The following is a 129,709-nucleotide window of genomic DNA, read 5'->3' on the forward strand; positions in this document are numbered from 1 at the left end:
TTAAGTCTCAAGCCAACTTTTTACTTCAGTCACAAAAGAACTCTATCTATCACGTGGCATTTTTTTCAACTGGCCTCTTTTTCAACTGGCCCTTTTAGTTTCAAGGGATAAACCGATCACTGGTATTAATTACTTGAGATCTACTCCAACAAACTCGTCGGTGGAACAACTACTGCTATCATCACATTGAAGGTTGACTTCTTTTGTACCAGCAACAGTTGAGGCAATTATTTCTTGCTTCTTGTTCTGATCAGGTTGAACTACTTTGAGCAGACCGCACTCATGATACTCCGAGAGATCTAAAAGCAGTTATCATGGTGTCAGCAACTGCCTTGGTAAGCATCTTCTTGCATATTAACTTGAGCCCTTCAATTTTAAAACGATATTGCGCTGCAACAAGCATGCGGTGGTACCTCTCTCGAGGAGTAACTTCCTCAAAATCAAGGGACAAGAAATCAGTATAAATGAAATGGAGCAAGTGCTTAAATGTGAGTCCATCCATATGCTGTATGGATACACATAAATTCTTCATGCTCGTATCGATATTGTCCTGTAGAGCGAGAAGTTCTCTTATCTAAGAGGAGAGCTGATTAATTGCAGGTCGCGTGCGTGGTTTTAAAACTGAAGACAATTAAAGATTTTCCGGCCATAAATTAAATAAGTTTGAATTACAATGGGCCGAATTAAAAGAAAAAAATAACCCTTGTTGTTGGGCTAAAGTTGGACCTACTATCCTTTATACATCAGAAAGCAGTTGACTGTGCCCTTTTTGTTCCAATGTCACTCATACATTGGTTATACATGTTTTGACGCCAGACAAAAAACTAAAATAAAAAAACATAAGTGAAAAAAAAAATAGGATCCTGATAACAATCTCCGCAGTCTTAATCCCACAATAAATCCCGCACAAACTACCAAAAAAGTCATGGGGAGACCGCTCAATCATGAATACTCCGCAGAAACTATTAGTATTTAACTTCAACCATCAAAGTATTATCGTGGATTTGCAAATTATTAATCCCTATGCAATGATCTCTATTTATAACTGAATAAATCAATCCATTAATTGTACCAGCACAAAATTTTCTTTTTTTTTTGAATTGTCTCCGCACAACTGGGGACCATTAAATAAACAATCCCTCATAAATAATTGTCATTTATCCCCGCACAATTTTTTTTTTTTTATGGATTGTCCCCGCACAACTGAGGATCATTAAATAAATAATCCTCTCACCTAATGATAAATACTTCTCAGACATAATGATAAATAATTTATGTTACATAGATAAATATTTTTCAAGTATAATTGCAACTTTCAGTAAAACATCAATGATAAATACTCTAAGACATAATGATAAATATTTTATGTTACATGGATAAATACTTCTCAGAAATAACAAATAAACATTTATTAATGGGAATTGTTATTAGATAACAGTATAATTAATGCGGGAATTATTTTAAAGGAATAATTAATGCGGAAATTGTTATTAGAGAAAAGTATAATTAATGTGGGATTGGTATTAAATGACAGTCTAATTTAATGCGGTGATAAATGGAAAATAAGTGAGGAGATATATGGCAATTAAGGAAAAAAAAGAGTGCGGGAAAAATGCAGGATGGACGTGAGGGGAGCAATATAATTATTCAAAAAAATATATATGTTCTCCATTGTTGTGCCTTGATCAAGTAATAAATTCAAAATTCAAACGATGACTAGTATGAAATTAACTAGGAATAGTACCAACTAATAGACGATTTGTTTCATGCTAGATTCAGATCAATTGGATTTCCATGGATGCTGCTGATTAAAACCAACACTACTATCGAACCGATATATGACAGGAGTGTATATCATGACACGACAAGTCATTTTAAGTTCAAATTTTATAAAGACATGAGTATCAATGTCGTGTCAAACACAGACGTATGCAGTACAATTTTACAAGTGTTAATGTAACATAGGTCTTAGGCAATTCCAATTTAGGTTGGTTTGAATAATGTCCAATCTGTTCATACTTTATAGTATGAATTGAAAGTTAGGGACTTCAAGTTAAAAATGCTGATTGGAGATCTCCTAATTTTACGCAAGTTCTTCCTCTTTGTATGAAATTGTTGTGTCAGTGCTATCTAAAAGGTTATTAAAGAGAAACTATATAGTATATACAGTACGTACTGCTTTGCAAGGAGCGTGAAAGGGAATAGAAAAAGAGTGCCAATGCTTTGTCTGTACACCACAAAAACCATCGTGCTGAAACCGTGGTTGAATGCCGCTTTCGACACCAGATTCATTACTGCATATATGCACTGTGTTGCCACCATGGCCATCAATGGTTTCTGTTCCTCTAAGCTAAACCCACCCATTGTTGTGTTTACACTTAGCAAGGGAGAGAAGCTTTCAAGAGAGAGAGAGAGAGAGAGAGAGAGAGAGAGAGAGAGAGCGTACGTTACAACAAGGTTTTAAGGTGTACATTTTACATTTTTTACAGAGGCCTATTACAGTGTGCATGCAATTCAGAATTTTTTTTTTAAAAACCATAAGTAAAAAATAATATTTTATCAAACCAACTTGATTGCTTTGGTTTTCACAAAAATCATAAAAACCGAAATACTATTTCGGTCTTTTTTTTTTTTGAGACCGGACAATTTTCACATATGTCAATAAAAAAATGATAGTAAAATTTGTGAAAGCATCTTGGATCGATCGATCGAAATGATATTTCGGTCCCGAAAAAAAAAATTTGGACCAAAATGTCATTTCGGTTGTTATGGTTTATGGAAAAAAACCGAAGCAATTAAGTTGGTTTGATAAATATTATTTTTTATTTATGGTTTTTAAAATAAAATTCTGCAATTAATGTACTGATCAAATGATTATCATATCATGGAACCCACAATAGGCTGTCATTCGTTGTATCTATATATGTTGCTAAATTTGAATTGTTGGACTTGGGCCTGCTAATATTTGGGGCCTGGAATCTGTAACCCATCAATTGAAATAATTGGGTCTGAACAATTTCATCTTGGTTCAAATTAGCAAATACATTGCTGTCACGACCCCGCCGCCGGACTGAGAGTCGTGACAAGAGATGCATCCTCTCATCCATCCTTCATCGCATCAATCTATATCGCAAACAAAAACAGATAGAAAACAATACGGAGTCAACTACAAAACTCAGTAATCAGTTATTTAACGATGCACTTTTCTATAACTGACTTAATTAAACAACCATTCAAACAGACCTGATTAATTCACATCAAATTATAAATACATATTTAGCCGGTAATAGCACATGGATCTGAATTATCAATAAAACAAGTCACACAATATCCATATCATTTCCTTTCACACAATCATTTCATTTCTCAAATTCTCAGAAGACACGATCATATAATTTCACAAATCAATTTTGAACGACAGACCCGCTATCCCATTAAATATGCATCATAATTCAATAACCAATTCAATCATCCAATTCAAAATTCAATTCAACTAAACAAAACAAAAACACAGATTATAAAAAAGTCCGGTTACCTGATAACGATCAATTCAAAAATCCAATCGAGTTGCAACAACCATTCAGAATCAACGCGACGTAGTCAGAATTCCAATCAAACAAAACAATCAAATCTTAATGAATATAAAATATTTTTTTTCTCTTTCTCCTAATTTCCTTCACATTTCCTCTTTCTCTCTGTTTTTTTTTTCTCTCCAATTTTATTTGGTTCTGATTTTTTTTTAACTCTAATCCGAAAGAAAATAACCCTCTTTATATATAGAGCTTTTAACGGTGGTCACAGGGATGAGGTTTATGCATGGGAGACACGTGGAAGAATGCCACGTAGGATCATATTTTTTTTAAAGTTGAACATTTTTATACAAGTAACCTTCTAATCTAAAAATTGCAAATAAGTCCATAGTAATTTCAAAAATAATATAAATATTTACCGGGTGTTACAATTGCGCAATTGTCAATACCACAAATTAAAATCTATCTCAAATATTAAGTATCATTTTAATTAATATTAGCAGCAACATATCTGTCATTTTTAATTAATTGAAAATTCATACTTACATACATCTTTATATTGGACATTATCATGACCTAGATTCAAAAATTGATTTTTTTCATCTAATTTTTCAATTGTGTTAGCAGTAGAATTGATTTTGTACCTAATACAAAACAAGATATACTGTAACAAATATTTGTATAATTTACTCACTATATTATTTTTTATTTTTTCAACAAGAATTCACAGATACTAATTTTAATTTTTTTAAACCAAAAAAATTCCCAGTTTATCAATAGGCTGTTTGATGGAAAGCCCAATTCGGCCAAGCAGTCTAATTGGGCTGACATTTTATTTTTGTTTAATTTATAACGATTATTTTTAAACCAGAGTATAGATTACAGAAATTTTTTATACAAATATGAATGATTTCTGTGTTCAATTTTGTTTAGAGATTAATTACTTAATTTGGTAGTCATATTGTAGTTATGTATATCCATGAACTAAACAAAATCTCCCCAATTGAAAAATAAAAAATGGCCGATATTAATATTTTCATTGAACAGAGGAACGAGCCGCAAGCACGCACCTATGGGCAGTGAATGTGTGCTTTTTTACAACAAAAATAATATCTGCAAAATCTCTGGTTTCTAAGGGTGTACTAATTAGGTCTAAAGGAGGTGATATTACCATTTCTTCTTCATCCGGCTGGTCAAGTGCCGAAGGCTCGGAAGGGTTTGTTGATGTATTGCACAAATTAAGAATTTGGAGGATGATTGATAGGGAACAGAAATGAAAGAGGGCTTCAATTTTAGGGGTAATTAACAGGGAAAAGACTATTTCTCTATGTGCTCAGCACGCAGCTAAGACATGAGATATAGTGACAATGATTTGAGAATATTCCTTCCAGATTATGTTTATTAATTGCAACATATTATCTACTATTCAATAAAGTCAAACATACAGATGTTTGAATAAATTTATATATATTTGCTTTTCTTTTGCACATCAATTCCGTACAGACCGTATTAATGAAAATCTAGTAGCTGCCAAATTTGGATTTGAGGCCTTAGGCCTGCTTGTATTTGGGCCTAGATCCGTAACACATAAATAAAAAATAGTTGGGCCAGAACGATTGGAGCCACAATAAACACCTTTGATTTTTCAAGCTCCGGGGTACTCAAGCTTTGATTCATATCTGCTATAGCGGAGTTCAAATTGAATTATTGATAAATACTAAAATACACCATTAGTTTAAATTCTTTTCTGGCTCATTTAAGTTCCAGTCCTGTATGGAAGTTGCAAGGTATAGAAAATTCTCTACGTAGCGGGTCATGAATATATATAGTAGATTTTGGTGATTTTTTTCCAAGCAAGAATACAATTATAGCTCTGTACTTGTTGAGAGTTTGAGTACCAGAGAGCAATCACAAAATACAGAAAGAAAAAAAAAATTGAGAAAGAATCAAAATCAGAACACACAGATTTTATGTGAGAAACCCTCTAGGGGAAGAAAACCCACGGCCGCTCGCCAAACAAAATCCACTATTTCTCAAAGTCAGTTACAACAAATTACAAAGAGACATAATGCATATATAAAATACAAAACCCACTGAAAGGGCGTGAAAACAGACTAATCTGGACCGCACATCTTAATGGGCAACGTGACTAATCTGGGCCGTCGGTTAAAGGATTTTTATGCAATTTGACTTCTCACAAATAAAATTCTCCGGGGCGCTGCCGCCCCCCTGCCACCCCCCGCATACTCCTAGAATCAGACCCACATACATAACAGTACTTTGGCACATAAATGCATGAGAATTATATAATTATAATGGAATCCTTAATTTCAATGTTCTGTTACACAACCAATCAGCGCATGAAAAGTTTAAGCAATTAAAAAAAAATCATAATTGATGTTTCTTTCAAATTGACCAATGTACACAGCTCCACCAACTAATAGGATTCTGAATTGAACTTGCAAGATCACCACCTCCATTCCTTTCTTTGAGAAGAAATAAAGATCATATTAGATTTCCAAAGAGATACAAGCAATTAAACAACATGAACAACTTAACAAAAACACAGATCACAACAAAACCTTTGAAAAACAAAAAAACTGGACAAACTCCGATCTCTGTTAGAGATACAAGTGGGTATAAAATGTGGGAAATAATTAGGAATACATGAGTGGTAGGTAGGAAATGATTAATTGGAGATGTTTAGAAATAAACTATAATATAATCTGTAAATGAACTTCATTATAATTGTAATTGATACACAAGATTAATACAATATTTATTCTCTATTTCTTAAATCTTTCAATCCCTTTTATTACTTGGACTCCTCTCCGACATACTTGTCGGTGGTACAACTACTGCTAACATAGACATAGGTGGTCGACTTCTTTTGTATCCAGAACAGTTGAGGCAATTATTTCAATCATGCTGAACAATTTTGAGCTGACCGGTCTCATGATACTCCGAGAGATCTATTGCAGTTATCATGGCATCGGCAACCACCTTGGTAAGCTTCTTCTCACATATTAACTTGAGCCCTTCAATTTTAAAACGATGCGCTGCGACAAACATGCGGTGGTATCTCTCTGTTAGGGTAACCTCCTCGAAGTCAGGCGGCAAGGTATCGGTATAAATGAAATGGAGCAAGTGTTTAAATGTGAGTCCATCAATGTGCTGTACGGATACACATAAACTATTCATGCTCATATTAATATCCTTTTGTAGGGCGAGAAGTTCTGATCGGAAAACAGATGAACGAGCCGCAAGCACACACCTATGGGCAGCAAATGTGTCTTTTTTCACAAGAAAAATAATATCTGCAAAATCACCAGATACCAGGAGGGTTGATGAGGCTGTCGAAGGCACAGAAAGGTTTGGTGATATGAACTCGGGTTGTTGAGGCCGTCGAAGGCACACAGCATTTGCCGGCGCCTTCCTGGAATCATCAGCAATGACCCATAATACGAATTTATTCAAGAAGCAATCATCTTTAGAATATTTCTCTTGTTCGGATTTGCTGAAGTATGTTAACCGTACCATGGGGCATCCCATTGCCTCGGCCCACCAGGGTACATTGAAACCCTTCTCTTCATTCAATTTTATCCCAGTGTGGATCTTCCAATCACCATTGCTACTGTGATCCTGCACCAAGGATATGTAGCCAAACTTCTTGACTACTACTGCATCATCTAACAAACAGAGATAATATTCCAATAATTCTCCGAACGGAAATAGGCGGATCTCCCATTCGATGTCGCCCAGGGTAAAGGGACCGTATTTGATAGTATACATTCTTTCGTAGGATTTTATTTCGTACAATTCTCGATTTATTCGACCCTGGGGTGCAAGCGTTGAAACCTCCTTTGTTTCAACAGTATACAATCCTTCAGCAAATGAGTCCATCTCTGCCTGAGTTGAAAACAGCTTTTGAGGTATTGAACAAATCAAGAATTTGGATGATGATTATTGAGGAAGTCTTTGATAGGGAACATAAATGCAAGAAGGCTTCAAAGTAGTGTGTAATTAACACGTAAAATATTAGTTCCTTGCATGCTCAGCAAGAGATGATTAGTGACAAAGATATTTGTTCCTTTATACTTACTCTTTTGTGCTCATTCGTGCCTTGTTTAGTTCACTAAAGTTCATATTCTGATTATAGTTACAAGTAAAGAAGTTTGATGAATAAAAAAAAAAAAAAACAAATCACACAACCTGAACAGATTTATCAATGGTTAGTATTTTGGTCATACCTTTCTCAAATTGACTCGGATTTAGCTGAACAAAAATTTTGTGGATAATTGTAAAGGAATGTACAACATCTATATTTTGAGTATTGTTAAATTTGTAAGAGAGAATAGATGAAAGAAAACCATTTTTATTATTGCAATCTTATTTTGAGCTTTACATGTATCTCTATTTATAAAAGTAATTAAAAACTAGCCGTTGCATATTAATTACAACTACCAACTACTACCACTAACCTCTATCTTTTATTTTATTTATTACTCCCTAAACTAGCCGTTATAATAATAATAATTATTCACTATTTTCAACACTCCCCCTCAAGCTAGGATTGTAAATATCGTGCAATCCTAGCTTGCTTGCAATTTTTTCAAATGAACTCGGATCCAAGCCTTTAGTGAAGATATCCACGAGTTAATCTTCACTTTTTACATATAGTGTTGTAATTTCTTTTGCTTGAACCTTTTCTCTAATAAAGTGACAATCTACTTTTGTATGCTTTGTGCGTTCATGAAACATGAGATTAGAAGCTATGTGTCGTGCCAAATTATTGTCGCAATACAATTTCATTGGAGCTTGAGTTCTAAATCTCATATCTAATAGGAGTTGTTTGATCCAAGTTAATTCGTACTACAATATTTTGTTTCTTACTTTTCCATGTGACTAGATTTTCACCTACAAATATGCAAAAACCGGTTGTCGATTTTTTATTGAAGCTTCTGTTCACACAAAAGTATGCTACAAAGTTTCAGTACAACAAGCTGTACCTTTGAACCTTGACTAACTCTTGATTTAGACTGCAAGTGCACAATCCTATCGTTTGTATCGTCAGGTATCGATCCAAGGGACGGTTCAGGTATCAACTAGATTCTACCTAAAGTATCAAAAAACTAGAAGTTTGAAAAGTTGGTTTTGGTAATTATGTTTCCTAAGTTCAATTGCAATAATTAAATGATAGAAATTAAAGTTTGGTTTTAAATCAATGATAAAAAGACGTTTTCAGGATTTCAGATTTATCTAAGTTCTGCCTCTCAGTCCCTGATATGGGCCGTACAGCTTCCTGTACAGGTCGTATTAGGTAACACGGGCCATACAGCTTCTAGTCCGGTCCGTACTAACTTCGAGTTAATGCACCAGATACAGTTTCTTTGTGTTGTTCCTTTGTGTAGGGTTTTACTGACCAGACCTAATGTTCCTAAACCTGAACCGTAGTATGTTGGTTCATTAACTTGGTATGGAATTGCAATATCTGCCCTCGTCGGGTTCTAGATCTCAACTGTCGTATATTGGTCTGAATTACCTAGTTGCTTGTTTGGTATACTAAAGGTAACCTCTTATCCGTCGATAAGAGGAAATGTTCACCTTTCGGCTACTACTTGATTTCACCTTTCGGGTCACTAATCCTACCTTATGTACTTAGTTTGGTCGAGAGATTATAAGGGTTGTAATGTGCTACAGACGTGGCCATTCATCTATTGGCAAACCAATAATAATCAAACAATTTATGCTAAGCAATTAAAATCAAACACAATCAAGCAAACACAAATTTCAACACAAAAATTATAATATCCAAAATGCAAAACAAAACATTCGATTACATCTTAACCCTAGAAACTAAGAAATCTACTCAAGCATAGTTCTAAAGCAAATAAAATAGATAAGATAAAGAAAAGTCATGATAAAACCCAAAGAAGAAGAAGATCCACAACAAAACTCACGTCTTTTGCTTCTCAACTTCGCCTCCAAGCAATAGCTGCCAATCCAAAACCCTAGGAATGCTTCTCTGCTCCAGAATGATCTCTTGTCACACCCCGGGACAACCCGCCACGTATTTCTACATAAGGCGTGTGCACATCACATACATTATCAATAACAATATGAATAAAGCCACATTTATTTCAAAAGCAAAAGAGTTAAACAAACATTCACGGCCGATATGGCTAGTAACACAAACACTGCCATGCCGACTCAATGTATCAATTATTGAATCATGAAAACAAAACAAACAACATGTGGCACTTTATCAATTCTTATATCTTCCCGCTTAGTCTTACTCTTGTCTTTGCTCGAACCCTTCCTCTTCATTACCTGGAACCCACGTAAAAGTGGAACGGGTGAGAGATCAAACCTTCTCTCAGTGCGGGATTCAGTTCCAACTCGAAGCTTATAAAATATTTACTTATATTCACAAATATGATAAGAACAATAAAATGCATATGTTTATCCTAATGCAATGCATATCATATTATTTCTTACTACTTTCAATTACTTAAAGAAAAATATGTTAATCTTGTTCCGTTTGCCTCACTAGACGGTGAATTCATATGCCACTAGGTCTTGGCGTAATATGACCGCTTTCGCCTACAATCACATCCGTGACATGACCGCTTTCGCCTACAGTCACATTAACGAGGGGTCCAGTCGAAACTAGACCCAATGTATACATCCCAATATGCAAGCATATTGGCCCCTGTTCAATTACCATATTCGTTCATTTTCAAAATATATTTATTCAATCACACAGTTCATGCCATGCGCAACACATCCTATTCATGCAAGTCCATTGGTCAATAATGCATCCTATCATTTCATGCAAATTATTTATGTCTACTCAAAATTCATGGTTCGAAAACAACATGCATAAATCCAACTAATGCAATAATAATAAATAGTTGAATGAACAATAGAAAAATAAAATAGTTTTATAAAGTCTAGGAACCCGCACCTGTTATTGTAGTAATTTCTTATTCATTCTTTCACTCTTCAACACTTCAGGATTTGAACCTAAATTACGTTAACATGACTCTAGTTAACATCGCTCGATAACACTTATCTATAATACTTAATACATTTTTGCCGGTTACAACCTACTTGAAATCCATTTAAGAATCAGAGATAAAAAAAAAAAGAACAAACAAAGACTTGAACATATATAAAGACACACTGTAATCTAATTTATTTTCTTTAAACAAGAACCAAAAACAAAATCAAAGGTTGTTTGCAACGTCTACGAAAGAAACACTATATATCTAATATGCATCATAACTTTATTTAACCAAGTTCTTTAAAATATAGCTATTTAGTAATTGCCATTTTATTTATATATCCTCAGTGTTAAAACTAATTAGAGTACTTAGTAAAAAAATTGATATAGTTACTTCAACAGATAATTAAAAGTCAATGAATAACGGTAAAGTATAAAGATAAAATAAATGCGAACTAAGATAGATATTTATAAACTTTGAAACAAAAATGAACATAATGTTTGATATTATTTAAAAAGTATAATAATATTAAGAGGATAGTGAAGTAAAGATACGTTCAATAGATATAAACATGAATAACAGAAGAAGCGTTAACATATGATGTAATTAACTAATTAACTAACTATTTACTACTAATTTTATTATTTAATAAATCCGTCTAAACAAATAATCATTGTGCAATGGTTAAATAAATAACTTTTGATTCGGGTGTACCTTGGCAGGGAACGTATGAGAAAAGATAAGGGATGGCTCATGGGTTATAGTTGAGGGTAGATGGAGGAGATGATGAGAAAGATAGGTCGTGGCCATTATCGCCTCAGAAGGTCCATGAGCAAAAGTCCAAGCAATGCAAATTAGAAAGATAGGTTGTGCAATTGGTATTAGGAGACAATTGTTGTGATTGATTGGCTTCTCCTCCTGTTGAATTAATGCTAGGAATCCAATAATTTTGCCCATTACTACTACTGTTGTCTTCTTCTATGACTTGGAGAACCGAGTGGTCTCCAATTAGAAGTAGTCTACTGTATTTGATTCCTTCAATTCGTACAAAGGGTAAGAGATTATCTGCCAATTGAACAGTGTTGTCTTGTGGCTCTTCAGAAGTCTTCTGGTCCATCAAGTGATTTCTCTTGTTCTCCTCATTCATGTTTCCTATTTGGTCTTCTCCCAAAGCTGTGAAGATCTCCGTCGGTGGTTTCTGTATCTCTCTAGAATGGTTTGGATTGAGGTGGGTGGCCTGTTTTGGTTGTTCTCTGGCTGTGCTCTCCTAATCGCCTCTGAATCACCTCGTCTCCCTTGGTCTCTCATCGCAAGTCAATACTAGCAAAAAATTGACACATTAATCTTTCATTCCAACTCTGACTTGTTTGTCAGGAGGGGTTGCTGGATATCAGTTTCACAATTTTGAGATTCAGTGTCTATTGAGATGGAAATCTTTTTAAAATCTAAATTTCCTTGTTATTCCATTCTCTTCAAATCGTCAGCTTTACCCCATAACACAACATACAGCCCCCCTATAATTGCAGTAGCACCAACAAAGCTGGATAAGAAATTAGCAAAAATAATTTGTGTCAACTTTTAGAATAATAAAAAAGAAATAGAGTTATTAGAATCTACACTACTAATAGTAAACCTTTGCCGTTCCAATTCTATTTTGTTTTCTTTATTATTTATTAATATGTCATTGATTTACTTATATTTATGGTTTTATTCAAGTTCCTCCATGAGGATTTATAATGGTAAAACTATCCTGACTATGAATTTTGTGAATGATTTTGAACACAATTACCTTCCAATGTGGAACTCTTCATGAAGTATAATTGAAGAAAGAACTGTAGTAATTATAGTCGAGAGCGGGCTAAACATGGCAGAATACAAAGGCCCTCTAACTGATATGCACCACGATTGCAGATAGAAAGGGTCACAGCAGAGCCAAAGAAACCCTGTAAACCATAAAATTAATCAACTGTATCAATATATGTTCCTCATAAATAGCTAAGAGATCTTAAAAGAAGGCAAAGGAGTCAAGTTAGGTACTGCATATATGCAAGCAAAGAGGTCACTCAAAGAAGTGAAGCGCCAAATTCTCAAATCTGGATGAACGTAAAATGTTGCGGCAACTGCTTTTAGGGCTGACATCAAGCATGTCCATGCCGAGATTGATAACGGGTCAGAGTACGATTTGCAAATGAGACCTACAAACAAATGGAAACACCAATATTGTCATATTTCATCACGACTACTTTATAACGAAGAAGTTATTTGCAACAATCAAGTGTGTGTGTATATATATATATGCAAGTGAAACATAACAAGATTTGGCTAGTTTAAAACTTTAAATAATCTTTTAATCAAGATCTGGAATTTAGTAACACAGAGTACAAAAAACTCTCTTTTAATTTATTCTTTTTATTCACAATTTGGTATTATTTTACCTTTAACTAAAGTTACCTGTAATATAAGCCATAAAAGACCAGAAACTGCTTGCTCCCATGAGAAAGAGGCCACCAATAACCCATTTGTCAATATTCGTGTGAAGATTTGCCATTAAATTTTGGATAGACATGTTTAGAAGCTTTGGTCCTTTAAATAAGGCCATTGTCATTGCTCCTCCTACACAAATGATGGTGCCAAGTATCTTAGCCCAGCTTCTTAAACTTCTTAATTTCACTGTCTCTAATCTGTAAATTGTAAAATGATGGATATAAAAAATTGTTCACTTTATATCCTACACAATATTTTTGATCGAGTCACATATTAACTAAGATTAAAAGTTTAAAAGAGTATAATACATACCCAATAGAAGCAGCCATTACAAAAGTAATTGCTGGAATTAGGTTGGCCATATATAGCTGCAGCCATTGATGGAGACCCCAAATGTACCCCCTCATAATACAATGACTGATTCATGGTTACACTCTTGAGTATTTCTATATAATATAAGACATTGGAAAAGTAAAAAAATTAATATAAATAAATATAACAAATTTCCAGCTTAACATTCAAAAAAAAAAAAAAATACAGCTTAATTGAATTTTAAGTAATTTCATACATACCCAGTTAAAGATGCAAGGAAAACCAATCCAAAGCCTTTAAAATTGAGAGACATGTCAGAAAGCCTGTCCCTGTAAATTTGAAAGGTTCCAAGTTAACTGAGATGCTTAAACTTTTAAAATTAATTCAGATATATACATGATAATTGATAATGACTATGTATATATATAGCTACTAAATTTTGGAAATATCTAGCAATTTACCCTCTATCAACTCTTTTGTTAACTTTGGAAATAGCAGCATGATCAATCCATCAATATTAATTTAGGTTGGTTTGAATAATGTCTGATCTGTTCACACTTTATAGTATGAATTGAAAATATTTAGTCGATGGGCATTTTGGGACTTTAAGTTAAAAATGCTGATTAAAGATCTCCTAATTTTACTTAAAGTTATTTCTCTTTGTATGAAATTGTTGTGTCAGTGCTATCTAAAAGGTGGTTAAAGAGAAACTATATACTATATACAGTACGTACTGCTTTGCAAGGAGTGTGAAAGGGATTATAAAAAGAGTAGCAATGCTTTGTCTGTACACCACAAAAACCATCGTGCTGTAACCGCGGTTCAATGTCGCTTTCGACACCAGATTCAATACTGCATATATGCACTGCGTTGCCACCATAGCCATCAATGGTTTCTGTTCCTCTAAGCTAAACCCACTCATTGCTGTGTTTACAATTAGAGAGGGAGAGGGAGAGAGAGAGAGAGAGAGTAACAACTCGGTATTTAAGGTGTACATTGTACATTTTTTATATGAGGAGGGATCCAATTACACTCTTTTTTGATAACACCGGATTACACTCTATGTTTTCAAAATCCAAATCGTTCAACATGATGGATATGTTAAAATGTGCTTGCAGATCAAATTTTACATTTTTCTAAATTTTTTTACTATTTATTAAGATGGGTACAAAAATTCAATGGTCTGAATATAGCGATTTTGTTAAATACTTAATGAATAATAAAAAAAATTCAAAAAATGTAAAATATAGGCAATAATATAGTGTGCATGCAATGTACTGATCATCTCATGGAACCCACAATAAAATTTGGATTGTTGGACTTAGGCCTGCTAATATTTGGGGCCTGGAATCTGTAACCCATCAATTGAAATTATTGCACCTGAACAATTCATCTTGGTTCAAATTAGCAAATACATTGCCCAATTGTCGATACCTTATCCCCTGCAAATTAACATCAATCTCAAATATTAAGTATCATTTTAATAAATATGAGCATCAACATATCTTTCATTGTTAATTAATTGAAAATTCATACATCCTTATATTAGACATTATCATGACCTAGATTCAAAAATGGATTTTCATGTTATTTTTCAACTGTCTTAGCAGTAGAATTCATTTCGTACCAAATACAAAACAAGATATACTTTAACAAATATTTGTATAATTTACTCAATATATTATTTTTTTTTTCAACTTGAATTCTCAGAAAATAATTTTAATTTCTTTTTTTAAACCAAAAAAACTTTCCAGTGGATCAATTAGTTGTTTGATGGAAAGCCCAATTGGGCCAAGCAGTCTAATTGGGCTGGCATTTTATTTTTGTTTAATTTATAGCGTTATTTTTAAACCAGAATATAGATTACAGAAAATTTTTATACAGATTTGAATGATTTGTGTGTTCAATTTTGTTGAGAGATTAATTAGTTAATTTTGGTAGTCATACTGTAGTTATGTTATGTATATCCATGAACTAAACAAAATCTTCCCAATTGAAAAATAAAATGGCCAAAATTAATATTTTCATTGAAAGACATGGTCTTGATAATATATATATATATATATATATATATATATATATATATATATAGAGTACGGCTAACGCGCTTCCTCTAGCATATGGGCCGAAATGCTTCCGGTGGAAATTTGAAATTTCAAAATCCAAAAAGTCGATCTGAACCGTTCATCTCCTTCTCCATATTAATATCTGCTTGGAGACCAAATTTTACATTTTTCTGAAATTTTTTACTATTTATTAAGCCACTATGAAAATCGCTGATCCAACGGTGGCTTAACAAAACTGTAAAACCATTGGATCAGCGATTTTCAAAGTGGCTTAATAAATAGTAAAAAATTTCAGAAAAATGTAAAATTTGGTCTCCAAGCAGATATTAATATGGAGAAGAAGATGAATGGTTCAGATCGACTTTTTGGATTTTGAAATTTTAAATTTCCACCGGAAGCATTTCGGCCCATATGCTAGAGGAAGCGCGTTAGCCGTACTCTATATATATATATATATATATCATAAATACTGACAAAAAATTGACACAATAATCTTCTATTTTTCCAATTCTGACTTGTTTGTCAGAAGGGGTTGTTCAATATCAGTTTCACAATTTTGAGATTCAGTTTCTATTGAGGTGGAAATCTTTTTATAATCTATAATTCTCTTTTTATAATCTATAATTCTCTGTTCTTTCATTCTCCTCAAATCCTCTGCTTTACCCCATAACACTACATACAGTCCTCCAATAATGGCAGTAGCACCAACAAAGCTGGAGAAGAAATTAGCAGAAACAATTTGTGTCAACTCTTAGAAGCAAAAAAATGTAATAAGAAGTTATAATACTAATAGTAGATATATATTGGTAATATATTGTAATAACCGGTATAAGTGTTGGTCGCCTGCGAGTCAACCTTTGTCATTCCAAGTCCTTTTTTTTTCTCATTATTTATAGATTTTTCATTGATTTACTGTTTATTTATGGTGGCAATCAAGTTTCTCACTGAGGATTTATAATGGTAAAACTATCCTGACTATGAATTTTGTGAATGATTTTGAACACAATTACCTTCCAATGTGGAGCTCTTCATGAAGAATAATAGAAGAAAGAACCGTTGTAATTATAGTCGAGAGCGGGTTAAACATAGCACAATACAGAGGCCCTCTGACCAATATGCACCACGATTGCGGATAGAAGGTCACAGCAGATCCAAAGAAATCCTGAAAATGGAGAAAAGAAGAAAAATGTCAAAATAAGAAAAAAGATTGTCAAAACAAGCAAATAGGTTTCCAACTGGAATGTTAATAAATATCCAGTCGAAAACATCATCTGGCTACTTTGAGTATTCATAATTCCTAAAAACTAGTAATAATTCCAATAAAACTCAATTTTATTATTTTCTCTTGATAGTAGTACTCCAAGTTTTCAACTGAACTCAAACTATGTCCAAATTCCGATTATGGCTTGACTCTGTTAGTTGGCTGCAAGTGCCATTGGCTCCACCATAAGCCTTGATTTTTTCTAAAATTCTGCAGATTGAAAATAACACGAGAAATTTGAGTTTAGAAGGCAAACCATACTAATTGCTTACTCAATTCAATTTCTCCGTGCACATAATTTTTTGTACTCCTTTGTATTCCTTTGTACTTTCAATTTTGTATAATGATTTTTGCCTAAATAATAGCACTTGGCAGTTCAAGAGCAACTCAGATTGTTGAAAACTTTGATAGAAGAGAAATGTTTGTAAAGTTGGTCATTCAAATTATGAAACTAAGTAGCGACAACATAGTCCGTATAAGATTTGAAGAAAAGTTGGTATTTAAATTAATTAGGAGAGAGCTTAAACCAGTAACAAGGTGGCTGAGAGAGGAGTTTGTCACTGGTCAATCACCTCTGCCGCTATCACTGGAGAAGAGATCGGGGAGATGGTTGCGCTGGTCAGTCACGTCTGGTCTGGGAGATGGTGCCGCCGCCGCTCTCTCTCTCTCTCTCTCTCTTTAGGTTTTCACGTGAGGAAGAGAAGGTCGGAACAGGAGAAGAAGAGGAGGCAGGAGAAAGAAGAGGAGGAGAAGGGGGTATTTTAGTCATTAATTATTTGGAGTGGCATTTTTACAATTTCAAATTTTGGGATGACATTTTTATAATTTGAAGATTTTGGAGTGGCAAATAACCAATTTTCCCTTAATTATATCTATATATGTCCCCCTTAAATAACTAATAGATCTGAAAAGAAAGCAAAAGGGTTAGTTAGGTACAGCATATATGCAAGCAAAGAGGTCACTCAGAGAAGTGAAGCACCAAATGCTCAAATCACCAGGATGCATGTAAAATGTTGCGGCGGCTTCTTGTTGGGCTGACATTATGCATGTCCATGCCGAGAGCGATAACGGGTCGGAGTACAATTTATAAATGGGAACCTACAAAGAAAGGGAAAGAACAAAATTATCATATTTCATTGGAACCAATCTTACGAGTAAAGAAATTATTTGCAACAATATATATCTAGTATATATGCATGTGAAATATAACAAGATCTGGCTAGTTTAAAAAATCTTTTAAACAAGATCTGGAATTTAGTAATAGGAGTACACAAAACTTTCTTTTAATTTATTCTTTATATTCACAAATCAATATTGTTGTAACCTTTAACAAAATGTACCTGTAATATAAGCCATAAAGACCAGAAACTTCTTGATCCCATGAGACAGAGGCCACCGATAACCCATTTGTCGATATTCATGTGAAGATCCACCATTAAATTTTGGAAAGACATGTTTAGAAGATTTGGTCCTTTAAAGAAGGCCATTGTCATTGCTCCTCCTACACAAATCATGGTGCCAAGTATCTTAGCCCAACTTCTTAAACTTCTTAATTGCACTGTCTCTAATCTGTAAAATGCGAAATGACGAATTCAAATAATTTCATTGTCTCTTAATTTCACATATAAAATAAGTTTAAAATTTTTAGAGTATAAAACATACCCAACAGAAGCAGCCATTACAAAAGTAATTGCTGGAATTAGGTTGGCCATATATAGCTGCTGCCATTGATGGAGAACCCAAATTAATGTACCACCTGATAATACAATGACTGATTCATTGTGGCACTGTTGAGTATTTATATAAGACATTGGAAAAGTAAAAATTTAAATATAAATCAATATAATAAATAGTCAGCTTAATATTGAATTGCAAGTCAGTTCATACTTACCCTGCTAAAGCTGCAATGAAAACCAATCCAAAACCTTTAAAACTGAGAGACATGTCAGAAACCCTGCCCCTGTAAATTCGTTAAGTTCGAGTTAATCAAGATGCTTAACATTTTAAATTAATTCAGATCAACAAATGATAATTGATCATGACACGAGTATTGATGTTGTGTAAAACACAGACATGCAGTATAATTGAAGTTCATAAGCTATATATATATGGAATTCATCTTGAATATTCAATGTTATTAAACTTATCTAGCCGGCTGTTCAAAAGTACATTATATATAATGCACGTGTATATGAAGCCAACCCGTTTATTTATCTAAAGTCTAAAATAATTTGGATACAGGAAGTAATTGGATAAATATATAGTAGACGACCACTGGTAATTAAACCCAATTAGTTTAGTTTAGTCCTCAATGTTCAATCCTGGTTTTTTAATTATATATGTCGCATATTTTTTCTCACAATTATATATGTCGCATAAATATTAATTAATTAATTGTTCAATACTGTACGTCCCTGATTAGATTGAAAGTAACCAACGCATGCAATGCAACAATTAATATACACAAGTTAATTATTTATAAAAAATGTGAAGTAATAGTAATTTTTTTTATTGATCAAAAACATTAATCATCTGATCAGTATGATTGTCAATTAATTGCACCAATATTTGCACTGTGAGAAGAGAGAGAGAGAGAGCAAAATTTCATTAATTTATTAATGGTGTGAATTTCATTAATTAATTAAAATATAAAACTAAAATAAAGTAACTCAAAATTAAGTTCCGCGTGAATTTTGAAGAAAATTTTAGTCCCATACTCTAAACTAACTCAAACTTTGAGTTGGGATCGGATCCGTTCGTTAGCTTTACTCGCACCGATTCCAACCCTCATCTCATCCGACAGCATGACTTCAAACTCAACATTTCTCTTATCTTACCGGTACACAATTAATTAACTCTCAAAGAACTCTAGCTATCACGTACGTCACATATTTTTTCCAACTGGGCTGGGCCTCTTTTTCCATTGTCTCTCTCCCTAACAAAGGCAACGGTGGGGGGGGGGTCCATCAACCAGCTGTCTCATATCAACCCAACCCAATCCAATCTGTATAAATGAAATGGAGCAAGTGCTTAAATGTGAGCCCATCCATATGCTGTATGGATACACATAAACTCTTCATGCTCGTATCGATATTGTCTTGTAGAGCGAGAAGTTCTGATCGGAACACAGAGAAACGAGCCGCAAGCACGCACCTATGGGCAGCGAATGTGTGCTTTTTTACAACAAAAATAATATCTGCAAAATCCCCGTTTTCTAGGAGTGTACTAATTAGGTCTAAAGGAGGTGATATTAGCATTTCTTCTTCATCCGGCTGCTCAAGTGCCGAAGGCTCAGAAGGTTTTGTTGATATTACCTGGGGTTGTTGTGGCCGTCGCAGGCGCATAGATTTTGCCCGTGCTTTCTTTGAACCATCAAAATTGAACCATAAAAAGAATTTATGCACAAAGCAATCATCATTAGAATACTTCTCTTGATCTTCTTTGGTGAAGTATGTCGACGGCACCATGGGGAGGCCCAAACCCTCGCCAAGTGGGGTTGCTTTGAAATCCATCTCTTCATTTATTTTTATAAAAGTGTCGATCTTCCATTCGCCATCTCTACTGTAATCCTGCACCAAGGACATGTAGCCATATTTCTTGACTGCCACTGTATCATCTAACAAACAGAGATAATACCACACGAATTCTCCAACCGGGTATAGGCGGATCTCCCATATGATATCGTCTATGGTAAAGGGACCATATTTGATATTATACATTCTTTCAAAGGATTTTATTTTCAACAATTCTTCATTTATTCGGCCCTGCGGTGCAAGCCGTGAAACCTCCTTTGTTTCAACTGTAAACACTCCTTCAGCAAATGAACCCATTGTTGGCTGTGGTGAAAAAAAAGCTTTTGAGGTATTGTACAAATTAATAAATTGGAGGATGATTGATAGGGAACAGAAATGAAAGGGGGCTTCAATTTAGGGGGTAATTAACACAGGGAAAAGACTATTTCTCTGTGTGCTCAGCACGCGGCTAAGAAATGAGGTATAGTGACAATGATTTGAGAATATTCCTTCCAGATTATGTTTATTAATTGCAACATGTTATCTACTTATCAATAAAGTCAAAACATACAGTTGTTTAAAAAACTTGTATATTTTAATTTCCTTTCCACATCAATTCCGTACAGACCGTACCAGTGAAAATCTAGCCCTGATAAATTTGGATTGGAGGCCTTAGGCCTGCTTACATTTTGGGCCTAGAATCCGTAACACATAAATTACAAATAGTTGGGCCTGAACGATTCCTAATTTTATATTTGTAAATTTGGACCACAATAAACCCCTTTGATTTTTCAAGCTCCCCTATGTGTGCTCAAGCTTTGATTCATATCTGCTATAGCAGAGTTCAAATTGAATTATTGATAAATACTAATTAAAATACACTATTAGTTTCAATTCTTTTCTGGTTCATTTAAGTTCGAGTCCTGTATGGAAGTTGCAAGGTATAAAAAATTCTATACGAAACGGGTCATGAATATATATAGTATATTTTGGTGATTTTCTTCCAAGCAAGAATACAATTATAGCTCTGTACTTCGGCACATAATAAATGCATGAGAATTATATAATTCTAATGGAATCCTTTCTCCGTTCTGTTACACAACCAATTAGCGCATGAAAAATTCAGCAATTTAAAAAAAAAAATCATAATTGATGTTCCTTTCAAATTGACCAATGTACACAGCTCCACCAACTAATAGGATTCTGAATTGAACTTGCAAGATCACCACCTCCATTCCTTTTTTCTCATTTTAATTATATATATATAATTAAAATGAGAAAAAAAGGAAAATGCCAATATGATACAAGCAATTAAATAACATGAACAACTTAACAAAAACACAGATTACAACAGAACCTTTGAAAAACAAAAAAATGGATAAACTCCGATCCCTATTAGAGACATAAGTGGGTATATAATGTGGGAAATAATTCGCTATACAAGAGTTGTAGGTAGGAGATGATTAATTGGAGATGTTTAGAAATAAACTATAATATAGTCTGTAAATGAACTTCATTATAATTGTAATTGATACACAAGATTAATACAATATTTATTCTCTATTTCTTAAATCTTTTAATCCCTTTTATTACTTGGACTCCTCTCCAACATACTTGTCGGTGGTACAACTACTGCTAACATAGACATAGGTGGTCGACTTCTTTTGTACCCAGAAGAGTTGAGGCAATTATTTCAATCATGCTGAACAATTTTGAGCTGACTGCTCTCATGATACTCTGAGAGATCTATTGCGGTTATCATGGCATCGGCAACCACCTTGGTAAGCTTCTTCTCACATATTAACGTGAGCCCTTCAATTTTAAAACGATGCGCTGCGACAAACATGCGGTGGTATCTCTCTGGTGGGGTAACCTCCTCGAAGTCAGGCGGCAAGGTATCGGTATAAATGAAATGGAGCAAATGTTTAAACGTGAGTCCATCAATGTGCCGTACAGATACACACAAACTATTCATGCTTATATTAATATCCTTTTGTAGGGCGAGAAGTTCTGATCGGAAAACAGATGAACGAGCCGCAAGCACACACCTATGGGCAGCAAATGTGTCTTTTTTCACAAGAAAAATAATATCTGCAAAATCACCAGTTACCAGGAGGGTTGATGAGGCTGTCGAAGGCACAGAAAGGTTTGGTGATATGAACTCGGGTTGATGAGGCTGTCGAAGGCGCACAGCATTTGCTGGCGCCTTCCTGGAATCATCAGCAATGACCCAAAATACGAATTTATTCAAGAAGCAATCATCTTTAGAATATTTCTGTTGTTCTGATTTGTTAAAGTATTTTAACTCTACCATGGGGAGGCCCATTCCCTTGGCGAAGGGGAGTACTTCGAAAGCCATCCCTTCGTTCAATTTTGTCGAACTGCCGATCTTCCAATTACCATTGCTACTGTGATCCTGCACCAAGGATATGTAGCCAAACTTCTTGACTACCACTGCATCATCTAACAAACAGAGACAATAGCCCAAATATTCTCCGAACGGTAATAGGCGGATCTCCCATTCGATGTCTCCCAGGGTAAAAGGACCGTACTTTATAGTATACATTCTTTCGTAGGATTTTATTTCGTACAATTCTTCATTTATTCGACCCTGGGGTGCAAGCGTTGAAACCTCCTTTGTTTCGAAAGTATACAATCCTTCAACAAATGAGCCCATCGCTGCCTGAGGTGAAAAAAGCTTTTGAGGTATTGCACAAATCAAGAATTTGGATGACGATTATTGAGGAAGTCTTTGATAGGGAACATAAATGAAACAAGGCTTTGAAGTTGTGTTTAATTAACACGTAAAATATTAGTTCCTTGCATGCTCAGCAAGAGATGTTTGTGACAAAGATATTTGTTCCTTTATACGTACTCTTTTGTGCTCATTCGTGCCTTGTTTAGCTCACTAAGTTCATATTCTGATTATAGTTACAAGTAATGAAGTTTGTTGAATTAAAAAAAAAAAAATCACGCAACCTGAACAGATTTATCAAAGGTTAGTATCTTGGTCATATCTTTCTCAAACTGACTCGGATTTAGCTGAAGAAAAATTTTGTGGAAAATTATAAAGGAATCTACTACATGTTTAAAAGCTTTGGACCTTTGAAGAAGACCATTGTCATTGCTCCTCCTACACAAATCATGGCGTCAAGTATCTTAGCCCAGCTTCTTAACTTGTTAATTTCACTCTCTAATCTGTAAATTGTAAAATGATGGATTTAAATAATTGTTCACTTTATATCCTTCACAATATTTTTGATCAAGTCACATATAAGCTAAGATTAAAAGTTTAAAAGATCAGTATATATATAATACATACCCAATAGAAGCAGCCATTACAAAAGTAAGTGCTGGAATTAGCTTGGCCATAGCTGCAGCCATTAATTTCTGTACTTATTTATATTACTTTTTTTAATACTGAGCTTAATTTATATATATTTGTTAACTAATTAAATGAAGATTACAAAACCAAAATTAGAGTTGAAGTTTCAATAACTCATGCTTCTGTAATTCGTATTCAACAATTCTTTATTTTTTAATAATATGAACAACTAAAGCTTAATTTTTTTTTTTATTATCTTTTGGTGACTTAATTAATTAGCTTCATGCATGCTTGACACAGGAGCAGGCAAGTGTACAGATTAAGCTTGGTGCACTTAATTGGGAGCCACATAATCAACAGCTAAAAAATCATGTCAAGAAATATTAATTTTTAAGTATTTATAATATTTTTCAATTACTGAAACCAAAAAAAAAAAATGTCTAACTCCGCATGTCAATATAATATAACTATTAGTATTTATTAATTATTTAATTTTATTGATGTTTGAAATTGGTCTGGCTCGGTTCGAAATTGGTTTGAATCGTTCTATAACCTCTAACTCTTTCGATTCTTCTCTGATTCGTCTCAATTCGAATTATTAACGATCCAAATTGAACTAGTTCGAATATTACCGAATCAAACTCGAACTCTTCCGTTTGAAACCCTACTTCGAATGAAATCAGCTCGGTTCGAAATTGGTTGAAAAGAGTGGCCTGTTAGTTGAGCTTAACATTGTTATGAAGACTGAAGATAATGATTGAGCTTAACATTATCTAAAGCACAAAAGAGGCCCGTTAGTTGAACAGTGGGCTGATAACAAGCAAAGATACTACCTGTTCCCTTGTAATTAAAAAGAGGACAGTAACTTTTAAAATTATTTTTCAATTTCGAACAAAACAATAATTTTTCTATATTTTTTTGTTAAATCTATGAATTTATTTTTGGATAATTTTTAATTCTAAACTTCTTTAGAATTAATGTTGTAAACTGTTTATTAAAAGACACAAAGTTTCATTTTGAGAGGGTAAAATATATATATCACAACGAGCAACAGGTTGTTTGAGTCCATTTCATATTAAAAACCGTATATGAATGTTGAAGCATATTTTCAGATGAGATTATGCAGGCTTCAGAACTTTTATGGGATTAATGTAACAAAAAGTTATTTAAAAATATCACAGGACACAAAAATTTAATATTAGTGAATCACAAGTGAAATTAATGCACAATATTTAAGTTATTAGGCTAACTTAGAAATATGACATATGACATATATTTATTAAAAAGTGTGAACTATGGTCGCCTGTTAATGTCTCTGAGTCAGTGACTAACTGATAATTGCATGCAATAATTCGTAATATTAATTGTTGTAATCAATATTTTCTACATAGATATATATCAAATAATTTGATATAGCAACATTTGACCCGACCCTAATTCTATTAGTAGGATACTTATCATAGCTTCTTTTTAATGAGGATCGATGGCATATTTTTAAACCACTACAAAGATATTTATCCATAGCACAGATTGACCCGTGCTATGCATAGTACCATATTGGTATGCACTCCTTATTTTTTACCTTTTGTACAATCACTTTCTTTAACAAAGAAAGAGAAAGAGATACTGACATGGGAGAGGTGGTTGATTGAAACCAAAGGAAATGTTCAGCATATAATTGGTCTGTACTCCTTAATTTGGTGCTTATGTGAAATAATGAGGAACATGCTTGACATTTCACATGGGGTCCGTTTGCATTAAAAATATAGATAAATAGGTTGATTTACTAGCTAGGTTTCAGTTTTGCCTAGTAGAGCATTGTAACTGATCAATCCTCATGAAATTGAATCCAATTAAATTCCCATAAATTTTCCAAGCAAGCTCCAAATGACCTAATTTTTCTTATTTTATTTGTTTTCTTTGTAAGTTCTTCAAATTATACCAAACTAGTATAGGCAAATTGAGTCACAACTTACCCTAGTTTGGCTTCTGTGAAAGCTTGGTTCTTCAAATTGAGTTTGAACTAGGTATTTAAGCGTAATTTTAATCTAATAGTTTGTATATAATCCTCATTAATTGTCGATTGGATTAATTTATTTAGGTCATTTTCGGACAAGAAACTGGTAAATCATCTACAAAAGGAAGTTGCTAGATTGGAAACTGTGTTATGGACTCCTGAGGTTAACAACTCTGATGTAATTGTATAGAGAAGGACTGGAGGATTATACAGGTATATACCCCAAATTTTTTTTATTTGAGTTCATATTTAGTTGAACACTAAAATAATAATCCTTATAATAATTAGATATATGATTTATTTAAATTGGCAGATGAAAGAAGAGATGGAAGAGTTAAAGAAGGAAATAGACAATGCAAAATTTCAGTTGAATGTGCTACGCAAGAAAATAGATTGTGAAAATCAGCAGGTAATTACCATATTATATTTCTTTTTAGTAATTATTATTCAGTTCGATCCCCATTAATATTAAAATTGACCAAATTAAGCATTTATGAGTTGTATAACCTTGTTCTGCTTCCCATTAATATAGTATCCATCAGGGACCCGCTTGCTTCGATGTACTCAGCGCCAAGCTGATTGAACGGGCTGGGTTCGGTTTTTGTTTTACCAGGGGTAAGTGTTTGTTCTCTTGTCTTGTTCAGTTATTTGATACTGTTACATTCTGTAAAACAAATCAGAATTGCATATTAATATATTATAATATATGGACCAAAACACTGGTTTATTTCACACCTAGTAGGTGTTTGTTGAATTGACTGACTGAAGTGGTCTGATTCATGCAAGGTTTCTGTGATGGTACTTGCAGTAGTCCCTTATACAGAATTGATAATAAAAACAGTTATTGTTTGACTATGGTCAAATCAGATTTGTTGAGAGGGCTTGAATCGGGATGCTGGTCTGGGTGACACTGATGTGTCTAACATTCTGGTATGATATATTATAATGTACGGACTAAAACCATGGTTTATTTCATACCTAGTAGGTGTTTGTTGAATTGACTGAGTGAAGAATTTTGTATGTTGGCCTGATTTCATGCAAGGTTTCTCGATCTTTGCTGCACATTTGGGGTTGCCAGATGTCGGCCTCATATCATATATATGGAGAGATGGAAAGAAATGGGACCCCCTCGTCAAAGGAACAATCATCACCAAATTACGGGCTACTTAGGAGAGAGATATAGGTGAAACAGGAAAGTAATGATCTGGCCTCACTCTAAGAGATTGTACCGACTGTTGAAGATGAAGGGTGTTGATCTCCTCTCCTCTCGGTAAGTAACAAACAAAATATTGTTATGTTATTTCTTTTTAATATATATTTGAGTGAGGCTATGGTATATGCATAGCGCATTTTGGCCCGTACTATGGATCAATAGTTCTATTTTCAAAGTTCAAGAAGTTGATCGTAACTATTCAGCACGATCTCTATATAAAAATGTACTTGTATATCAAATTTTATATTTTTTAGAATTTTATTTTTATGTTTTCAGATAGTTAGAAAGTAGTGATTTTCAGATAATTAAATGTACTTGTAGATCTAAATATTCTACATCATTAAACAGCAGTGATTTTCTGCCTATCTAAAATAATAGTAGAAACATTCTAAAAAATGTAAAAAGTTAGTTTTCAACTACATTTTCATATACAGATCATATTATACGGTTTAGATCAATCATGTGGACTTTGAAATAGCAGATATTGATCCATAGTACAGAATAATCTGTGCTATGCATAGTGCCATCCATAGCCTCACTCTATATATATTATGTTTGAAATTACTTCCAAATGATGCAATACTGAAATGAAAGATTGGGGGTCATGTGTGCAGTTGCTTGACAGTGCATGTGCAAGGAAGAAATCTAACGAGTGGGACAGTGCTCAGATGCTTCCATGCACCTTGTTGACCTGGCAGGAAGCGAGAGGGTCAACAAGTCAGAGGCCAAGGGAGAGTGCTTGAAATAAATTAATCATCACCTTATTTTGTTTAAAAGGCGTACTCGTATGACGGAGAAGAACAGAAAGCTCAGGGATCAGTTCGAAACTGACACCTCCAGTTCTTCGTATGGAGCTAATCCCGAAATCACTGATTACTGTACCATCCAGTCAGGTTTTTCCTTTTTCATATTTGCTATATCTTTTGAATTTGTTCTCTGAGCTCTAATGTTAAACTCAATGTTAACAGGAAGCACTGTACTGTAGGGTATATACGCTTTCTACAGTGCAGTTTCAGCTGATCCTGTTCTCACAAATTTTGCACCTCATGTCTTAAATAGCTTCAACTAAAACTTCATTAGGCAATTTAATAATGAAAACATCATGTTGAATCTGTTACCAGGGCAAACTGAAGCCAGTGTTGATTGAATGTCAGGAGCTTGGAGGATGCATGGATGGTGTTTGACAAAAATGCCCGAGAGAAATCGTATCACAAGGTCAGCCATGATTGGGGGGTATGTGCATGTGCATGACAAGAGGGAAAAAAATAATGTTCAATACTGTTACATAGCAGAATATTTCAGTTCAGGGGCATTTTAGACATTTATTTTTGGGCTTTGAACTTGTTACTGTTTTTTGTTTTGGTAACGCCGTCAGCCCATCTTTAGAAATTTATTCTGGGCAAGCTGTTATTTTTTGCTCGTTATATGAAAATGCATGTCCAAACATGTTCTATATGCACAAAAAGTTCCAGGAATTTGGGGCACATGAGCTATGTTCTAAATGCACAATAAGCCCGGTATTTGCTGGAATTTGACATTTTTTGCAATTTGAAAATATGAAACTTAAAAATACTCTAAAAATCCTAAAAATGGAAAGTTTTGTATCCAGATGCTCAGTGAGGAATCCTCTATCTGACTATGAAGTAGCAAGGTCTAATTACCAGGTTAGCTATTTTTATTATTTTTCTTTCTTTTCTACTGTTTTTTGTTACTTTTCTGTATCAGTTGTAATTTTGTATGATTAAAAATTTGTTTAGTTTGGTTTGTAAAAGAGGTACTTATTGTGCTTGATTTTGCTTTTCAGTTCAAATACTCTCTCGAATGAGATGTCACTCCTCAGTAGAACTAGATTCTTCTACAAAAAGCTGCCTGATGGATTGCTCGAATTCATCGATGGTGTCTACTGTAAGTGATCGAAAACTATTAATTCTTTAATATTTTAAATTTTATACTTCCTCCAAAACTGATATGGCCCCTTGTCTCAACTTAAACAATAACGGGCTTAACGGGTCGATATGGCCTGAATTTGGAAATCTGAAATTGCCTCATGTTTTAGATTTGAGTCATGATGGGTTAACGGGTCACATACCTGACTCTATAACAAACATGGAGAACTTTGGATCTTTCTATGAATAAACTTAATGGGTCCATACCCGCTTCACTAAGCAAGCTTACATTTTTGTCTAAGTTTAGTGTGGCACATATATAGCCACTTAGTGCCGACTGATGGTCAAGTTATAAAGGAAACCAGATATTGAACAGGTTGTTGCTTGGGTTGATGAAGATGGAGTAGATGAGTAGTTTTGTTAATTTTAATTATTAAGATGTTGTGGTATTGTTAATAAGTAATGAATAGTTGAAAAATGCAGTTTTGGATGTCGACAAAATGAGGGTGTTTCGTAAAATTTTTTTTTTTTTTTTTCCAGATATAATTGAGGTTAGTAATATGGTGTATGATATAAACTGCAATTTTCCTATTTATGGTGTATGCCAATAAACAAGTCATCTGATACCTTTTTTAATATAAAGAGAAGAGTATATGAAAGGATTTTTTTGTATTTATTTGCTCATTTAGTTTTGATTAGTTATTGGTGTTTGATATATTACTGCTTGATAGAAGCTTGCATGGTTAAACAAGAAATAGAATTATTCTATTGGGGAATTCTGTGTTTTTATTTTTGTGTTCTTTTTTCCTTTTTTATATTCAAGATTTTAGATCCAAAAAGAAATGAAGAAATAAAATGATGGTGAAATACACTAAAAAGCTGCCACTAATTTATATTTCCCTCATTATATCAAAATTAACGACTGGCTCCAAAAAGTTAATTTGTGGGATAATTTCAGATGTATCACTCAAAAATTACGAAATTATGTATTTACCATTAAATTTTTTAATAACTATTGTTTTTTTCAATTAATTGAATAATGATATTATTTAGGTTTAATTAATCTCAATTGGATTGATGAGAAATACTTAAATATAGAATTTAGAATTATATTAATTTGAAAGTAATTAAGGTTGCCTTATGATCAAAGGGATGGTGATGTAATTTCTCATACCATAAGGTCACAAATATACAGCGAATGATCTCGCCTTAATTTCGAGTAAATTAATGAGTTGGTCGATCGGAAAGATCCATTTTCATTAATTATTGAGGTTTTTAATTGTTTCATTGTTTTCATAACATTACTAAATTAAGACGCTAGTTAAGAGTTTCAAATATATATATATATATATATATATATATAGGACTTGGCAACGGTGCTATGGGTTGCATAGAAGCCTCCCGTGCTACGGCTCAATATTCGAGTTTTTAAAATCCTAACAGTTGATCCGAACCGTTCAACTTGTTCTCCATATTAATATGTACTTGGAGACCAAATTTTACATTTTTTGGAAATTGTTTACTATTTTTTTAGATTAATTGAATATCGCTGTTTTTTATGGTCCAGATTTGTCTGAAAAACAACGATTTTCAATAAATCTAAAAAAATAGTAAATAATTTCCAAAAAATGTAAAATTTGGTTTCCAAACACATATTAATATGGAGAACAAGATGAACGGTTCGGATCGACCGTTAGGATTTTGAAAACTCGAATATTGAGCCGTAGCACGGGAGGCTTCTATGCAACCCATAGCACCGTTGCCAAGTCCTATATATATATATATATATATAGAGGAGGGATCAAGTTACAACAATTTTTAAGTTACAACAAGTTACAACAACGATTTTCTATATTTTTAAAGTTCAAATCGTCGATCCAAACCGTTAGATGGGTACAAAAACTAGTCAAATTAATTCAGATCATTGAATTTTGTACCCATCTTAATAAATAGTAAAAAAATTCCAAAAAATATAAAATTTGGTCTCCAAGCACATTTTATTGTAGAGATCACATCTAACTGTTTGGATTGACGATTTGAACTTTAAAAATGTAGAAAATCGTTGTTGTAATTTGTTGTAACTCAAAATTGTTGTTACTCGATCCCTCCTCATATATATATTACCGACTAATTTTCAATTCATGCTGTATGTAGCTAACGGTACAATGAAACTCTAAAATTTTAGTCATATCCTCTAAAGTAACACAAGTTTGGATAAATTTATAGTAGACGGCCACTGGTAATTAAACCCAATTAGTTTAGTACTCAATGTTCAATTAATCCAGGTTTTTTAATTATGTCACATAAATATATATTAATTAATTGTTCCATACTGTACTGTACGTCTCTGATCAGATTGAAAGTAACCAACACATGCAACAATTAATATACACAAGTTAATTATAACAAATGTGAAGTAATAGTAATTTTTTTTATTGATAAAAAACATTAATCGTCAGATCAGTATGATTGTCAATTAATTGCACCAATATTTGAACTAATGGTGTTTCTTCCTTAATTAAAATATAAAACTAAATAAAGTAACTCAAAATTAAGTTCCGCGTGAATTTTGAAGAAAATTTTAGTCCCATACTCTAAAGTAACTCAACCCTCATTCTCATTGCACAACAAAAATGAGACACTTTTCGCGAGGATAAAAAAGTGACTTTTTGCGACGGACTATTCTCATTGTTCAGCTTTTTCTTTTTGCGACGAACAACCGTCGTAAATGCACTTTTTCCCTCGCAAAAAATGTCTACTTTGTTGTAGTGTTGGATGGCATAATTTTAAACTCAAGATTTCTGTTACTGCAAATAATCAAGTCTCAATCCACCTTTTTAGTCACAAAGAACTCTAGCAATCACGTCGCATTTTTTTTTCAACTGGGCCTCTTTTTCTATTCTCTCTCCCTAACAACCCAACCCAATTAAGGCCCGTTTGGTTTCATGAGAAACAGCCTAGTGACCGGTAAGTTATCCGGCCCATCTATGAATTCTAATTTGGACCTGATAAGTCTTTACTGGTTCTAAACGGAGTCACAAATTCATAAAACAATAAAAAAAAATATACGAGTGAGGAGTAGGGAAGGGAAGGTAAGAATCTAATTAAGTTAATGGAAGCCAGAAGAATATTATTTTTAAAAATTTAGGAAAAATGGAATTTGTTTTTTTTTTAATTACTTTGAGCAGACCGCCTTGGTAAGCATCTTCTCACATATTAACTTGAGCCCTTTGATTTTAAAATGATGCGCTCCAACAAGCATGCGGTGGTAACTCTCAGGAGGAATAACCTCCTCAAAATCAAGGGGCAAGGAATCAGTATAAATGAAATGGAGCAAGTGCTTAAATGTGAGTCCATCCATATGCTGCATGGATACACTGATACACATAAATTCTTCATGCTCGTATCAATATTGTCTTGTAGAGCGAGAAGTTCTGATCAGAACACAGAGGAACGAGCCGCAAAGCATGCACCTATGGGCAGCGAATGTGTGTTTTTTTACAACAAAAATAATATCTGCAAAATCCCCGGTTTCTAGGAGTGTACTAATTAGGTCTACAGGAGGTAATATTACCATTTCTTCTTCATCTGGCTGATCAAGTGCCGAAGGTTCAGAAGGGTTTGTTGATATTACCTGGGGTTGTTGAGGCCGTCGCAGGTGCATAGATTTTGCCCGTGCTTTCTTGGAACCATCAAAATTGACCCATAAAAATAATTTATGCACAAAGCAATCATCATTAGAATACTTCTCTTGATCTTCTTTGGTGAAGTACGTTAACGGCACCATGGGGAGGCCCAATCCCTCGCCAAGAGGGGTTGCTTTGAAATCCATCTCTTCATTTATTTTTATAAAAGTGTCGATCTTCCATTCGCCCTCGCTACTGTAATCCTGCACCAAGGACATGTAGCGACCATACTTGGTATTATACATTCTTTCAAAGGATTTTATTTTCAACAATTCTTTGTTTATTCGGCCCTGCGGTGCAAGCCGTGAAACCTCCTTTGTTTCAACTGTAAACACTCCTTCAGCAAATGAACCCATTGTTGGATGAGGTGAAAAAAAAAAAGCTTTTGATGTATTGCACAAATTAAGAATTTGGAGGATGATTGATAGGGAACAGAAATGAAAGAGGGCTTCAATTTTAGGGGTAATTAACAGGGAAAAGACTATTTCTCTTTGTGCTCAGCACGCAGCTAAGACATGAGATATAGTGACAATGATTTGAGAATATTCCTTCCAGATTATGTTTATTAATTGCAACATGTTATCTACTATTCAATAAAGTCAACATACAGCTGTTTAAATCAATTTATATATTTTAATTTCCTTTCCACATCAATTCCGTACAGACCGTACCAGTGAAAATCTAGTGCTGATAAATTTGGATTGGAGGCCTTAGGCCTTCTTACATTTTGGGCCTAGAATCCGTAACCCATCAATTAAAATAATTGGATCTGAACGATTCGTAATTTATTTTTGTAAATTTGCAACCACATTGATTGTTGAAGCTCACCTATGTGTGCTAAAAAAGCTAAAGCCCTTTTTCCCCTCTAAATTAAAAGCTTTGATTCATTTTATTTCATATATTTTTAATGACTAACTAATCAAGATTGATATGCAACAATTAATAATATCTACTATAGAAGAGTCAAAATTGCATTATTGATAGATACACCACTACTTTTAATTTTTTTGCTGGTTCATTTAAGTTCCAGTCCATTATAAAAGTTGCAAGGTAGAGAAAATTGACTTCTCTACAAACATCATAAATTGATGGTAGTGGGTCATGATTAGTAGGGCTTGGTGATTTTTTCTTCCTAGCAAGTATACAATCTTAGCTCTGTAGTCAGGGGAGGATCCATAATTCTAGCCAAGGATAGGCACAAAATACTAATAAGAGTATATTTTTTTTTCTCCTGACAAATTAAATAAAAAAGCAAATAAGTTTCTAAAACACTCACGACGTGACCAGATACGTCACGACACGACATGGTTCAATTACACCACAACACGGTTCCATCACGGCAAAACATTTCACATGTGCTGGTCATGTGTTGTGACTCGTGTGTCCCATGCAATGACCATTCACACAACGTGGTCATCTCTAAAAAATTTGACACGACTAGACACTTGCCTACCCTTGGAACACCTTAGGTGCGCCAATGCCTATAGTTGGCACATAAATGCATGAGAATAATATTATTACAATGAAATCCTTTTTCCGGCACGGCACAATTAGCGCTGTAGCCATTGCGTCAACAATTCAGCAATTCAAAAACATGAACAACTTAACAAAAACACAGATCCCTGTTAGACAATATGAACAACATGAACAACTTAACAAAAACACAGATCCCTGTTAGACAATATGAACAACATGAACAACTTAACAAAAACACAGATCACAACAAAACCTTTGAAAAAAAAAAAAAAAACTGGATAAACTCCGATCCCTGTTAGAGATATAAGTGGGTATATAATGTGGGAAATAATTAGGAATACAAGAGTGGTAGGTAGGAGATGATTAATTGGAGATGTTTAGAAATAAACCATAATATAGTCTGTAAATGAACTTCACTGTAATTGTAATTGATACACAAGATTAATACAATATTCATTCTCTACTTCTTAAATCCTTTGATCCCTTTTATTACTTGCAACTACTGCTAACATAGACATAGGTGATCGACTTCTTTTGTACCCAGAACAGTTGAAGCAATTATTTCAATCATGCTGAACAATTTCGAGCAGACTGCACTCATGATACTCCAAGAGATCTATTGCGGTTATCATGGCATCAGCAACCACCTTGGTAAGCTGCTTCTCGCATATTAACTTGAGCCCTTCAATTTTAAAACAATGCGCTGCGACAAACATGCGGTGGTATCTCTCTGGTGGGGTAACCTCCTTGAAGTCAGGCGGCAAGGTATCGGTATAAATGAAATGGAGCAGGTGTTTAAATGTGAGTCCATCAATGTGCCGTACAGATACACGTAAACTATTCATGCTCGTATTAATATCCTTTGGAAGGGCAAGAAGTTCTGTTCGGAAAACAGATGAACGAGCCGCAAGCACACACCTATGGGCAGCAAATGTGTCTTCTTTCACAAGAAAAATAATATCTGCAAAATCACCAGTTACCAGGAGGGTGGATGAGGCTGTCGAAGGCACAGAAAGATTTGGTGATATGAACTCGGGTTGATGAGGCTCTCCAAGGCGCACAGCATTTGCCAGCACCTTCCTGGAATCATCAGCAATGTCGACCCAAAATACGAATTTATTCAAGAAGCAATCATCTTTAGAATATTTCTCTTGATCTGATTTGCTAAAGTATGTTAACAGTGCCATGGATTTGAGATCCAAAGCCTCGGCTACAAAGGGTTTTATTTCCAAACCCTCCTCTTCATGCAATTCTATCCCAGTGTGGATCTTCCAATCACCATTGCTACTGTGATCCTGCACCAAGTATATGTAGCCAAACTTCTTGACTACCACTGCATCATCTAACAAACAGAGAAAATGGCACAAATTTTCTCCGATTGGTACTAGGAGGATCTCCCATTTGATGTTGCCCAGGGTAAAGGGACCGTACTTGATAGTATACATTCTTTCATAGGATTTTATTTTGTCCAATTCTTCATTTATTCGACCCTGGGTTGCTAGCTTTGAAACCTCCTTTGTTTCGAAAGTAAACAATCCTTCAGCAAATGAGCCCATCGATTGCTGCCTGAGGTGAAAAAAGCTTTTGAGGAATTGCACAAATCAAGAATTTGGATGATAATTATTGAGGAAGCCTTTGATAGGGAACATAAATGAAACAAGGCTTCAAAGTTGTGTTTAATTAACACGTAAAATATTAGTTCCTTGCATGCTCAGCAAGAGATGATTAGTGACAAATATATTTGTTCCTTTATACTTACTCTTTTGTGCTCATTCGTGCCTTGTTTAGCTCACCAATTTCATATTCTGATTATAGTTACAAGTAAAGAAGTTTGATGAATTTAAAAAAAAAAAAAACAAATCACACAACCTGAACAGATTTATCAAAGGTTAGTATTTTGGTCATATCTTTCTCAAACTGACTTGGATTTAGCTAAACAAAAAAATTCTGGAAAATTGTAAAGGAATCTACAACATCTATATTTTGAGCATCTTTAAACATATCTTGGTCAAATAATTGTTGATAGGTTGAAATTATTGTAACATCCTGAAAATTTAAAATATAAAATCATAAGGAGTCAAGTTTTAACTATAAATGAAAAGAGGAGTTAAGTGTAAAATTTAAAATATAAATTATGATATATTTTTGTAATTAAAAACATAGCATGTCAAAATACAATTTTACGATTTTAAAGTAAATAGATGAACTAAGTATAAATTAAACAATCATTTTTTTACTTGAGCTATATGTTGTTTTGAATATTATATGAGTAGGCAAATCTTTTTATAAAAATACCAATAGTAATAAGCGGGATATTTATATAAATAAGTAGAATATTTAAATAATTTCTTTGAAAGGATGACATGGAGACACCTGTTGGTCATGGGAAAACTCATTCAGTTAGTCAAATATTTTTATGGTAATAACAATAGTAAATAGGTAGAATAGTTACATAATATATAAATAAATTTCTTTGGAAGCATGACATGGGGACACCTGTTAGTCATGGGACAACTCATTTTTTTTTTTTTATCACCTAACTCCACAATTCCAACGAAGGCCCTTCACGCTAAAGGGGTAAGGAGGAAAAAGGTTCTGGTTTTTTTTTTTAATTCTTGGGGAATCCGCTAACTGAAAAGAGAGGGGGGGGGGGGGGGGGGGCGAAACTTATATTCGGATTTGGGGTCCTGGAAATTAACGGGAGGAGGTGATTAGGAGATAATATAGTAAGGAGGAGAAAGAGGGATGAAAGAAGATGGAGCAGTGACCTGACGATAGAGAATAGAGCAACGATATCGCCTTGGTAAATAGATCACGTGTCAGGTGCGGATGTCGAAATTACTCAGTTTTGTTTCATCTCAGATACAAATTCTGTTGAACACTTGTGCATGCATAGCTTATCATTGCTGATTCGGGTTTATGCTTGCTTTCTTAGAGTTATTTATTAAGTTACTAAGATGCATGTTTGTTACAAGACATGAGCCTTACCAATATACTGGAGTTGTATAGTAAGCATGTTTAATTCATCATTGTGCTGACCCAATTTTTATATTGTACAAATTTCATCCATGGTATATTATGATGTGATTTGAACCTTGCACTTGTCAGGAATCTTGCTGAAATTTTGTTAGCTTTGCAACAATGGAACCTTAGATAGAAATGTGAATGTGCATTGCATTGATTGCACATTTTGATTTGTTTGCATATAGTATGTCTTTTATGTACCCTGGTTAGAAATGAAGACTAAAATTTCTTCATGAACATTGTTGAATTTTTTTATATTATGCATGAAAGGGAACTTAAATAGAAATATGAATATGACTTGCATTTATAGAACATCTTGATTTTCTTGCATAAGGAATGTCTCGTATGTACTTTGATTGAAATTGAAGCATGAAATTCGGGTAGCGCATAGCTGGGCTGTGTAGGCGCCATATTCGGGTAGCGCATAGCTGGACTGTGTAGGCGCCATTATTCGGGTAGCGCATAGCTGGGCTGTGTAGGTGCCATATGCGGGTACCGCGTGCATAGCTGGGCTGTGTAGGCGCCATATTCGGGTAGCGCATAGCTGGGCTGTGTAAGCGCCATTATTTGAGTACCGCATAGCTGGGCTGTGCATGACCTATGTTTTATATTTGTTGAACTTGTAGTGTGTGATGCAGATTGAAAGTTCGAGAAAAGTAATTCATAAAACAATGGTTCTATTCGACTTTGGATAAGTGATAATAAAAAGTATGGTTGAGATAATGAAGTCTTCTATGTAAACATAAATGTATTCTTTAAACTACTAGAACTGAACCTATGTGGTCTTGTGAAAAACCTAACCTTAGCATATTGTTGTGTTAAGCGTATAATAGTTGACTAATCTTTATTGTGATTGTTTCATTCAATTGTCAAATATTTTTATTACATTATTGTTGTACTTGATGTGGTTTTCATTTTGCTTGGTTGGATCTAAGGATCTCATGACAGAAACTAAGTACCGCACTGTGAGGTTTAAATCTCTCATCTGTCCACTTTGTGAATTTCAGGTTTTAGGAGCAAAGTGTAGCAGTATCGATCGGGACTAGACGGCAAGAGCATTAGCTGCCACATTGTATAGATTTTGGTATAGTCTTTACATATATGTATATGTTAGTTATACAGTCATTTTGTTAGTGCTTGTTGCACTTGGATACTTCTCATTTAGTTTGCCTTTTGTTCAGATTTGCACGAGAAGTTTCTTTAGTAAATATTGAAAAGACTGTAAACTTATATATATGTGTGTTGTTTTCAACATGTGTATGATATCTATGTTGAAAGTCTATATTGAATATTGAAAGCGTTGAGCATTGGTATTGCCATAACCTTAAGTACTATTGTGCCTTGTGACATCTAGTTGGGTGTGTTGTTGTGACTCACTTGACCTAGGTGCCACGGCAAGTTGTCGACTATTTGGGTTGTGACAATTATATAGTAAAAAATATAACATCATAAATTGATGGTAGTGGGTCATGATTAGTAGGTCTTGATGATTTTCTTCCTAGCTAGTATATAATCTTAGCTCTGTAGGCTGTAGTTTGGCACATAAATTCATGAGAATCATATTATTACAATGAAATCCTTTTTCTGTTCCGTTGGACGGCCAATTAGCGCAGTAGCCATTGCATCAACAATTCAGCAATTCAAAAATAAAACATTATTGATTTTCCTTTGAAATTCACTAATGTACACATCTCCACCAACTAATTTGTAAAAGAAGCACCGTGTCAAAGAAAGAAAGTGTCATAACTCATGAAGGATTTGCTCATGACCCATGAAGGATTAGATCATGACTCATGAAGGACTCGTCAGATTATATTGCTCATGACCCATGAAGTATTAGATCATGACTCATGAAAGAATCGTCAAATTAGATCTTGCTGATAAGGAAATAAATTTCATGTATATTTCGGCCTAGTACTAGAGAGTAGTAGATCCATGTTAGATTGTTTCCATGTTAGATTGTTAGATTGTTTTCATTATTAAGAAAGATTATTTCCTTACTTGGAGATGTAATAGCTGTATTGCTCTATGATATAAAGAGCATATGCAACTCTTAATCAATTAATTCTGTAATACAAAAAAATCTGATAATCAATAAAATTGGGAGGGAAGGGAGTTCATGGGAGCGCTGTGTTCTTTAGTTTTATTTTATTAAATTTGTCATGGTATTAGAGCTCAGGTTGTAACCTGTTGATATAGTTAGGAGAATCGGAGTCCTTCTTGTCCCCTCTCTGTTCTCCATACTATATTGATCTAAGGTGTTACGCTTCAAGCTTGTGAAGACTAATGGTGAATGAAATTGAAAAAACAGATGAGACTAAGGAAGAGGAAATTGACACTGCTGCACTAATCAAACACATGGCGAAAATGATGGCTCAGATGGCAGAGATGCAAACAGCAGCCATGAGCACCTCCCAAAAATTGGCGACTCGAGTTCTACCTCAAGCAGTTGGTGCAACAGAGGGAAATATACATCCTAATCCCATTGATGCAAGATTCGATGGCACAAACTACTCCTATTTCTCCAATTCTCATCTCCCTGACAAATTCCGGCTCAAGTGCAGTCATTGCGGGGGTAATAAACACACGAAGGATCAATGCTTTGAATTGATCAGATACCCAGAGTGGTGGAAAGGAAAGAAGAAGCAGTCAGATCGAGGAAAAGCATATACAGTAGCAAATTCTGAATTTACTGGTATGAATCAATGTGACTCTCCTTGTCATTAGCCTGGAACCGTTCAAACCGATGGGCAGCACCCAGGAAAGGTGCTGGCAACCAGCAGCATGAACGGAGTGCGTTTCCAGCACCTTGGTGGTACGCAGACAGCAGTAGGGGGCAGCAGTTCGGTGAACATACAGAACCAGCAGAGGGCAGCTTCGGTTACTGGTAAGCAAGTCGAGTTAGGAGAGGAAAGCACAGGTATTTTTCGTAATTATGGTAAATTGGGTAAGAATTTTTCCTCATCTCTTGTTCATTTTAGAACCGAAAATAAGCAAATAAGTCCTGAAAAATCGAGAAATTGGGTTATTGATTCCGGAGCTACCGATCACATGACCTTTGAAGAATGTGACATCTCTGAGAATAAACCAGTGACTAAAGGGGGAATTCTGAATGCTAATGGTGATATTTATCCTGTAATTGGGACTGGAGACATTCACTTATCTGAAAAAATGATTCTTAAAAACGCCTTGGTAGTTCCTTCCCTCTCTACAAAACTTATCCCTGTGGGAAAATTAACTGAAGAATTAAATTGTATAGTTCTAATGTTTCCTACTCACTGTATTTTTCAGGACACCCTCACGAAGGAGACCTTGGGCCATGGTACTAGACGTGGTGGATTGTATTACTTAGAAGACTTAAATTGTGGCAAAGCATTTCATGTGAGGAATGAGAAGTTGAAGAATAAGGTATGGTTGTGGCATAGGAGGTTAGGACATCCGACGTTCGGATATATGAGAAAACTTTTACCCCATCTATTTGTGGGATTCAATAATGAAGAATTTATTTGTGAAACATGTGTTAAGGCAAAAAGCCATAGAAATAATTACCCAGATAGTTTGAATAAAAGTTCATCTGTGTTTGATATTGTTCATACTGATGTTTGGGGTCTATCACCACTCATGTCAAAATCAGGTTGTCGGTGGTATGTATTATTTACTGATAATTTTTCTCGTATGACCTGGCTGTATTTGTTAAAAGGAAAAAATGAGGTATCTCAAATTATTGTGGATTTTTACAAAATGGTCAAAACCCAATTTGGTATAGGCATCAGAATGTTCAGAAGTGATAACGGGACAAAATTTATTAATCACAGCATTCAAACCTTCTTTAGGGAAAATGGGGTTTTACACCAAACTTCCTGTGTTGGCACTCCACAGCAAAATGGAGTAGCTGAGCGCAAAAACAGACAAATTCTTGAAATCACCCGAGCCTTGTTATTTGAGAGTAAAGTGCCCGACATTTTTTGGGATAATGCAGTCACCTTTGCTGTATATCTTATGAATCGAATCCCAACCAAATCTAATGATTTCCAAACACCACTCCAAAAATTGTCAACCCAAGTGTCTATCCCATCTATTCTCAACCTTGAACCAAGGATTTTTGGATGTAGTGTCTATATTCACATGCAAAAGACGGGACGATCGAAATTAGAACCGTTTGCTGAGAAGTGTGTATTTTTTGGATTTTGTACGAGTCAAAAGGGGTATAAGTGTTATAATCCTACAAAGAGGCAGTTCTATATTACTATGGATGTGTTTTTTCTTGAAAATGAGTTCTACTTCATGAACCAGAATTTGGTTCAGGGGGAGAGTAATGGAGAACCAAATTCTAGTGTACCAACTGAGTCTAGTTTCTTGAGTCCCTCTTTGTTTCAAATACCTGATCAAGTTAATCTAGAACCAGTACTTAACCTAGAACCAGGACCAGTTCAGACTGCAGTCGGTAGTTCGAATTCTACTGAAGACCGACATACCCTTGCTGGGGCTGATGTCAGCGGTTCAGACAGAACCGAATCTGATCGTGTGCTAGAACAAACAAGCGGTAGCCAAGTGCAGGCTGGAACGGACCCAAGTTCGGCTGAAATAGAACCGAGTCTGTTACAAGGCCACAGACTTGGAAGTAATGAAGAATCATCATCCAGTATGAAATTCTGGATAGATAGGGAAAGTGAAGATGAAGAAGTAATACAATCACCACTCAAGCCAAGGTCTCCAGAGGTAAGTATTCCTGAACTTAGGTATAATTTTCCACCTAGAATAAATCGAGGTAGACCACCAAAGCAGTATATCCCAGAAGATGGGACAAGCCGTGCTGTGAAGTACCCAATTGTGAATTTTGTGAAAACCGAACATTTACCCAAATTGCTTAAGACCTTTTCAAACCAGTTGTCCTCAGTTGCCATACCAGAAAAACTTGAAGATGCCTGTGAAAATAAAAACTGGGTTGACGCAATGAATGTGGAGATGGAAGCCCTTGAGAAAAATAACACTTGGGAACTTGTTAATTTACCGAGTGGAAAAGAACCTGTTGGGTGTAGATGGGTCTACTCCATTAAATATAATGCAGCAGGGGAGATTGAAAGGTACAAGGCACGCTTGGTTGCAAAATGTTACACCCAAACTTACGGCATTGACTTTCAAGAGACTTTTTCTCCCATGGCTAAACTTAACACAATTCGAGTTATTTTGTCAATTGCAGCTAATCTCGAGTGGCCATTGCACCAATTTGATGTGAAGAATGCATTCCTGCACGGACATTTGGAGGAAGAAATTTACATGGACATTCCTCCTGGTTTCTGCCATAAAGAAGGGGAGAAGAAGGTGTGTAAACTCAATAAGGCGCTTGGCTTGAAGCAATCACCTAGAGCGTGGTTTGGACGATTCAGAAGCGCGATGAAGAACTATGGCTATGTGCAGGCAGATTCTTCAAGAGAAAAGGGAGTAAGATTGTAGTGTTGATAATTTATGTCGATGACATGATCATTACTGACAATGATGAAGAAGGGATGAAGGAGCTGAAACTGCAGCTCTCAAAAGAATTTGAGATGAAAGACTTAGGAGGGCTAAAATACTTCTTGGGTGTTGAGGTCTCCAGAAGCAAGAAATGTATATTTCTCTCTCAAAGGAAGTATATCTTGGACTTGTTGAGTGAGGTAGGGATGCTAGAGTGTAAACCTGCCGAGACTCCAATGGTGCAAAACTTGAAGTTGGAAATAAAATCTGACCAAAATCCAGTAGACAAGGAGAGATATCAGAGACTAGTTGGGAAGCTTATATATTTATCTCATACTCGTCCTGATATAGCGTATGCAGTAGGAGTGGTGAGCCAATTTATGCATGCGCCAAGTGATGAGCATATGGATGCGGTCTTAAGAATACTGAGATACCTCAAGGGAACTCCAGGCAAGGGAATAACCTTCTTGAAACATGGGCACCTAGATGTTGATGGCTTCACTGATGCAGACTGGGCTGGTAATGTCTTGGACCGGAGGTCAACTGCGGGATACTTTACCTTTGTTGGAGGTAATTTAGTGACTTGGAGGAGTAAAAAGAAAAATGTAGTTGCTTTGTCAAGTGCAGAAGTAGAGTTCCGAGGAATGGTCAAGGGAGTTTGTGAATTGATATGGATAAAAAAGGTCTTAACAGAACTTGAACTCGAAAACAGAAAAGAAATGAGACTATTCTGTGACAATAAAGCTGCCATTCATATTTCTCATAATCCAGTACAACACGATCGTACCAAGCATATCGAGATTGATCGACATTTTCTCAAGGAGAAACTAGATTCTAAGGTGATCACATTGCCATTTGTAAAATCGAGCGAGCAAGCTGCTGACATTCTAACTAAGGCAGTAGGTGGCCATTCATCTATTGGCAATTATAAGGGTTGTAATGCGCTACAGATGTGGCCATTCATCTATTGGCAAACCAATAATAATCAAACAATTTCTGCTAAGCAATTAAAATCAAACACAATGAAGAAAACACAAATTTCAACACAAAAATTCCAATATCCAAAATGCAAAACAAAACATTCGATTACATTTTAACCCTAGAAACTAAGAAATCTACTCAAGCATAGTTCTAAAGCAAATAAAACAGATGAGATAAAGAAAAGTCATGATAAAACCCAAAGAAGAAGAAGATCCACAACAAAACTCGCGTCTTTTGCTTCTCAACTTCTTCGCCTCCAAGCAATAGCTGCCAATCCAAAACCCTAGGAATGCTTCTCTGCTCCAGAATGATCTCTTGTCACACCTCGGGACAACCCGCCACGTATTTCTACATAATGCGTGTGCACATCACATACATTATCAATAACAATATGAATAAAGCCACATTTATTTCAAAAGCAAAAGAGTTAAACAAACATTCACGGCCGATATAGCTAGTAACACAAACACTGCCATGCCGACTCAATGTATCAATTATTGAATCATGAAAAACAAAACAAACAACATGTGGCACTTTATCAATTCTTATATCTTCCCGCTTAGTCTTACTCTTGTCTTTGCTCGAATCCTTCCTCTTCGTTACCTGGAACCCACGTAAAAGTGGAACGGGTGAGAGATCGAACCTTCTCTCAGTGCGGGATTCAGTTCCAGCCCGAAGCTTATAAAACATTTACTTATATTCACAAATATGATAAGAACAATAAAATGCATATGTTTATCCTAATGCAATGCATATCATATTATTTCTTACTACTTTCAATTACTTAAAGAAAAATATGTTAATCTTGTTCCGTTTGCCTCACTAGACGGTGAATTCATATGTCACTAGGTCTTGGCGTGATATGACCGCTTTCGCCTACAATCACATCCGTGACAGGACCGCTTTCGCCTACAGTCACTTTAACGAGGGGTCCAGTCGAAACTAGACCCAATGTATACATCCCAATATGCAAGCATATTGGCCCCTATTCAATTACCATATTCGTTCATTTTCAAAATATATTTATTCAATCACACAGTTCATGCCATGCGCAACACATCCTATTCATGCAAGTCCATTGGTCAATAATGCATCCTATCATTTCATGTAAATTATTTATGTCTACTCAAAATTCATGGTTCGAAAACAACATGCATAAATCCAACTAATGCAATAATAATAAACAGTTGAATGAACAATAGGAAAGTAAAATAGTTTTATAAAGTCTAGGAACCCGCACCTGTTATTGTAGTAATTTCTTATTCATTCTTTCACTCTTCAACACTTCGGGATTTGAACCTAAATTACGTTAACATGACTCTAGTTAACATCGCTCGATAACACTTATCTATAATACTTAATACATTTTTGTCGGTTACAACCTACTTGAAATCCATTTAAGAATCAGAGATAAAAAAAAAAAGAACAAACAAAGACTTGAACATATATAAAGAGACACTGTAATCTAATTTATTTTCTTTAAACAAGAACCAAAAACAAAATCAAAGGTTGTTTGCAACGTCTACGAAAGAAACACTATATATCTAATATGCATCATAACTTTATTTAACCAAGTTCTTTAAAATATAGCTATTTAGTAATTGACATTTTATTTATGAACAATTATATTACTCCCCCCCATTCCATCCCCCCACCATCCCCCCACTCTATCTCTCTCCAAATTAGTTTTATCTCATTTCAATCTCGTTCACATTTCTCACGATCTTTGAGAAATTTTGCGAATCTAAAACTACGAACGTTTTCTACGTAATTTTTTCTTTCAAATGAGATCCATGATGACATACTTTCGGAGAAGTCGTTACAGAATTATTTATCCCTCATCGTGCAAGTATTTATACCTATACAGACATATGAAAATATTACTATCAATTATTATAAGTATTTATACTGATATATGAAAGTATTAATATCAAGTATTATAAGTATTTATACTGACATATGAAAGTATTAATATCATGTATTATAAGTATTTATACTGACATATGAAAGTATTAATATCAAGTATTATAAGTATTATATGCAAAAAAATACTTTCAAGTATAGATATAAATACTTGCATAATGAGGGATAAATACTTCTGTAACGACTTGCTCGGAAGTATGTCATCATGGATCTCATTTGAAAGAGAAAATTACGTAGAAAACGTTCGTGGTTTTAGATTCGCAAAATTCCTCATAGATTGTGAGAAATGTGGACGAGATTGAAATGAGATAAAAAAAACCCACCTCTAAAAACGTGCATGGTCCCCCATGTGATTTGAGATTCCCCCCACCCTCCATGAAAAAAACTTGCATGGTCCCCTAAATACCTTCGTGCTTAGAGATAAATAATTTCGTTCTTAGAGATAAATACTTCTGTACGTAAGTATTAATACCTTATGAAAAAAAAATGACAGCTGGAGTTTTTTGGCATTTTGTGCGGTATTAATTGCGGGGTGGGAGGTGCGGGGTTAATTATCAGCCTCCTTTATTTATATATCCTCAGTGTTAAAACTAATTAGAGTACTTAGTAAAAAAATTGATATAGTTACTTCAACAGATAATTAAAAGTCAATGAATAACGGTAAAGTATAAAGATAAAATAAATGCGAACTAAGATAGATATTTATAAACTTTGAAACAAAACTGAACATAATGTTTGATATTATTTAAAAAGTATAATAATATTAAGAGGATAGTGAAGTAAAGATACATTCAATAGATATAAACATGAATAACAGAAGAAGCGTTAACATATGATGTAATTAACTAATTAACTAACTATTTACTACTAATTTTATTATTTAATAAATCCGTCTAAACAAATAATCATTGTGCAATGGTTAAATAAATAACTTTTGATTCGGGTGTACCTTGGGAGCAGGGAACGTATGAGAAAAGATAAGGGATGGCTCATGGGTTATAGTTGAGGGTAGATGGAGGAGATGATGAGAAAGATAGGTTGTGGCCATTATCACCTCAGAAGGTCCATGAGCAAAAGTCCAAGCAATGCAAATTAGAAAGATAGGTTGTGCAATTGGTATTAGGAGACAATTGTTGTGATTGATTGGCTTCTCCTCCTGTTGAATTAATGCTAGGAATCCAATAATTTTGCCCATTACTACTACTGTTGTCTTCTTCTATGACTTGGAGAACCGAGTGCTCTCCAATTAGAAGTAGTCTACTGTATTTGATTCCTTCAATTCGTACAAAGGGTAAGATATTCTCTGCCAATTGAACAGTGTTGTCTTGTGGCTCTTCAGAAGCCTTCTGGTCCATCAAGTGATTTCTCTTGTTCTCCTCATTCATGTTTCCAATTTGGTCTTCTCCCAAAGCTGTGAAGATCTCCGTCGGTGGTTTCTGTAATCTCTCTAGAATGGTTTGGATTGAGGTGGGTGGCCTGTGTTGGTTGTTCTCCGGCTGTGCTCTCCTAATCGCCTCTGAATCACCTCGTCTCTCTTGGTCTCTCATCGCAAGTCAATACTAGCAAAAAATTGACACATTAATCTTTCATTCCAACTCTGACTTGTTTGTCAGGAGGGGTTGCTGGATATCAGTTTCACAATTTTGAGATTCAGTGTCTATTGAGATGGAAATATTTTTAAAATCTAAATTTCCTTGTTATTCCATTCTCTTCAAATCGTCAGCTTTACCCCATAACACAACATACAGCCCCCCTATAATTGCAGTAGCACCAACAAAGCTGGATAAGAAATTAGCAAAAATAATTTGTGTCAACTTTTAGAATAATAAAAAAGAAATAGAGTTATTAGAATCTACACTACTAATAGTAAACCTTTGCCGTTCCAATTCTATTTTGTTTTCTTTATTATTTATTAATATGTCATTGATTTACTTATATTTATGGTTTTATTCAAGTTCCTCCATGAGGATTTATAATGGTAAAACTATCCTGACTATGAATTTTGTGAATGATTTTGAACACAATTACCTTCCAATGTGGAACTCTTCATGAAGTATAATTGAAGAAAGAACTGTAGTAATTATAGTCGAGAGCGGGCTAAACATGGCAGAATACAAAGGCCCTCTAACTGATATGCACCACGATTGCAGATAGAAAGGGTCACAGCAGAGCCAAAGAAACCCTGTAAACCATAAAATTAATCAACTGTATCAATATATGTTCCTCATAAATAGCTAAGAGATCTTAAAAGAAGCAAAGGAGTCAAGTTAGGTACTGCATATATGCAAGCAAAGAGGTCACTCAAAGAAGTGAAGCGCCAAATTCTCAAATCTGGATGAACGTAAAATGTTGCGGCAGCTGCTTTTAGGGCTGACATCAAGCATGTCCATGCCGAGATTGATAACGGGTCAGAGTACGATTTGCAAATGAGACCTACAAACAAATGGAAACACCAATATTGTCATATTTCATCACGACTACTTTATAACGAAGAAGTTATTTGCAACAATCAAGTGTGTGTGTATATATATATATGCAAGTGAAACATAACAAGATTTGGCTAGTTTAAAACTTTAAATAATCTTTTAATCAAGATCTGGAATTTAGTAACACAGAGTACAAAAAACTCTCTTTTAATTTATTCTTTTTATTCACAATTTGGTATTATTTTACCTTTAACTAAAGTTACCTGTAATATAAGCCATAAAAGACCAGAAACTGCTTGCTCCCATGAGAAAGAGGCCACCAATAACCCATTTGTCAATATTCGTGTGAAGATTTGCCATTAAATTTTGGATAGACATGTTTAGAAGCTTTGGTCCTTTAAATAAGGCCATTGTCATTGCTCCTCCTACACAAATGATGGTGCCAAGTATCTTAGCCCAGCTTCTTAAACTTGTTAATTTCACTGTCTCTAATCTGTAAATTGTAAAATGATGGATATAAAAAATTGTTCACTTTATATCCTACACAATATTTTTGATCGAGTCACATATTAACTAAGATTAAAAGTTTAAAAGAGTATAATACATACCCAATAGAAGCAGCCATTACAAAAGTAATTGCTGGAATTAGGTTGGCCATATATAGCTGCAGCCATTGATGGAGACCCCAAATGTACCCCCTCATAATACAATGACTGATTCATGGTTACACTGTTGAGTATTTCTATATAATATAAGACATTGGAAAAGTAAAAAAATTAATATAAATAAATATAACAAATTTCCAGCTTAACATTCAAAAAAAAAAAAAAATACAGCTTAATTGAATTTTAAGTAATTTCATACATACCCAGTTAAAGATGCAAGGAAAACCAATCCAAAGCCTTTAAAATTGAGAGACATGTCAGAAAGCCTGTCCCTGTAAATTTGAAAGGTTCCAAGTTAACTGAGATGCTTAAACTTTTAAAATTAATTCAGATATATACATGATAATTGATAATGACTATGTATATATATAGCTACTAAATTTTGGAAATATCTAGCAATTTACCCTCTATCAACTCTTTTGTTAACTTTGGAAATAGCAGCATGATCAATCCATCAATATTAATTTAGGTTGGTTTGAATAATGTCTGATCTGTTCACACTTTATAGTATGAATTGAAAATATTTAGTCGATGGGCATTTTGGGACTTTAAGTTAAAAATGCTGATTAAAGATCTCCTAATTTTACTTAAAGTTATTTCTCTTTGTATGAAATTGTTGTGTCAGTGCTATCTAAAAGGTGGTTAAAGAGAAACTATATACTATATACAGTACGTACTGCTTTGCAAGGAGTGTGAAAGGGATTATAAAAAGAGTAGCAATGCTTTGTCTGTACACCACAAAAACCATCGTGCTGTAACCGCGGTTCAATGTCGCTTTCGACACCAGATTCAATACTGCATATATGCACTGCGTTGCCACCATAGCCATCAATGGTTTCTGTTCCTCTAAGCTAAACCCACTCATTGCTGTGTTTACAATTAGAGAGGGAGAGGGAGAGAGAGAGAGAGAGAGTAACAACTCGGTATTTAAGGTGTACATTGTACATTTTTTATATGAGGAGGGATCCAATTACACTCTTTTTTGATAACACCGGATTACACTCTATGTTTTCAAAATCCAAATCGTTCAACATGATGGATATGTTAAAATGTGCTTGCAGATCAAATTTTACATTTTTCTAAATTTTTTTACTATTTATTAAGATGGGTACAAAAATTCAATGGTCTGAATATAGCGATTTTGTTAAATACTTAATGAATAATAAAAAAAATTCAAAAAATGTAAAATATAGGCAATAATATAGTGTGCATGCAATGTACTGATCATCTCATGGAACCCACAATAAAATTTGGATTGTTGGACTTAGGCCTGCTAATATTTGGGGCCTGGAATCTGTAACCCATCAATTGAAATTATTGCACCTGAACAATTCATCTTGGTTCAAATTAGCAAATACATTGCCCAATTGTCGATACCTTATCCCCTGCAAATTAACATCAATCTCAAATATTAAGTATCATTTTAATAAATATGAGCATCAACATATCTTTCATTGTTAATTAATTGAAAATTCATACATCCTTATATTAGACATTATCATGACCTAGATTCAAAAATGGATTTTCATGTTATTTTTCAACTGTCTTAGCAGTAGAATTCATTTCGTACCAAATACAAAACAAGATATACTTTAACAAATATTTGTATAATTTACTCAATATATTATTTTTTTTTTCAACTTGAATTCTCAGAAAATAATTTTAATTTCTTTTTTTAAACCAAAAAAACTTTCCAGTGGATCAATTAGTTGTTTGATGGAAAGCCCAATTGGGCCAAGCAGTCTAATTGGGCTGGCATTTTATTTTTGTTTAATTTATAGCGTTATTTTTAAACCAGAATATAGATTACAGAAAATTTTTATACAGATTTGAATGATTTGTGTGTTCAATTTTGTTGAGAGATTAATTAGTTAATTTTGGTAGTCATACTGTAGTTATGTTATGTATATCCATGAACTAAACAAAATCTTCCCAATTGAAAAATAAAATGGCCAAAATTAATATTTTCATTGAAAGACATGGTCTTGATAATATATATATATATATATATATATATATATATATATATATATAGAGTACGGCTAACGCGCTTCCTCTAGCATATGGGCCGAAATGCTTCCGGTGGAAATTTGAAATTTCAAAATCCAAAAAGTCGATCTGAACCGTTCATCTCCTTCTCCATATTAATATCTGCTTGGAGACCAAATTTTACATTTTTCTGAAATTTTTTACTATTTATTAAGCCACTATGAAAATCGCTGATCCAACGGTGGCTTAACAAAACTGTAAAACCATTGGATCAGCGATTTTCAAAGTGGCTTAATAAATAGTAAAAAATTTCAGAAAAATGTAAAATTTGGTCTCCAAGCAGATATTAATATGGAGAAGAAGATGAACGGTTCAGATCGACTTTTTGGATTTTGAAATTTTAAATTTCCACCGGAAGCATTTCGGCCCATATGCTAGAGGAAGCGCGTTAGCCGTACTCTATATATATATATATATATATCATAAATACTGACAAAAAATTGACACAATAATCTTCTATTTTTCCAATTCTGACTTGTTTGTCAGAAGGGGTTGTTCAATATCAGTTTCACAATTTTGAGATTCAGTTTCTATTGAGGTGGAAATCTTTTTATAATCTATAATTCTCTTTTTATAATCTATAATTCTCTGTTCTTTCATTCTCCTCAAATCCTCTGCTTTACCCCATAACACTACATACAGTCCTCCAATAATGGCAGTAGCACCAACAAAGCTGGAGAAGAAATTAGCAGAAACAATTTGTGTCAACTCTTAGAAGCAAAAAAATGTAATAAGAAGTTATAATACTAATAGTAGATATATATTGGTAATATATTGTAATAACCGGTATAAGTGTTGGTCGCCTGCGAGTCAACCTTTGTCATTCCAAGTCCTTTTTTTTTCTCATTATTTATAGATTTTTCATTGATTTACTGTTTATTTATGGTGGCAATCAAGTTTCTCACTGAGGATTTATAATGGTAAAACTATCCTGACTATGAATTTTGTGAATGATTTTGAACACAATTACCTTCCAATGTGGAGCTCTTCATGAAGAATAATAGAAGAAAGAACCGTTGTAATTATAGTCGAGAGCGGGTTAAACATAGCACAATACAGAGGCCCTCTGACCAATATGCACCACGATTGCGGATAGAAGGTCACAGCAGATCCAAAGAAATCCTGAAAATGGAGAAAAGAAGAAAAATGTCAAAATAAGAAAAAAGATTGTCAAAACAAGCAAATAGGTTTCCAACTGGAATGTTAATAAATATCCAGTCGAAAACATCATCTGGCTACTTTGAGTATTCATAATTCCTAAAAACTAGTAATAATTCCAATAAAACTCAATTTTATTATTTTCTCTTGATAGTAGTACTCCAAGTTTTCAACTGAACTCAAACTATGTCCAAATTCCGATTATGGCTTGACTCTGTTAGTTGGCTGCAAGTGCCATTGGCTCCACCATAAGCCTTGATTTTTTCTAAAATTCTGCAGATTGAAAATAACACGAGAAATTTGAGTTTAGAAGGCAAACCATACTAATTGCTTACTCAATTCAATTTCTCCGTGCACATAATTTTTTGTACTCCTTTGTATTCCTTTGTACTTTCAATTTTGTATAATGATTTTTGCCTAAATAATAGCACTTGGCAGTTCAAGAGCAACTCAGATTGTTGAAAACTTTGATAGAAGAGAAATGTTTGTAAAGTTGGTCATTCAAATTATGAAACTAAGTAGCGACAACATAGTCCGTATAAGATTTGAAGAAAAGTTGGTATTTAAATTAATTAGGAGAGAGCTTAAACCAGTAACAAGGTGGCTGAGAGAGGAGTTTGTCACTGGTCAATCACCTCTGCCGCTATCACTGGAGAAGAGATCGGGGAGATGGTTGCGCTGGTCAGTCACGTCTGGTCTGGGAGATGGTGCCGCCGCCGCTCTCTCTCTCTCTCTCTCTCTTTAGGTTTTCACGTGAGGAAGAGAAGGTCGGAACAGGAGAAGAAGAGGAGGCAGGAGAAAGAAGAGGAGGAGAAGGGGGTATTTTAGTCATTAATTATTTGGAGTGGCATTTTTACAATTTCAAATTTTGGGATGACATTTTTATAATTTGAAGATTTTGGAGTGGCAAATAACCAATTTTCCCTTAATTATATCTATATATGTCCCCCTTAAATAACTAATAGATCTGAAAAGAAAGCAAAAGGGTTAGTTAGGTACAGCATATATGCAAGCAAAGAGGTCACTCAGAGAAGTGAAGCACCAAATGCTCAAATCACCAGGATGCATGTAAAATGTTGCGGCGGCTTCTTGTTGGGCTGACATTATGCATGTCCATGCCGAGAGCGATAACGGGTCGGAGTACAATTTATAAATGGGAACCTACAAAGAAAGGGAAAGAACAAAATTATCATATTTCATTGGAACCAATCTTACGAGTAAAGAAATTATTTGCAACAATATATATCTAGTATATATGCATGTGAAATATAACAAGATCTGGCTAGTTTAAAAAATCTTTTAAACAAGATCTGGAATTTAGTAATAGGAGTACACAAAACTTTCTTTTAATTTATTCTTTATATTCACAAATCAATATTGTTGTAACCTTTAACAAAATGTACCTGTAATATAAGCCATAAAGACCAGAAACTTCTTGATCCCATGAGACAGAGGCCACCGATAACCCATTTGTCGATATTCATGTGAAGATCCACCATTAAATTTTGGAAAGACATGTTTAGAAGATTTGGTCCTTTAAAGAAGGCCATTGTCATTGCTCCTCCTACACAAATCATGGTGCCAAGTATCTTAGCCCAACTTCTTAAACTTCTTAATTGCACTGTCTCTAATCTGTAAAATGCGAAATGACGAATTCAAATAATTTCATTGTCTCTTAATTTCACATATAAAATAAGTTAAAAATTTTTAGAGTATAAAACATACCCAACAGAAGCAGCCATTACAAAAGTAATTGCTGGAATTAGGTTGGCCATATATAGCTGCTGCCATTGATGGAGAACCCAAATTAATGTACCACCTGATAATACAATGACTGATTCATTGTGGCACTGTTGAGTATTTATATAAGACATTGGAAAAGTAAAAATTTAAATATAAATCAATATAATAAATAGTCAGCTTAATATTGAATTGCAAGTCAGTTCATACTTACCCTGCTAAAGCTGCAATGAAAACCAATCCAAAACCTTTAAAACTGAGAGACATGTCAGAAACCCTGCCCCTGTAAATTCGTTAAGTTCGAGTTAATCAAGATGCTTAACATTTTAAATTAATTCAGATCAACAAATGATAATTGATCATGACACGAGTATTGATGTTGTGTAAAACACAGACATGCAGTATAATTGAAGTTCATAAGCTATATATATATGGAATTCATCTTGAATATTCAATGTTATTAAACTTATCTAGCCGGCTGTTCAAAAGTACATTATATATAATGCACGTGTATATGAAGCCAACCCGTTTATTTATCTGAAGTCTAAAATAATTTGGATACAGTAAGTAATTGGATAAATATATAGTAGACGGCCACTGGTAATTAAACCCAATTAGTTTAGTTTAGTCCTCAATGTTCAATCCTGGTTTTTTAATTATATATGTCGCATAAATATTAATTAATTAATTCAATACTATACGTACCTGATCAGATTGAAAGTACCCAACGCATGCAATGCAACAATTAATATACACAAGTTAATTATTTATAAAAAATGTGAAGTAATAGTAATTTTTTTTATTGATAAAAAACATTAATCACCTGATCAGTATGATTGTCAATTAATTGCACCAATATTTGCACTGTGAGAAGAGAGAGACAGAGAGCAAAATTTCATTAATTAATTAAAATATAAAACTAAATAAAGTAACTCAAAATTCAGTTCCGCGTGAATTTTGAAGAAAATTTTAGTCCCATACTCTAAAGTAACTAAAACTTTCAGTTGGGATCGGATCCGTTCGTTAGCTTTACTCGCACCGATTCCAACCCTCATCTCATCCGACAGCATGACTTCAAACTCAACATTTCTCTTATCTTACTCTTACCGGTACACAATTAATTAACTCTCAAAGAACTCTAGCTATCACGTACGTCACATTTATTTTCCAACTGGGCTGGGCCTCTTTTTCCATTCTCTCTCTCCCTAACAAAAGCAAGGGGTGGGGGGGTCCATTAACCAGCTGTCTCATATCAACCTAGAGTATTAACAATACCCTTAACGGGTATACCCTACCCTACCCGCCCGTGCCCGAGCCTGGGTATGGGTCGGGTACTCGGGTACGCGGATAAGGACAAAAACCGGACCGGACCCGGTTTTTTTGATCAATATCCGACCATACCCTACCCGACTATATCCGTACCCGACTAAACCCGTACCCGACTACCCGTACCCGTATACCCGACCACTGGTCATGCCATTTCAAAATTCAAAATTTGTATTTTTTTCCCCCCAAAAAAATCAGAAAAAAACCAGAAAAAACCAGAAAAAAACCAGAAAAAAACCAACAAAAAAACAAAAACAAAAAAACCAGAAAAAAAACTGCAAAAAAAAAAAAAAAAAAAATACCCGTACCAGTACCCGCCCTATCCGTCAAGGGTACACGGGTACGGGTATAGGACGGGTAGGGTATGGTTTTTCAAAAATATACCCGACCATACCCGTACCCGAATATCCTTGTACCCGTCCTACCCGTACCCGAGACGTACCCGTACCCGTCCCGGGTATATCCGGGGTACCCGTACCCGCCCGACCATTAATACCCTATATCAACCCAACCCAATCCAATCTGTATAAATGAAATGGAGCAAGTGCTTAAATGTGAGTCCATCCATATGCTGTATGGATACACATAAACTCTTCATGCTCGTATTGATATTGTCTTGTAGAGCGAGAAGTTCTGATCGGAACACAGAGAAACGAGCCGCAAGCACGCACCTATGGGCAGCGAATGTGTGCTTTTTTACAACAAAAATAATATCTGCAAAATCCCCGGTTTCTAGGAGTGTACTAATTAGGTCTAAAGGAGGTGATATTAGCATTTCTTCTTCATCCGGCTGCTCAAGTGCTGAAGGCTCAGAAGGTTTTGTTGATATTACCTGGGGTTGTTGTGGCCGTCGCAGGCATGGTTCTGAAAATCGGAATCGAAATCGGAATCGGTTACTTGACCATAGAATTGGAATCGGAAAAATCGGTTGGAATCAGCTGAATCGGATCGGAAACTCGGATATTTTTGACAGAAGCTTATTTTGTACTAAAAAAAAATCAGAAAATTAATAAAAATAATAATTTGTCATAAAATAATGTGAAAACAAAATTTCACTAAAATAATACACTATTATAATATAATACAATAAAATATATTAGCATTTATAATAAAATTAATTAATAATATTTTTGCAGATAATTAATTTCATATAGTATGATTATACACAGTAATTCAATCTGTTCTTATAATTTAAATAATATGTAAATTTGTTGAAGTATTTTATATTGTAATACAAAAATAGTAAATATTATCAATATATAAAATGATTTTGGTTAATTTTGTATAAACGGATAACAGTAACAAAACTTCCCTATCCTTAATTGTGATCTTTACAAAATTAAAGGAGTTTGTCCAAATTTGTACCATTACATAAAATGTTTCCTTAGATAGCATAATCAACATTAAATGCGGCATTAAATATTTTCATTAATTTTGGTATTAATAAAACAAATACTATGTTAGCATACTATATATGTTAGCGCTGAATATGCGTTCAGAATAGTTGTTTTCTATTTAACAATCTGCTTGTACATGGTCCACAATAAACCATTAATATTTCCAAAACAAAGTAGTACGTCACACATACACCTAGTCTATTCAATATTTTATACTCTTTCTTCTTCTTCCTGCATCTGCGACTCCCCCAAATCCTTTCGCCACACCCCCAAATTCTTCGACCGACATTGCAAAAATTCAAAATTGACCCGATTAAAGTACTAAAACAATATACTTTTGCTGCACAGACCCGAGAATCGCATAGACCCTATTTCCTCTTTCTCCTCCGCCTTGAATCGGCACAGGTTAGTGAGATTGAAAATATTTTTTCTTTAAATCGGCTCAATTTACTTTAAATCGGCTTGAATCGGTGTAACTCTGCCGGAAAATCGGAAAATCGGCCGATTCCGTCACTGTTCATCCGATTTTTTTGAAAAAAATCGCACAAATCCAAGAATTGGGCAAAAATCGGCCCGGTCCCATCCGATTCCGAGTTGAATCGGCCGATTTTTTGCACTATGGTCGCAGGCGCATAGATTTTGCCCGTGCTTTCTTGGACCCATCAAAATTGACCCATAAAAAGAATTTATGCACGAAGCAATCATCATTAGAATACTTCTCTTGATCTTCTTTGGTAAAGTACGTTAACAGCACCATGGGGAGACCCAATCCCTCGCCAAGAGGGGTTGCTTTGAAATCCATCTCTTCATTTATTTTTATAAAAGTGTCTATCTTCCATTCGGCTTCGCTACTGTAATCCTGCACCGAGGACATGTAGCCATATTTCTTGACTACCACTGTATCATCTAACAAACAGAGACAATACCACAAGAATTTTCCAACTGGGTATAGGCGGATCTCCCATTCGATATCGCCTATGGTAAAGGGACCATACTTGGTATTATACATTCTTTTGAAGGATTTTTTTTTTTCAATAATTCTTCGTTTATTCGGCCCTGCAGTGCAAGCCGTGAAACCTCCTTTGTTTCAACTGTAAACATTCCTTCAGCAAATGAACCCATTGTTGGATGAGGTGAAAAAAAAAAGCCATTGAGGTATTGCACAAATTAAGAATTTGGAGGATGATTGATAGCGAACAGAAATGAAAGAGCGATTCAATTTAGGGGGTAATTAACAGGGAAAAGACTATTTCTCTGTGTGCTCAGCACGCAGCTAAGACATGAGATATCGTTACAATGATTTGAGAATATTCCTTCCAAATTATGTTTATTAATTGCAACATGTTATCTACTATTCAATAAAGTCAAACATACAGATGTTTGAATAAATTTATAAAAAATTTCTTTTCTTTTGCACATCAATTCCGTACGGACCTTACTAATGAAAATCTAGTTGCTGCCAAATTAGGATTTGAGGCCTTAGGCCTGCTTGTATTTGGGCCTAGATACGTAACACATAAATTAAAAATAGTTGGGCCTGAACGATTCCTAATTTTATATTTGTAAATTTGGAGCCTCAATAAACCCCTTTCATTTTTGAAGCTCCCCTATGTGTGCTCAAGCTTTGATTCATATCTGCTATAGCAGAGTTCAAATTGAATTATTGATAAATACTAAAATACCCCATTAATTAGCCTCAATTCTTTTCTGGTTCATTTAAGTTCCAGTCCTGTATGGAAGTTGCAAGGTATAAAAATTTCTCTATGAAGCGGGTCATGAATATATATAGTAGATTTTGGTGATTTTCTTCCAAGCAAGAATACAATTATAACTCTGTACTTTGGCACATAAATGCATGAGAATTATATGATTATAATGGAATCCTTTCTCTGTTCTGTTACACAACCAATTAGCGCATGAAAAATTCAAGAAATTAAAAAAAAAAAAAAATTGATGCTCCTGTTTCAAATTGACCAATTTACACAACTCCACCAACTAATAGGATTCTGAATTAAACTTGCAAGATCACCACCTCCATTCCTTTCTTTGAGAAGAAATAAAGATCATATTAGATTTCCAAAGAATATATATATATATATTTATATAATTAAAATAAGAAAAAAGGAAAATGCCAATATGATACAAGCAATTAAACAACATGAACAACTTAACAAAAACACAGATCACAACAAAACCTTAGAAAAACAAAAAGCTGGATAAACTCCTATCCCTGTTAGAGATATCAGTGGGTATATAATGTGGGAAATAATTAGGAATACAAGAGTGGTAGGTAGGAGATGTTTAGAAATAAACCATAGTATAGTCTGTAAATGAACTTCATTGTAATTGTAATTGATACACAAGATTAATACAATATTCATTCTCTATTTCTTAAATCCTTCAATCCCTTTTATTACTTGCAACTACTGAACAATTTTGAGCAGACCGCACTCTTGATACTCCGAGAGATCTATTGCAGTTATCATGGAGTCGGCAACCACCTTGGTAAGCTTCTTCTCGCATATTAACTTGAGCCCTTCAATTTTAAAACAATGCGCTGCGACAAACATGCGGTGGTATCTCTCTGGTGGGGTAACCTCCTCGAAGTCAGGCGGCAAGGTATCGGTATAAATGAAATGGAGCAAGTGTTTAAATGTGAGTCCATCAATGTGCCGTACGGATACACATAAACTCTTCATGCTCATATTAATATCCTTTTGTAGGGCGAGAAGTTCTGATCGGAAAACAGACGAACGAGCCGCAAGCACACACCTATGGGCAGCAAATGTGTCTTTTTTCACAAGAAAAATAATATCTGCAAAATCACCAGTTACCAGGAGGGTTGATGAGGCTGTCGAAGGCACATAAAGATTTGGTGATATGAACTCGGGTTGATGAGGCTGTCCAAGGCACACAGCATTTGCCGGCGCCTTCCTGGAATCATCGGCAATGACCCATAATACGAATTTATTCAAGAAGCAATCATCTTTAGAATATTTCTCTTGATCTGATTTGCTAAAGATTGTTAACTGTACCATGGAGAGACCCAACGCCTTGGCAAAGGGGTCTACTTTGAAACCCTTCTCTTCGTTCAGGTGGATCTTCCAATCACCATTTCTACTGTGATCCTGCACCAAGGATATGTAGCCAAACTTCTTGACTACCACTGCATCATCTAACAAACAGAGATAATAGCACAAATATTCTCCGAACGGTAATAGGCGGATCTCCCATTTGAGGCCTTAGGCCTGCTTGTATTTGGGCCTAGATCAGTAACATATAAATTAAAATAGTTGGGCCTCAACGATTCCTAATTTTATATTTGTAAATTTGAAGCCACAATATAAGAACCAAAATGTCATTTTGGTCTGAGCCATTTCGTAGATTTCGATAAAAAAAATAATGGTAAAACTTGTGAAAACACCTGGGATCAAAATGGTATTCCGATCTTGAAAAAAAAAATTCGGACCAAAATGGCATTGCGGTTCTTATGCTTTCTGTAAAAAACCGAAGGAATCAAGTTGGTTTGGTAAAATATTGTTTTTTATTTAATGTTTTTTAAAAAAAAAAATCTGCAATTGATGTACTGATCAAGTGATCATCATCTCATGGAGCCCACAATAGGCTGTCGTTTGCTGTATCTATCTATGTTGCAAAATTTGGATTGTTGGACTTAGGCCTGCTAATATTTGGGCCTGGAATCTGTAACCAATCAATTGAAATAATTGGACCTGAACAATTCATCTTGGTTCAAATTAGCAAATACATTGCGCAATTGTCAATACCTCATCCCTTGCAAATTAACATCTATCCCAAATATTAAGTATTATTTCAATAAATATTAGCATCAAAATATTGGGCCCTGCGGTGCAAGCCATGAAACCTCCTTTGTTTCAACTGTAAACACTCCTTCAGCAAATGAACCCATTGTTGGATAAGGTGAAAAAAAAAAAGCTTTTGAGGTATTGCACAAATTAAGAATTTGGAGGATGATTGATAGGGAACAGAAATGAAAGAGGGCTTCAATTTAGGGGGTAATTAATAGGGAAAAGACTATTCAATAAAGTCAAAACATACAGCTAAGACATGAGATATAGTGATAATGATTTGAGAATATTCCTTCCAGATTATGTTTATTTATTGCAACATGTTATCTACTATTCAATAAAGTCAAAACATACAGCTGTTTAAATAAATTTATATATTTTAATTTCCTTTCCACATCAATTCCGTACAGACCGTACCAGTGAAAATCTAGTTGCTGCTAAATTTGGATTTGAGGCCTTAGGCCTGCTTGTATTTGGGCCTAGATCCGTAACACATAAATTAAAAGTAGTTGGGCCTGAACGATTCCTAATTTTATATTTGTAAATTTGGAGCCACAATAAACCCCTTTAATTTTTCAAGCTCCCCTATGTGTGCTCAAGTTTTGATTCATATCTGCTATAGCAGAGTTCAAATTGAATTATTGATAAATACTAAAATACAACATTAGTTACAATTCTTTTCTGATTCATTTAAGTTCCAGTCCTGTATGGAAGTTGCAAGGTATAGAAAATTCTCTACGAACAGCATATATATAGTAGATCTTGGTGATTTTCTTCCAAGCAAGAATACAATTATAGCTCTGTACTTTGGCACATAAATGCATGAGAATTACATAATTATAATGGAATCCTTTCTCCGGCCGTTCTGTTACACAACCAATTAGCGAAAGAAAAATTCAAGCAATTAAAAACAAAAAATCATAATTGATGTTCCTTTCAAATTGACCAATGTACACAGCTCCACCAACTAATAGGATTCTGAATTGAACTTGCAAGATAACCACCTCCATTCCTTTCTTTGAGAAAAATAAAGATCATATTAGATTTCCAAAGATTATATATATATATATATTATAATATTTCTCTTTAGCAAGTGATTTCTTTGGAAATATTCTTTGGAAGAAGCAATCATTCCTTTCTTTAGCAAATCCATACATATTCATATTTCCAATCTAATATGGTACAGTTAACATACTTTAGCAAATCTGAAAATTATGTACCATTCAGATCAAGTGATTTTCTACCTATCTAAAAAATAATAAAAAAATTATAAAAATTGTAAAATTTGGTTTGCAAGTACATATTCATATGGAGATTATGTTGAATAGTTCGGATCGACCGTTAGGATTTTGAAACCTCAAATATTGAGCCGTTGCATGGAAGCATCTATGCTACGCGTAGCACCGTAGCCAACTCCTATATATATATATATATATATATATATATATAATTAAAATGAGAAAAAAGGAAAGTGCCAATATGATACAAGCAATTAAACAACATTAACAACTTAACAAAAACACAGATCACAACAAAACCTTTGAAAAACAAAAAACTGGATAAACTCCGATCCCTGTTAGAGATATAAGTGGGTATATAATGTGGGAAATAATTAGGAATACAAGAATAGTAGCTAGGAGATGATTAATTGGAGATGTTTAGAAATAAACTATAATATAGTCTGTAAATGAACTTCATTATAATTGTAATTGATACACTTAAGATTAATACAATATTCATTCTCTATTTCTTAAATCCTTTAATCCCTTTTATTACTTGCAACTACTGCTAACATAGACATAGGTGGTCGACTTCTTTTGTACCCAGAACAGTTGAAGCAATTATTTCAATCATGCTGAACAATTTTGAGCAGACCGCACTCATGATACTCCGAGAGATCTATTGCGGTTATCATGGCATCGGCAACCACCTTGGTAAGCTTCTTCTCGCATATTAACTTGAGCCCTTCAATTTTAAAACGATGCGCTGCGACAAACATGCAGTGGTATCTCTCTGGTGGGGTAACCTCCTCGAAGTCAGGTGGCAAGGTATCGGTATAAATGAAATGGAGCAAGTGTTTAAATGTGAGTCCATCAATGTGCCGTACGGATACACATAAACTATTCATGCTCATATTAATATCCTTTTGTAGGGCGAGAAGTTCTGATCGGAAAACAGATGAACGAGCCGCAAGCACACACCTATGGGCAGCAAATGTGTTTTTTTTCACAAGAAAAATAATATCTGCAAAATCACCAGTTACCAGGAGGGTTGATGAGGCTGTCGAAGGCACAGAAAGATTTGGTGATATGAACTCGGGTTGATGAGGCTGTCCAAGGCGCATAGTATTTGCCGGCGCCTTCCTGGAATCATCGGCAATGACCCATAATACGAATTTATTCAAGAAGCAATCATCTTTAGAATATTTCTCTTGATCTGATTTGCTAAAGATTGTTAACAGTACCATGGAGAGACCCAACGCCTTGGCAACGGGGTCTACTTCGAAACCCTTCTCTTCTTTCATGTCGATCTTCCAATCACCATTGCTACTGTGATCCTGCACCAAGGATATGTAGCCAAACTTCTTGACTACCACTTCATCATCTAACAAACAGAGATAATAGAAGAAATATTCTCCGTACGGTAATAGGCGGATCTCCCATTCGATGTCACCCAGGGTAAAGGGACCGTACTTGATAGTATACATTCTTTCGTAGGATTTTATTTCGTCCAATTCTTCATTTATTCGACCCTGGGGTGCAAACGTTGAAACCTCCTTTGTTTTGAAAGTATACACTCCTTCAGCAAATGAGCCCATCGATTGCTGCCTGAGGTGAAAAAAGCTTTTGAGTATTACACAAATCAAGAATTTGGATGATGATTATTGAGGAAGCCTTTGATAGGGAACATAAATGAAATAATATTGCACAATTACCTTCCTTTCATGCTCAGCAAGAGATGATTAGTGACAAAGATATTTGTTCCTTTATACTTACTCTTTTGTGCTCATTCGTGCCTTGTTTAGCTCACTAAGTTCATATTCTGATTATAGTTACAAGTAAAGAAGTTTGATGAATTTAAAAAAAAGAACAAATCACACAACCTGAACAGATTTATCAAAGGTTAGTATTTTGGTCATATCTTTCTCAAACTGACTTGGATTTAGCTAAACAAAAAATTTCTGGAAAATTGTAAAGGAATCTACAACATCTATATTTTGAGTATCTTTAAACATATCTTGGCCAAATAATTTGTTGATAGGTTGAAATTATATAGTAAAAAATCTAACATCATAAATTGATGTTAGTGGGTCATGATTAGTAGGTCTTGGTGATTTTCTTCCTGGCAAGTATACAATCTTAGCTCTGTAGGCTGTAGTTTGGCACAGAAATGCATGAGAATCATATTATTACAATGAAATCCTTTTGCCATTCCGTTGGACGGCCAATTAGCAGCGCAGTAGCAATTGCTTCAACAATTCAGCAATTCAAAAATAAAACATTATTGATTTTCCTTTGAAATTCAGTAATGTACCATCTCCACCAACTAATTATAATAAGATTCTGATTTTTTATTTTTTTTTATAAAAGGCTTAACAGCCCGTTTCATTTAAGCATGAAACCATCTTAACTTACATGCTACCTTGTAATATCTAAACCAGATAGTAATCTTTTCCCAAAATCCCTACACTGCTTATCATCTTGGTTGAGGTGAAAAAAGTTTTTGAGGTATTGCACAAATTAAGAATTTGGATGATGATTGATAGGGAACAAAAATTAAAGAGGGCTTCAAAAGAGTGTGTAATTATGTGCTCAGCACGGAGCTGAGAGATGAGATTTTAGTGACAAAGTTATGAGAATATTCCTTCCAGATTATGTTTATTTATTACAACATGTTATATACTATTCAATAAAGTCAAAACATACAAATGTTTTTATAAATTTATATATATTTTATATTTCGTTTGCACATAATTTTTTTTATCCGTAGTTCCGTACTGGTAAGATATGAGAATATTCCTTCCAGATTATGTTTATTTATTGCAACATATTATCTACTATTCAATAAAGTCAAAACATACATATGTTTTTATAAATTTATATACATTTTATATTTCGTTTGCACATCAAAAATCCGTAGTTCCGTACTAGTAAAAATCTAGCTGCTGCTAAATTTGGATTTGAGGCTTGTTTTTGGGCCTAAAATCTGTAACCCATCAATTGAAATTATTGGACCTGAAAGATTCGTATAATTTAAGTATTTGTATAATTTACTCATAACTTCCTTTTTTGTATTTTTTTTCCGTTTCAATTTTCAGATACTTATTTTAATTTTATTTTTTCTTACAGAAAAAAATTCCCAGTCTGCAAGTGGTTATTTTCATGAAAAGACTGACAGGCCAGGTAAGTTGTGATGCGTAAAAATGAAAACTTGAAAACAACGAACAAGGTGTGTAACAAAATTTTTAAAACAAATAACTGTGGCTCAAATCAGTTGAGCCTTATATTTAAAAAAAAAAAATGAATTAACAGAAATACTAGAATATATACTTGAAAGTAAGAATTTTAACAATGGGTCCCTCAATTGTAATGTCCTTATGCAAGTGCCGTTTTCTTATTATCGATAATTCGCCATGGTCGTCTATTTGTTCCGCGACACCACTTCCTGTGTTAATTGTTTCACGCCCCTCGATGTTTCTTTGAGGATGCATGGTGGCTCTTTCTTCCTTAGTGTATGTTTGCCTGCATCTTTTGTTGTATGATTCGTCATGAGCATCCTTGTTGTTGCTAAGGCGACAATCACTAGTACAGAATAACAAATTAACCACGGTCAAAAATTAAAATTACTCACGGATTCTCTACCGTGAGTAATGTGGGCGTTTGTAAAAGTGAAGGTTTACAACCACGGTTGCCGAACCGTGACAAGATTAGCGCTCCAATCTGATTACCCACGAATTAGCGTTTCATTTCACCTTTTTAGCCACACCATTTATTCACAGTTAACTCATTTCACCTTTTAGCAACACCCTTTCTCCAACCTGATTAGCGTTTCATTTCACCATTTTAGCCACACCCTTCACCCACAGCTAACTTTTTTCACCATTTTAGCTATACCCTTACACCCTTTTAGCCACACCCTTCACCCACGACTAATTCATTTCTAACTCATTTCACCCTTTTAGCCACACCCTTAATAGTGGTTGTTCTTTTAGCCCAAATTTAGTTTTAATATTAATATCCATTTTTCATGACTAACAATATCAATATTTAGTAACAAATGCAAATACCAAAAATCACACCATTTGAACAAAATATCACTACATAATACTATTTAGAGTTAGACAATTATCAAGATCACATCATAATTGCACTTCCATCAACACTGCCCTACATTATATAACCCACATACCTAAACTAGACACAGTTAAACAGTAAGAATTACAAAGTATTTAGAACTATAACTAGAATTAACTATTTACAACTAATCACTTGAAGTGCTCATCCATGAAGTACTCTAGCCCACATGCCTCTTATTTCATGGAGCTGATCCATCGGAAGAGGCACAACACCTGGTTAGAGAAACTGCATGCAAAATTATAAAATGTTAAATGAACTCAAGTAATTTAGAAAAATCCCATAATTTTCTTGGAAAACCTAAGTATGAACTAAAGAGGGATATTGTGCAACAGCAAGGCCACTGCATGCCCTTAGATAAAATAATGTATAATAGAACTAACATACATTATTTGGAAATGTTTTTTGATGCCTTGCGAGGAATGATTGCTTACTGCTTGTAATACTTCATGATCTTATAATATGTTTTATCTGTTGGCTGGTTTGGATCCATCATAAACACACTATTTTTACAAGGACAAAAGAAGAAGAAGATCCAGTGTTTACTGTAGTTTTAAATAATTTTAATATATAATCAACAAATAAGATTAATTAAATATAAAAAAGTTGAAGTAATATATATAAGTCTAATCAACTGACTCTTGAAAGAGTGGTGCGAGGACAAATGGCTTCCCTTGGGCTTGGGATTGAAGGAGGGCACCACACATCTAATCTATTGCTTGTTTGGGCGCCATATCAAGAGAGACCTCATTAATGCGTCCGGGATCCAGAAAAGCACAAAAGTTTTGTTCCATTGTTGAACACAACTTGCTTAAGTGCCTGCAAATGATTAGATAATTAATTAAAATAGAGAAAAATGCTTGACAACAACTTAACAAACTTACATTGTGAAAACAGTCAGAATCGAGATATCGAGCCATCCACATGTTAGAAAAAGATTGATGTCATTGTAATTAACTAGAATTGGCCCACCGTCATGGTATAATTCTCCTTGCGGAACTTCAACAACAAAGGACCTCCGATCTTCAGGTAACTTCATCAAACAAGTGTGAAGTGTTTTCAAGTTGGATGACAGAAAGGTACATTTATCTTCCTCGACAAGAGGTCGATCATGTGAGGTTGGCCTCTCATCATTGCTGATTCTTTTTCCTCTGCCTACTTTGATAGCCTTAGTTTTGCCTTGATCATTCGTACCTATCTGCTTTAATAAATGTACATATTTTAAAAATGAGAAATATAAAATAAAAGTAGATAGTAAGAATTGTACATATTTTACCTTGTCCAAAATAGCTCCAATCTTGGACCATTGAGTAAAACTGTTTAATGCATCCTTAAGATAGTGCATTTCATCATTCTGGACGGGGAGAGGAATATCACCAAATCCACTTGTACCTTCACATTTGATCAACAGAGATAAGTGCCCAATTATACAAAATAAGAAAAATCAACTAGAGTTGAATGATACATAGAAAATTAACCCATAAAAATAATAACGGCAAGCCTAAATACTGACCAGCACTCAATCAAGTATATACTGGAAGGAATTTGTGTCAGGTCCCCATGAAAATAACAGAACTATTCTTTGTGGAATTTTATCGAACACCTTAAGGACACAACTAAATATGAATTACCAAACACTAAATAAACAAGAATCACCTTTCATATAATCAATGAATGACACAAGAATTTCATCTAAATTAAAACCTTCAGACATAGACAGTTATTGAATGAAAACACAAAATAATCGGTACTCACCAAGAGAGAGACGGGGGCAGCCTTACGCTGAGCGGCGGAAGGAGAGTGCTGGGGCGAAGTTGCTAAGTACCAAAGAGTGAGGAGGCGGATCGATTTGCGCTGATCGCAGAGAGACACCGAAGTTGCTGAGCGGTGGAGCGGCAAAGAAATCAATTTTGAAAAACCCTCTCGTTTTCAGTTTTTGCGTGGAGAGCGTGGAGAGAGAGGGAAATGAAAAGAGAATTTTGTGAAACATTGTGAAGCGAATGAAGTATTTAAAGTGTTCAGCTATTACACCAATGGCATTTATTTTTTGTTCACAATAAATCTGTATCAACCATAAAATAATTCATATGAAACGAAGGGACCATATATAGAACCGGATTTGCATATTTGGTTCATTTATATAACAAATAAATTTTATACAATCACATAGTTATATTAATATGGTTCGATATATTGACAAATTATTTGTATTTATTTATTTTTTATATTTTTGAACCAAATTTTCAATAGAACTTAAAAAAACGTATAATATGTTTTATTGGCGAATAAAAATACGAAACACGATAAAATGCGAAATATTTTTTTGGGGGTTTTATTTGGGTTTTTTTTTTTTGCTTCCTTGTGGTACCAAATCATTCCCGAATTATACCTGAATTATTCCTGAATCACAAAATTTTTTACCCCGCCAAACCATAGCCGAATTATTTGTTTGTCACTATACACGATTATGCATGTGTTTCAATCCATTATACAAAAAGTAATATTTTAAGAAAAAAAGAAGTAATATTTTGTTCGCAATACACTTGATTTTTATTTAAAGATGAAACTATTGAAAAAATATATGAAAATGAAAGTGTATTAAATGGAGAAAATTTGAATTTTTCTTAATTATGATAAATGTAAATTACAAGAAATATAAAATGAGAAGTATAAATCACTTTTGAATTTACATATTAGAGTTTAAAATTATATTTTAAATTTTCTTGTCTAACACATGAAAAATGAATTAACACTTATTGAACGTACAATACTTTGCGGCTTATATTCTTCGGTCTGCATTGAAAAACACAATAACAAATAATCATTGTAAATTCATAAATTAAAAATATATTTGAATTTTATAATAAAAATTATTATTAAATGTACCTATCAAGCTTCATCAAGCACGATCATTGATCAACCCATATTCCTTCTGCGTGATCAGATCTCATGTAAATTGTTTCGTTAGTATCATCACTTGAACGTTGGTCAGATTGTATGCCAATAGAAAATGGGGGTAGTTCGTCAAAATGATCGTAGTCTTCTTTATCTACTACATTTTCAACTCCAATGTTAAAAATGGAAACCTTTTTTCAATTATTTATTTTTTTGGAAATTTTTATAAAAAAAACTATAACATAATATGAGAGGGTGAAAAATAGTAACTTCTTTCCAAAATTAACTTTGTCATATTACATAAATAATTACATAAAATGGGCCAAGAACCAAAATACAAAAAAAAATTATATATATATATAGAGATGGGCTACAGTGAGTTGCGAAGTAAAGCGACTATTTTACTTCACGATCATATTTTGCGATTTTTAAGTTCAAAACGTCGATCCGAACCGTTCATCTTGTTCTCCATATTGAAATGTGCTTGGAGACCAAATTTTACATTTTTTGGAATTTGTTTACTATTTATTAAGCAATTTTGAAAGTCGCTGATCTGATGATCCAGAAAATTTTACTGTTTTTTACTGTTCACAGCAAAACAGCAATTTTCAAAAATGCTTAATAAATAGTAAAAAAATTCCATAAAATGTAAAATTTGGTCTCCAAGCACATTTCAATATGGATTAAACATCTAACGGTTCGGATCGGTCGTTTGGACTTTCACAATAAAAATACGGCGTGAAGTAGAAACGCGTTTTACTTCGCAACTCACCGTAGCCCACCTCATATATATATATATATATATATATATATTATATTTCCTAGAATTATAAATATATATATTATTTCTAAAATTAACTTGTAACATTTCCAAAATTAACAACATATTATATTTTTCAAAATTAATGATATATTATATTTGTAAAATTAATTTGTCACATTTTCAAAATAACGATATATTTATTTTCTTCTTCTCATTAGACGTCTGCACAAATTTATATATTTTTTGTTTCTTATTTTATTTATTTTGAGAACTGGAAGGCATGAATTTTCTAAAAAAAATATGTAAAAATATATTTTTTTGTGCATATTAAAAAAATTATTGATGAAAAAATCAAAGTTACAAATACATAACAATTTAATTAGAAAATGGTTCTTTATATGTTCTGGCCTATCAAAAATGGCCTATCAAAAATGGTTCTTTAATAACATCCAATCTTGATAGCTACTTTCAAGGTTGGTCTTTAAATTTGTCCGTTCCAGATATATATCAGTATCGCTTTTTTGCTATGCCCGACTGATGTGCCGATATTAAACGTACATTTTCCACTAGTACGTAGGAGCCTTAAGCGATCAAATGGTCTCCATGTTGGTCGTTATTATTGGTCCTTGCTTCATAACCTTGTCTGAATAAAAATGCTAGACTGGTTTGAGCTGGTGTTTGAGCAGGTAGACAGGTCTTTTTAATTCATACACGAATAAATTGTGCCAAGCAGACCTATTGTGCTGTCTTGTCATTTCAGTATAATTTAGAACGATTATTTCAAGCTAGAGTATATAGTACAGAAAATATTTATTTAGATTTGAATGATTTTGGTGTTTAATTTTGTATAGAGTCATATTAGAGATTAGTTACTTACTGTTGGGAGTCATATTAGAGATGTTAAACTTTGACTAAGTTTGTTAGTCTTAGTTTACTGTGAATTTCAAATGTTCCCAATTGAAAGATAAAATAGCAGAAATTAAATTTTGTTATTAAATGACATAGTCTTTGATAAAAAAGATCATATATAGCTAACAAAAAATTGAAACATTACTCTATTTTTCCAACTCTGACTTGTTTGTCAGAAGGGCTTGTTGGATATCAGTTTCACAATTTTGAGATTCAGTGTCTATTGAGATGGAAATATTTTTAAAACTTAAATTTCTCTGTTCTTCCATTCTCTTCAAATCCTCAGCTTTACCCCATAACACTACATACAATCCTCCAATAATAGCAGTAGCACCAACAAAGCTGTAGAACAAATTAGAAAAAATAATTTCTGTCAACTTTTAGAATAAAAAAGAAATACAGTTATTAGAATCTACACTAGTAATAGTAAACCTTTTCCGTTCCAATTCATTTTTTTGTTCCTTTATTATTTATTAATTTGTCATTGATTTACTTATATTTATGGTTTTATTCAAGCTCCTCGATGAGGATTATAAGATGAGGATTTATAATGTTAAAACTATCTGACTATGAATTTTGTGAATGATTTTGAACACAATTACCTTCCAATGTGGAGCTCTTCATGAAGAATAATAGAAGAAAGAACTGTAGTAATTATAGTCGAGAGCGGGCTAAACATGGCAGAATACAAAGGCCCTCTAACCGATATGCACCACGATTGCAGATAGAAGGTCACAGCAGATCCAAAGAAACCCTGTAAATCATGGATTAATCAACGGTATCAATATATGTTCCTCTTAAATAGCTAAGAGATCTTTAAAGAAGGCAAAGGAGTCAAGTTAGGTACTGCATATATGCAAGCAAAGAGGTCACTCAGAGAAGTGAAACACCAAATGCTCAAATCACCAGGATACATGTAAAATGTTGCGGCGGCTGCTTGTAGGGCTGACATTAAGCATATCCATGCCAAGAGTGATAACGGGTCAGAGTACGATTTGCAAATGGGGACCTACAAAGAAATGGAAAGACCAATATTGTCATATTTCATCAGAACTGCTTTATGTACAACTAAGAAGTTATTTGCAACAATCAAGTATATATATACGAGGAGGGATCCACTTACATTCTTTTTGGGTGACACCAGATTACACTCTACATTTTCAAAGTTCAAATCTTTTAATATGATGGATATATTTAAATGTGTTTGCAGATCACATTTTACATTTTTTTTTGAATTTTTTTTACTATTTATTAAAATAGGTACAAAAATTCAAAAGTCTGAAAACAATTTTGTCAAAATACTTAATAAATAATAAAAAAATTCAAAAAAAATGTAAAATTTAATATGCAAGCGCATTTTAATATATCCACCATGTTGAATGGTTTGGATTGACTATAATTTGGACTATGAAAACATAACAAGATCTGACTAGTTTAAATAATATTTTAATCAAGATCTAGAAGTTAGTAACACAGAGTACACAAAACTCTCTTTTAATTTGTTCTTCTTATTCACAATTTGGTATTATTTTACCTTTAACTAAAGTTACCTGTATCTTAGCTTCATGGATGCTTGACACGGGAGCAGAAAAGTGTATAAATTAAGCTTGGTGGACCAAGGCATGCATGCATGAGCCCATCTGTTACCGGTACACTTAATTAGGAGCCACATAATCAACAGCTAAAAAATCATGTCAAGAAATATTAATTTTTAAGTATTTATAATATTTTTCAATTACTGAAACCAAAAAAAAAATGTCTAACCTCGCATGTCAATATAATATAACTATTAGTATTTATTAATTATTTTAATTTTATTGATGTTTGAAATTGGTCTGGATCAGTTCGAAATTGGTCTGGCTCGATTCGAAATTGGTCTGAATCGTTCTAAAACCTCTAAATCTTCCGATTCTTCTATGATTCGTCTCAATTCGAATTATTAACAAACCAAATTGAACTAGTTCGAATCGTATACCGAATCAAACTCGAACTCTTCTGTTCGAAACCCTATCTCGAATCAAACCAGCTCGGTTCGAAATTGGTTCAAAAGAGACCCGTTAGTTGAGCTTAACATTGTTATGAAGACTGAAGATAATGATTCAGCTTAACATTATCTAAAGCACAAAAGAGGTCCGTTAGTTGAACAATGGGCTGATATCACTACTACAAAAATGGTCATTGTACACTGCACATTGTACACGAATTTGACAATTTTATATAAAAACCGTATAGAAATTGTAATTTTTTGGAAGCCCGAAATATCTGTGGGATCTCTATACGGATATTTATTAAAGAATCAGTGTAGAAAGCCATGAGAGATCTACACGGACGTTTATTAGGAAATATACACGGCTTATTGTTTAAATAACAGTGTAGAAAGCCTTGAGAGAGCTACACGGATATTTAATTAAAGAATCGTGCAGAAAGGTAAGAATTGTACACGGATATTTATTTAAATAACAGTGTAGAAAGCTTATAAGAGCTACACGGACGTTTAATAAAGAGCCGTGTATAAAGGTAGAAATTGTACACGGTTTTATTTGGTTTAAATAACAGTGTAGAAAGCCTTGAGAGAGCTACACGGACGTTTAATAAAGAGCCGTATAGAAAAGTTACTTTAGGGTTTTGGTTATATAAAAGACCTTCTCCTTTCAGCGCCGTTTTGCGCCGTTTTGATCAATTAATACTCTCTGTCTCTCTGTTGGTTTGATTTCTGCACACAAGGAGACTAGATCTGAGATCTTTAAAGTTAATTTGTACCTCTCCTCTCTCTCTCTATCTTGCTAAGGTTATCTCGGTAAGATTAGTCATGTATATATATACTTCTCTTTTTTTTGTGCCGAATTCTCATATTGGCACATAGTGTTTTTTAGTTAAAAATAAATATATAATTTGTAATAGTTCTTCAGTTTTTTTTGGCTTATTGCCGAACCAAAGTCAAAGTAGCTTCAACTTCATCTGCGGTGTGGATTTTCTTGCTTCGGAGAAAGAGATAGCGAAGTTGGTCTTGCCCGCTGGCTTTGAGTGTCCATACCTTCCCGTCGGTGATACTTTTGAATAGGAATAGCGAACAACTTCTAAGAGCGGCAGGAGTGGAATGACTATTTACTATAGCTACCTATAGAGTGAGGGTAAGAATTCAAAATAGTATTAGTCGGGAGAAGATGAGGACTTCGAGTTGCAAAGGAGAAGTCCAAATAGTTGAGTCAAAAGCGGATACTGAGAGATGCATCATTCCAACATGCTTTTGTGAGATAAAATGCAACAAGAGGAACGTTGAAACGGTCGATCTGTTAGTCAACAATTTGCTTGTCGTAGGAGAAAGAAATAAATATATTTGGTGCCGAATTCCTTGTGCCGAGATATATTTATTTTCTTGTGCCGAATTCCTTGTGCCGAGATATATTTATTTTTGGTTAGATATATATATCTTTTGGTGCCGAATTCTCATCTCGGCACAAACATTAAAAAAAAAAATTGATTTCCTTTGGGGCTGAATTCTCATCTCGGCACAAGATTTCTTTAAAAAAAAAATTGATTTTCTTGGTGCCGAATTCTCATCTCGGCACAAGAAAAAGAAAAAATTGGAAAAAAAATAATTCTACACATATATTTAACTAAAGTCCGTGTATGAAGTATGCGTAAAAAAATATTAATAAAAATTATAACAGAGCTAAACGGACATTTACTAAATATCCGTGTAAAAATGTTTTTAAACATTAAAAAAATTAATAAAAAAAAAAATAAGAGAGCTACACGGATATTTAGCTAAATATCTGTGTAGAAAGGTGTTTCAACATTAAAAAATATTAAAAAAAATAAGAGAGCTACACGGACATTTAGCTAAATAACCGTGTAGAAATCTAATTGTACACGACTTTTTATGTAATAATCCGTGAAGCTCGGTTATGGAGAGCGCCAATGTCAAGGATTTGTAAACGGTTGTTTATGTAATAATCCGTGTAGCTATCAGTAATTGTACATGGTAAATATCCGTGTGTATATATACAAGGATTTCTACACCGTGGCAGCCCACGTGGCAAGAAATCCGTATAGCTCGCTTGTTTATGTCCGTGTATAATCACTTATTCTGTAGTAGTGTATCAAGCAAAGATACTACCAGACCTTTTTACTTAAAAAGAGGACCATAACTTTTTTAAATTATTTTTCAATTTTGAACAAAACAATAATTTTTCTATATTTTTTGTAAAATCTATGAATTTATTTTTGGATAATTTTTAATTCTAAACTTCTTTAGAATTAATGTTGTAAACTGTTTATTAAAAGACACAAAGTTTAATTATGAGACGGTAAAATATACATATCACAACGAGCAACAGGTTGTTTGAGTCCATTTCATATTAAAAACCGTATAGGAATGTTTAAGCATATTTTCAGATGAGATTATGCGGGCTTCAGAACTTTTATGGGATTAATAACAAAAAGTTATTTAAAAATATCACAGGACACAAATTGTAGTTTCAATGCTTGATTTTGGTTTTGCATTTCAAATTTTCTCTCGAATGAGATGAGATGTCAATCCTCAGTAGATTCTTCTACATATATAAGGGGCCGTGCCGCCTTATGGGTTTCTCGAATTCATCTACAGTAAGTGTTTGAAAAACATATCTTTCTTAAATAGTTCATACGCCCTCCAAAACTGTCAGTGTTTAAAATATGTTTATTTTTTATTTTTTTTTGCACAGTTGATTTGATATGGCCCCTTCTCTCTACTTAAAGAATAACGGGCTTAACATATGGCCTGAATTTGGAAATCTGAAATTGCTTCATGTTTTAGATTTGAGTCATAATGGGTTAACAGGTCCACACCCGCTTCAATAAGCAAGCTTATGACTTATGAGAGGGAGGGAATAAATAGTGGCGAATGATGGTCAGTTTTTCAAATTTAAGTTATGAAGGAAACCCGGGTGGGTTTAAGTAAGTCACCTTCCAGTAACTGCAATTGCGATTCTTACTTGCAGCTGCAGAGCAGATCGAGAAGACAATAATATTTAATTTAATGGTCAAGTCAAGTGATTTAATTTGTAGCTATAACATACATAGTACGTTTGGCTTTGAATTTATGATTTAGTGAGGCTATATATATATGGTAATATTTGTATATGAATTGGGATTGCAGAAGTTAACCAGTTATGGAGTTGAATTGAGCTTGAGTGAAAGGTGAGAGTATAATTGAAGTTCATAAGCTATATATATATCGAATTCATCTTGAATATTCAATGTTATTAAACTTATCTAACCGGCTGTTCAAAAGTACATTATATATAAAGCATGTGTATATGAAGACAACCCGATTATTTATCTAAAGTCTAAAATAAATTGTATACAGTAAGTAATTGGATAAATATCTAGTAGACGGCCACTGGTAATTAAACCCAATTAGTTTAGTTTAGTACTCAATATTCAATCCTGGATTTTTTAATTATGTCACATAAATATTAATTAATTAATTGTTCAATACTGTACGTCCCTGATCAGATTGAAAGTAACCAACGCATGCAATGCAACAATTAATATACACAAGTTAATTATTTATAACAAATGTGAAGTAATAGTAATTTTTTTTATTGATCAAAAACATTAATCGTCAGATCAGTATGATTGTCAATTAATTGCACCAATATTTGCACTAATGGCCATGGTGTGGTGTTTCTTCTTTAATTAAAATATAAAACTAAATAAAGTAACTCAAAATTAAGTTCTGCGTTAATTTTGAAGAAAATTTTAGTCCCATTCTCTAAAGTAACACAAACTTTGAGTTCCAACCCTCATTCTCATCCAACGGCACAACTTCAAACTCAACATTTATCTTACCGGCCGGTACATAATTAATTAACTCTCAAAGAGCTCTAGCTATCACGTACATCACATGTTTTCCAACTGGACTGGGCCTCTTTTTCCATTCTCTCTCTCCCTAACAAAAGCAACGGGTCCATTAACCAGCTGTCTCATATCAACCCAACCCAATCCAATCCAGTGGCACCTAACAAAAGCAACGAGTCCATTAACCAGGATAAACCGATCACTTGTATTAATTACTTGAGTTCCACTCCGACAAACTCATCGGTGGAACAAGCATTTATTTCTTGATTCATGTTGTGATCATGTTGAACTACTTTGAACAGACCGCACTACTCCGACAAACTCACCATCGCTACTGTAATCCTGCACCAAGGACATATAGCCATATTTCTTGACTGCCACTGTATCATCTAACAAACAGAGATATATAATACCACACGAATTCTCCAACCGGGTATAGGCGGATCTCCCATTCGATATCGCCTATGGTAAAGGGACCATACTTGGTATTATACATTCTTTCAAAGGATTTTATTTTCAACAATTCTTCGTTTATTCGGCCCTGCGGTGCAAGCCGTGAAACCTCCTTTGTTTCAACTGTAAACACTCCCTCAGCAAATGAACCCATTGTTGGATGAGGTGAAAAAAAAAAATCTTTTGAGGTATTGCACAAATTAAGAATTTGGAGGATGATTGATAGGGAACAGAAATGAAAGAGGGCTTCAATTTAAGGGGTAATTAACAGGGAAAAGAATATTTCTCTGTGTTCTCGGCACGCAGCTAAGACATGAGATACAGTGACAATGATTTGAGAATATTCCTTCCAGATTATGTTTATTTATTGCAACATGTTATCTACTATTCAATAAAGTCAAAACATGCATACAGATGTTTGAATAAATTTATATATATTTTCTTTTCTTTTGCACATCAATTCCGTACGGACCGTACTATTGAAAATCTAGTTGCTGCCAAATTTGGATTTGAGGCCTTGGGCCTGCTTGTATTTGGGCCGAGATCTGTAACACATAAATCGAAAATAGTTGGGCCTGAACGATTCCTAATTTTATATTTGTAAATTTGGAGCGACAATATATAAACCCCTTTGATTTTTCAAACTCCCCTGTGTGTGTTCAAGCTTTGATTCATATCTGCTATAGCAGGGTTCAAATTGAATTATTGATAAATACTAAAATACACCATTAGTTAGTTTCAATTCTTTTCTGGTTCATTTAAGTTCCGGTCCTGTATGGAAGTTGTAAGGTATAGAAAATTCTCCACGAACAGCGTATATTAATGGTAGTGGGTCATGAATATATATAGTAGATTTTGGTAATTTTCTTCCAAGCAAGAATACAATTATAGCTCTGTACTTTGGCACATAAATGCATGAGAATTATATAATTATAATGGAATCTTTTCTCCGTTCTGTTACACAACCAATTAGTGCATGAAAAATTCAAGCAATTAAAAAAAAAAATCATAATTAATGTTCCTTTCAAATTGACCAATGTACACAGCTCCACCAACTAATAGGATTCTGAATTGAACTTGCAAGATCACCACCTCCATTCCTTTCTTTGAGAAGAAATAAAGATCATATTAGATTTCCAAAGAGATATATATATAATTAAAATGAGAAAAAAGGAAAATGCCAATATGATACAAGCAATTAAACAACATGAACAACTTAACAAAAACACAGATCACAACAAAACCTATGGAAAACAAAAAAAAAAACCATAATATAGTCTGTAAATGAACTTCATTGTAATTGTAATTGATACACAGGATTAATACAATATTCATTCTCTTTTTCTTAAATCCTTTAATCCCTTTTATTATTTGCAACTACTGCTAACATAGACATAGGTGGTCGACTTCTTTTGTACCCAGAACAGTTGAAGCAATTATTTCAATCATGCTGAACAATTTCGAGCAGACCGAACTCATGATACTCCGAAAGATCTATTGCGGTTATCATGGCGTCGGCAACCACCTTGGTAAGCTTTTTCTCGCATATTAACTTGAGCCCTTCAATTTTAAAACGAAGCGCTGCGACAAACATGCGGTGGTATCTCTCTGGTGGGGTAACCTCCTCGAAGTCAGGCGGCAAGGTATCAGTATAAATGAAATGGAGCAAGTGTTTAAATGTGAGTCGATCAATGTTCCGTACAGATACACATAAACTATTCATGCTCATATTAATATCCTTTTCTAGGGTGAGAAGTTCTGCTCGGAAAACAGATGAACGAGCCGCAAGCACACACCTATGGGCAGCAAATGTGTCTTCTTTCACAAGAAAAATAATATCTGCAAAATCACCAGTTACCAGGAGGGTTGATGAAGCTGTCGAAGGCACTGAAAGATTTGGTGATATGAACTCGGGCTGATGAGGCTGTCGAAGGTGCACAGCATTTGCTGGCGCCTTCCTGGAATCATCAGCAATGACCCATATTACGAATTTATTCAAGAAGCAATCATCTTTAGAATATTTCTCTTGTTCTGATTTGCTAAAGTATGTTAACCATACCATGGGGAGGCCCAATCCCTCAGCTAAGGGGGTTACTTCGAAACCCACCTCTTTGTTCAAATTTATCCAATCGACGATCTTCCAATCACCATTGGTACTGTGATCCTGCACCAAGGATATGTAGCCAAACTTCTTGACTACCACTGCATCATCTAACAAACAGAGATAATAGAGCAAATTTTCTCCTCTGGGTATTAGGCGGATCTCCCATTTGATGTTGCCCAGGGTAAAGGGACCATACCTGATAGTATACAGTCTTTCGTAGGATTTTATTTTGAACAATTCTTCATTTATTCGACCCTGGGGTGCAAGCGTTGAAACCTCCTTTGTTTCGAAAGTATACAATCCTTCAGCAAATGAGCCCATCGATCGCTGCCTGAGGTGAAAAAACTTTTGAGGTATTGAACAAATCAAGAATTTGGATGATGATTATTGAGGAAGTCTTTAATAGGGACATAAATGAAAGAAGGCTTCAAAGTAGTGTGTAATTAACACGTAAAATATTAGTTCCTTGCATGCTCAGCAAGAGATGATTAGTGACAAAGATATTTGTTCCTTTATACTTACTCTTTTGTGCTCATTCGTGACTTGTTTAGCTCCCTATGTTCATATTCTGATTATAGTTGCAAGTAAAGAAGTTTGATGAATTAAAAATAAAAAAAAAACAAATCACACAACCTGATCGGATTTAGCTAAACAAAAAACTTCTGGAAAATTGTAAAGGAATCTACAACATGTATATTTTGAGTATCTTTAAACATATCTTGGCCAAATAATTTGTTGATAGGTTGAAATTATATAGTAAAAAATGTCTAGGGTTTTGATAGGAATTCGACCTAAAAATCTTGTTTAGCTTAGGGATTTCAACGATAATAATGTTACTGTCAAACGTAGAACGATAATATCAAGCCAGAGTCATATTTGAATTATTTTTTGTGTTTAATAATGTTAGACAGTGTTAATGTAGTCATATTTGATTAATTACTTAAGTTTGGTGGTCAAACTGGAAATATGTAGATCCATGAACTAAACAATGGAACTTTTAGTTTACTGTGCATATCAGATCTTCCCAATTAAAAAGTAAAATGGCCAAAATTAATTTTTTCATTGAATGACATGATCTTGACAAAAAAAATCATAAATATTAGAAAAAACTTGACACATTAATCTTCATTCCAACTCTGACTTGTTTGCCAGGAGGGATTGCTAGATATCAGTTTCACAATTTTGAGATTCAGTGTCTATTGAGATGGAAATCTTTCGAAAATTTAAATTTCTCTGTTCTTCCATTCTCTTCAAATCCTCAGCTTTACCCCATAACACAACATACAGCCCCCCTATAATGGCAGTAGCACCAACAAAGCTGTAGAAGTAATTAGCAAAAATAATTTGTGTCAACTTTTAGAATAAAAAAGAAATAGAGTTATTAGAATCTACACTACTAATTACAGTAAACCTTTTCCGTTCCAATTCTTATTTCTTCCTTTATTATTTATTAATATGTCATTGATTTACTTATATTTATGGTTTTATTTAAGTTCCTCGATGAGCATTTATAATGGTAAAACTATCCTGACTATGAATTTTGTGAATGATTTTGAACACAATTACCTTCCAATGTGGAACTCTTCATGAAGTATAATAGAAGAAAGAATTGTAGTAATTATAGTCGAGAGCGGGCTGAACATAGCAGAATACAAAGGCCCTCTAACGAATATGCACCATGATTGCAGATAGAAGCATGGTTCCAGAAATCGGAATCGGAATCGGAATCGGACTTTTAACCGCCAAGTCAGAATCGGATAAATCGGCCGGAATCGGAAGAATCGGATCGGTAACTCGGATATTTTTGGCAGAAGTCTTGTTTTGTAGCAAAAAAATAGGAAAATATTAATAAAAATAATTTGTAAAAAAACTATGTTAATTAAGACAATATTACACTCAAATAATCTACTAATTATATAATTTATTACAAATATTATAAACATAACACATTTTTATTGCCAGAAGCTATATCAAACTGACTGAATTATCTCATTATCCTCTGTATTAAAATACAAATGAAAATATTATTGTACAGAGTCAAAAAATAAATACATTAATATAATGTCAAATAAAAAATTAGTAGGATGTCATTTCTCAATTCCTGTCATTTCTTCCATTATTTTTTTTTGTGAAATGTAAAAAAATTATGGAGTCCGATAAAAAAATTTCTTTTTCATTTCTTCTCTTTTGAGGGGCCCACATATCTTTAATCTCTCACTCACGTGGATGAACCTGGAATCCAAGAAAAAAAGAAATTCAACCCGGGGCCCACATATCTCTACTTTTTCATTTATGCATTGACCCATATCTCCTTCTTCTTCACGACGTCCACATGGGTCAAATTCAACCCGTTCGCCCTTTCCTCTGCACTAGTTGCTTAACAAAACCAAATTGAACAAAAAAAAATGAAGAATCGGTGAGACAATCAACCCAAAACGTGAGAATCTGGCTGGAATCAGTGCAGACTTGCTTCACTCAGCCGATTCATCACTTTTCAACCAAGATTTTCGAAGAAAACTTGCTCGCCGTGTAAGTTTGTTTAAAACTCAGCTCAACTCGGTCTAACACGGCTCAACTCGGTGTAACTCGGCTTGACTCGGCCGGAAAATCGGATAACTCGGCCGAGTCAAGCACTGTTCATCCGAGTTTTACCGAAAAACTCGCATAGGCGTGAGACTCGGGTGAAACTCGGATCGGACATGGCCGATTCCGAGTTGCCTCGGCCGAGTTGACTCGGAATCGGCCGATTTCTGGAACCATGGATAGAAGGTCACAGCAGATCCAAAGAAACCTTGGAAACCATAAAATTAATCAACTGTATCAATATTTGTTCCTCTTAAATAGCTAATATATCTTAAAAGAGGCAAAGCAGTCAAGTTAGGTACTGCATATATGCAAGCAAAGAGGTCACTCAAAGAAGTGAAGCACCAAATTCTCAAATCAGGATGAACATAAAATGTTGCGGCGGCTGCTTGTAGGGCTGACATCAAGCACGTCCATGCCGAGAGTGATAGCAGGTCAGAGTACGATTTGCAAATGGGGACCTACAAAGAAATGGAAAGACTAAAATTATCATATTTCATCGGAACAACGCTTACTGTAAAAAAATTATTTGCAACAATATCTAGTATATATGCATGTGAAATATAACAAGATCTGGCTAGTTTAAATAATCTTTTAAACAAGATCTGGAATTTAGTAACATGAGTACACAAAACTCTTTTAATTTATTATTTTTATTCACAATTTAATATTGTTGTAAATTTTAATTAAAGTTACCTGTAATATAAGCCATAAAGACCAGAAACTGCTTGCTCCCATGAGATAGAGGCCACCAATAACCCATTTGTCGATATTCGTGTGAAGATCCACCATTAAATTTTGGAAATACAAAATAATTGTTCACTTTATATCCTTCACAATATTTTTGATCAAGTCACATATAAGCTAAGATTAGAAGTTTAAATGAGTATAATGCATACCCAATAGAAGCAGCCATTACAAAAGTGATTGCTGGAATTAGGTTGGCCATAGCTGCAGCCATTGATGGAGACCCCATATGTACCCCTTGATAATACAATGTCTGATTCATGGTGACCCTGTTGAGTATTTATATAAGACATTGGAAAAATAAAAAAATTAATATAAATCAATATAGCAAATTTCCAGCTTAACATTAAAAAAAAAAATCCAGCTTAGTTGAATTTCAAGTAATTTCATACATACCCAGTTAAAGATGCAAGGAAAACCAATCCAAAGCCTTTAAAATTGAGAGACATGTCAGAAACCCTGCCCCTGTAACACAAGATAATTGATTATGACTATGTTTATATATATAGCTACTAAATTTTGGAAATATCTAGCAATCTATCCTCTATGACTCTTTTTTTAACTTTGGAAATAGCAACATGATCAATCCATCAATATGGACTCTACTATATATGCTCTATTACTCTCTGTATTTAAATTGACTCGGGTTTTCAATGATGGTGTTACATATGTCACCCAGACATTGGTTATACATGTTTTGAGGCCAGAAAATATAAAAAATAAATAAAGAAACATAAGTGAAAAAAAAAATGTTCTCCATTGTTGTGGCTTGGTTATACATGTTTCAGCATGTTCTACTATTTTTCTGCTGGTATAAATGAAGTAAACCAACTTTTCTCCATTGCAGGAACTATAGTTTAATGAAGATGAAAAACTAATGAAAGGCACCAGAAAATCAGCATGTGGGCCCTTCTGCTCCTGTACAATTACTTTATTAGTTGAATTGGTCCAATATATAAAAACCTGGATAGATTTATCAGGTCATTATATAGATTGAATAAAGGGCATATTTGGTATTTTGATATTACCCATGGTGTACTGTACTTGTAGGAATTGTCTTCCTTTTGATAATTTGCCCCTGATAATACTTCTTTAACCATGTGAAATCAAATAAATCAGTTTACTGTAGTTCATTGTAACTCTTTTAGGAATAATATTTTTTGCGCAGCATAATTTTATCACTTCACTGCTTTATATCGCTACCAAGTAGTTGAATTTTTTGATTTAAATTAGGCCTAATTAGGCCAAATTGAAATCTGAGGCGGGTTCTCTTGTGTGTACCATCTAAATTTGAAAATAAATTTGACCAATATATACACACACCTTCTTTACCGAGTACTGATCTACTGCCTGTACCACCTGAATGGTACCAGGACTTGTCCGTACCATCCTGCTTTACTGATTTTTTATTGTTGTAGTTTCAATGCTTGATTTTGGTTTTGCATTTCAAATTCTCTCTCGAATGAGATGAGATGTCAATCCTCAGTTGATTTTTCTACATAAATAAGGGGCCACGCCGCCTTATGGGTTGCTCGAATTCATCTACAGTAAGTGTTTGAATTGTCTTATCTTTGTTAAATAGTTCATACTCCCTCCAAAACTGTCAGTGTTTAAAGTATGTTTATTTTTTTTATTTTTTTTGCACAGTTGATTTGATATGGCCCCTTCTCTCTACTTAAACAATAACGGGCTTAACATAAGGCCTGAATTTGGAAATCTGAAATTGCTTCATGTTTTAGATTTGAGTCATAATGGGTTAACGGGTCCACACCCGCTTCAATAAGCAAGCTTATGACTTATGAGAGGGAGGGAATAAATAGTGGCGACTGATGGTCAGTTTTTCAAATTCAAGTTATGAAGGAAAACCGGGTAGGTTTATGTAAGTCAACTTCCAGTAACTGCAATGGTGATTCTTACTTACAGCTGCAGAGCAGATCGAGAAGACATAATAATTAATATTTAATTGTCAAGTGATTTAATTTGTAGCTATAACATAGTACGTTTGGCTGTGAATTTATGAGTTAGTGAGGCTATATGTGGTAATATTTGTATATGAATTGGGATTGAAGTTGGTTAAGGAGTTGAATTGAGCTTGAGTGAAAGGTGACAAATATATGGAATTCATCTTGAATATTCAATGTTATTAAACTTATCTAGCCGGCTGTTCAAAAGTACATTATATATAATGCATGTGAATATGAACCCAACCCGTTTATTTATCTAAAGTCTAAAATAATTTGGATAAAGTAAGTAATTGGATAAATATATAGTACACGGCCACTGGTAATTAAACCCAATTAGTTTAGTACTCAATGTTCAATCCGGGTTTTTAATTTAATTATGTCACATAATTAAATATTAATTAATTGTTCAATACTGTACGTCCCTGATCAGATTGAAAGTAACCAACGCATGCAACAATTAATATACACAAGTTAATTATAACAAATGTGAAGTAATAGTAATTTTTTTATTGATTAAAAACATTAATCGTCAGATCAGTATGATTGTCAATTAATTGCACCAATATTTGCACTAATGGTGTGGTATTTCTTCTTTAATTAAAATATAAAACTAAATAAAGTAACTCAAAATTAAGTTCGGCGTTAATTTTGAAGAAAATTTTAGTCCCATTCTCTAAAGTAACACAAACTTTGAGTTGTGATCGCATGTTTTCCAACTGGGCTGGGCCTCTTTTTCCATTCTCTCTCTCTCCCTAATAAAAGCAACGGGTCCATTAACCAGCTGTCTCATATCAACCCAACCCAATCCAATCCAATCCATATAAATGAAATGGAGCAAGTGCTTAAATGTGAGTCCATCCATATGCTGTATGGATACACATAAATTCTTTATGCTCGTATCGATATTGTCTTGTAGAGCGAGAAGTTCTGATCGGAACACAGAGAAACGAGCCGCAAGCACGCACCTATGGGCAGCGAATGTGTGCTTTTTACAACAAAAATAATATCTGCAAAATCCCCGGTTTCTAGGAGTGTACTAATTAGGTCTAAAGGAGGTGATATTAGCATTTCTTCTTCATCCGGCTGCTCAAGTGCCGAAGGCTCAGAAGGTTTTGTTGATATTACCTGGGGTTGTTGTGGCCGTCGCAGGCGCATAGATTTTGCCCGTGCTTTCTTGGAACCATCAAAATTGAACCATAAAAAGAATTTATGCACAAAGCAATCATCATTAGAATACTTCTCTTGATCTTCTTTGGTGAAGTACGTTAATGGCACCATGGGGAGGCCCAAACCCTCGCCAAGTGGGGTTGCTTTGAAATCCATCTCTTCATTTATTTTTATAAAAGTGTCGATCTTCCATTCGCCATCGCTACTGTAATCCTGCACCAAGGACATGTAGCCATATTTCTTGACTGCCACTGTATCATCTAACAAACAGAGATAATACCACACGAATTCTCCAACCGGGTATAGGCGGATCTCCCATTTGATATCGCCTATGGTAAAGGGACCATATTTGGTATTATACATTAATCTTTCAAAGGATTTTATTTTCAACAATTCTTCGTTTATTCGGCCGTGCGGTGCAAGCCGTGAAACCTCCTTTGTTTCAACTGTAAACACTCCTTCAGCAAATGAACCTATTGTTGGCTGTGGTGAAAAAAAAGCTTTTGAGGTATTGCACAAATTAATAAATTGGAGGATGATTGACAGGGAACAGAAATGAAAGGGGGCTTCAATTTAGGGGGTAATTAACACAGGGAGAAGACTATTTCTCTGTGTGCTCAGCACGCGGCTAAGACATGAGGTATAGTGACAATGATTTGAGAATATTCCTTCCAGATTATGTTTATTAATTGCAGCATGTTATCTACTTATCAATTCCGTACAGACCGTACCAGTGAAAATCTAGTCCTGATAAATTTGGATTGGAGGCCTTAGGCCTGCTTACATTTTGGGCCTAGAATCCGTAACACATAAATTACAAATAGTTGGGCCTGAACGAGTCCTAATTTTATATTTGTAAATTTGGAGCCACAATAAACCCCTTTCATTTTTGAAGCTCCCCTATGTGTGCTCAAGCTTTGATTCATATCTGCTATAGCAGAGTTCAAATTGAATTATTGATAAATACTAATTAAAATACACCATTAGTTTCAATTCTTTTCTGGTTCATTTAAGTTCGAGTCCTGTATGGAAGTTGCAAGGTATAAAAAATTCTATACGAAGCGGGTCATGAATATATATAGTATATTTTGGTGATTTTATTCCAATCAAGAATACAATTATAGCTCTGTACTTTGGCACATAATAAATGCATGAGAATTATATAATTCTAATGGAATCCTTTCTCCGTTCTGTTACACAACCAATTAGCGCATGAAAAATTCAGCAATTTAAAAAAAAAATCATAATTGATGTCCCTTTCAAATTGACCAATGTACACAGCTCCACCAACTAATAGGATTCTGAATTGAACTTGCAAGATCACCACCTCCATTCCTTTTTTCTCATTTTAATTATATATATATATAATTAAAATGAGAAAAAAAAAGGAAAATGCCAATATGATACAAGCAATTAAACAACATGAACAACTTTACAAAAACACAGATTACAACAAAACCTTTGAAAAACAAAAAAATGGATAAACTCCGATCCCTATCAGAGATATAAGTGGGTATATAATGTGGGAAATAATTCGCAACACAAGAGTTGTAGGTAGGAGATAATTAATTGGAGATGTTTAGAAATAAACTATAATATAGTCTGTAAATGAACTTCATTATAATTGTAATTGATACACAAGATTAATACAATATTTATTCTCTATTTCTTAAATCTTTCAATCACTTTTATTACTTGCACTCCTCTCCAACATACTTGTCGGTGGTACAACTAGTGCTAACATAGACATAGGTGGTCGACTTCTTTTGTATCCAGAACAATTGAGGCAATTATTTCAATCATGCTGAACAATTTTGAGCTGACCGCTCTCATGATACTCCATGAGATCTATTGCGGTTATCATGGCGTCGGCAACCACCATAGTAAGCTTCTTCTCACATATTAACTTGAGCCCTTCAATTTTAAAACGATGCGCTGCGACAAACATGCGGTGGTATCTCTTTGGTGGGGTAACCTCCTCGAAGTCAGGTGGCAAGGTATCGGTATAAATGAAATGGAGCAAGTGTTTAAATGTGACTCCATCAATGTGCTGTACGGATACACATAAACAATTCATGCTCATATTAATATCCTTTTCTAGAGCGAGAAGTTCTGATCGGAAAACAGATGAACGAGCCGCAAGCACACACCTATGGGCAGCAAATGTGTCTTTTTTCACAAGAAAAATAATATCTGCAAAATCACCAGTTACCAGGAGGGTTGATGAGGCAGTCGAAGGCACAGAAAGGTTTGGTGATATGAACTTGGGTTGATGAGGCTGTCCAAGGCGCACAGCATTTGCCGGCGCCTTCCTGGAATCATCAGCAATGTCGACCCATAATACGAATTTATTAAAGAAGCAATCATCTTTACAATATTTCTCTTGATCTGATTTGCTAAAGCGAGTTAACCATACCATGGATTTGAGGCCCAATCCCTTGGCAAAGTATATTACTTCGAAACCCTTCTCTTCATTCAATTTTGTCCAACTGTGGATCTTCCAATCACCATTGCTACTGTGATCCTGCACCAAGGATATGTAGCCAAACTTCTTGACTACCACTGCATCATCTAACAAACAGAGAAAATAGTTCAAATTTTCTCCGTACGGCATTAGGCGGATCTCCCATTTGATGTTGCCCAGGGTAAAGGGACCGTACTTGATAGTATAAACTCTTTCGTAGGAGTTTGTTTTGAGCAATTCTTTATTTATTTGACCCTGGGGTGCAAGCGTTGAAACCTCCTTTGTTTCGAAAGTATACAATCCTTCAGCAAATGCGGGCATCGTTGCTTGAGGTGAAAAAAACTTTTGAGGTATTGCACAAATCAAAAATTTAGATGATGATTATTGAGGAAGTCTTTGATAGGGAACATAAATGAAACAAGGCTTCAAATTAGCGTGTAATTAACACGTAAAATATTAGTTCCTTGCATGCTCAGCAAGAGATGATTAGTGACAAAGATATTTGTTCCTTTATACTTACTCTTTTGTGCTCATTCGTGCCTTGTTTAGCTCACTAAGTTCATATTCTGATTATAGTTACAAGTAAAGAAGTTTGATGAATTAAAAAAAAAAAACAAAAACAAATCACACAACCTGAACAGATTTATCAAATGTTAGCATTTTGGTCATATCTTTCTCAAACTGACTCGGATTTAACTTAACAAAATTTTTGTGGAAAATTGTAAAGGAATCTACAACATCTATATTTTGAGTATCTCTAATCATATCTTGGCCAAATAATTTGTTGATAGGTTGAAATTATATAGTAAAAATGTCTAGGGTTTTGGTAGGAATTCGACATAAAAATCTTGTTTAGCTAAGGGATTTTAACGACAAAAATGTTACTGTCAAACATAGGACGATAATATCAAGCCAGAGTCATATTTGAATTATTTTTTGTGTTTAATTTGCTTAGACAGTGTTATTGTAGTTAAGATGTTGAGCAAGTGATTAATTACTTAATTTTGGTAGTCAAAATGGAAAACATGTAGTTCCATGAACTAAACAATGGAACTTTTAGTTTACTGTGCATATCAGATCTTCCCAATTAAAAAGTAAAATGGCCCAAATTAATTTTTTTATTGAATGACATGGTCTTGACAAAAAAGATCATATATAGCTAACAAAAAATTGAAACATTATTCTATTTTTCCAACTCTGACTTGTTTGTTAGAAGGGCTTGTTGGATATCAGTTTCACAATTTTGAGATTCAGTATCTATTGAGATGGAAATCTTTTTAAAATCTAAATTTCTCTGTTCTTCCATTCTCTTCAATTTCTCTTTAAAATCTAAATCCTTTGCTTTACCCCATAAATAATAGCAGTAGCACCAACAAAGCTGTAGAAGAAATTAGCAAAAATAATTTCTGTCAACTTTTAGAATAAAAAAGAAATAGAGTTATTAGAATCTACACTACTAATAGTAAACCTTTTCCGTTCCAATTCATTTTTTTTTTCCTTTATTATTTATTAATTTGTCATTGATTTACTTATATTTATGGTTTTATTCAAGTTCGTCGATGAGGATTTATAATGTTAAAACTATCCTGACTATGAATTTTGTGAATGATTTTGAACAAAATTACCTTCCAATGTGGAGCTCTTCATGAAGAATAATAGAAGAAAGAACTGTAATAATTATAGTCAAGAACGAGCTAAACATGGCAGAATACAAAGGCCCTCTAACCGATATGCACCACAATTGCAGATAGAAGGTCACAGCAGATCCAAAGAAACCCTGTAAATCATCGATTAATCAACTGTATCAATATATGTTCCTCTTAAATAGCTAAGAGATCTTAAAAGAAGGCAAAGGAGTCAATTCCTTTCTTTTTTTTTTCTTATTATTTTTTGATTTGTCATTGATTTGTTGATTATTTATGGTGGTAATCAAGTTTCTCAATGAGGATTTATTACAGTAAAACTATCTTTACTATGAATTTTGTGAATGATTTTGAACACAATTACCTTCCAATGTGGAGCTCTTCATGAAGTATAATAGAAGAAAGAACTGTAGTAATTATAGGCGAGAGCGGGTTAAACATGGCAGAATACAGAGGCCCTCTCAACTATATGCATCACGATTGAAGATAGAAGGTCACAGCAGATCCAAAGAAACGCTGTAAATCATGGTTCAATTAATTATATCTATATATGTTCCCCTTAAATAACTAATAGATCTGAAAAGAAGGCAAAAGGGTTACTTAGGTACAGCATATATGCAAGCAAAGAGGTCACTCAGAGAAGTGAAACACCAAATGCTCAAATCACCAGGATGCATGTAAAATGTTGCGGCGGCTGCTTGTAGGGCTGACATCAAGCATGTCTATGCCGAGAGTGATAACGGGTCAGAGTACGATTTGCAAATGGGGACCTACAAAGAAATGGAAACACCAATATTGTCATATTTCATCAGAACTACTTTACGTACAACTAATAAGTTAATTGCAACAATCAAGTGTGTGTGTGTATATATATATATGAGGGATTCACTTACATCCTTTTTGGGTGACACAAGATCACACCCTACATTTTCAAAGTTCAAACAGTCGACCCAAATCATTCAACATGATGGATATATTTAAATGTGTTTGCATATCACATTTTATATTTTTTTGAATTTTTTTGCTATTTGTTAAGATGTGTACAAAAATTCAATGGTATGAAAATAACGATTTTGTAAAATACTCTGCAAGCACATTTTAATAAATGCACCATGTTGAACGGTTTGGATCGACTGCTTGGACTTTGAAAACATCACAAGATATGGCTAGTTTAAATATTATTTTAATCAAGATCTAGAATTTAGTAACACAGAGTACAAAAAACTCTCTTTTAATCTATTATTTTTATTCACAATTTGGTATTATTTTACCTTTAATTAAAATTACCTGTAATATAAGCCATAAAGACCAGAAACTGCTTGCTCCCATGAGAAAGAGGCCACCGATAACCCATTTGTCGATATTCGTGTGAATTGTCATTGCTCCTCCTAGCTACACAAATCATGGTGCCAAGTATCTTAGCCCAGCTTCTTAAACTTCCCAATTTCACTGTCTCTAATCTGTAAATTGTAAAATGATGGGTTTAAATAATTATTCACTTTATATCCTTCACAATATTTTTTATCAAGTCACATATAATTAGCTAAGATTAAAATTTTAAAAGAGTATAATACATACACAACAGAAGCAGCCATTACAAAAGTAATTGCTGGAATCAGGTTGGCCATAGCTGCAGCCATTGATGGAGACCCCAAATGTACCCCCCCATAATACAATGACTGATTCATGGTTACACTGTTGAGTATTTATATATAATATAAGACATTGGAAAAGTAAAAAAAATTAATATAAATCAATATAACAAATTTCCAGCTTAACATTAAAAAAAAAAAAAAAATCCAGCTTAATTGAATTTCAAGTAATTTCATACATACCGAGTTCAAGATGCAAGGAAAACAAATCCAAAGCCTTTAAAATTGAGAGACATGTCAGAAACCCTGTCCCTGTAAATTTGAAAGGTTTCAAGTTAACTGAGATGCTTAAACATTTAAAATTAATTCAGATAAACACATGATAATTGATAATGACTATGTTTATATATATAGCTACTAAATTTTGGAAATATATAGCAATTTTATCCTCTATCAACTCTTTTTTTAACTTTGGAAATAGCAGCATGATCACTCCATCAATATTAATTTAGGTTGGTTTGAATAATGTCTGATCTGTTCACACTTTATAGTATGAATGAAAAATATTTAGTCGATGGGCATGTTTGGGACTTTAAGTTAAAAATGCTGATTAAAGATCTCATAATTTTACTTAAAGTTATTTCACTTTGTATGAAATTGTTGTCAGTGCTATCTAAAAGGTGGTTAAAGAGAAACTATATACTATATACAGTACGTACCGCTTTGCAAGGAGTGTGAAAGGGATTAGAAAAAGAGTAGCAATGCTATGCCTGTACACCACAAAAACCGTTGTGCTGTAACCGCGGTTGAATGCCGCTAGCTTTCGACACCAGATTCATTACAGCATATATGCACTGCGTTGCCACCATAGCCATCATTGGTTTCTGTTCCTCTAAGCTAAACCCACCCATTTCTGTGTTTACAATTAGAGAGGGAGAGCGAGAGAGAGAGAGAGAGAGAGAGTAACAACTAGGTATTTAAGGTGTACATTGTACATTTTTTATATGAGGGATCTAATTACACTCTTTTTTGGTAATACCGGATTACATCCTATGTTTTCAAAATTCAAACTGTTCAACATGATGGATATGTTAAAATGTGCTTGCAGATCAAATTTTATATTTTTCTTAATTTTTTTTTACTATTTATTAAGATGGATACAAAAATTCAATTGTCTAAATATAACGATTTTGTTAAATACTTAATGAATAGTAAAAAAATTTCAAAAAATGTAAAATATAGGCAATATTATAGTGTGCATGCAATGTACTGATCATCTTATGGAACCCACAATAAGATGTCGTTTGCTGTAGCATGTATCTATATATGTGCAAAATTTGGATTGTTGGACTTAGGCCTGCTAATATTTGGGGCCTGGAATCTGTAACCCATCAATTGAAATTATTGGACCTGAACAATTCATCTTGGTTCAAATTAGCAAATACATTGCGCAATTGTCAATACCTTATCCCCTGCAAATTAACATCAATCTCAAATATTAAGTATCATTTTAATAAATATTAGCATCAACATATCTTTCATTATTAATTAATTGAAAATTCATACTTACATACATCCATATATTAGACATTATCATGACCTAGATTAAAAAATGGATTTTCATGTTATTTCTCAACTGTCTTAGCAGTAGAATTCATTTCGTACCAAATACAAAACGAGATATACTTTAACAAATATTTGTATAATTTACTCAATATATTATTTTTATTTTTTTCAACTTGAATTCTCAGATACTAATTTTAATTTTTTTTTTAAACCAAAAAGCTTCCCAGTGGATCAATTAGTTGTTTGATGGAAAACCCAATTGGGCCAAGCAGTCTAATTGGGCTGGCATTTTATTTTTGTTTAATTTATAGCGATTATTTTTAAACCAGAGTATAGATTACAGAAATTTTTTATACAGATTGAATGATTTGTGTGTTCAATTTTGTTTAGAGATTAATTACTTAATTTTGGTAGTCATTATTGTAGTTATGTTATGTATATCCATGAACTAAACAAAATCTTCCCAATTGAAAAATAAAATGGCCAAAATTAATATTTTCATTGAAGGACATGGTCTTGATAAAAAAAATATATATATATATATATATATATCATAAATACTAACAAAAAATTGACACAATAATCTTCTATTTTTCCAACTCTGACTTTCTTGTCAGAAGGGGTTGTTCAATATCAGTTTCACAATTTTGAGATTCAGTATCTATTGAGGTGGAAATCTTTTTATAATCTATAATTCTCTGTTCTTTAATTCTCTTCAAATTCTCTGCTTTACCTCCATAACACTACATACAGTCCTCCAATAATGGCAGTAGCATCAACAAAGCTGGGGAAGAAATTAGCAGAAATAATTTGTTTCAACTCTTAGAATCAAAAGAAATAAAGAGAGTTATTGGAAGTTACAATACAAATAGTAGATATCGGTGATAAATTGTAATAACCAGTATAAGTGTTCATTGGCTGTGAGTAAACCTTTGTCATTCCAATTCCTTACTCTTTTTTTTCTTATTATCTATAGATTTTTTCATTGATTTACTGTTTATTAATGGTGGCAATCAAGTTTCTGGATGAGGATTTTTTACTGTAAAACTATCCACTATGAATTTTGTGAATGATTTTCAACACAATCACCTTCCAATGTGGAGCTCTTCATGAATAATAATAGAAGAAAAGAACCGTTATAATTATAGTGGAGAGCGGGTTAAACATGGCAGAATACAGGGGCCCTCTAACCGATATGCACCACGATTGCAGATAGAAGGTCACAGCAGATCCAAAGAAACCCTGTAAATCATGGATCAATTAATTATATCTATAGAGTAGATCTAGGGTGTTCTTAAGCTCACCAAAGTGTTTGGTGAGCTTACCTCCAAAACCAATTAGATTAGCTTCAAATAATAAATCCAAACCGTTGAAACCGATTTATTTCATGAGTGATAAATTTACATGTAAAGTTTTTAGAATTTCAAATTAATTTTGTATAAAGTCAAGTGGTACATTTCTTTTTTCTCATGTAAACTTGCAAGATCACCACCTCCATTCCTTTTTTTTCTCATTTTAATTATATATATATATATATATATAATTAAAATGAGAAAAAAGGAAAATGAAATTGATACAAGCAATTAAACAACATGAACAACTTAACAAAAACACAGATCACAACAAAACCTTTGAAAAACAAAAAAACTGGATAAACTCCGATCCCTGTTAGAGATATAAGTGGGTATATAATGTGGGAATTAATTAGGAATACAAGAGTGGTAGGTAGGAGATGATTAATTGGAGATGTTTAGAAATAAACCATAATATAGTCTGTAAATGAACTTCATTATAATTGTAATTGATACACAATATTAATACAATATTCATTCTCTATTTCTTAAATCCTTTAATCACTTTTATTAATTGCAACTACTGATAACATAGACATAGGTGGTCGACTTCTTTTGTACCCAGAACAGTTGAAGCAATTATTTCAATCATGCTGAACAATTTCGAGCAGACCGCACTCATGATACTCCGAGAGATCTATTGCGGTTATCATGGCGTCGGCAACCACCTTGGTAAGCTTCTTCTCGCATACTAACTTGAGCCCTTCAATTTTAAAACAATGCGCTGCGACAAACATGCGGTGGTATCTCTCTGGTGGGGTAACCTCCTCGAAGTCAGGCGGCAAGGTATCGGTATAAATGAAATGGAGCAAGTGTTTAAATGTGAGTCCATCAATGTGCCGTATGGATACACATAAACTCTTCATGCTCATATTAATATCCTTTTGTAGGGCGAGAAGTTCTGATCGGAAAACAGATGAACGAGCCGCAATTACACACCTATGGGCAGCAAATGTGTCTTTTTTCACAAGAAAAATAATATCTGCAAAATCACCAGTTACCAGGAGGGTTGATGAGGCTGTCGAAGGCACAGAAAGATTTGGTGATATGAACTCAGGTTGATGAGGCTGTCCAAGGCGCACAGCATTTGCTGGCGCCTTCCTGGAATCATCATAAATGACCCATAATACGAATTTATTCAAGAAGCAATCATCTTTACAATATTTCTCTTGAGCTGATTTGCTAAAGGATGTTAACCATACCATGGATTTGAGGCCCAATGCCTCAGCGAGGGAGGTACCGAAAGGTTTTACTTCAAAAACCTTCTCTTCGTTCAATTTTATCCAAGTGTGGATCTTCCAATCACCATTGCTACTATGATCCTGCACCAAGGATATGTAGCCAAACTTCTTGACTACCACTTCATCATCTAACAAACAGAGATAATAGTGCAAATATTCTCCGAACGGTAATAGGCGGATCTCCCATTTGATGTCGCCAAGGGTAAAGGGACCATACTTGATAGTATACATTCTTTCGTAGGATTCTATTTTGTTCAATTCTGCATTTATTGGACCCTGGGGTGCTAGCGTTGAAACCTCCTTTGTTTCGAAAGTATACAATCCTTCAGCAAATGAGCCCATCGATTGCTGCCTGAGGTGAAAAAAGCTTTTGAGGTATTGCACAAATCAAGAATTTGGATGATGATTATTGAGGAAGTCTTTCATAGGGAACATAAATGAAACAAGGCCTTAAATTAGCCTGTAATTAACACGTAAAATATTAGTTCCTTGCATGCTCAGCAAGAGATGATTAGTGACAAAGATATTTGTTCCTTTATACTTACTCTTTTGTGCACATTCGTGCCTTGTTTAGCTCACTAAGTTCATATTCTGATTATAGGACAAGTAAAGAAGTTTGATGAATTTAAAAAAAAAAACAAATCACACAACCTGAACAGATTTATCAAACGTTAGTATTTTGGTCATATCTTTCTCAAACTGACTTGGATTTAGTTGAACAAAAATTTTGTGGAAAATTGTAAAGGTATCTACAACATCTATATTTTGAGATCTTTAAACATATCTTGGTCAAATAATTTGTTGATAGGTTGAAATATTAATGTAGTTAAGATGTACTTGCGTTTAATTTGCTTAGACAGTGTTAATGTAGTTAAGATGTTGAGCAAGAGATTAATTACTTAATTTGGTTGTCAAACTGGAAATATGTAGATCCATGAACTAAACAATGGAACTTTTAGTTTAATGTGCATATCATATCTTCCCAATTAAAAAGTAAAATGGCCCAAATTAATTTTTTTATTGAATGACATGGTCTTGACAAAAAAGAGCATAAATAATAGCAAAAAATTGACACATTGATCTTCATTCCAACTCTGACTTGTTTGTCATGAGGGGTTGCTGGATATCAGTTTCACAATTTTGAGATTCAGTGTCTATTGAGATGGAAATCTTTTTAAAATCTAAATTTCTCTGTTCTTCCATTCTCTTCAAATCCTCAGCTTTTCCCCATAACACAACATACAGCCCCCCTATAATGGCAGTAGCACCAGCAAAGCTGTAGAAGAAATTAGCAAAAATAAAACATACTCGAAGCAGCCTAGGAAACTCCGCACGCACATAGGGAACTCATCCGTCTAAGGCGATCAACAGAGAAATTATGTCCGGAATTCAACTAGGTAATTCAAAGTCTGTCGTTTTGAGAGTTGCAACACCAGTTCGGCTCCTCTGGTCCGCCTCGGCTCCATCCCTTCTCGTATGTCCGGTCCACATCGTCTCGCTTTATTCGAGCAGATGACTCTGTTTAAGAGTTTTGCCGCTCGTCGCCTCGTCTGTCTATCTCCACTTGCTGGATTCGACTGAGAGTGTTGTGTATTCGTTTCCATCCTCGTAGTATCTACTATAACTATATATGTGAATAAGGTACGCGTTTTTATGGTTGTTGATGATGATGAGATTGCAAAGAGTTACCTCCTTTCTCCTCTCTTTCTTCTCTTCTTTTCTTTCTTCTTCTTCTACCTCTCTGAGTGGTGACTGTTCTAGGCCGATTGATTCAGTTCCCAGTCCGGTTTGATTCAGTGCCTTCTCGGCTGAGTGATGATTGTCCTGGTCCGAATTGATTCAGTGCCTCTTCTTCCTCCTCTCTAAGTTGTGACTGTCTTGGTCCGGTTTGATTCAGTACCTCTCGGCTGTGAATTCCTCTGGGCGACGTCGATTTTGGAAAGAAGAAGACGTTTCATCCTTAAGGAAGGGCTCAATACGGTGTACTCTGCCAGCCATGCAACTCTAAAAATTACTGCTATGTTTACATTCCCAGAGAAGAAAATCAGAAGGCCCACCTACTTGCTAATCGGACGCGAATAGACCAATTTGCATATCGGTTTTTTGACATAGCAAATTAGATGATTTTACAGGTAGCTCAATGTATAGGTTTTCATATTTTTATTTTAATCAAAAGAAACCTATGTAATAGCTATCTTGTATATCGCTGGATCAATGCAATCGCCTATGGGCTTTCAACCAAAAAAAAAATTAGCAAAAATAATTTGTGTGAACTTTTAGAATAAAAAAGAAATAGAGTTATTAGAATCTACACTACTAATAGTTAACCTTTTCCGTTCCAATTCTTTTTTTTTCCTTTATTATTTATTAATATGTCATTGATTTACTTATATTTATGGTTTTATTCAAGTTCCTCGATGAGGATTTATAATGGTAAAACTATCCTGACTATGAATTTTGGAATGATTTTGAACACAATTACCTTCCAATGTGGAACTCTTCATGAAGAATAATAGAAGAAAGAACTGTTGTAATTACAGTCGAGAGAGGGCTAAACATGGCCGAATACAAAGGCCCTCTTACCGATATCCACCACGATTGCAAATAGAAGGCCACAGCAGATCCAAGGAAATCCTGTAAATCATGGATTAATCAACAGTATCAATATATGTTCCTCATAAATAGCTAAGAGATCTTAAATGAAGGCAAAGGAGTTAAGTTAGGTACTGCATATATGCAAGCAAAGAGGTCACTCAAAGAAGTGAAGCACCAAATTCTCAAATCAGGATGAACGTAAAATGTTGCAGCGGCTGCTTGTAGGGCTGACATCAAGCATGTCCATGCCGAGAGTGATAACGGGTCAGAGTACGATTTACAAATGGGGACCTACAAAGAAATGGAAAGACTAAAATTATTATATTTCATCAGAACAACTCTTACAGTAAACAAATTATTTGCAACAATATCTAGTATACTGTATATATGCATGTGAAATATAACAAGATCTGGCTAGTTTAAATAGTCTATTAATCAAGGTCAGGAATTTAGTAACACAGTACACAACTCTATTTTAATTTATTCTTTTTATTCACAATTTGTTTTTGTAGGGTCTGTTTGCTTTATTGTATGATGTTGTTCATGTTTTCTAGTTCTGCTACTATTTTAGATTGGCTACTTCATGCTCTTTTGTGTGCTAGGATATTTTTACAACTCTAGGGGCTTCTCTGCAAAAACAGATAATATTGTTGTCATTTTATATAACCATGCTTGTTCTTGTGTTGTTTATTTAGTTAATTGATGCATGTAATTCAATTAAAGTTGATAATATCTGAATTGTTGCTATTTGTTGAATGTTATTATATGTTTTAGCAAATTTTGATTTTTTTTTTGTTTGCAATATATTTGTCCGTTGCCATATGAAATAATTTTGTTGCAAAAAGTATTTTTCGGGCAACAATCTAATTTAGTTGCAAAAAAAATAATTGGTTGCAATATTTAACATTAATTGCAATAATGGGGCCTAAACAATTCATCTTGGTTCAAATTAGCAAATACATTGCGCAATTGTCAATGCCTCATCCCCTGCAAATTAACATCTATCTCAAATATTAAGTATCATTTTAATAAATATTAGCATCAAAATATCTTTCATTGTTTTATTAATTGAAAATTCATAATTACTTACAAACATGGATATTTATCTTATTTTTCAATTGTCTTAGCCGTAAAATAGATTTCGTACCAAATACAAAACAAGATATACTTTAACAAATATTTGTATAATTTATTCAATAGATTATTTTTTTCAATTTGAATTCTTAGATACTTATTTTAATTTTTTTTAAACCAAAAAAACTCCCAGTGTATCAATTGGTTGTTTGATGGAAAGCTCAATTGGGCCAAGCAGTCTAATGGGGCTGGCTTTGATTTTTGTTTAATTTATAACGATTATTTTTAAACCAGAGTATAGATTACAGAAATTTTTTATACAAATTTGAATGATTTCTGTGTTCAATTTTGTTTAGAGATTAATTCCTTAATTTTGGTAGTCATATTGTAGTTATGTATATCCATGAACTAAACAAAATCTTCCCAATTGAAAAATAAAATGGCCCAGATTAATATTTTCATTGAAGGACATGGTCTTGATTAAAAAAAAAATCATAAATACTTACAAAAAATTAACACAATAATCTTCTATTTTTCCAACTCTGACTTGTTTGTCAGAAGGGGTTGTTCGATATCAGTTTCAAAATTTTGAGATTCAGTACTGTTGGAATTTTTTTTATAATCTATAATTCTCTGTTCTTTCATTCTTTTCAAAAAAATGAAAGATGACAAAAAATAGTCTAAAATATTAACAATTTTCTTTTATTTTTAAATTATTTTTATCATCTTTTATAAATCATAAAAATAGTAAACAAAAAATTCAAAAATAACAAAAATTGATATATTCTACAAGTTCATTATATAACCAATTTACTGAACTACTTAAATCAAATTTTAAAGTTTATATGATAAATTTTTAAAATAATAACACAGAAAGCCTTAACGGGTCGATATGGCCTGAAATTGGAAATCTGAAATTGCTTCATGTTTTAGATTTGAGTCATAATGGATTAATGGGTCTATACCAGCTTCAATAAGCAAGCTTATGACTTATGAGAGGGAATAAAATAGTGGCGAATTATGATCAGTTTTTCGAATTCAAGTTATGAAGGAAACCCGGGTGGGTTTATGTAAGTCAACTTCCAGTAACTGCAATTGTAATTCTTACTTGCAACCGCAGAGCAGATCGAGAAGACATAATAATATTTAATGGTCAAGTGATTTAATTTGTAGCTATAACATACATAGTACGTTTGGCTGTGAATTTATGAGTGAGGCTATATATGGTAATATTTGTATATGAATTGGGATTGAAGAAGTTGGTTAAGGAGTTGAATTGAGCTTGAGTGAAAGGTGACAAATAGATGGAATTCATCTTGAATGTTCAATGTTATTAAACTTATCTAGCCGGCTGTTCAAATGTACATTATATATATAATATTTATATGAACCCAACCCGTTTATTTATCTAAAGTCTAAAATAATTTGGATAAAGTAAGTAATTGGATAAATATATAGTAGACGGCCACTGGTAATTAAACCCAATTAGTTTAGTACTCAATGTTCAATCCGGGTTTTTAATTTAATTATGTCACATAATTAAATATTAAATACTGTACGTCCCTGATCAGATTGAAAGTAACCAACGCATGCAACAATTAATATACACAAGTTAATTATAATAAATGTGAAGTAATAGTAATTTTTTTATTGATTAAAAACATTAATAGTCAGATTAGTATGATTGTCAATTAATTGCACCAATATTTCATTAATTTATTAATGGTGTGTGTTTCTTCTTTAATTAAAATATAAAACTAAATAAAGTAACTCAAAATTAAGTTCCGCGTGAATTTTGAAGAAAATTTAGTCCCATGCTCTAAAGTAACTCAAACTTTGAGTTGTGATCGCATGTTTTCCAACTGGGCTGGGCCTCTTTTTTCCATTCTCTCTCTCTCCCTAATAAAAGCAACGGGTCCATTAACCAGCTGTCTCATATCAACCCAACCCAATCCAATCCATATAAATCCATCTCTTCATTTGTTTTTATAAAAGAGTCTATCTTCCATTCGGCTTCGCTACTGTAATCCTGCACCAAGGACATGTAGCCATATTTCTTGACTACCACTGTATCATCTAACAAACAGAGATAATACCACACGAATTCTCCAACCGGGTATAGGCGGATCTCCCATTTGATATCGCCTATGGTAAAGGGACCATATTTGGTATTATACATTAATCTTTCAAAGGATTTTATTTTCAACAATTCTTCGTTTATTCGGCCGTGCGGTGCAAGCCGTGAAACCTCTTTTGTTTCAACTGTAAACACCCCTTCAGCAAATGAACCCATTGTTGGCTGTGGTGAAAAAAAAGCTTTTGAGGTATTGCACAAATTAAGAATTTGGAGGATGATTGATAGGGAACAGAAATGAAAGGGGGCTTCAATTTAGGGGGTAATTAACAGGGAAAAGACTATTTCTCTGTGTGCTCAGCACGCGGCTAAGACATGAGATATAGTGACAATGATTTGAGAATATTCCTTCCAGATTATGTTTATTAATTGCAACATGTTATCTACTTATCAATAAAGTCAAAACATACAGTTGTTTAAAAAACTTGTATATTTTAATTTCCTTTCCACATCAATTCCGTACAGACCGTACCAGCGAAAATCTAGTCCTGATAAATTTGGATTGGAGGCCTTAGGCCTGCTTACATTTTGGGCCTAGAATCCGTAACACATAAATTACAAATAGTTGGGCCTGAACGATTCCTAATTTTATATTTGTAAATTTGGAGCCACAATAAACCCCTTTGATTTTTGAAGCTCCCCTATGTGTGCTCAAGCTTTGATTCATATCTGCTATAGCAGAGTTCAAATTGAATTATTGATAAATACTTAAATACACCATTAATTTCAATTCTTTTCTGGAAGTTGATAGAAAATTCTATACGAAGCGCGTCATGAATATATGTAGTATATTTTGGTGATTTTCTTCCAAGCAAGAATACAATTATAGCTCTGTACTTTGGCACATAATAAATGCATGAGAATTATATAATTATAATGGAATCCTTTCTCCGTTATGTTACACAACCAATTAGCACATGAAAAATTCAGCAATTTAAAAAAAAATCATAATTGATGTTCCTTTCAAATTGACCAATGTACACAGCTCCACCAACTAATAGGATTTGAACTTGCAAGATCACCAACTCCATTCCTTTTTTCTCATTTTAATTATATATATATAATTAAAATGAGAAAAAAGGAAAATACCAATATAATACAAGCAATTAAACAACATGAACAACTTAACAAAAACACAGAATACAACAAAACCTTTGAAAAACTAAAAAAATGGATAAACTCCGATCCCTGTTAGAGATATAAGTGGGTATATAATGTGAGAAATAATTCGCAATACAAGCAAGAATACAATTATAGCTCTGTACTTTGGCACATAAATGCATGAGAATTATCTAATTATAATGGAATCCTGTCTCTGTTCTGTTACACAACCAACTAGCGCATTAAAAATTCAAGTAAATAATTTTTTTTTCAAAATTGATGTTCCTTTCAAATTGAGCAATGTACGTACACAGCTCCAGCAACTAATAAGATTCTGAATTGAACTTGCAAGATCACCACCTCCATTCCTTTCTTTGAGAAGAAATAAAGATCATATTAGATTCCCAAAGAATATATATATATATATATATATAAATATATATATATATATATATATATATATATAATTAAAGTGAGCAAAAAGGAAAATGCCAATATGACACAAGCAATTAAACAACATGAACAACTTAACAAAAACACAGATCATAACAAAACCTTTGAAAACAAAAAAAATGGATAAACTCCGATCCCTGTTAAAGATATAAGTGGGTATATAATGTGGGAAATAATTAGCAATACAAGAGTTGTAGGTAGAAGATGATTAATTGGAGATGTTCAGAAATAAACTATAATATAGTCTGTAAATGAACTTCATTATAATTGTAATTGATACACAAGATTAATACAATATTTATTCTCTATTTCTTAAATCTTTTAATCCCTTTTATTACTTGGACTCCTCTCGGACATACTTGTCGGTGGTACAACTACTGCTAACATAGACATAGGTGGTCGACTTCTTTTGTACCCAGAAGAGTTGAGGCAATTATTTCAATCATGCTGAACAATTTTGAGCTGACTGCTCTCATGATACTCCGAGAGATCTATTGCAGTTATCATGGCGTCGGCAACCACCTTGGTAAGCTTCTTCTCGCATATTAACTTGAGCCCTTCAATTTTAAAACGATGCGCTGCGACAAACATGTGGTGGTATCTCTCTGGTGGGGTAACCTCCTCGAAATCTGGCTGCATGGTATCGGTATAAATGAAATGGAGCAAGTGTTTAAATGTGAGTCCATCAATGTGCTGTACTGATACACATAAACTATTCATGCTCATATTAATATCCTTTGGTAGGGCCAGAAGTTCTGATCGGAAAACAGATGAACGAGCCGCAAGCACACACCTATGGGCAGCAAATGTATCTTTTTTTACAAGAAAAATAATATCTGCAAAATCACCAGTTACCAGGAGGGTTGATGAGGCTGTCGAAGGCACAGAAAGGTTTGGTGATATGAACTCGGGTTGATGAGGCTGTCCAAGGCGCACAGCATTTGCCGGCGCCTTCCTGGAATCATCAGTCCTCCAATAATGGCAGTAGCACCAACAAAGCTGGAGAAGAAATTAGCAGAAATAATTTGTGTCAACTCTTAGAAGAAAAATAAATAAAGAGAGTTATTAGAAGTTACAATACGAATAGTAGATATTGGTGATAAATTGTAATAACCAATATAAGTGTTCGTCGCCTGCGAGTCAACCTTTGTCATTCCAATTCCTTTCTTTCTTTTTTCTTATTATTTATAGATTTTTCATTGATTTGTTGATTATTTATGGTGCCAATCAAGTTTCTCAATCAGGATTTATTACTGTAAAACTATACTGACTATGAATTTTGTGAATGATTTTGAACACAATTACCTTCCAATGTGGAGCTCTTCATGAAGAATAATACAAGAAAGAACTGTTGTAATTATAGTCGAGAACGGGTTAAACATAGCAGAATACACAGGCCCTCTAACCGATATGCACCAAGATTACAGATAGAAGGTCACAGCAGATCCAAAGAAACCCTGTAAATCATGGATCAATTAATTATATCTATATATGTTCCCCTTAAATAACTAATAGATCTGAAAAAAAGGCAAAAGGGTTAGTTAGGTACAGCATATATGCAAGCAAAGAGGTCACTCAGAGAAGTGAAACACCAAATGGTCAAATCACCAGGATGCATGTAAAATGTTGTGGTGGCTGTTTGTAGGGGTCGGAGTACGATTCGCAAATGGGAACCTACAAAGAAAGGGAAAGACCAAAATTATCATATTTCTTTGGAACCACTACTTTTAGAATAACCTTTTTATCAATATTTGGAATTTAGTAACATGAGTACACAAAACTTTCTTTCTATTTATTCTTTTGATTCACAATTTAATATTGTTGTAACCTTTAATAAAAGCTACCTGTAATATAAGCCATAAAGACCATAAACTGCTTGATCCCATGAGATAGAGGCCACTGATAACCCATTTGTCGATATTCGTGTGAAGATCCACCATTAAATTTTGGAAAGACATGTTTAGAAGCTTTGGTCCTTTAAAGAAGGCCATTGTCATTGCTCCTCCTACACAAATCATGGTGCCAAGTATCTTAGCCCAACTTCCTAAACTTCTTAATTTCACTGTCTCTAATCTGTAAAATGCAAAATGAGGATCGAATTCAAATAATTTCATTGTCTCTTAATTTCACATATAAAATAAGATTAAAATTTTAAGAGTATAAAACATACCCAACAGAAGCAGCCATTACAAAAGTAATTGCTGGAATTAGGTTGGTGTTACGTTAAGAAATTTTTATAATAAAAATTGAGAATGTTTAAAACATAATAAAAATTTTGTTGTTGAACTAGGAGTGAAAAATTATAGTTTATATGAAATTGGGTACAAGATGCAAATTTTATGCATGATTATAGGTATAAAAGCTTCTTTATTTAATATCCAACAATTTGGAGGGTCTATTTAGAAAATTTCCCAAATATGCATGTGAACAACTCAACTTTCTCTCTCTCTCCCTCTGTTCCCTTCTCTGTTGTTGCTGCCCCCTTTTGTGTTCCCCCAAAAGAAAGAAAAAGAGAAAGGAACCCTCTTTCCTCCCATGAAAATCCTTGAGAAATTGAAGAAGAAGTTGGAAATTGTTGATTCAACTCTCTAGTAGCCATCTTGTTCTCCATTGGTACTCACTTTCTCTCCTCTTCTCTCAAATCTGAAATTCATCTCTATTTTCTAGGGTTTTTGATTAAACCCGAAATTTGTGTATAAATTGTGAGTAATCTATCTCTATTAAGCTTCTATGTTGTTAATTTGGTGTTTCCTCTCTCAATTTCATCTTAATCTTCATTTTCTATCTAGGGTTTGGTTCAAATCCGAAAATTAGAGAAATATTTTGATTTGTCTAGTCTAATCCAACAAACAAAGGTGTTGATTGGTAAGTTCTTCTCTCACTCTCTTAAAATCTGAAATTTATTTGGTGTTGATCTCTTTTCTTTGTTCCCTCTTTTGAGTATGGTGATAATTAAACAAAGTCATAATATTTTTGATGAAGTGCTAATATTGTCTCCGAAAGGCTTAATATTTATTGAGTATAGTGATAATTAAACAAAGTCATAATATTTTTGAGGAAGTGCTAATATTGCCTCCGAAAGGCTTAATATTTATTGAGTATGGTGATAATTAAACAAAATCATAATATTTTTGAGGAAGTGCTAATATTGTCTCCGAAAGGCTTAATATTTATTGAGTATAGTGATAATTAAACAAAGTCATAATATTTTTGAGGAAGTGCTAATATTGCCTCCGAAAGGCTTAATATTTATTGAGTATGGTGATAATTAAACAAAGTCATAATATTTTTCAGGAAGTGCTAATATTGTCTCCGAAAGGCTTAATATTTATTGAGAAAGGCTTGATCATTTATTCCAAAATGGATTATGTTAAGGAAAGTATATAGAAAATAATATCACTCAAGTAATCATATCAATCGTCGAACAAATATTGAATTAAGTATATATGTTAACATAGGTGTAGGCTCGGTTGAGCAAGATTTTGCGGGATCTTTCGAGACGTCCAAACCATAAGTGCGAGATACGCTCTTCATAATCAGGTGCGGGATTCTTGGACTTGTTTGATACTTTATTTTCAGGAATTAAACTGTTTATTCGTTTGTCATGTTGAATGCTTAATTGTTGCATATTTTGGAATTCATGCTGTATATTGATTCTTGCATAAATGAGAATGATTTGAATTGTTCGGTTAAGTTTAACTTGCATGTTGGTATGGTTATTATTTGATTAGTTCTAGTAATTGTTCTTGAGGTGAATGAATCTGCCAGGCCGACCTGTTTAGGTGGCTGGATCAGGTCACTAGTGGAAAATATGGAATCAGGATCGGTTATATACACATATCAGTATCGGAATCCAACCGATCCTGTTGAAGGCGATACTGATACTATCAGGATCGGTTTTATATTTTTTAAAGAACCGATCCAAATAGAAACTATTAGGATCGGTTTTTTAACAAAACCGATCTTAATAGTTGTTATCTAGATCGGTTTTTGACTAAGAACCGATCCAGATACGTACTATCAAGATCGGTTTTTATAAAAAAACCGATCCTGATACAAATTTTTTTTTTTCAAAAAAATTTCTGCAAAAAAAAAAAAAAAAAAAAAAAAATCAGGGTCGGTTTTTAATAAAAAACCGACCCTAATAGTATTAGGATCGGTTTTTTATTAAAAACCGACCTTGATTTTTTTTTTTTTTTTTTTTTTTTTTTTTTTTTTTTTTTTAAAATTGTATCAGGATCGGTTTTATTGCTAAAAACCGATCCTGATAGTACTATCAAGATCGGTTTTTATATAAAAACCGATCTTGATATTTTTTTCGAATTTTTTTTTAATTAAAAATTACATATCAAGATCGGTTTTTATATAAAAACCGATCTTGATAGTATTTTCGATTTTTTTTTTTTAAATTACATATCTAGATCGGTTTTTGAATAAAAACCGATCTTGATACGTACTATCAAGATCGGTTTTTATATAAAACCGATCCTGATGTTTTATTGAGGCTAAAAAAAATATTTTTATTTATTTGACCAGCTTCCATATATATTTTGCTGGCCAGCATCCTAAATTTTTTTTTTTTGCACAGTAAGAAGCAATAATCAATTAAATATCATATACACATTCTAAATTAATTATCATACACATCTTAAACTATTACAAAAAATTCATGTACTTCATACAAAGTTTTGTGAAGCATTACATATTATAACAAGAAATTTAAATCCAAAAGAAAAATTAATTAACAAACATACAAGTGACTAATTGGGCTATTTCTTCAATTAACACACATTTATGCAATATACACAATTATGCAATTAATGTAAAGCACAACAATAAAAAAATCAATAATTACCTCTTTTGCAATCACATCACTTGAGATTAAAAAAAATCCTAAAAACAAAAACAAAGGTAACAATTAGATAGAAAAACATTTTCCAATAAAAAATACAAAAAAATGTGTTTTAAAAGTATAATAATGAGAAAATTAGATAAAGCTAATACCATGATAGTTGATCGGCCGGATGATTAAGTAACTTGAGAGAGATGTCCTCAAAACTGTAAAACAATATATAAACACCATTAATTCATTTTTGAAACAATAAAAAAAATAAAAAATTGGCACAATTGAGCCGGAGGTGCGAGATGCTCGGATTTGAGAGGAAGAGACGGAGAGAAAGATAGAGAGACACACGGAGGAGAGAGAGAGACGGAGACAGAGAGAGAGAGTACTGAGGATTTGAGAGGGAGATACGGAGACAGAGACAGAGACGCTAAATTGAAAATGAGAGGCGCGAAATGAAAATAAGAAGAACCCTAGCTAAGCTGGTTATATAGAAAGTTATCATTAGGATCGGTTGTTTATAAAGAACCGATCCTAATAGTATCAGGATCGGTTTTTATAAAAAAACCGATCCTGATACTAATTTTTTTGAAAAAAAAATAGTATCAGGATTGGTTTTTTATTATAAAAAACCGATCCTGATACAATTTTTTTTTTTTCAAAAAAATTTCTGCAAAAAAAAAAAAAAAAAAAAAAAAAAAAAAAAAAAAATCAGGGTCGGTTTTTAATAAAAAACCGATCCTAATACTATTAGGATCGGTTTTTTATTAAAAACCGACCCTGATTTTTTTTTTTTTTTTTTTTTTTTTTTTTTTTTGCAGAAATTTTTTTGAAAAAAAAAATTTGTATCAGGATCGGTTTTATTGCTAAAAACCGATCCTGATAGTATCTGGATCGGTTTTTAGCAATAAAACCGATCCAGATAGTTTTTTTCTTTTATTTGGAAAATCTTTTCATATGGTTATGTTTAAATAAATATAAAAAAATTACATATTAGAAATATAAGTTAATTATTTAATAAAAATTTGATTTAATTTTCAAATGACTTGTGCATATAATATATTTTCTTTTCATATGGTTATGCATCAATGACTTGTGCCATATAATATATTTTATTTTCCATTTCAACACTTAAATAAAATGAAGGAAGGGGATTTTTTTTTTTCAGCTATATGTTTAATTTGATTATCTTTAGATATATATTGTGGTATATGTATAATTACAATAATAATTTATGGAAGAAACTTTCTTATTAAAACAACAGTTATCGGGTTAATAAATTAACAATGGCTATTTATATGATTTTTATGTAGGAGATTCTCTCTGATTTATAACAATTGACGACCAATGTCAAATTCATTAATTTCTATGTATATTTTGACCGGTTTGAAATGATCAGATTTGCAACGACCAATATTGTTGCTCTTTATACTAGAATTGTTATTGGTCGTCAAAAGAACGACCAAAATGACTTTAAGATTCTCAAATATCATTAATAATAAGACAATAAACTTTTACATTTTTTTTAATTAATGTATATATATATATATATATATATATATATATATATATATATATATATATATATATGACAAATGATGTAAGCCTCATATACATATAGTGGTAAGTATAATATGAGTAAGGCTGGGGTGCTATGGATAGCATATAGGCCTCTATGCTACGGCTCAATATTCAAGTTTTTAAAATCCAAACGGTCGATCCGAACCGTTCATCTTATTCTCCATATTAATATCTGCTTGGAGACCAAATTTTATAATTTTCTGAATTTTTTTACTATTTATTAAGCCACTTTGAAAATCGCTAATCCAACGGTTTTACTGTTTTGTGCAGCCACCGTTGGATCAACAATTTTGTAAAATACTTAATAAATAGTAAACAATTTCATAAAAATGTAAAATTTGGTCTCCAAGCAGATATTAATATGGAGAATAAGATGAACGGTTCGGATCGACCGTTTGGATTTTAAAATATGAAATATTGAGCCGTAGCATAGAGGCCTCTATGCTATCCATAGCACCCAGCCTTACTCGTATAATATATATGGTTCATCTCTCATGAGTCATGATTATTAGATACATGCATTAATTTTGGATTGAGAAAAAAAAATGCACGCTTTCTAAAATTTCTATTAAATAATTAACTTATATTTCTAATATGTAATTTTTTATATTTATTTAAACATAACCATATGAAAAGATTTTCCAAATAAAAGAAAAAAAACTATCTGGATCGGTTTTATTGCTAAAAACCGATCCAGATACTATCAGGATCGGTTTTATTGCTAAAAACCGATCCAGATACTATCAGGATCGGTTTTTAGCAATAAAACCGATCCTGATACAATTTTTTTTTTCAAAAAAATTTCTGCAAAAAAAAAAAAAATAGGGTCGGTTTTTAATAAAAAACCGACCCAGATTTTTTTTTTTTTTTTTGCAGAACCAATTTTGAAAAAAAAATTGTATCAGGATCGGTTTTATAAAAAAACCGATCCTGATAGTATCAGGATCAGTTGTTCTAAACAACCGATCCTAATAGTTTAACTATTAGGATCGGTTTTTTAGAACAACTGATCCTGATAGTATCAGGATCGGTTTTTTAGAACAACCGATCCTGATAGTTCACAAATTTGGATCGGTTGACTAAAAAACCCGATCTAACTAGTTTTTAGGATCGGTTTTGTTCAGAAAACCGATCCAGATAGGTATTAGTATCGGTTGTTTCATATAACCGATCCAGATAGGCCGATCCTGATTCATGTTTTTCCACTAGTGGGTGACGGTGACCTATCCGTTGATTTGTTTCTGAATTTGCCAGGCCGACCTGTTTAGGTGGCTGGATCAGGTGACGGTGACCTATCTGTCGATCTGTTTCTGAATTTGCCAGGCCGACCTGTTTAGGTGGCTGGATTCAGGTGACGGTGACCTATCCGTCGATCTGTTTTCTGAATTTGCCAGGCCGACCTGTTTAGGTGGCTGGATTCAGGTGACGGTGACCTATCCGTCGATCTGTTTTTTGAATTTGCCAGGCCGACCTGTTTAGGTGGCTGGATCAGGTGACGGTGACCTATCCGTCGATCTGTTTATGAATTTGCCAGGCCGACCTGTTTAGGTGGCTGGATTCAGGTGACGGTGACCTATCCGTCGATCTGTTTTCTGAATTTGCCAGGCCGACCTGTTTAGGTGGCTGGATTCAGGTGACGGTGACCTATCCGTCGATCTGTTTTCTGAATTTGCCAGGCCGACCTGTTTAGGTGGTTGGATCAGGTGACGGTGACCTATCCGTTGATCTGTTTAATGAATTTTGCAAGGCTGATAGCCGACTTTGGTTCTATTTGAATGAAATTGCAAAGTTGAGCAGTATGGCTGACTTTGATTCCTTGTGATTGCATTTTTGTCAAGTTGACCTGTATAGGTGACTTGTAACCAGACCTCAGGAAATGGTTAAGCCAAATAGCTACAGATGGGTGTCAGATAAAGGGTCCAGCTTGGTTGGCCATCTGTAGGCGTCTGTAACCCTACAGATGTGGGTTTGATAAAGGTCCAGCTCGAAAGAACATCTGTAGTTGCTACAAGCCCTAATGAGTCGAGTTAAGCCAACTACGTGTTTATTTTGAAATTCACCTTGGAAATTCCGTAAACTGTGATTCGGTTTATTCTTTGTTGTCGAGCATATGCATTCCTTTTTATTATTGAATATGTGTTTGATTGAATTGCTATTGTATGGGTTTCATTTTTGAATATGGAGTTTGATTGCAAGTCCAATAATCTAACTGTGGCAAATTCGCACTGAGAATTTATTCTTACCCCCACCCTTTGGGTTATTTTACAGGTTCTGGTGCGACTGATTCCGGGGAGGCACGCAAGTAGTAGGCCTTTGGTAGTACACCATTTTATGACCCTAGATATATATTTTGTTGTATAGTTCTAGGTTAGGCCTCGTGGTTGGTATCCGGATGAGATACTTTTGAGGTATGATATCCTGACCGGACCGTGTACTCTGATTCATATCTATAAACTATGTTTTATATTATTAGTTGTGAGAATGTGAATTGAATTGCCTTGTAAGTATACACGGAGTTGTATGCTTACGGCGGGGTACTGTCGCATCCTGTGGCCGCGGGGTGTGACAGTTGGCCATAGCTGCAGCCATTGATGGACACCCCAAATATACCCCTTGATAATACAATGACTGAGTCATGGTGACACTGTTGAGTATTTATATAAGACATTGCAAAAGTACCAACTTAACATTAAAAAAAACAAATCCAGCTTAATTGAATTTCAAGTAATTTCATACATACCCAGTTAAAGATGCAAGGAAAACCAATCCAAAGCCTTTAAAATTGAGAGACATGTCAGAAACCCTATCCCTGTAAATTTGAAAGGTTTCAAGTTAACTGAGATGCTTAAACATTTAAAATTATTTCAGATCAACACATGATAATTGATAATGACTATGTTTATATATATAGCTATTAAATTTTGGAAATATCTAGCAATCTATCCTCTATGACTCTTTTTTTAACTTTGGAAATAGCAGCATGATCAATCCATCAATATGGACTCAACTATTCTGTATTGCTCTCTGTATTTAAATTGACTCTGGTTTTCAATGATGGTATTACATATGTCACCCAGACATTGGTTATACATGTTTTGAGGCCAGAAAAAATATAAAAATAAAGAAATATAAGTGAAAAAAAATATGTTCTCCATTGTTGTGAAAATTTGTTATTGACACAACAATATTAGAAAACTTTTAACATTGTCTTTAATGAGCAATTATTTTTCGTACTCCCCTAATTAGTAAATATTTTAATAACACTCCTCTTTCTATATAATGTATTTTCTCAATCTATTGGTCTCCTTCTCAGAGAAAGAAAAAAAGACGAATTTCAACACGGAACTTAATTTTAGGTAGCTCCATTAATGATTAATCTAATCAAGTTTGCAAGAAGTGCAAATAACAAATGGAGTCTTTACAATGAGATGGCCTCAAAAATTTTAACATAAATTCAAACTATATTAAACATATTTAATTACAATCACATGCTTCTTAAATTTCCTTTTTACTTCAATCTGTAAAATGTCTTAAATTAAAATAATAATAACTACACTATAATTTATATTTTGTAACTTTAATCCAGAGTAAAATTGGGTTAATTTATGTTTTTAATTGTAGTAATTGAATTTTTTTTTTACAGATACAAGATGTACAATATAGCTACTATTAAGGTATGTTCAACTGTCACGATTTAGCCTTAATTGTCACATCCCGACAACAGGACAGACAACCCATCGTGCACATCAGCACAAGGCAATTATATTATCCTACAACAATATATGTACATACATTACCAATGACAAATTAAGACAAGAGCCACAATACATGAATAAAACTTTCTTTTAAGTTTTGAAATATACATGTAATAATCAATTGAAAATAAACTTGTTCGGTACAATAAAATACAATAGAAATACCATAACAAATTTATTTGAAGTAACCAAAATACTCATCTTTGTGGCAAGTCCCGCAATCCTCTAGTTTGACATCTCGTTTTCGCGTCTCACGCTGTGTACCTGGAACCCACCGAAGTGGAAATGTGAGAGATTGAAAATCTCCCAGTGCGGTTTTCAGTTTCAGTCGAGTTATTCTAAGACCCAACCAACTAAACAAAACCAGCACCGAGCATAATAATAACATTACAACAATTATAGAAATCAAAGAGCAACTAATGAAGATGAAATCAACCAAGTAGTACATAAATTGTAAAAACGCATTTATTATCTCATGATCTAAAAATAAACAGTATTTAAAAAAAAAAATACAATGCTAATGTATCCTATCAAATATGCAAATATTAATGTGCACTAGTTTAATATACTTATAAAGCTTCATGAACTAAATCATACTAAATTCATAAATATTCGTGATAGAATAAAATCACATTATATATTGGGTAACCATTTTGGCGGCCATTTTTATTAATATCCCTGAAAAAAAAGAAAATTTTAAAAATAACCCTGTTCCTCATTTTTTTTTAAATATGCCCTGACCGCCTGGACCAGGGGCGGCCCAAAACACCAAGTGAGGCGCCCCAGGGCCCGGCGGCCCATACCCCAAGTGAGGCGCCACCCCCTGGGGCGCCCCATTAGTAATTTGGTTTTTTTTTTTTTTTTTTTTGAGAAATCTTAGTATTTTGATTTGAATAATTTTGTTGAAAAAAGTGTTGGGTTTATGTATATGTGTATGTCAAAAAATAAAATATTATGTATATGTGTATGTGTATGCCAAAAAATATAATATTTGATATATTTACGAAGTGATGTCGTAAATTTTTATAACTTTAATTTTTATTTTTATTTCTTTGGTGAACTATATGTATAATATACACACATACACATACACACATGCACATACACATACACATACACATATACACATACATATATACACATACACATACAAAAAAACTCACATATACATATACACATACACATACACATACACATACACATACACATACACATACACATACACATACACATACACATACACATACACATACACATACATATACATATACATATACATACACACATACACATACACATACACATACATTTCGATTAACGGGTACCGGTCCTGACTCTGGCATAGTTGGAAATCTAGGGATTATGGGTGTCTGTCTGGGTGGTAGTGGTAACTCTTCAGTATTTTCTGGGGAGTTGTGGTACCCCTGGTTGTCATTACCGGGGCTGTGATACTCCTAGTGGTACCCCTGGTTGTCATAAGGGGATTGCTGGTGGTACTCCTGGTGGTCATAAGGGGAGTGCTGATGGTACCCCTGGTTGTCATAACCTGAAGGTCCAGCCCCAGCCGAACTTGAAGGTCCAGCCCTCGTGCGGGGAACCCTCTTCGAATATATGTCCATTACCGGGACCCCACAAGCTACAAATTGAGTATACACAACTCTCCACAAATTGGCATCTGTTATTGGAAACTTAACAAAGTAAGGTCTACCCCCCCCCACGTGAGTTGTCAATCCGTGTAGCCAACTCTATTTCATACCTGTTGGGGTTTACAGATGTCTTTTCGTATATTAGCTGCTTCAGTTCCTCAAATGTGGTATTTTCATTAATCTCGAAGCCAAATGCGACTTCTTTCGTGTAATGCACGCCATCTTCATCCCTTTCTAGCTTGCCGCCGACATACAGTGCAACTAACATCTCTTCTTTAACAAACTACATTTTAAAAAAAAAATTTACAAGTATTACATGACATAATAATGGGTACATTAATAAATGACTAATTGAAAAATAAATAAACAAAATTAAAAAAAATTACAATTTTTCTACAGTAGGTGTACAGCAATTGCTACAGTAATTGTACAGTACGCTGCAGTAAATACCAACAATAATGTACAGTACGATACAGTACAGGTCAACAGTAAATGTACAGTACGCTACAGTAAATGTCAACAGTAATGTACAGTACGCTACAGTAAGTGCAACAGTAAATTTGGAACAGTAATTACTAATTATTATAATTATAATTACTAATTATTATAATTAAAAAAACATACTTATTTTCCCCAGTTATCGCCTCCAGAGAAGGTCTGAGATCGGGAAGTGACAGAGGCAGAAAATGCGTTTAAATCACAGGACTAGTGGGGCGCCCCAGGGGGTGGCGCCTCACTTAAGGTATGGGACGCCGGGCCCTGGGGCGCCTCACTAGCTGTTTTGGGCCGCCCCAGGCCCAGGCGGTCAGGGCATGTATGAAAAAAAATTAGAGAGGGGCATTTTTAAAATTTTCTATTTTTTTAAGAATATTAATAAAAATGGCCGCCATTTTGGTATTAACAATACTGGGTCGTGCGCTACAAGTACAGCGCCTACATGATCCCAGTCATGCGCTACAAGTTCAGCGCCTACATGACCATCAAGACTCATACAAGACTCCGATCATGCGCTACCACGAATATGGCTCCTACACAATTTCTGTTATGGCCATAACCTGAAATTATGCTCTTACCCCGAATAGGGCACCTACATGACTAAAGTTATGCGCTACAATTTCAGCGCCTACATAACCGAGTCATGCGCTACCACGAATATGGCGCCTGTGCAATTTCTGTTATGCGCTACAAGTTCAGCGCCTACATAACATAAATTACACGCTTACCCCGAATATGGCGTCTATGCAATTTCTGTTATGCGCTACAAGTTCAGCGCCTACATAACATAAATTACATGCTTACCCCGAATAGGGCATCTACATGATCGTCAGGTTTCAGACATTTGGTTCTTTAACACAGTTCACAATATCATGTTACAAATCATTCTTTTCCAAATCATGTCATGTGTTAGTTTCAAAATATGCTTCATAAAAATATGCTCATGTATGCATCCTTCTGACTCAACTAATAAATACAATGCATAATATAATTCAATTCTAACTTATGTTTCAGACCAAGTACTTCAATCAAATAATTCTTAGTTTCAAACAATAAAATATGCCTCACATGCAAATTTATGCATTCATGTCATGCATTTGTGAAAATTACTATGCATCCATATCATGCTAAGGTTCATTTAAATCAAACTCATGCTTTAGCTAAGTTGCTTTCTATCATGTCATGTACTAGATTAGGAAAAATATGACCATGTAAACATTTCAAGCTACCATTCATAGAATGCAATTGGAAAACCATAATAAGTACCTAATTATAATCTGATAAACGAACATGAGGCCAACCAGCAATTAATAATAATGAAAAATAGCAATCAAACAAATCAAATCATTTTTCAAATAGTGTTAAACCAAATGATTCAACCATGTCTCTAGTCCCACAAATTGATCGAGCCATTCGAAGAACAGCCCCTCGAACATAAATAATCAGCCAAGCAAACCAATAAGTTCCTTCTCCTCCGTCTTCTGCGTCTCACAGGCTGCATAGAGGTGTCGGCAACAACCTCTCACCATCTCCGTTCCTTTTCTTCCCCTTTATGCCTTTATTTCCCTCACCGCTTTCCCTTTTTTTTCTAAGGTCCTCTGTTGGACAAAGGAGAGGGCCCCCAAAATAATAGAAAAGTAGTTGTATATTTTTTTTTATTACGATTTTATATTTTATTTCCCTTTTCCTAAGATAAATTTCAACCACATAATTAAAAGTGAAGGTCGGTAGATCAAAAGTGGTAGACAGGTGTCACCATGAGAATTTGATACAAAATGATGTTAATTTATATATTGACTAGTGGCATGCAACAATAAAAAAAATTATATTTGTTTAATGAATATAGCTTTGACTTATAAATTACCAAGTTTCCAATAAATTATTGTTATAAAATTTTTAAGACATTTCTAGACTAAAATGAAACCTATATATCTATTTACTTGTAACCGTACAATCAAATAATTCCAAAATAATTGTTCATATTAATTAATGAAAATTTAAGATAAATCTAAATATAAAAATATTATAGCTACGTTGCAAATATTTCTTCAATTATGAGCTTTACTTCGAGTGAAATAAAATTTTAAAGTATTAAAAAACTAGGATGCTACAATTTCTTGACATGGAAATCAAAATTGCTATTTAAAAAATAAAATAAATAATACTCCCTTTCAAACTAAATAATTCTCCAAGTATTTCAAAACTAGGATGTTACATTAATAGCTCTCGAAATGAAAGCAAAATCCTACAATTTTCTATGCATGTAAATTAATTGAGATGATATAAAACATCTACTGGTTTAAATTGTTTCAATAGTAAGGAAAATGTTTGAAAAATAGAAAACATCTAACATGTATAAAGTAAATAAAAATATTTAAAAGGAGTTAACATATTAAATTATCACATTTCATTTTAGTATTTTGAGAAAACATAAACGCAAGATCGAGGAAGGGATCAAACGAAATTGATAGTTGGGCCTGAACGATTAAAAATAGTATTTTGGGCCTAGATCCTTAACATATAAATTAAAAATAGTTGGGCCTGAACGATTCCTAATATTATATTTGTAAATTTGGAGCCATAATAAACCCCTTTGATTTTTGAAGCTCCCCTATGTGTGCTCTCGCTTTTATTCATATCTGCTATAGCAGAGTTCAAATTGAATTATTGATAAATACTAAAATACACCATTAGTTTCAATTCTTTTCTGGTTCATTTAAGTTCCAGTCCTGTATATGGAATTTGAAAGGTACAGAAAATTCTCTATGAACAGCGTATATTAATGGTAGCGGGTCATGATCGAATATATATAGTAGATTTTGGTGATTTTCTTCCAAGCAACAATACAATTATAGCTCTGTAATTTGGCACATAAATGCATGAGAATTCTATAATTATAATGGAATCCTTTCTCCGTTCTGTTACACAACTAAGTAGCGCATTAAAAATTCAAGCAATTAAAAAAAAAAATCATAATTGATGTTCCTTTCAAATTGACCAATGTACACAGCTCCACCAACTAATAGGATTCTGAATTGAACTTGCAAGATCACCACCTCCATTATTTTTTTTCTCATTTTAATTATATATATATAATTAAAATGAGAAAAAAGGAAAATGCCTATATGATACAAGCAATTAAACATGAACAACTTAACAAAAACACAGATCACAACAAAACCTTTGAAAAACAAAAAACTGGATAAACTCCGATCCCTGTTAGAGATATAAGTGGGTATATAATGTGGGAAATAATTAGGAATACTAGCATGGTAGGTAGGAGATGATTAATTGGAGATGTTTAGAAATAAACCATAATATAGTATGTAAATGAACTTCATTGTAATTGTAATTGATACACAAGATTAATACAATATTCATTCTCTATTTCTTAAATCCTTTAATCCCTTTCATTACTTGCAACTACTGCTAACATAGACATAGGTGGTCGACTTCTTTTGTACCCAGAACAGTTGAAGCAATTATTTCAATCATGCTGAACAATTTTGAGCAGACTGCACTCATGATACTCCGAGAGATCTATTACGGTTAACATGGCGTCGGCAACCACCTTGGTAAGCTTCTTCCCACATATTAACTTGAGCCCTTCAATTTTAAAACTATGTGCTGCGACAAACATGTGGTGGTATCTCTCTGGTGGGGTAACCTCCTCGAAGTCAGGTGGCAAGGTATCGGTATAAATGAAATGGAGCAAGTGTTTAAATGTGAGTCCATCCACTAGTGGAAAAACAGAAATCAGGATCGGCCTATCTGGATCGGTTATATGGACACCCGATCCTAATAAGTATCTGGATCGGTTTATTTAAAAAAACTGATCCTAAAAACTATTCAGATCGGTTTTTAGTAACAACTGATCCTAGTATAATACTATTAGGCTCGGTTTTTTGTGGAAACGGTTCCTGATACTATCAGGATCAGTTTTATATTAGAACCGATCCTAATAGTTCAATCATTTGGATCAGGTTTTACTAAAAACTGATCCTGATAGTATCAGGAACCGTTTTCAACAAAAACCGATCCTAATAGTTTGAACTATTAGGATCAGTTATTGGTTAGAACCGATCTTGATACTATCAGGATCTGTTTTAAATAAAACTGATCCTGATGGTAATGCATATTTTTTAATAAACTAGAAAAGAAATTTTTTTTTTTATTCCATGAATAAACATATTAGTTTTAAATGATTTCAATGTAACATTTGGCAAATTGGAAAAAGAAAGAGATACATTATTTCCAGAGAATAGAGAACTAAATTGCAAGCAGCATATCACAGCACCTGTCCCCTCATTAAGTGTCATGACTGATGACAAACCTCCAAAAGAAACAAAACACACACCAAGAACCATAAATCTAGAATTCCAAAACATATAAGATTACAATTCTTTTTTTTGGTAAAAAGCCTAGGTCCAGTTTCATTAAGAAACACTGTTAAATTACAAAAACTGAGTAAAAATCTTCAGAGCTCCAGTCATCCAAAATTCAAAGAACCAATTTTTTTCAGTCTGACTCTTCATTTGGTTCTTCATCTGACTCCGAAGATCCTTCATCTGACTCCGAAGATCCTACATCCATCTCTTCCCCTTTCTTTGATGATCCTTCAACTAATTTTTTACTTATTTATTTAATTATTTTTGTATCTTTGATTTATCTCAACCACATATAATAAATCAATTTAAATCAGAGAAAATTATATGGATCGGTTCTGAACATAATAACCGATCCAGAAAATATATATTATTTTTGAATTGCTGAATTTTTATTAGGATCGGTTTTATTGTTTATAACCGATCCAGATTCTATCTTAATAATTAACTGTACAAAAAGAGTTGTATAGAAATGTGTTTGAGTATGTGTATGTGTAGGTATGTGCAATTTTATGTACAAAAAGTTGATTGTTTTTGTGATTTTTCTAATCTGGAACGGTTCTACAGGTAAAAACCGTTCCAGATTGTTATTTGGAACGGTTTTTACCTATAGAACCGTTCCAGATTGTTATTTGGAACGGTTTTTACCTGTAGAACCGTTCCAGATTATATTTTCTGATTTATTTTGAACTAATATATATATCTGTGATATTAGAAAGTTAAAAAAAAATTAAATAAATAACTGTACAATATTTTTTTGTATCTTAATAATTAACTGTACAAAAATAATTGTACAGAAATGTGTTTGAGTATGTGTATGTGTAGGTATGTGCAATTTTATGTAAAAAAAATTGATTATCTTTGTGATTTGTCTAATCTGGAACGGTTCTACAGGTAAAAACCGTTCCAGATTATTATTTGGAACGGTTTTTACCTGTAGAACCGTTCCAGATTATATTTTCTGATTTATTTTGAACTAATATATATATCTGAGATATTAGAAATTTAAAAAAAATTAAATAAATAACTGTACAATATTTTTTTGTATCTTAATAATTAACTGTACAAAAATAATTGTACAGAAATGTATTTGAGTATGTGTATGTGTAGGTATGTGCAATTATATGTAAAAAAATTGATTATCGTTATGATTTGTCTAATCTGGAACGGTTTTTACCTGTAGAACCGTTCCAGATTATATTTTCTGATTTATTTTGAACTAATATATATATCTGAGATATTAGAAATTTAAAAAAAAATTAAATAAATGACTGTACAATATTTTTTTGTATCTTAATAATTAACTGTACAAAAATAATTGTACAGAAATGTGTTTGAGTATGTGTATGTGTAGGTATGTGCAATTTTATGTAAAAAAATTGATTATCTTTGTGATTTGTCTAATCTGGAACGGTTCTACAGTTAAAAACCGTTCCAGATTGTTATCTGGAACGGTTTTTACCTGTAGAACCGTTCCAGATTATATTTTCTGATTTATTTTGAACTAGTATATATATCTGAGATATTAGAAAGTTAAAAAAAAATTAAATAAATAACTGTACAATATTTTTTTGTATCTTAATAATTAACTGTACAAAAAGAATTGTATAGAAATGTGTTTGAGTATGTGTATGTGTAGGTATGTGCAATTTTATGTAAAAAAATTGATTATCTTTGTGATTTGTCTAATCTGGAACGGTTCTACAGGTAAAAACCGTTCCAGATTGTTATTTGGAACGGTTTTTACCTGTAGAACCGTTCCAGATTATTTTATCTGATTTATTTTGAACTAATAGATATATCTTAATAGTTGAGTATTAGGATCAGTTTTGTATAAGAACCGATCCGGATATTATCAGGATCGGTTTTGTTTCTAAAACCGATCCTAATAGTGCATATAAGGCTGAAATCAGCCCGATTTTTGTCAGAATCTCGTCTCTCCCTAGGTCTCGCCTCTCTTAATTAGCGCAATAGTTATTTCGCCCTCCATTGATTCAGCTATCTTAGCTCTCTGATCTCAGGTACTTTTGATCATCTCTTTTCTCAAATTTGATATTAATGAAGCATGCTCCATTTATTAGGTAGCTATGATTCGGTTCAAACCCTAAAACCTAAATTCGGCCTATACAAGTGGGTTACTAGCAATGATCCGGCCCCACTCAAAATCTAAACCTTATAAGTTTTGATTTAGCTTTTTTATTGGTTCCAAAAGCTTTTAAGTTTGAATATACCTCTTCTCATTTCAAGTTTTCTTTTAAATAGGGATATTTGGATGCACAAGCTATATGTGTAATTTATGAGCAAATATATTAGCTATATATGACCTATATATTATTTATATGTTGTGATTTTCTTTACAAGTTTGAATACCTCGATCTTCTTATTTCAAGAGTTGCATGCACATGCTTTTTAGAATTTTGAGTTTGCTATATATATGCTATATGAGCAATTTTTTTTTATTTCAACTTGTAGGATATATGCTATATGTACATCTCTTAATTAGGTTCTGATTTTCCGGTTTAATTTTGTAGATTGACTATTATCGAGAGATTTGGTGCAGCAATCTTCATCTCACTCGGTACGGCATCTAAGAAAGTTGTAAGTACAACATGCATAAAACTCATGTTTAATTAATTAGTTTTGTGTATGAATGTGTATTTCGATAACTAGAGTACGTAGATGTATATATATTATGAGTAAGGTTGGGGTGCTATGGATAGCATAGAGGCCTCTATGCTGCGGCTCAATATTCAAGTTTTCAAAATCCAAACGGATAATCCGAACCGTTCATCTTATTCTCCATATTAATAAATAGTAAAAAAATTCAGAAAATTATAAAATTTGGTCTCCAAGCAGATATTAATATGGAGAATAAGATGAACGGTTCGGATCGACCGTTTGGATTTTGAAAACTTGAATATTGAGCCGTAGCATAGAGGCCTCTATGCTATCCATAGCACCCCAGCCTTACTCATAATATATATACATCTATTTAGCTTGAGTATTGTCTTATGAGCCACAACCGCATGATTAATGCCTTTAGGTCATGATACCCGTTCAAAATTAATCCATTAGGGATTAATTTTGAATAGTCCCCATTTTGGGACTCCTCTCTGAATACTTTGTCTCATTTAGGATGTGGCCACATGTTAGTCGTGTTTTAGCATTTAAGAAAATTTCGGCAGCATTTCCCCTGAGTTCCCCGAGTATTCGGGGAACTGAGAGGAAATGCTGCCGAAATTTTCTTAAATGCTAAAACACGACTAACATGTGGTCACTACTGAGGCAAAGTATTCAGAGAGTGGGATAGGATGGTAACCCGGCCCCATGTAAGCCCTATTGTGAACTGAATTGAGTACCCCAAACCTTATTCTTAATTAATTGTGTTTATTATAATTGCAGATGGACCGCAGTTGGATGTACGAAGCATCACGTCTATCTGATGAATATATGACAGGTGTCGAGGAATTTATCCGAGTTGGTATGGAAGATATGGCGAGCAAGGGGAGTGCACTGATGTCTTGTCCTTGTCGTGATTGTAACAATGGTCAAAAATTTTCCAACCCGAACCAAGTGAGGAACCATTTATTTCGTCGTGGATTCAAGCAAGGATATAAGTGTTGGTTATGCCACGGTGAGAGTCTGCCAACCGACATAGGTAGTGAGCATCAGGAATACTATACCGATGGAAATGACGGGAACGATCTACGGGGATTGGAAACCGACATAGACACTCGTACCGAGCACCAAGAATATCATACCGAAGAAAATGATGATATGGTGGTAGATAGATGTGATAATTTTGATCAAATGTTACGTGATTTAGAAGAGGATTTTGATAATGATAAGCAGTATTGTTTATTTGAGAATTTGTACGAATATTCTAATAAGGAATTGTATCCTGGTTGTTCAAAATTTTCAAAATTGAAAGGTGTATTAAAATTGTATAACCTTAAAGCATCTAACGGTTGGAGTGACAGAAGTTTTACTGAGCTATTACAAACTTTGAAAGAAATGTTACCGGATGGAAACGAGATACCACCTAATGTTTATGAAGCGAAGAAAATATTGTGCCCAGTGGATTTAGAAGTTCAAAGAATACACTCGTGTCCAAATGATTGTATATTATATCGAAATGAGTATAAAGATCTTCACGAGTGTCCCAAATGTGGTGTATCACGTTACAAACTAAAGCAGGTAACCAGCGGTAAAAGTGATGATTGCAAACTGAATAAAGGACCTCCGGCAAAAGCATTGTGGTACCTCCCCGTGAAACCGAGATTCAAACGTTTGTTCTCAAATGCTAAAGATGCAAAATTAGTGCGTTGGCATGCCGATAACCGGAAAAAAGACGGAAAATTACGGCACCCCGCTGATTCTCCGCAGTGGAGAAATATTGACAGAGAGTTTCCCGAATTCGGACGTGACCCTAGAAATCTAAAGCTTGGGCTGAGTGCAGATGGAATAAATCCGCACAGTAGCATGAGCAGCAAGCATAGCAGTTGGCCGGTTCTATTGTGCATTTATAATCTTCCGCCTTGGTTATGTATGAAGCGCAAATACGTCATGTTGACCTTGCTCATATCAGGACCCAAACAGCCCGGGAACGATATAGATGTGTATCTAGCACCATTAATTGAGGATTTAAAAGAATTATGGCAACCCGGAGTGCAGATATTTGATGCATACAGTAAGGAGAAATTCACTTTACGGGCCATGCTTTTCTGCACCATTAATGATTTTCCGGCTTATGGAAATTTATCGGGTTATAGTGTCAAAGGAGAGAAAGCGTGCCCTGTTTGCCTGGACGATACAGTCGATGTGTGGCTACCTAACTCCTCTAAAAACGTGTACATGGGTCATCGTAGATTTCTTCCTGCCAACCACGTACACCGAAAAAGAAAGAAAGAATTCAATGGAAAGACCGAGAATACCCGAGCAAATTATCCGTTGACCGGTAAAGCTGTTTACTCACGAGTTAAGGATATCAAAGTTCAATTTGGGAAATTTAAAAAAAAGGCGGTGAGAAAGAAAGGGGCACCGAAAATTAGTTGGAAGAAGAGGTCAATATTCTGGGATTTACCATATTGGCAGCACTTAGATGTCCGACACTGTCTCGATGTGATGCATGTGGTTAAAAATGTGTGTGATAGCCTGGTTGGAACATTATTGAATATTCCGGGTAAGACTAAGGACGGTATCAATGCTCGGAAAGACATGCAGTTCTTGAACATACGGTCGGATCTACAACCAACAGAGAAAGAAAGAGAAAATGGGAAAACTTGTACATATCTAAAACCCGCAATGCATACGCTGTCAAAAGCAGAGAAGAAAAGCTTATTGGAATGCCTTCATGGTGTCAAAGTTCCATCTGGATATTCTTCGAATTTTAAAAACCTAGTTTCACTGGAAGATTTAAAATTGACAGGAATGAAGTCTCACGACTGTCATGTTTTAATGACACAGCTTCTTCCTGTTGCAATTCGGGGCATATTGCCAAAGTGTGTTAGGCAGACTATCACGAAGCTTTGCTTTTTCTTTAACGCCATCTGTTGCAAAGTAAATGATCCTGATACGCTGGATGCTCTGCAGAACGAGGTTGTTGTCACTCTTTGTCATCTTGAAATGTATTTTCCGCCGTCCTTTTTTGATATAATGGTTCATTTAACCGTTCACCTAATTAGAGAAATTAAGATGTGTGGACCTGTCTTCTTGCGGTACATGTATCCGTTCGAGAGATACATGGGCTTGTTAAAGGCATATGTGAGGAATCGATATCGGCCTGAGGGCAGCATTGTAAGAGCTTATGCTGCCGAAGAGGTTATTGAGTTTTGTACCAATTACATGGACGATGTGAAAGCTATCGGCATCCCTAAATCTCGGCACGAGGGTAGACTTCACGGGGTAGGCACAATCGGTGCAAAATTATTTGAGCCCGATAGAACAACGATGTCACTAGCACATTTCCATGTTTTGCAACACCTCACTGACGTTCATCCATTTTGGGACGAGCATATGACTCTCTTGCGGCAACAGAATCCCAAGAAATCTGACAAGTGGTTAATCAGCGAACACAATAAAAAGTTTGAAAGATGGTTTACACGTAGAGTCATGCAAGCTCCGGAGGGAGAAAATATTAAAGAAACTGTCAGATTGTTGGCTCTTGGTCCAGTACATGTCGTTAGGACCTTCCAAGGATATGACATCAACGGTTACACATTTTACACAGGAAAGCAAGATGCAAAGAGTACCGTGCAAAACAGTGGAGTGACATTAGTAGCAATTTCGAGTGATTTGTCAGATCCCAAAGGTGCCGGACCATCGCATGCATCGATGTCATATTACGGATTTGTTGAAGAAATTTGGGAGCTAGATTATAGAAAATTTAACATCCCGTTATTTATGTGTAGATGGGTCGATAACCGTAGGGGGGTTAAAGTCGACGAAGATGGATTTATTTTGGTGGATTTCAGTAAGGCTGGATACAAGGATGATCCATTTATACTTGCAAGACAAGCCACACAAGTGTTCTACGTAACTGATCCCGCCGATCGTTCAAGACATGTTGTCCTCCCTGGTAAAAGACGTATAATCGGGATTGATAATGTGGAAGACGAAGAAGCGTACGATCATTTTGATGAGATACCACCGTTTTCCACTGGCATGGTATTTTTATCAAGCGGTGATGGAAATGAAACAAGTCACACGCGCAATGACCATAATGAAGGAGAATGGATTGAAGGAGTTCCCACTAGCAACAATCCCTAAAAGCTCTTATTGGTATGTCAAAATATTAAAAAATAAAAATGTGACTTAATATTTGTTAATATTGTTGAATTGATAAATTATTTTTTTCAGGATGCATTGAACCACTAGATAGTGAGAAGCATGCAAGTAATTATTCGAATTTTGTTGTAGCTTATTTATATTCATGTTGAATGTAAATTTTTAAGCTTATCTTTTAATTTTGTAAATATAATCCTAAAATAATTACTTAGCTTATTTGAAAATATTATCATAAGATAATCCATAAACCGAACATAGCTTATTTTGTGCAGTTATTTTTTTTTTTTTAACTTTCTAATATCTCAGATAACTCTAATAGATCAAAATAAATCAGAATAAATTATCTGGAACGGTTCTACAGGTAAAAACCGTTCCAGATACCTATCTGGAACGGTTTTTACCTGTAGAACCGTTCCAGATTAGTAAAATGACCAAAATTGTCAACTTTTTTTACATAAAATTGCAAATACACATACTCATACACATTTCTATACAGTTTATTTTTTTACAGTTAATTATTAAGATACAAAAAAATTTGTGCAGTTATTTATTTATTTTTTTTAACTTTATAATATCTCAGATAACTCTAATTGTTCAAAATAAATCAGAATAAATTATCTGGAACGGTTCTACAGGTAAAAACCGTTCCAGATACATATCTGGAACGGTTTTTACCTGTAGAACCGTTCCAGATTAGTAAAATGACCAAAATTGTCAATTTTTTTACATAAAATTGCAAATACACATACTCATACACATTTCTATACAGTTTATTTTTTACAGTTAATTATTAAGATACAAAAAAATTTGTGCAGTTATTATTTTTTTTTTTTAACTTTATAATATCTCAGATAACTCTAATTGTTCAAAATAAATCAGAATAAATTATCTGGAACGGTTTTTACCTGTAGAACCGTTCCAGATTAGTAAAATGACCAAAATTGTCAACTTTTTTTACATAAAATTGCAAATACACATACTCATACACATTTATATACAGTTTATTTTTTACAGTTAATTATTAAGATACAAAAAAATTTGTGCAGTTATTTATTTATTTTTTTTAACTTTATAATATCTCAGATAACTCTAATTGTTCAAAATAAATCAGAATAAATTATCTGGAACGGTTCTACAGGTAGAACCGTTCCAGATTAGTAAAATGACCAAAATTGTCAACTTTTTTTACATAAAATTGCAAATACACATACTCATACACATTTCTATACAGTTTATTTTTTACAGTTAATTATTAAGATACAAAAAAATTTGTGCAGTTATTTATTTATTTTTTTTAACTTTATAATATCTCAGATAACTCTAATTGTTCAAAATAAATCAGAATAAATTATCTGGAACGGTTCTACAGGTAAAAACCGTTCCAGATACCTATCTGGAACGGTTTTTACCTGTAGAACCGTTCCAGATTAGTAAATTGACCAAAATTGTCAACTTTTTTTACATAAAATTGCAAATTCACATACTCATACACATTTCTATACAGTTTATTTTTTACAGTTAATTTTTTAATTATTTTTGTATCTTACAAATAAATCAAATCTATCTAATCATTCAAAGTAAAACATAAAAAAGTGATCTGGATCGGTTCTGTGTGGAAAACCGAGCCAGATATGTATCTGGAACGGTGTTTATATACATAACCGTTCCAGATGTCATTTTCCTTTTAATTCTGTTTGGAAAAAATTTAACACCAAATAACTTGTAAAAATTTATTTTGTAACCGGAAGTTTAATATGTTTTTTTTTTTTATATATAAAGAAGGATTTAGCGCACACATATATATACACATACACATGCACATTTTTTTATTTTTTACATACACATACACATATATAAGGAAGCTTCTATTTCATTGGATCACTGTTGTTTGTTTACACATGTATATAAACATAAACTTACATATTTTTATACAATTCTTTTTGTACAATTATATATTAAGATACCAAATTTTTTTTTAATAATTACTTGCAATTTATTTGAAAAATATATCTTATATTAGATAATAAATTATTTCATAAAATATATCTTATTAATTATTATACACAATCCATATATATTATATTAGAAATTACCTTACTTATATCTCAAATAAATCTTATTAATTGAAATATATCGGAAAATAGCATCTGGAGTATATTTATTTAAAATTTTTGTAATCGTTTTATTGATAACTAATTGGAGTAATTATTTTTCGATTTGGTTTTTTTTAAATAATCTGGAACGGTTCTCTGTTAAAAACTGATCCAGATACTATCTGGAACGGTTTTTAACAGAGAACCGTTCCAGATTGTGTTATACACGGTTTTAAGAACTTAGGCAAATATTTTGAAATGTATCTCATCTCCTCCAAAGCAAAACCGTGACCTCTACCACTCTCTCCCCTTCTCCTTCTCCAAAACCCTTATTTCTCTCCTCCAAAACCCAAACCGACGGCGGCTCCACCTCCCATCAAGCGGCGGCTCCAACTCCCATCAAGGCGACGGCGGCTCCAACTCCACCCTAGCGGCGCCGTGGCTCCCTCTCCATCGTGGCCGATCTCCACCGTGGCCGGCGTCTCTCTCCCACGAAATCCCTAGCATCAACTCTTTCTCCTAATAGGTTTGTTTTCTAATTTTTTATAGCAAAGTTTGAATTCGGATTTAGGGTTATGCAAATGTGAATTCGGATTTAGGGATTGTCAAATCGAAATGCAAATATGAATTCGGATTTAGGGTTTGTCAAATTGAAATGCAAATGTGAATTCCGAATTGAAATGTTAATTTGAAATTCAAATGTGAATTCGGAATGAAAATGTTAATTTCAAATGCAAATGTGAATTTATATGATGTGGTACTTTAGAGTCTAAAGTTCGTCACTTGGGTCAATTTGAATTTTATATGATGGGGTATATACTTTACAAAATTAAGCATGGATTATGCATAGATTAGATTATGCGTAGACTAGTTCTATTTTGGATTAGATTATGCATGGTATATACTTTGTGAGAATTGTTGTTAGCATTGTTGCTAATTAATTCGGGTATTTAATTCGGTTTATCTAATTATTTTTGTTACTTCGGGTAATTTTTTAGATCAATTTTGTGGTCTCATTTTAATTTTATGCATGGATTGGATTATATCCTCTTTATTGCATTGTATAATCGGGTAATTGCATTGCTATTAATTGTTGTATGGTATAACTTGGTTCTACTAATTATAGTTCTCTAGAGATAATGTAGCATTGAGTTCAATTAATTGTTTTAAAAAAAAAACAGAAATGGAAAGTGGCAGTGATCATGATGGTATTGTGTCGGCATCGATTAAGAAACGAGGAAGAGGGCCTAACAGAATTAAGGAGAAGTTAAACGAGAAAGACAAAACGCTGGAACTTGACAAATTTTTCAGGCCGGTTTTTACTCGAGAGACAACGAGTTTTTCGACGGATTTTGGGATATTGGTAAGAAGGGAAATTCCTATAAGGTTCCAACGATGGAAAGATGTTCCAGATGAGTACAAGCAAAAAATTTGGGAAATACTTAAGGTAAATAACATGGTACTAATTTCATTAAAAACCATTTGATTAGTTTAACTATAAACCCTAATTTCAATTTGTTTGGTAGGTGAGCTGGAAATTACCCGAAAAAAAAGAAGTGAAGAAATATTATTATCAGAAAATGGGTGCTTGTCACCGGAAGTTCAGAAGCGAGTTGACAAAAGTGTTTCGCGAGGGTGAGACGCCCGATTTTGATAGGCTCCAGATTGAAGAAAAAGACTGGGAAGAATTTGTCGAGTACCGAATGACAGCGGAATTTGATGTATGTTTATTTCTAGGAAACACCTATCTTATCTCTAATCTAGAATTCAATTTTTTTAATAATTAAGGCCAATTATTTATTTGTTGAAATTGAAGGCTGCCAGCCAGATTGGGACGGAGAACCAGACCCACAACAAGTATCCGCATTTCTTGGGATCCAGAGGTTACAATGGTGCAGCTTTCCAGAACAGACTTAAAGATGCTATGCAGGTGATTGCAGACGAGAAAGCAGCTAGTGATCCGTCTTCCCAAGGGTCAACTGCTACTGCATTGACACCAGAGGAGCTTGTTGATTTGTCGGTTGAGCATAGGCACGTCGCATGGAAACTAGCCAGACAGAAGCTCTCAGACGAGACCAAAGAACGCTTTTATCCAGAAACATACATACCGGTCATCAACAGAATTGTGAGGATTTAGATATTGTTATTCATTGAAATTCAACTTTAAATTATTATGTTGTAACATGCATGTTATCATTTCAGGAAGAACAAGAAGCGGCTTTCAAACAAGGGCAGTTGGCGATCGTACGATACGAGGATGTTCTAGGAAAATCTCTGCCAAATCCGGAACATCCTGGGAGGGTAAGAGGAGTGGGAGGTCTGATTCCACAGTCACAAACATTCGGGAAGGGCCGGATAAGGAGGCCACGTACCTTGACGACA

General features: G+C 33.8%; 9 protein-coding genes, 1 long non-coding RNA gene and 5 pseudogenes across 12 annotated transcripts; 1 reads left to right on the forward strand and 14 right to left on the reverse strand.

Moving 5' to 3' along the window:
- Nucleotides 1-6,449: 6,449 nt before the first annotated feature.
- Nucleotides 6,450-7,433, reverse strand: LOC144545650 (BTB/POZ and MATH domain-containing protein 1-like). The gene has a single exon (XM_078294210.1). The coding sequence runs from the start codon at nucleotides 7,431-7,433 to the stop codon at nucleotides 6,450-6,452; it is 984 nt and encodes a 327-aa protein (XP_078150336.1).
- A 4,562-nt stretch (nucleotides 7,434-11,995) lies between these two features.
- On the reverse strand, nucleotides 11,996-14,255 carry LOC144545651 (WAT1-related protein At4g30420-like; annotated as a pseudogene).
- A 1,640-nt stretch (nucleotides 14,256-15,895) lies between these two features.
- LOC144545652 (WAT1-related protein At4g30420-like) lies at nucleotides 15,896-18,680 on the reverse strand (annotated as a pseudogene). The gene is made up of 6 exons (XR_013508570.1): nucleotides 18,552-18,680; nucleotides 18,323-18,447; nucleotides 18,001-18,229; nucleotides 17,597-17,758; nucleotides 16,410-16,561; nucleotides 15,896-16,112 (listed from the first exon to the last, which is right to left on the reverse strand). The product of XR_013508570.1 is annotated as a WAT1-related protein At4g30420-like (transcript).
- A 964-nt stretch (nucleotides 18,681-19,644) lies between these two features.
- LOC144545653 (uncharacterized) lies at nucleotides 19,645-20,490 on the reverse strand. The gene has a single exon (XM_078294211.1). It carries the CDS (start codon nucleotides 20,488-20,490, stop codon nucleotides 19,645-19,647), a length of 846 nt encoding a protein of 281 aa, XP_078150337.1.
- Nucleotides 20,491-21,865: 1,375 nt separating this feature from the next.
- LOC144545655 (BTB/POZ and MATH domain-containing protein 1-like) lies at nucleotides 21,866-22,849 on the reverse strand. The gene has a single exon (XM_078294212.1). It carries the CDS (start codon nucleotides 22,847-22,849, stop codon nucleotides 21,866-21,868), a length of 984 nt encoding a protein of 327 aa, XP_078150338.1.
- An 11,489-nt stretch (nucleotides 22,850-34,338) lies between these two features.
- LOC144545656 (BTB/POZ and MATH domain-containing protein 1-like) lies at nucleotides 34,339-35,331 on the reverse strand. Its single transcript, XM_078294213.1, has one exon. It carries the CDS (start codon nucleotides 35,329-35,331, stop codon nucleotides 34,339-34,341), a length of 993 nt encoding a protein of 330 aa, XP_078150339.1.
- An 11,523-nt stretch (nucleotides 35,332-46,854) lies between these two features.
- LOC144545658 (WAT1-related protein At4g30420-like) lies at nucleotides 46,855-49,113 on the reverse strand (annotated as a pseudogene).
- A 1,640-nt stretch (nucleotides 49,114-50,753) lies between these two features.
- On the reverse strand, nucleotides 50,754-76,117 carry LOC144545659 (WAT1-related protein At4g30420-like). The gene is made up of 5 exons (XM_078294215.1): nucleotides 75,924-76,117; nucleotides 75,607-75,670; nucleotides 70,514-70,675; nucleotides 70,269-70,420; nucleotides 50,754-50,970 (listed from the first exon to the last, which is right to left on the reverse strand). The coding sequence occupies exons 1-5, from the start codon at nucleotides 76,115-76,117 to the stop codon at nucleotides 50,754-50,756; spliced, it is 789 nt and encodes a 262-aa protein (XP_078150341.1).
- LOC144545582 (WAT1-related protein At4g30420-like) lies at nucleotides 52,394-53,538 on the reverse strand (annotated as a pseudogene). Its single transcript, XR_013508557.1, has 4 exons — nucleotides 53,410-53,538; nucleotides 53,181-53,305; nucleotides 52,859-53,087; nucleotides 52,394-52,616 (listed from the first exon to the last, which is right to left on the reverse strand). The product of XR_013508557.1 is annotated as a WAT1-related protein At4g30420-like (transcript).
- On the reverse strand, nucleotides 65,152-67,006 carry LOC144545983 (uncharacterized). The gene is made up of 5 exons (XM_078294533.1): nucleotides 66,855-67,006; nucleotides 66,376-66,491; nucleotides 65,984-66,297; nucleotides 65,739-65,918; nucleotides 65,152-65,327 (listed from the first exon to the last, which is right to left on the reverse strand). The coding sequence occupies exons 2-4, from the start codon at nucleotides 66,442-66,444 to the stop codon at nucleotides 65,807-65,809; spliced, it is 495 nt and encodes a 164-aa protein (XP_078150659.1). The 5' UTR covers nucleotides 66,445-66,491; nucleotides 66,855-67,006; the 3' UTR covers nucleotides 65,152-65,327; nucleotides 65,739-65,806.
- Nucleotides 76,118-77,404: 1,287 nt separating the features above from the next.
- LOC144545660 (BTB/POZ and MATH domain-containing protein 2-like) lies at nucleotides 77,405-78,388 on the reverse strand. Its single transcript, XM_078294216.1, has one exon. The coding sequence runs from the start codon at nucleotides 78,386-78,388 to the stop codon at nucleotides 77,405-77,407; it is 984 nt and encodes a 327-aa protein (XP_078150342.1).
- Nucleotides 78,389-79,228: 840 nt separating this feature from the next.
- Nucleotides 79,229-90,455, reverse strand: LOC144545661 (WAT1-related protein At4g30420-like; annotated as a pseudogene).
- A 3,274-nt stretch (nucleotides 90,456-93,729) lies between these two features.
- LOC144545662 (BTB/POZ and MATH domain-containing protein 1-like) lies at nucleotides 93,730-94,728 on the reverse strand. The gene has a single exon (XM_078294217.1). The coding sequence runs from the start codon at nucleotides 94,726-94,728 to the stop codon at nucleotides 93,730-93,732; it is 999 nt and encodes a 332-aa protein (XP_078150343.1).
- A 665-nt stretch (nucleotides 94,729-95,393) lies between these two features.
- Nucleotides 95,394-118,656, reverse strand: LOC144545663 (WAT1-related protein At4g30420-like). Its single transcript, XM_078294218.1, has 10 exons — nucleotides 118,592-118,656; nucleotides 118,311-118,434; nucleotides 112,187-112,260; nucleotides 110,908-110,976; nucleotides 110,742-110,811; nucleotides 103,914-103,960; nucleotides 103,588-103,816; nucleotides 97,114-97,272; nucleotides 96,869-97,020; nucleotides 95,394-95,662 (listed from the first exon to the last, which is right to left on the reverse strand). The coding sequence occupies exons 1-10, from the start codon at nucleotides 118,654-118,656 to the stop codon at nucleotides 95,470-95,472; spliced, it is 1,182 nt and encodes a 393-aa protein (XP_078150344.1). The 3' UTR covers nucleotides 95,394-95,469.
- LOC144545568 (uncharacterized) lies at nucleotides 104,479-110,486 on the forward strand. Its single transcript, XR_013508552.1, has 3 exons — nucleotides 104,479-104,608; nucleotides 105,202-105,283; nucleotides 110,436-110,486. It is a non-coding gene; the product is annotated as an uncharacterized LOC144545568 (long non-coding RNA).
- Nucleotides 118,657-129,709: the final 11,053 nt, after the last annotated feature.

The sequence above is a fragment of the Carex rostrata genome, chromosome 28, assembly GCF_964058835.1.
Source record: "Carex rostrata chromosome 28, lpCarRost1.2, whole genome shotgun sequence".
NCBI lineage: Eukaryota > Viridiplantae > Streptophyta > Magnoliopsida > Poales > Cyperaceae > Carex > Carex rostrata.

What these genes read in the sequence shown, in the direction of transcription:
- LOC144545650 (XM_078294210.1), bottom strand. Translation starts at nt 7,433, where the DNA reads ATGGACTCATTTGCTGAAGGATTGTATACTGTTGAAACAAAGGAGGTT.
- LOC144545653 (XM_078294211.1), bottom strand. Translation starts at nt 20,490, where the DNA reads ATGGGTTCATTTGCTGAAGGAGTGTTTACAGTTGAAACAAAGGAGGTT.
- LOC144545655 (XM_078294212.1), bottom strand. Translation starts at nt 22,849, where the DNA reads ATGGGCTCATTTGTTGAAGGATTGTATACTTTCGAAACAAAGGAGGTT.
- LOC144545656 (XM_078294213.1), bottom strand. Translation starts at nt 35,331, where the DNA reads ATGGGCTCATTTGCTGAAGGATTGTTTACTTTCGAAACAAAGGAGGTT.
- LOC144545983 (XM_078294533.1), bottom strand. Translation starts at nt 66,444, where the DNA reads ATGCACTATCTTAAGGATGCATTAAACAGTTTTACTCAATGGTCCAAG. An exon ending in TTGGAGCTATTTTGGACAAG is followed by an intron (nt 66,298 to 66,375) that starts GTAAAATATGTA and finishes TTATTAAAGCAG; the next exon opens with ATAGGTACGAATGATCAAGG. An exon ending in ATTCTGACTGTTTTCACAAT is followed by an intron (nt 65,919 to 65,983) that starts GTAAGTTTGTTA and finishes AATCATTTGCAG; the next exon opens with GCACTTAAGCAAGTTGTGTT.
- LOC144545659 (XM_078294215.1), bottom strand. Translation starts at nt 76,117, where the DNA reads ATGGGTTCATTTGCTGAGGGAGTGTTTACAGTTGAAACAAAGGAGGTT. An exon ending in TTAATGGACCCGTTGCTTTT is followed by an intron (nt 70,676 to 75,606) that starts GTTAGGGAGAGA and finishes ATTTCTTTGTAG; the next exon opens with GTCCCCATTTGCAAATCGTA. An exon ending in GAAGAGCTCCACATTGGAAG is followed by an intron (nt 50,971 to 70,268) that starts GTAATTGTGTTC and finishes TTTCTTCTCCAG; the next exon opens with CTTTGTTGGTGCTACTGCCA.
- LOC144545660 (XM_078294216.1), bottom strand. Translation starts at nt 78,388, where the DNA reads ATGGGCTCATTTGCTGAAGGATTGTATACTTTCGAAACAAAGGAGGTT.
- LOC144545662 (XM_078294217.1), bottom strand. Translation starts at nt 94,728, where the DNA reads ATGGGCTCATTTGCTGAAGGATTGTATACTTTCGAAACAAAGGAGGTT.
- LOC144545663 (XM_078294218.1), bottom strand. Translation starts at nt 118,656, where the DNA reads ATGGATGTAGGATCTTCGGAGTCAGATGAAGGATCTTCGGAGTCAGAT. An exon ending in TCCACTTCGGTGGGTTCCAG is followed by an intron (nt 110,977 to 112,186) that starts GTACACAGCGTG and finishes TCAAATTTACAG; the next exon opens with GGATAGGGTTTCTGACATGT. An exon ending in CATCAATGGCTGCAGCTATG is followed by an intron (nt 103,961 to 110,741) that starts GCCAACTGTCAC and finishes TCTTAACGTAAC; the next exon opens with ACCAACCTAATTCCAGCAAT.